This window comes from Pyrgilauda ruficollis, unplaced genomic scaffold (genome assembly GCF_017590135.1).
Source record: "Pyrgilauda ruficollis isolate IOZ18807 unplaced genomic scaffold, ASM1759013v1 scaffold164, whole genome shotgun sequence".
In the NCBI taxonomy this organism is placed as follows: domain Eukaryota; kingdom Metazoa; phylum Chordata; class Aves; order Passeriformes; family Passeridae; genus Pyrgilauda; species Pyrgilauda ruficollis.
Genome location: NW_024515209.1, coordinates 1,437,553 through 1,577,452, shown reverse-complemented (window position 1 = coordinate 1,577,452; position 139,900 = coordinate 1,437,553). Strand labels below are relative to the sequence as shown.

The window sequence follows — 139,900 nt, the reverse complement described above, 5'->3', positions numbered from 1 at the left end:
AGTGTATTAAGTGAGCCTGTTGCTAGACATAGAAGTGTTCTGAAAGTGCAAGCAGAAGACAGGCTGCTAAAGAATCTAAGGCTTTCTCAGAGCTCAAAAGCAGACATATTCAATATATTAGCAGTTACATTTCGTAGATTAGGTTTCCTATTATTAAACTAAAACTACTCTACTGATTGTAAAAAAAGGATGGTGGGTCACAGTCTCCAAACACATAATTAACTCTAACCAAAGAAATTGAGAGGATCAGAATCTGGGTAGCATCAGAGTCCAGCATGGTCCAGAATCTTTCCAGATCAGGTGCTTAATGCCTACAGAAGCACAGTAAAATATTCTCCTGATCCTCCTTAGTTAGCCAGAGGTTGATTGTTAAGTAAGCACATCCCTTTGTTGACATTCTGCCACACACACAAATAGATGCTGCCGTAAATCCTAGCTGCCAAAGGATTTTTCATCCTACCATATTTTGCTTTCAAAGAGTTTTCAAATCTGCACTTGAGAATTCACCACAAACCTCGTATCAGCTGCTCTAGATAGGTGTTTTCACCATCATATTTCAGTGGCCTATAGAAAGGTTTCCATCCATGGTTTTAGGAAACAAGCCTGTCGATGCAAGAATGTGTAAACATGCATTTAATCCCGCTGGGCAGCAGGGCCTTTGTGCCTCCACTGCTAGGTGTCCACAGCACATATTCAGAAGAAGAGAAGTACATGAAAGAGGGCTGAAAATGTTTGCACATTTTCAACCCCCAGGCCACAGTGCTACAGCCCAGGAGGTTTCTCATTCACAGCAGCCCTGGGTAGAAGCCCCACTAGACACATGGTCTGGGGAGGGTTTGGGTTAGGGGGGCTGTACACCCTGGGGTGCCACATTTTTCTCCAGAATGGATTTTGTGATAAAAGGCTGGGGCAGCAAAGACTCCCTAACAGTATTTTGCTCGATTTCCACAGTGTGGACCAGAAACAAGTGGGACATTCTGCTCACTACTGTGGACAATCAAATGTCCCCTGGGCAGGAGGCTGTCCTGTGGATGCTCTCTGAACTGGCCCATGAGCTCAGATCCTGCTGGAAGGGGCACTGTGGGATCATGTGCCTGGGGACCAGGGCCAGAAGGGCGGTGCAGGGATGGGAAGGGATGTGTGACACGTTGTGCAGGGCTGTGGCAGAGCAGCTCACAGGGGCAGCCAGGGGATTTCCCACACAGCACCTGCAGCAGCAGGCCCACTCCGATGCCAGGAAGGAGCAAATGACGGGCGGGCACGCACAGAGGTCACACACTCTGGTTCTGATGCTCAGGTTTCCCCCAGCACATCACCCTCAGACCCAGCTGGAACGGTCTCTAACAAAGGGGAAATGGCCAAATGATGACAGCAGGGCAGGCCCTGTGAATTGCGTCACCATCTGGGTGACTCCACAGTGTCTGGTCACAGAATCACAGAATGAGCCAGGCTGAAAAGAGCTCTGAGCCCACCAAGTCCCAGCATCCTTCCTGAACTGGGGGCCCAGAACTGGACACAGCACTCACAGTACTGGTGCCACAGTGCCAGCCTGGCAACCTCTTCCACAACACCACCACCTCTGCTCAGCATCAGAATGCTCCTGGGGACCATTTCTCTGTTTTGCATTCTGCCAAGATACTCACAGTTCAGGCCAGACCCCTCCTCCTTGCTGGTCCTCTCCCACCCCAGCTGAACTCTGCTGCTTGCCCACCACACTGTTCTGTTGCACAGCACTGCTTGGCAGGGCACTGCTCTGCCTGCCACCAGGGTCAGAAAAATACCTGTTACATGGAAATGGGAAAAAAGGAAAAAAAAAAAAAGGAAAAGAGGCATTTATTATCTATACTTTATCAGTGATTTTACTTTAACAGGTTGGGAAGGTTCCTTGCCTTTTCATGTCAAGAAGTAACTCCCCTTTTTTGCTTCTGCAGCATTTCTGTCACTTGTTCCAAAGCTATTGGCCTGTTGTACACTGCCATGCAATAAAACAAAGCACTATCTTCCCCTGGAAATGCTCCTGGATGCTATTTCAATCCACTGGGCCTTGAAGAATGTCCGAAGTGGCAGCAACAGCTCCCAGAGGGCCCAAATGCTGCTGTGTCCTGGCATCTCCCATCCCTTCGCCTGCACTGCTTGCAAAGCTGGGAGCTCCCCTTTCCCGTGGCACACAAAGCACTGCTCCCCCACACCCCACACACGAGCACGGGAACGACTGTGCGTGGAACTACACATGGAGTTTCTCCATGGAATTCGTCCCACATCCCTGCAGATGATGGCAGAGGCAGGGTGTGCAGGGGGAGGCACTCTTACTGGTCCTGCTGCCTGCAGCAACAGGTCAGGGTGTTTCGGTTCTTGCATTCCTTTGAGAATAATTACCACATGAGATTGTTTTTCTCCTCTCCTTAGGTATTTTTGGTGTGATTTCTCTTTCTTTATTTGCATTCACTTTGATTCTGCAGGGGTGGGGGCTGTGTTTGGAGCAGATGACAAAGAGCTCTGCTCTTTCTCATCACACTGTAAATGGTCATTAGCTGGGGACTTTAAGAACAATGCAGAAATCTATTTCATTAACTCCAGATTCTGCTTACCTCCAATTATACACCTCTATGAAAATTACCAAGTGTGAAATATAAAAATGTTGTCTTGTAATTGAAACCTTTTTTTTTAGGCAAATTTTGAAATCAATAAGAAGAAAATTAAAAAGGAGTGGTTTGATAACAGTTACCCTGTTTGCTCAATATATATCTATAACCACCATGAAAAGCCATTTGCTTCATGATATGTTCTGCAGGAAAGAGTGCTGAACAGATCTGGAAAGGCACTTTAGACAAGGGTATGATATAACAGGACACAGGGAATGGCTCCCAGTGCCAGAGGCAGGGCTGGATGGGAGCTTGGGAACTGGGAATTGTTCCCGGGCAGGGTGGGCAGGGCTGGCACAGGGTGCCCAGAGCAGCTGGGGCTGCCCCTGGATCCCTGGCAGTGCCCAAGGCCAGGCTGGGCACTGGGGCTGGAGCAGCCTGGGACAGGGAAAGGTGTCCCTGCCATGGCTGGGCTGGCACTGGGTGGTTCTTAAGATCACTCCCAACCAAAACTGTTCCATGAATCCACATTGCTCCCTGGAGAGTGCTGTGTCACTGACCAAACTGGAAGAAAAGACTCACTTTCCACCACCTCTGTTTCTCAGCCTCAGAGATTTCTTTGAACTGTGGCTCCAGGGATGAAACTGTCCAAAAAACACCCAGATGAGTTCCTGTCCTCATGGCTCATGGCAGCCTCGTGGCATGAGAGAGACTGAAGATAAACCCTCGTATTTAGCATCACTAAAGCGGAACAAAACATTCTTTAGGGGAATTTCCTCACTGCTTTTACAGCTCTGCTCTGATATTTACTTCGCTCATTAGTGCTGCTATTTTAGTTCTGTCTCTATTTCTTGCCCTGTGGGGTATGCATTATTTTGAGTATTGTGACCAATTTGGGGGAAGTTTTTTCAGAAGTTTTGCAGCGAGGCACATGGGACATCATTAAACATTGTTTCCCAAAGGACAATGCCAGTTGCCCTGCTGGAAGTCCCCCCTGGAGGCTCCAAATGTGACAAAGATCTTGGTTTTTTGATGGGGCTGCCTTTTTGTCTTTGCCTCCCTGCCTGTAGGAGTTTCCAAAGAAATCACACAGAAACCACAGTCCATACTGCTCCCACACCAGAGGACAGGTGGAACTTGTCACCTTGGTGAGGAAGGTGTCCTGATGTGGTCAGCTGGGTGTGTGCAGAGCAGCTTGGCATGGGTGACCAGTGGGAGCTTTCCCATCTCTCTGTCTCACTGCCTGCTCCAGCAGAGAGGACAACAGGCAAGCTACCACAGTGGCACTCCTCCAAAGCAGATCTCAGCCTGAGAAGGGAAGTGTGGCTGTACCAGATGGACAGTGAGGGAAATTACAAGGAGAATAATGGGTTCAGTCTGGAAAAATAGGCTCCAGCGTGGAAGAGGGTGTTGGTGGGATTTGGGGTGCAGGGCAGGGTTATATGCATGCTAAGATCTGCCAGGTGCATGTGGTCAGGGTAAAAAGACTAGGTGATGAACAAGGTAAAGATAGAAACCTTCCAGTGCTGTTATTTTACCCTTTTGTCTCAGATTTTGACACACTTTTTCTGAAAGCCCTGCCACTTTGGCTCCTCTGAGGCCCCTCAGGCTGCCAGCTCTCTACAGAGAGGGCAAGGCATCTCACAAGGGCAGGGCTGCAGAGAAAACCTTCAAGCGGCAGCTTCTGGGCATGCAAAGCTCACAGTAAGTAAGGGGGCTCCATGCTGGAAGGGAAGACTGACTTTTGCTGACCACATTGACATGCTGTGACAAGTGACCCGACAGTTCTGGCTGCGGAGGGTCCTTCCCTGCCTGCAGAGGTGACACTTAGGCGTGGCAGTTCTGATCACTGCCACGGCTGGGGACAGTGGAAGGAGCAGAGGCATCCCGGAGGGCAGAGCGAGCCCAGCCGTGTGTGCCTGGCAGCAGCAGCCCCAGTGTGGCAGTGCCTGCCCAGGGTGAGGGGAGCAGAGCCCCTCGTGCCCTCACATTGCCCCAGCAGCAGGGACAGCCGTGCTGCAGCGGCACAGAGCACAAGTGGGGCAGCCTGGCCGCCTTTCCTCCAGCCCTCCTCAGTTCCACACTGGCTTGCAAACTGCCACAGGAGGAGAGGGCTCGGCCACAGCCTGCCTTCCTGGCAAGCTTCACCAACACAGACACCCCTTCTCCTGCCCCTAACACTCTGGGCTGGTGTTTTTTTTCCCAAAAAAAACTGCTAGCAGGCTTTCTCCACCCATCAAAGCGTTCTCAAGAAGCAGTCGTGGTGAGATAGCAGACCTGAAATGCAGATCCTTGTCCTGTACAGGTAAGCCACCCGGCTCTCATACTAATTAATTATATGAACATGGTGAATCCTGCCTTGCAGCTGGATGAAATTCAATCTAACAACTTCATTTTCTCTGGTTCAATACCAGCGTTTTAAAATATAAAATTCTAAATGTGTAGTACAGTCTTTAATCCAACGTTCAGGATGGAGGCCTGAAATTTTAAAACCACACAGAAAAAAAAAAAAAAGGAATTTCCTACTTGCTGTATTTGCTATCTGAATATAGCAAATGATTTTAAAAACAGAGTTGTACATGTATATCAGATATCATTTGAAGTAATGAGTGTATTTTTCTAATTTTCGCAATGCCAACCTAACAACCCATTTCCAATATCATGCATAATAATTAATTTGTTTTCTGTATAGTAATAAGATTAACAACTTCACATTTACACGGGGTACTGAGTTATGTTCAAATAAAATAAGTTCTAATGAGAAAAATTGGAAGTGGCAGCAAATCAGTGTTCCACTCAGCAATCCAAGTTTATGTGTGTTTGTCTATCTTTCCTGCATGATTTTTGTCAAAGTTCCACTGTAAACAAGATAATTTCTTTCATGTTGGGTTAGCCTGGGCAAACATGTTTAATGAACAACAAATACATTGTAAACATTGAAATAAATCTAAATGCCTCAGAAAACATCCTGGAAGCTATAGGGTGATTCAATAGACAGGATGCTAAATAGGAGTGTGAACTCCCCACAGAGAGAAAGCTGACACCCCCACGGCATGGTTTCAAACTAACTCTTAAATGCTTTATTTTAAAAGACCTGCCCATATAACATGCATCTCTCAAAGTATCTTGTTTTTGTCAATCAAACTGGGGAATTTGCTGTCCAATCAGTAAAATATTGAAACAGTAGCCGAAACTAGTGAATTCTAACTAAACAGGACAAACACCAGGGAGATTTGTAGCTTTTTCTAGAAATGGATATTTATGGAAGAGCCAGTGCTCCAGCACTCTGTCTGAAACTAAACCCCCAGGATTTGTCCTAGCAGCCCTTTTCCCAGCACTCCCAGCCAAGCTCACATCCCCCAGACACCTCAGTAACAAGGTGACAAAACACAGGAACGAGATTCTCCGAGTATTTATGTGTGACACTGAGGAAGGAGCCTCGGCTCTCTGCTGCCTTTCACAGCTGGGCTTGCCCACTGCAGGGGGGGTCGGCAGGAGCCCAAAACCTGTGCACAAAGGGAGCCCCTGCCACCAGCGCTGTCCCCAGGGCACGGCGAGCCCAGCCCCAGGCAGGGCAGCCCCAGCCCAGCCCCAGGCAGGGCAGCCCCAGCCCAGCCCCAGGCAGGGCAGCCCACCCTGCAGATGGAGAGGGTGAAAACGGAGCAGCTGTTAATAACTTGTTTGTAGCGTTTCCGGTACACTTGTTTCCTTGCCTAATTATAGGAGACTCAAGGTTCACTGCCCAACTGCACGGCCATCACTTCCCACAAGATCTTCAGCTGCCGACACCTTCACCAGATTTTGAAAGTTTGGGCTGAGATTTTCCACATCCTGTATGTGACGCAGACTATGGCTTGCCTTTTGGGGTTTCTGTTTGCTTGTCTCTTTGTTTTAGAAAAGGCTTTGATTACAGCTAGTCGTTCCTTAATGATATAACAATCACAGAATCAGAGATTATTCTAGTTTATGATTCCACGGAATCATAGATTATTCCTAGTTGGAACAGACCCACAAGGCTCAGCAAAGGCCAGCTCCTGACATCCACTCGTGTAATCCTGAGACAACTTATTTTTCACAATAAGTTTGCTTCAGAACACTGCTTTGAACATTTTTGCCATGAGAACTTCACATTTTTGGGCTCGGGGACTCCTCCAAGTGACACATCTACCTTTCCCCAGAGAAAGCTGTAAGTGCTTGAAGACACTGTGACCTGCTGGTTCCTGTGTGATCTGAGTTCATTCTATCACTGGCTGCTCATTCTATCACTGCCCCAAATTCTCACATACATTGAGCAGCATCTTGTATTCCACGTCCTGCTTCTCGCCAGCCCGGCCGTGTGTTGGCTTCGTGGGCTCAGGGAGGAGTGTGCTTCAGCCTGGTCTGAATGGGGAACCCTTCAGCCTAGGCTTTGGCCTCCCAGGGAAGGAAACAAGGTTCAGCAGGCAAAAGACTTTAGATCCTTCCCTAAACATGGGACTGTCATATTCTGAGCACATAGTGCAGCCTGTCTGCCCACTGGCAAGCAGCCAGTGTGTCTCTCTCCACCACAGGAGCAGCCTGAGAGGCTTCCAGAGACTTTTCTCATCTGCTGTGTGAGGGGAATTCAACTGAACAGAACCACTATTTGCTTCCCCCACCCTCTCCTAGAATCATAGAATCATTTAGGTTGGAAAAGACCCTTAATAGCACCGAGTAGAGAAAACTCATCACCTTACTCCAGCACTGCCATATGAAACCCTGACACCTGTGCTCCTCTGGGCCACCCTGCTCCTGCTGTGTGCAATACCTGGACAGCCCTGGTCACGTCCAGAAATCAGCAATTTTTGTGAATTCCATTGCTGAAATAAGTAGCAGCTCAGCTGGATGCTCAACGGGATGTTGAGCGTTATCTACTACCTGTGTTTGCAATGGAATTAGATGAAGCTGCCATGTTTAAAAATTGCTCCATGTACATCATCTTGACATTCCTGTGCTGGCAGAGGTCTTCACCACCCTGCTTCCTGTCAGCTCAGGGGTGGTGGCAGCCCTGTGCCCCCAGTGCCTCCTGCCAGGTCAGCAGCCACTGCAGGCTGGCTTTCCACCCCGTGGCAAAGGCACAGAGCTTGGCCTCCCCAGAGATGTGCTGCCCTGAGCCTGCTTTGCCTAGGCTTAATATGTCCTGCCACAGGAGACACGGTGTTCTGCTCCTGCAGTGTCCCCAGGGACACTGGGCTTCTCCAGCCTCTAAGGGAGACCAGCTACCCCAAGGCAGACCCAGTGGACACCTCACAGAGCAGCTGTGGATCCATCACCGCCTCGGAAGGCCCCTCTCTGCGCAGCAAACACTCTTGCATGCCAGCTTTTTTGGTTCACAGTCAGCACAGACCCTGTGAATCCAGAGCTCTCCGGTGGCAAGGGCCAGAGGCTGTGCCCCAGCAGTGGTGTCTAGACATGCCACCATGGGCTGCCCCTCCCACAGCTCTGTGGTGATGCGCAGGAGTTCTCCTAGAAGGCACCTGCACAGGCTAAGGCAGGAGGAATGAAGCCAGGCTGAGGCTAACTGGACACTGTTAACCACGCAATTCCTCTTCTGGTTTTCCTCCAGGAGGGAAAAGTGAAAGAAGAGGCAGTGGGATGTGTGGTGGCCTCATGGCTAATGTTGCTGCAGTTGTCCTAACAACTGTTGGCACTGCCAGTGCTCCAGCTGTCACACTTTCAGGCAGCTTGGGCTGCTTTTGGTGATTTTTCCCTTGCACTGGCTCACAGTCTGTGTTACCCTTCCTTACTGCAAGCCTTGCAGGAGGCATCTAGGGCTTGGCCCTGTGCCCAGCCTGCTGCCCCTGCAGGCCCTTCAGATCAGCCATGGCTTCACAAACGCCCAGGGGAACAGTGACCTAGCTCTTCAGGGTGCTGCAGGGGTGAGGCTTCGCGTGCCACGGGCTGTGACACACCAGAGGCAGGAGAGTTTGTCCAGGTGTCTCTGAGCTGTTGTTCCACCTGGGGATAGCCCCTGGAGGTTGTCAGTCCTGAGCATCCACAGGAATAGTACCAGGAGAGAGCAGAACCTGAGAGCTCGCTTTGCCTTCCTGAACTCCCAGCATCACTCTCCTGGTCTACCCACCCTTGGACCAAGACGAGCAGCCTCTGCTGGGATCTTCTTCCCATCCACAATCACTACAAAGACCTTCAAGAACAAACACGGTGTGGGAGCAGGTTCTGGAGTTTGTCCAGAGGACAGCAACAAGGTTGGTGAGGGGCTTGGAACACAAGCCCTATGAGGAATGTTTGAAGGAGCTGGGGCTGTTTAGCCTGGAGAAGAGGAGGCTCAGAGGTGACCTTATTGCTCTCTACAACTTCCTGAAGGGAGGTTGCAGACAGGTGGGGGTCGTCTCTTCCACAGGGCAGCACTGACAGAACCAGAGGACACAGTCTCAGCTACGTCAGGGAAGGGATAGGTTGGATATTAGGAAAAAATTTTTCACTGAAAGAATAATAAAGCCCTGGAATGCTCTTCCCAGGGAGGTGGTGGAATCACCATCTCTGGATGTGTTAAAAAAAAGGCTGGACATGGCACTTGGTGCTACAGTCTAGTTGAGATGTTAGGGCATGGGTTGGACTCGATGATCTTAGAGGTCTCTTCCAACCTCATTATTCTGTGATTCTGTGATTCTGAGTTGCAGAGAATGGGGCATATGGCTTACATCCCCAGCCCGAGCAGAGTTTCGCTGCCTGGGTGCTGCCTGAACCAGCCTTCTGGAGGACCCCCACCTTCAGCCCTACACCAGCCCCGATTGCTGCCAGCTCGTGGCAGGGGCTGCGGCACCCCGAGGCCGGGGGGCTGCTCAGGCTCTGTCCTCCCACAGCGACAGCTCCTGGCTAGCCAGGGCCCAGTGCCAAACTGAGGGCTGAGGTGGGGCTGGGGAGGCAGAACAGGGGCTCACCTTGCTGCACAAGCAGCTACAGAGAGAGCCAGGCTGGATGTAACTGGAAAGTCTCGTGCGCCGAAGGAAGGTCATCTGTGAAAAGTACACATACCAGGAGTGAGACCTCTGGGATTTGTTCCTGCAGATGTCTTGATGATGTATGTTCCAGACTTGTGACAAAACAGGGTAAAATCTCTGCTGATGTTCTTCCCAAGGTGAGAGCAATGTGAACAATTGTGAATCCCTGGAAGACAGGCAGTGGAAGAGCTTGGTGAATCACCTGAGGGTGAGAAACAAAGCTGAGACACAGCCAGAGTGACCCTGGGGCTGGCAGCCCAGACCCTCTCCCAACAGAGGGGACACAGCAAGGAGAAGAGGGGAGAACGGGGTGCAAGGGTCCTCTGCACTGAGGCCATGCCGACACCGCGTGTCCTGCTGAGGGAGCACGCAGTGCTGGGCAGTGCCTCGGAGGCAGAGGGGCTGCGCTGGCCCTGTGTCACCTCGGGGTCCCGTGCCGCCCTCCTGCCCAGGGATCAGACAGGGATCAGGGGAAGGCACTCAGGGAGGAGCCACACAGGGTGTAAAGGGCTGGAAAGCTTGTGGGCCCAGGCTGCATGGGCTGCCTGAGCTGCCCAAGAGATTGAAAGCACTGTCTATGAGCACCTTCTGGGAGAGAAGAACTGTGACAGAGGGGGCTGCTCGGTGCAGCAGTCACTCTTAGAGCATGACCCAGCATTTGGAGCATTTCAGGTCAAGGCTAAGTCAGTCTGAAGCAGAAATCTCTTCTAGAGGCACCCAGCAGGAACAGCCCATTTCTCACCAAAGGCTGCACATATCTCAGGTTGGCTGTGCACACCTCTGCACACCTCGCATCAGGTGCTTCAAGACTTCCTAGAAAATTTATTCTGCAAGCACTTAAAATTTCATCATCCGAGACAGAAAACTTGTAGGAAAAGCAATGTTAGAAAACACCAAAGTCTTGGTGGTAAAATGACCAGACAGGAATATCCTACAGCTGTGTTTGCTACTGAGGGTATTTACCAGCCTAAAGTCTCCACTCCTTCCCAGTGCCTCGAACACTCACAGTAAATGGAGAGACAGGCACCATGTCTCCAGCTGGCACAGACTGACTCTGCTCCAGATCTGTGCTAATACCCTTGTTTACATACGGCCTGACACACTCTTAATGTTAACAAGTAAATAGAAGCCTGTGGCTCGATTTACTATGCAATTACACTTGCAAAATAAGAAGGAAATATAAGCTTGTATTAAGCACTGATACACACATTTTATTCAAGCACAAGTGGCACATGACAATGTGGATTTGCCCTTTGAGATGTCAGAGTTTAATGAAGTAGGAGAAATCCTGCAGAGAGTAGCACAGGACTTAGATTTCTCCTTATGAGGATTAACTTCATGCCCCTGTTTAGAAAAACAAACATTTTCTGCAGTAAATGAAAGTGGTCCTCCAGTTCAGGATAGCCTTTTACCATCACTGCTAGATTACTTTGTCCTTTTCTGGCCTGTTCCTGACAATACACATATTTGTAGCTGGACCTGCAGCCCCTTGGGTCACAAGGCCCCAGGGTCTTGGAAGTGACAGACCTCTGCATGCATAGGGTCCGGGTTGCCTTTTTTTCACAGAAAAAAATAACATATGCTCATATCTACATCTTTTTCTAGGGAAGGAGACCTGCAGTTTTGTGAAGTGCACTGGAGGGTAGCCTGTGGTTGTGTGGTGCATCACTGTCTCTCATGCTCACAGTGAAAGGCTGTCCTGCCTGTTGTTTCCTGGGCAAAATGTGCAAGGGAGTGATTTTGCCAGGACACTGCCTAAGCATCACTGGAACTACTTGGCTTTGGTTCATTTCCCAGCAGAGACTTATTTTCTGAGTCTGAGTTAGGCTGCCTTTAGCAGCAGAACAGAGGCACTGCATGCAGATCATCGTGCTCCCGATGCCCTCGAGGGCAGGAGCCCCCACAGGCACGGGGTCTGCTCAAAGGACTCTGCAGCTGGATGCAGCCCAGTGAGCCCCACAGGCCTGGTGGAAGTCGTCCAGCTGGAAAACTGGTTGCTGCATTACCCAGTCAGACTGCTGTTCAGGCTGGCAGCTGAGCAGGAGAAGAGGAATATTAATTCTGGGGGAAGAAGTGACTTCCCTGGGACAACTCCTCTTCATGCTTCCATGAAGTCCCTGCTCAACCCTTAATTTCAGAAATTTAGGGTTCAGAAATTCCTACAGAAAGTGAAAAATGTTCCATCACCTTCCAAATGAATAGGTGAGCTGTGGAAGGTGCTATGCACCTGGGAGTGGTGAACACCCCATACAGAAAGTGCTTGTCTGTCAGCACAAGAGACCACAGCAGACTTTTGACTGGGACAGACTTTTCATGGTGACTGCAGACAGCCTCAGAGCCCAGGAACTGGAGGCCCTGCCGAGGCCATGTGGCCAGACCTGGCAGCATTTGCATGCACTGCCACCAGCCTTTTGGTTGCACCTGACTGGAGCTGGTGGCTTCTACACCACAAGCTTCTGGTAGGGTGGAAAGCAAGACAGGGAAGAGGAGCAAGCAAGGACTGATGACACAGTTGCATAACTCATTGTTTAGGGAAATTCAGCTAAAAACAGTCCATGGGTTGTTTTTGGGTTTACATGAAGAATAATCAGACTTTTGGTCTCTCTCCTGATTTGACTGCAAACCAGAAATCTGGGGGAGCAGCACATTACCCTGCTGATGTTCGTGGACTCCTGCCACACCTCCAGGCATGGTGAGCAGAGATCCAGGACATGCCTCCACGCAGCCTTAAGGCTTTTTGGACAAACTGTCAGAGCTCCAGCAGAAAGTCTGCCATACAGAAGCCAACATCCTCCTGCTGCAGCCTTCTGCCTACCAGAAAATGGGGTCACAGGACAATTCAGGTGCAAGGGACCTCAAGAACTCTCTAAATAATCCCCTGCTCACAGAAGGGCCAGCTATGAGACCAGCTCAGCATGCTGTGCTCTTTACTCACCCTCTTCTTGGGAGCTCCTAACAATGGGGACTCCCCCATTCTGCTCTCATTTAGCGCCAATATTCACTGCTGCTGCAGAGCAAGTCCTTGAGACCAGCTGAGAGCAGAGGGTGGAGCAGCTGAGTTACTTTCAGGCAGGTGACTTTCCTACCCATCCTTTTGTATCTGTGATCAAACCAACGAAATCAAGCAATCTGGAGTCCTGGGTGGATCCTCTGTCATGCCCTTCTTCTTCTCTCTCCATGTACATTATGTTTAGGCATAATCATCCTCCCATAAGGCACTGCCATTCTTACATTTTAATTAACACAGAATAACAAACTTGTAAACTCTGAGCAGATTTGATTTGGAACATGTTGATGCATTTGGCACCAGAAAGTGGGTCACTGATTATATTCCCTCTATGCATCTGGTACCTGTTGTTCACTTTCTGCTGCCATGCCAGGAACACAGGTGCTAAAATTTGAACACTACTGCTCTGCATTTGTGTGTCTATAATGCATTCAGTGCACAATGTCTTAAACTTATCTTTCACCTTCTGATTGTGCTACTAAGCAGGAATATTACTTTTTAAGGTTGTGCCTTTTTGCAATAACCCCCCAAAAGGAATGAAGTCTTCCAAAGAGATCCATGCATAAGCGAAGGGATGAAACAGAGAATTTAATCACAATGCTTGTGCATGGCTTTCAGACTGACATCTGTACATTAAGAATATGTAAAAGTACCAATTTCATGCTCTGACAGCTTATTTCGCATTGATGGGCGATAATGGGGAAAATGCCATGGGAATGCCAAATGTCAAAGCAGTACATAATGCAAAGCATTCACACATTGTCTCTTGGGCCATCACCAGTGCTTCCTTAAGGGAAATTTTCCAGCAAAAGAGAGAAACAGAGACTGGGCCCAGGCAAAAAGAAATCAAAATCAGGAAGTCAAAGCTTGGTGCAAAGCAGTGCAGCACCAAGTCTTCAAGCACAGAATCTTTTCTGGCTTTGAATTGTCTTTTTACTTCTGTCAAAGATGAAATACACATACATTAATTTCAGAAGCTGCAGATAAGCCCTATATGGAGGATCTGAACATTCTTGCCACCAGCACCCTCTTTTCAATAAATTATTTTCAGAAATTGTGGATGTTCAGAAAGGTAGCCTCTCCCCTCAATCCCAGGACCCTCAGCCCAGGGACTACAGAAGTGTTGTTCTGTAGCAGAGGCTGCCTCAGGAGTCAGAGGAGCTCAGGACAATTATCTCCTCTTTTCATCACAGAAGTGATGTTACAGGTTTTGCCCTTAAAATGCTGGGGATTCTTATCTAACGGAAATGGGACAGAGGCAGAAAACTTTTACAATTATTTTGCTCATTTAGTGAGAAAATTAAAGCGATTGAGGAAAGGAAATATTTTCTCTGACAAGGGTCAATATGTTGTAACATTCATTCTGCCCTCCAGCAGCCATGCCCTACCCAACAGCACTGTCAGTGATCCAGTGCCCGGGCAGTTACCTGCTCTGCCAGAGAAGGAAGGTGGGCACAGAGGACACGCTGCTGTGGCGCCAGGGCACAGCATCCCGTGGTGCCTAACCTGTGTCCCTGCCACCCTCCACAGACACTCCATGCCACTGCCCTACACAGCTCCATCTTTACCCTCTTCTCTCCATCTCCCTCTGTGTTCCAGCTGCCCTCCACTCCCTATGGCTCTCTCCCAGGTTCCTATACACCCGGGCCTTTGGCTTCCTGCCCAATTTCACCCTGCTTCTCCTGACTGTCAGCTTTGGTGGCTTTGACTTCACAGAGTCCTTCCCCTCCCTCAACCCGTGCCCCCCACTCCCCACATGCTTCTCTGGTCCTCCATTGACTCACGTGGCTGAAACTGTAATTAACAAGCTTTGAAGCACTGTAGAGCTGGCTCTAAGGAGCTAAATAATTACACTCCCTCCTCTCTCCCGCTGCTCGGTTTGAAGCAGCAAAGTGGAGCACTGGGAAGAGGAGGAGCGGATCAGGTGGGGGGTGGGAATTTAATTAACTTCTGAAGTGCTCCTGCTCTGCTGCAGACAGCTGAGGATGATGATGGCCTCTGGCTCAGGAGGCTGCACAGGTCAAAACACCATGTGGTGACTGATGTCCCTACGGTCTGTGCCCAGACCCAGTGGCTTTGGGAGCTGCACGTCACTTCCACACTATGATGGAGACCCTGTCAGGGCACAGCGCCTGAGGTCTGCCAGGGTACCACCCTGATGATTTTCAAGCCATTTCACTGTAAAGACCATTTAAAGCGTCACTCCTGTGACATGGGCAAAGCAATTTGCTGCTGATGAAATGGGAGGCAAGGTGGGAAAATGTTATCTGCAGAGGCAAATGTCAGCCACCTCCTCCCTGTCCTGGTTCAGTTCCTCATCTCACGGCCCCAGGGTCTTGGCCCTGCCTCTCTCTGCCCTCTTGCCCAGTGTTTCCTGAGCTGTTTCAGCCCTCCTCTCCTCTGGCAGCTGCCACCTCTCCAGTTTTGGTTCCATAAGAGGCCATTGCAGAGAATCCTGCCTGCTCCTGCCTGGCAGAGTGGGGCAGGTCCAGCTTTGATCTTCAAGGAGGATGAGTGGTTCATCACCTCAAAGCTTACCTCTTTTACTGGATCAGGACAGATGAAAAGGGAGTTCATGTGCCCAGACACACAACACAAAAACCCCCATCATTTGCAGCTTCCAGAGGAAAACAATATGACTGTCAGGAAACAGACTAGGCAAGTCAAAGACAGCTCCCCTGGGCACAGGTGACCAGAAGAAAGTACAGCCCACTCGATTCAACAAGTCCAGGTAAAAAGTGTGTTCGACAAGACTGCAAAATTAGGCTCTTGTAAAGAAGACCATTGCCCAAATAGATTTAATTAACCTCCTGGCATGCCTACAATTTTCAAACACCTCTTCATGTTGCTCCAGAGTGGAAGAAACATCAGCCAATGTTTCCACCATAGCCAAGTGTCCTGAGATTTTCCTCAGCAATCCCCTTGGACAGGGCATCACCTTCCAGTTGTGAGCTCCCCTAGGAATGCCAGGTGAAGCTGCATCTCTCATAAGCCTTTTCGTCTCATAGGGTTGGTGTCTAGCAAAGTCAGAGGAACAGGAGCCAGCACCCTGACACAGAGACTTCATGGATGTGTAATACCACTGAGGCATATTCTGTGTGCTTTTTGTGCTGTTACCGTCAGAACTTTCGTGCCATCTCCCTCAGTATTTAGAAAAACACTTTGGAAAGAATCGAATCGAAAATATAATTTCGGGGTCCTTTCTGGTGGCTGTTGCCGCAGCACCAGAGCCACCGGGGCTCCTCGGGCGCGGGGGCTGGGCGGAGGCTGAGGGTGCTCCGGGGAGCAGCGTCGGGCTGGCAGAAAGGCCGCGCACTCCGGGTGCCACCTGCCGGGACCGCGAGCCGGCAGGTGACATCCCGGCGGAACCTCCTTCTCCCTTCCGTCTCCTTTTTTCAGCACATACGGGTTTCGGTGGAAAGAAGAACGGTCTCCAGCGGTCCCCCGCGATCTGGCGGGCTGCAGGAGACAGAGCTCTGTCCCAAGCCCCTGAGGCTGCTGCAAAGCCGCCTGTCCCTGCAGCACGCGTGGGTCCGCCCGCAGCCGGCGGCGGGCCCGCTCCCTCCTGCGGGGTTCGTGCGGCCGCCGGCCGTGAGGATGGGCGCTCCTTTCCCCGCACTGGCAGGGCTGCTGGTGGCTCCGAGCACATCCAGCGGTCCCAGCAGCGCCGGGATCCCGCAGTCCCGAGCGGGAGCGGAGGCGCCGCTGCCGCCGCCGCGCAGCCTGGACGGCACCCCCCGCTCCCCGCACACGCTGCCAGCCCGGCGGCACAGAAAGCTGCTCCGAAGCCGACTGCTCCCCGCAGCCTTGCCGCCCGGTAGGTGCCTCCTGCCACCCTGAACAGCTCAGAAAGCAGGGGACATTCTCCGGGCTCAGCACTTCCAGCGGGGTGTCAAGGCAGTGACAGCTCCTCGTCTCCTGGCCACACGTGAGCACCAGGACCTCAGGCTCTGTGCCAGGCTTCTCTCCCCTCTCGGGTGAATCACTGGCTCACCAAAGGTAGCATGTTCAGGGCAGGAGGGGAACAGTCTGGGCTGGGCTCAGGCACACAGTGGGTGAAGTTTGCCACTCCTACCAAGAAATAGTGCTCAGAGGCAAAGGCAGCAGCCCAACTCAACTGGCCTGAGAGGCAAAGGGATGCAAGTGTGAAGGTGCCAGGGCCCAAGGATCACTCCTGAGTCCCGTTGGCTTGAATGCAGGCACCTCTGTCTGCTCCTCTGCAGCAGCCAAGTGGCCTGCAGCAAGGCTGGACTGGAGCTGTGGCACTGCCTTCCAGGATGAATGATGTCCCCTGGGGACACCCTGGTGGCCCTGGGGTGATCTGACAGGTGACTGGCAGTGGATGGCTCAGAGGCAGTTGCTGACGTTTTGCCATGATGCCACCCAAAAGAACTTCCTTTCAGGGGCAAAACCAGCAGGAATGGGTCCTTGCAAGCAAAAAATACCACTGTAGTCAGTGCTAAATCCAAACGGTCTAATCTTTGTCCTGCTGTTTCTATAAATATGCTCTGGGGAAGCATACCTGACCTGAGGTCTGTCTCCAAAGGTGTGTTTGACACCATTTCAGTAGCTGTGCAGTGGGAGCTGACGGGGCAGGGCCCGGTGCCACTGCCCACCCCAGTACCCCAGCCTGGAGAGGGCAGTCCCACCCGCAGGCACCAGGCACCTGCCTGGGGCTAGGGACGAGCCAGGGCCACGGCAGGATGGCAGCCTGCAGGGAGGGCTCAGGGTCAGTAATTTGGGAAACTGAGGTCAGACACAGCGCAGGTTCCAGGGGTTATCCTCAGGGTCCTGACAGTTGCGTAACATTCTGCAGCTCCAGCTCATCTTTTAATCATCTTAACAGCGTATATGTTACAGCAATTAATTACCTGATATATTTGAGTAGGTTTCATAACATCAAGAAGCATTAAAAGCATTTTTGTTTTGAAAGGTGCCATGATAAGATCAGAGCAAAGTACCTGAGGCCAGTGCCAGGTGTCACAGCTACATCAGGTTCCACTCGCTCTCTGCCAGAAGATAAAACCTTTCTGCTTGTGGGTTGGATTTGTTGACTCCTTCCCAGACCTAGAGCCTGGAGGATCAGAGAAACACATTATTCTGCCTTTCACGAGGCAGTTTTGCAGCCCACACATATGTGCCCATGCTAGCGTTCACAGAGGTAAATCACAGGTCGTAATTACACGCCAGTAATGCTGAAAATAGAGTACCAGCAGTGCATTAAGGAAACCCCAAAGTCTGAAAGCCCTACAGAAAATGGGACAGAAAATGAAAGCTCTGGGCTCAGTGATGTGCCAGTGCATGCATGTGCCTGCACAGGCAGCCCTGCTGGCCCCAGTGGAGTGGGGCAGCGTGGAGGGGCAGCTCTGTGTAACAGGCACACACTGTCCCCGATGCAGCAGACACAGCTGGAATCTCCCCAGCTCCTTGCATCTTCTCACTCATCCCTGCTCACCTGTCCTGCCCCTTGCAGGCTCTGCCCCACTCCCTGCTGCCCCGCGCTGCAGCTCACCCAGCAGTGCCCCACTCCGTGCTGCAGCTCACCCAGCAGTGCCCCTCTCCGTGCTGCATCTCACCCAGCAGTGCCCCACTCCCTGCTGCAGCTCACCCAGCTGTGCACCACTCCCTGCTGCAGATCACCCAGCAGTGCCCCACTCCCTGCTGCAGCTCACCCAGCTGTGCACCACTCCCTGCTGCAGATCACCCAGCAGTGCCCCACTCCCTGCTGCAGCTCACCCAGCTGTGCACCACTCCCTGCTGCAGATCACCCAGCAGTGCCCCACTCCCTGCTGCAGCTCACCCAGCTGTGCACCACTCCCTGCTGCAGATCACCCAGCAGTGCCCCACTCCCTGCTGCAGCTCACCCAGCTGTGCACCACTCCCTGCTGCAGATCACCCAGCAGTGCCCCACTCCCTGCTGCAGCTCACCCAGCTGTGCACCACTCCCTGCTGCAGATCACCCAGCAGTGCCCCACTCCCTGCTGCAGCTCACCCAGCTGTGCACCACTCCCTGCTGCAGATCACCCAGCAGTGCCCCACTCCCTGCTGCAGCTCACCCAGCTGTGCACCACTCCCTGCTGCAGATCACCCAGCAGTGCCCCACTCCCTGCTGCAGCTCGCCCAGCAGTGCCCCACTCCATGCTGCAGCTCACCCAGCTGTGCCCCACTCCCCAGAGCTGAAACACACCACACACAGCCCTGCATGGTTCCATTTGGCAGTAGTGAACAGGATGTCTGCCTGCCTGGGCGAGGGCCCCTCTCTGCCCTGTGCAGGTCCCAGAGCCCTCCAGAGGAGCTGCACCCCACTCAGAGGGTCTGTGTCTGGAGGGGCAGCACCCGGAGGGAGGCAGTGTCCCTACAAACAGGCACACACCAGGAGGGCAGCCAGCACCAGCTGTACAGCCCAGCTGGTCAGCAAGTGCACCAGGGAGTGTGGGCCCACAGCCCCAGGGGGAGTATGGAGACACTGGGATGGCTGTGAGCTCACTGGGATGGGTGTGAGCTCACTGGGATGGGTGTGAGGTCACTGGGATGGTGTGATGTCACTGGGATTCCTGTGATGTCACTGGGATGGTGTGATGTCACTGGGATGGTGTCAGGTCACTGGGATGGTGTCAGGTCACTGGGATTCCTGTCAGGTCACTGGGATGGTGTCAGGGCACTGGGGTGGTGTCAGGGCACTGGGATGGTGTGAGGTCACTGGGGTTCCTGCGGGCTGGCCCTGCTGGGGCAGGTGTGGCTGCGGAGGGACACACTGCTGCACAGCCGGGCCCGCGGGCTGGCAGCACTCAGGGTGTGTGCCAGCTCAGCTGCACTCCAGGCACACGCTGCTGTCGCTCTCAGGGCTGCAGCCACCACACCCACCCCAGGGACCGGGGAGATGGGGGTGTCCTGCTGGAGAAACGGGGGCTCTGGGGGGCTCCAGGGCCCCTTCCAATGTCCACAGGGGCTCCGAGAGAGCAGGAGAGGGACTTCGGACAGGGCTGGAGTGCAGAGCGAGGGGAAGCGAGTCTCACTGCCGCAGGACAGCGTTAGAGGCGGCAGTGGGAGCAGTTCCTCGCGCCGAGGGAGTGAGGCACAGCGTGCCCGCAGCAGCTCGGGCTGCCCCTGGGCCCCTGGAAATGGCACAGGCCAGCCTGGAGAGGGCTAGAAGCGCCCCGCTCGAGTGCAGCTGTCCCTGTCCCAGTCTCAGTCCCAGTCCCTGTGCCTGTGCCCCTGTCCCTGTCCCAGTCCCAGTCCTTGTGCCTGTCCCTGTGTCCCTGTGTCCCTGTCCCTGTGCCCCTGTCCCAGTCCCTGTCCCTGTTCCAGTCCCTGTCCCAGTCCCAGTCCCTGTGTCCCTGTCCCAGTCCCTGTCCCAGACCCAGTCCCAGTCCCATACCCTGTCCCAGTCCCTGTTCCAGTCCCAGTCTCTGTTGCTGTTCCAGTCCCAGTCCCTGTCCCAGTCCCTGTCCCAGTCCCTGTTCCAGTCCCTGTTCCAGTCCCAGTCCCAGTCCCTGTCCCAGTCCCTGTCCCTGTGCCCCTGTCCCTGTTCCAGTCCCTGTTCCAGTCCCAGTCCCTGTGTCCCAGTCTCAGTCCCAGTCCCTGTGTCCCAGTCCCAGTCCCTGTGTCCCAGTCCCTGTCCCAGTCCCAGTCCCTGTCTCCCAGTCTCAGTCCCAGTCCCTGTGTCCCTGTCCCAGTCTCAGTCCCAGTCCCAGTCCCTGTGTCCCTGTCCCTGTCCCAGTCCCTGTGTCCCAGTCCCAGTCTCCCCTCCATGGCGAGGGCCTGGATGATCTTTCAGACCCTTTACCCAGCCCGTCTGTTCTCGGCTCACGCTGTCCGCTCCGCACATGGAGGCGCGGTCCTCTCACAGGACTGTGCTAGCGGGCAGGGCGCGAGGCTCTGGAAACCTCCATCCCCGATTTACCGCTTTTCGGTAAACTCTCCCCAAAGCCCTGGGGGCGTGGCCGGGGCTGAGGGGAGCGGGGCGGGGCCTGGCGCCGGGCGGGGCGCGGCGGGGCCTCNNNCTGTTCGGCGGGTCCCGGCGCGGCCGGCACGGAGCACCGGCACCGGCGGGTCCCGGCAGGGAGCACCGGCACCAGCCGTGGCTGGTCAGCTGTCACTCAGTCCGTCCGTCCCGGTACCGAGTGCTGATACCGACTGGGCCCCGGTATCGGCAGTGAGTGAGTATCATCCGTGACTACCGGCACCCGGCTCCCCTCCCAGCCCGACCGGGATCCCGCTCTCCGCGGCAGGCCCCGCTCCCCGAGGCCCCGGCCCTGTTCCCCCCGGGCCGGGATCGCCCCGCGCCCGGCCCGGTGATCCTGGCCCGGCCTCCGGCTGCGGTGTCCCGGTGCCCTCGGGCAGCAAGCCCGTGCCCGGCGGCCCGGAGGAGCGCCCTGCGTGCGGCTCCGCCTGCTGCCCCGCGCGGTGCCCGGTGTGCGCCCCTCCCGGGCCTCTGCACTCCCGGGCTGTCCCACCCAGCGCGTCCTGCCCTGGCGTCCCGGGAAAACAAGGTTCGGAAAGGGCCTGTGGGAGGAAAGCGCCTGCTGAAAGGCAGGGAGTAAACGTGGAATGTTCTGCTGTTTTCCAGGTTCGGGTGTGGAAGAGACATTCCCCTGACCTCTTGAAGGTATTGCTGCCGTTAGAAAAATGCTGACTTCTTCTGCAGGGCTTTGCTCCTCTCTTTGCACCTCTCTTTGCACCTCATTTAGAGAAAGAGCTCTGCACCTCTTTGCACCTCATTTAGAGAAAGTCCAGAGCAGTTGTGTATCCTCAAAGTGCAAATGGGACGAGGATAGGGTTTGCATCTCAGTATTTAGCCAAAATCACTGTTAGATCATGGAAAATGAGGGCAGAGGCTGCTCCCAGCCCACCCCCTGGCACTTCTCCACTGCAGGCGGGGCAGCCCCAGGTGGCTGCAGCTGCAGTCTCACCTGGGCAGCAGGTGAGGGTTGTGCCTCTCTCACTGCTCTGAGAACCACGTGGGGCCCAGCCGGGCTGGGGTCACACCGGGTGCAGAAACAGAGCAGGGGAAGAAAAGCAGTCTCCTGACACTGCCCTCTGATAATAAATGTATCTTTGGGTAGGTTTTTATACATACGTTTAGGTTTGATGTTCTTGTACCTTCCCAGATGGGATTTTCATTGCAGCCATGAGCTTCATGATGATGATTTTCTCATCCAGGCAATGCAGGGTGCAAAAGCAGCTACAGCAGCTGAGGTGAAAGGTTTCATTCACATGCTCTGGGGTTAAATTGCCAGTTTCATACTGTCTGTGCCCTTGCATTGTCTCAGCAGTCTGAAGCAGCAGGAAGTCTGTGTCACAAATGGAACTCAATTTAAAGCTGCTCCTGCTGTCCTGGTGTCTGACCCCGTGTTTAGATGGACAGCATGGTGATTTTCCTGAAAGACCTTTCTTTCCCCTTTTTTCTTTCCCATTTTGTTGTTGCAGTCTGTAACAGCCTGACAACAGGGTGTGTTTTGCCTTCCAGGGCAGTAGAGAGCATGTCTGTTCTCAGTGCAGCAGTTATCCAAAAGGGTTAGGTTTGGCTGTGGGGGTCAAGCAGAGAATGAGATAAATAAGGAGAGGTTTGGGACTCGCTGATGGTGTGTGATGGGAACAGTGCACTTGTTTGTGCAATGGAAGAAGTGGTCTCTGTGCTTCGGTTTGTGTTCAGAGGTTTCTAAGAGCTCTCAGTGTTTGGAGATGAGCACGAGGAGCTCTGGAAGCTGTTGGAAGCTGGGAGAGCAGGAGCAGCAGAAGGGCTGGAGTTCAGCAGTGGGAAGGAGGGGTTGGCAGGGAGAGTGAGGCAGGTGAACAGGAATGGCATGGGAAGGATGCCCAGAGTCCCTTCTGCCAGTGGGGGAGCCCTGAGCATCCCAAACCTGCTTGGGATTGTGGCTGAGGTGTCTAATTAACTTGTTTGTTATTTGTTTGTTGGCCTTGCTCTTCCTCCCTGCTTTGAGTTTCCAGTGGCATCTCCCCTTTGTCTGCCTGGTGCTGCTGCCACTCCTGCATCACCTGGGGGATATCAGGTTTCTAGTGGCTCAGGTGAAAAATGCTGGCAGGCAGTTTTTGAAAATTATCGCTGTCGATGCCAACTGCAGCCATTTGCAGTTTTGTTAATGGTTAGAAGGAACTCAGATAGATGTCTGTGATTTTTTAATTTCAGCATTGGTAGCCCTGTACTTGGACTTGAAGGTGGTCCTTACTTTGGGGCTACCCGAGGGGCAGTCAGGTGCTTCTGAGGAAGGTGTGCTTGGCTTCAGCTGGGAGTGCAGCTCCTCTCGATGCAGGGATGGGTTCTCCTGTTGCCAAGGGTTTGAAGTCTGGGTTTTGTTTTATTCAGGTAGGGTAATCTAGTTCCAAAGTAGGATGTGTGAGTGAGCTGTTGCTCCCTGCAGCCTGTCAGATCAGGCAGTCTCTGCAGGACCAATATTTTTAATGTGCTCTGCAGACTCAGAGGTGAGGAGTGCCTTTCTGATAACCCAGCTGGAAGCAGGGTAGGTGTGGCACTTGGAGGTGAGCACAGCTGAGGGAACAGGGACCCTGGGGATCCCTTCCAGCCAAAACCCTGCTGTGGTTCTATGGAAGGGAGTGTTTGCCCATAGTCTAAACTTTTCACTGGCAAAAGGAAATCTGAAGTTGCAGTCAGGTCTTTCTCTGAGTTACCTCTGTAACCCAGTGAGAGACTGCTTCAGTTTGACAGTCTGGAAAACAGCAAGAGTTTGTTGAGCTTCTCTTCCCTGTCCTTGAGGCTGTGTGTGTGCTGTGGTGTGGGATTCCTGACATGGCTGTTTCCCTTTCCTGGGAGGAAGGGCATGGCTGTGAGTGTGAGCATGGTGGGCAGCAGGTGCTCAGGCTCTGTTGTGGTGCTGATGTTGGATGTTTCTTCTTTCCCAGTGGCCTGGTGTGCATCCTGAGCAAGAAGAGGAGCCTTGGTTATCCCAGCCACGAGTGGACCTGGGAGGAGGAGGAGCTGTGCTTTGACCTTCTGAGAAGCATGGATCAAAGTGAGTGCATGCTTGCTGCCTGTTTGTGCTGCTGCCTGCCCTGTGAAGTGTCCATGAGTCAGCTCCCTGGATGCTTGGGAGACACCAGTGTTGCTCAGTTTTTAGCACTGGTCACTGCTTGCTGTGTGTGACTGTCCCCTGGGGACAGAAGGGCAGGGAGGAGTACTTGGGTTCTGTTTTGGAGCTCACTAAAAACATCTTCAGGAGGATGTGTTACTTTCCTACATTGCTGAAGGCCTCTTCTCACGCCTCATAGCCACATGCTAATATTGTGAATGTGCTTGATTGGAGCTCTGTTCTCGCTGTGTGGGTGGGAACAGGCTCCAGTCTGTTTGAAACAGGGACCCCCTGTGAAGCTGACAAAAATGTTGAAGTTTGGGACCTTCATTTGGTCTGTTACATGTTTTTCTAGCTACAGCCATTCTGGTGCCGTTGCATTTTCCTTCCTTTCTACAGCATCTAAAGTAGGTAGTGGTGTAAAGTAGGTTTATTGTCTCTACTTCCCGCCTTGTTCTTTCATATATTTAGCATATCAGGTGTTATGTTTGCTTAGGAACCTGGGTAAGAGCAGAGAGGAACCTTTGGGTTCTTCAAATGCCGTTGTCACACAAGCTACATCTGTACACAGCTCACAAATCTGAACTTTTGTATGTGTGTCCAACTAAGTGGGTTTAAACAGTCCCATGCAACTCTTCCTCACCAGCCAAAAAGCTGAACTTCATCTGGCAGTTTTCATGTCTAGAAAAAGCTGGATGACTTCCATGGGAGCAGCTGTAATGCAGAAGCACAGACAGACTTTTAGAGGAAGCGTCCCGTGTCCTATACTCTGTGCTTCATGTGGTCATGAACACAAAGTAAGGTCGTCTCTCAAGGAGGCAGGGTGACTTTAGAACATCCCTGAATATCCAAATACAAAATCCCAGTCTGGCAGGGGAGCAGGCTGTGAGCTGTGGACTCACTCACCCCTGGGCTGAGGTGGGAAGGAGCCTCGGGCAATTTCAGCCCTGGTTTAAAGCAGAGTGACCTGGAGCTCAGGGCTGTGCCTAGCTGAGGTTTGGGGGTCCTCAAGAATGGAGGCTCAGCAGCCTTTGTGGGCAACAGAGTTACATTTAAGTGGAATTCCCTGTATTTTGTTATTTTGTGTCCATTCCCTTTCCAGTTCTTGCTGGGCAGTGCAGTGGTGGTTCTGTCTTGTTTACTCCCAGTGCCCCGGGTGTTTGTGAGCCTGGATAAAGCCTGGATAAATCCTTCTGAGCTTCCCCTCCCTGTGCAGCAGCAGTCCCAGCCTGACCTTCGAGGACACGTGTTCCAATCCCTTGGTGGCTTTAGTGGCTCCTTGTGCACTCACTCCAGCCTGGAGGGCCCAGGAGTGCACAGCACGCTGGCTGTGGGCTCTGAGCAGCCCGGTGACCCCCCTGGGGTGGGAGGGGAGAACTCAGTAATGCCCCTTTCAGAGGCCACAGCAGTCGAGCTGAAGTAGTAGTGATGGTTGATGCAAATTCATCCTTCAGTAGCTTTTGCTGTTCCACATTGGAGCACGGGTGGCTGTTGAACCTGCTCAGTTTGATGGTCTGTGTGCAGAGCTCTGCTCTCCTGACTCACCTCAGACTCTCCTCTCAGACTCACCTGAGCAATTTCAAGAAGACCAAAGGTATCAGTTGAAGGCTTATTTTGGATATATGACCATTCTGATGTTACTGTTTGATTTTTTTTTTTTTTTTTGGTAGACTCAGACTCCTTGCTTTCCAGAATATTTACTGGGTATGATGATCCTGAGAATGCTGAAGTGTATGAAGATGAACTTTATCCCGAGGAGTCATCCAGTGAGCAGAGTGTTGATAGTGAGGTGGAGTTTCATCTCTACAGCCAGATCCACTACTCCCAGGATCTTGGAGAAATCAGCACACTGGAAAGGGATGAGGAAGCTGATGCTGGAGAAGCCGTGGGTCAAAGTTCAGGTCTAACTGAGAAAGAGGATGAAGATGAGAACCTCACTGAGCTCACTGATGGTGGTACTCAGCTCACAGAGGAGCCCGAGGTCATCGTCCTGTCTGACACCCCAGATGAAGACAGCATCTACAAAAGCAAGGCAAAGAGGTCAAGATGCTCTTCAGCTCAAGGGAAGGCACACATCCAGCCGGTCTCTTCCACACCAAACCACACCAGAGCTGCGGGACATGATGCCCTGTGTCCCCCTGGGTCTGCTGTGGGCACACCAAGGCAGAGAGGCAGCAGCAGTGGCAGCCCTGCCCCAGTCCTTGCTGCTGGAGCTCAGGCCCCCCAGGAGGTGCTGGTGATAGACAGCAGCTCGGAGGAGGAGAGCTTGATCTCTGACAGTGATGACATCGAGAGCTGGATGCTCCTGGGAGCTGGTGCTGATGACAGGGATGGAGACATCATGCTGAACCTCGAGGGCTGTGCCACTCCTGTCAGGAAAGGTTAGTGCTTCTTATTGCCTTGTTTGTTCTGGTGTGGGGACAGCAATTTGTCTGCAGTGACGCTGGTGTCAGTACTTGAAAGATGAACAGAAAGCAAACGAGTTCCTGGCAAAGCTGTGGTAAATGAAATGGTCGTTATTTGTTCCATTTCAATACCTTTGTTTCAGCAGCATGGCATGTGGAAGGAAAAACAGCATTTTTCCTGGTAGAAATTTAGAAGGAATATCAGAGTGATTTATACTGTGAACTTTTCAACCTTGCCATGTATTTTGTGGTTTTGGGAGGGTATAAGAAGTTGCTGTGTTCCAGGCCAGAGACCTTTCAGCTCAGGACAGGGGTGACCTGTGGCAGGAAGGAAGCAAGGGGCAGAGGGGAGACCTGAGCATTTCCCCTGCCTGAATTCAGCAGGTGATTGCCCCCTCTGCACTCTTGACAGTTTGGGCTGTTCATCTGAAGTTGGCTGACTTTTCTCATGTGAATTCTGCCCTGAATTCGGAGAGGTTTCTCCCCAGGCACTGAAGTCTGACATTTTGGTGTTTTGATAAACATTCCCCCCCATTACAGCCAGAAGGTCCATCCAGGTGGTGGTCAGTGCCACGGAGTTTCAGCAGGTGTCTGTGGTAAGCACTGTGTGTGACACGCAGTGTCACCAGCAGCTGCAGACTGTGGGTGATCAGCCACGTTCCTTCTTGCTCACAGCTCTGCAGGCTGACTTCAGTGGAGCTTTTTGTCAGTGTCTATAAACAGTTCACATGCTGCTGCACTGCTTGACAGGGAGGAGCTGAGGAATAGGCTTCACCTTCTTCTTTGGTGAAACACTTATTTCAGGGCCATAAATGCTTGATAACCTTCTGCTGGAGTTGTGTGTGTTTTTGCATAGCATGGCAGTTTGTGGCTGCACGGACTTCTACATAAAGCACTCTGTCAGTGTGTCAGAGGCCCTAATAAGCACCATATTTGGAATTCATGCTGTTTTTTCCTCCTTACAAATCTTTAAAAAGTTTCCAAGAATTGCCTTGCAGGTGTGCCAGTGCTGACTGAGGGGGCTGTTAAAAATCAAATGGATGTTTGGTACCAGGGGCAGTTTCTGCTGAGTTATGCCACGTTTTTGTGACAAACATTGTAATGTTTCTGGTTCATAGTGAATGTTGGCAATAAGCAAGCCACATACAGAGCAGACAGCAGGGCTGGAATTTCCCTGCACTGTGTGACTGGGTCACACTGGTCAGAACTAAAATTGTTTTGTAGAGTGTAGGGAATGTGAACAGTTTTTGAGATGTTTTAGTGGGCAGTCAAAGGCAGTCTTGCGAGGTCATAAATACATGTGCTCTTCTCCTGCTCTGGTTCTGTTCTCAACAGGAGGCCAGAACCTTCTCCAAACCCCTCCAGATTCTGGTGGATGGAATTCAAGTAGCTCTGGTGCACAAAAGTTTGGTTTAGTTGCTCCTTTTCTAACACAGACTGTGATCCCCATGCAAAGACATAGGCTTAGAATAAATTGTGTTGTAGATATGTGTTCATAATGAAAAATCAAAGTAGTTGTAGGGAGGAGAAGCCATAAGTGTTCCTAGTGTACAGTAACTGTAATTTGTTTACTGAGCTTCTATCTCTCAACCTATAGACAATAATATGTAACTTGTCTAAGGGAAGGTGTTCTTGCCTGTGGCAGGGGGTTGGAACAAGGTGATCTTTAAGGCCTCGTGGAACCAAAACCCTTCTGGGATTTTGCAGTTCTATACATGACTCTGCTGAAACATGAACATAAAAATTTTCAGTTCAAAGAAGTGTATTTTAAAAATCTCTGTATTGGCAAATTACCCTCTCAGATATATTCTCTGCTCATTCATTGAAACTATTTTGGGACAGGCACGGTTCTGTTTTCAGGGTTTCTGGGGAATGATATAGGTGTTTTGGTGACAACACTATACATAAATTACAGTTTTAGGGCCTGTGGTATCAGTAGGGATGATCACAGCAGGAAGAACTCAGGAATTCTTGCCTTTGCCTTCTCCCCTGGAGCTGCCTGTGACTGTACATTGCACTGACCTCCTGTGACAGTGCTGTGGTGTTTAGTGTCCAGTTTGCTTCCCGTGGAAAAGGGAACTGAAACGTGAGCAGTCCTGGGAGGGTGAGAGCAGCCAGATGTGCCATCTCTTGATGAGTGTCTTCACCTCCGAGGCCCTGGGCAGAGATGCTGAGCTTCCACTGCGTCACACACAGCTCCTCAGGGGAGGAACTGAGCACATCTCCTCATGCTGTTCACTCCCCTACGCCTGCCCAACCTGCTCTTGTCTAACAGCGTCCTTACTTCAATATTCCCTGTAAGCAGATGCTGCTGTCCTGGAGCCTCTGGTGCTCAGGGAGCCTTTGCCCTCTGCAGCTCTGCAGCCCCAGCTGCCAGCACTGTTGAGAAGGAAGGAGAGGTTGTTGGGCTGTGGCACGTGAGCTCTGGGTGCTGGTGGCAGATCAGGGCTTACCTGCTGCTCCTCACCTGCCATCCCACAGCTGTGTGGCTGCTCCACGAGCACAGTGCTCCATGCACACGTGGGGCCTTCCCTCCATCCTGCCCTGCTTCCTTCCCGAGGCTGTCGGGTGCCTGTCAGGTTTAACTGCTTGTCTAATGCCACACTGAGCCACAGCATGTTGTTCCCTGTGTTTCTGTGAAATTCCTGCTTTCCCTGCCAAAGGCAGGAGCAGGTACCTGTGTGTTCCCACCTGTCCTGGTGGTTTTCCTGGTGTGACTGTCAGAAAACTGCCTGATGGTGCTGCTGGTTGCTGTGCTTACAGGGTCCTGCCTTCTTCACAGGCTGTCTCAAAAATGGATAAATCAGCAAATCTATGTCTGTGGTGTGATCTACACTCTTTTTTTTTTTATTTAAAGTTTAGGAGTCCCTAATAAAGGGTGCAGAAGGAGCCATTGCAAACTGCTGTGCACTAATGCAGGAAATTCATTTTCAGTGTCAGAGTTTCCATGTCTTTAGAGGAGTGTTCTCCCCTCCCACCCTTCTCTCAGCTTTGCAGTAAGAGTTTATATGATAAGAACGTTAATCTCCTGTAGTTGGAAGTCTTTCATCCATTTCTTCATTAAAACCTTCCTTTTAACATATTTCTTCTTCCATGAATAGCTGCAATCCTAATCTCCCTTTTTTTTTTTTTTTTGGAAAGACAGCTTTCAGAGCTGCAGCATTGATGTCCGGCCACTAAGGGGTACAAAAAGCAATTTATCTTCTCTCTGTTATATCCTCTGCCCGCCTGGCCCCTTTCTCAGAGGCGGGGTGTGAGTATGATTGCACTCTGGGCTTGGCAAGTTTGTGCTGTGCGGCTGCTTCTGATTCCAAAGAACACTTGTAAAATGAAAAGGAGAAAAAAAGAAGCGTGTTTGAACATTCAGTGAATGAAAACATAACAATATGCCTAAAATGGAAAAGAAAATTGATTTGAAAGCATTTAATTTTTGCCTTTTCCCTAAAAAATTATGTAGGAAGGAGTCTTCTATTTAGTGGCAGTAACTGCCCCTTACAGAGTCAGAATGGAAATAGCAGTCCCAATAAATTTGACTTAATTTTTATCTCTATCAAAAAGGAAATGCCCTTTATGAACTGTCAGTGTTTGAAATGGCTTCCTTTAGAGGCTGACCTCAAATTTATCTTAACTGTGGGACACTGCAGGATCTATGAAAAAATCTGACCACATCTGTATTTCTTTTCTCTGTGTTCTATTATTCAAATCCCTCAGTTGTTTCTAAATGGTGAAAAGGTGTAAGTTTACAACAAAATACAATGAGTTGTGCTTTGCTTCTTTTCCCTGACAGCTGCTTTTGAGTGTGACCTTTGCATTGTACAGTATGTTTTTGTTCTGGAGTCCTGTGATGTGTAGCAACAGCTTATTTTTTCCTACAAAAATGGCTACCATAAATTTTTCACTTTCCTAGGCCAGATAAGTGCTCTACAAAGAGTCCCATTTCCCTCTGCTCATTGGATACCCAAGTTGTGGAATCACTGGGTTCAATCTCAAACAAAGTTGCTTTCAGAAGTGAAAAGACTTCCAGCTGGAAATCCTCAACAATCAAAACCAATCAAAACAAAACAATCAAAAATCAATCTGCAACAATCAAAATATTTTCGTTGTTGATACCTAGACGTACCACCGTAGGTGCAGAGGTGTGTGCTGCATTTCCTAAAAGCAGCAGGAGTCCCTGGCGCGGTCCCAGTGTCCCCAGGCTGCAGGGGTGGCACTGCTGCAGCCCTCGGGCCAGCCGGTGGAGAGCACACAGGAGGGGTGCCTGGCTCCAAAATCCGTGTTTCTAGCAGCAGGCTGTGCTGGCAGCCGTGCTGGCGTGGCCGGGGGGCACAGAGGGGCACAGAGCAGCGGTGTCCTGGCCAGGCTGGCGTGCTGGCAGCTCCTGCTCCGCTGCCCCTGCTGCACAGCCAGGCTGGCACGGCTGGCTCGCAGCACTGCCTGGCCGTGGGCTGCTGAGCCCCTCCGAGGCTCCCACAGCTGCACCCTGCTGAGCCCCGGGGTCTGGGGGCTTTCCTGTGCTCGGGGGGTTTTCTTCTCACTGCTGTCTGCCGTCATGGAAATGTGGTGGGAGTGGTTTGTGCATGAGTTCCTGCAGCAGAACGCACCCTGGAGCGGGAGGCAGCAGTGGGAATCCACCTACCCCCTGGAAGATACAACACATGCATATGGATGTTTTGATTAAAGAAAAAATCTTAATCTTCTTCGCCGCGTTATGTGGATACACTCGAATCTCTTGATTATTTAAGAAAAAAAAATTAATAAAACTAATAAAGTTCCTTTGCAAATCCGAAGAGATCGAGGCTAAGCACATCCTGCAACCTGAGCAGCCCCTTGTATCAGTTCAGATTCCGTCACTGCTGTGGACCTGGCTCTCATTTGAATTTCCTCTGGCTTGGGATTGCTGACTAGGTTTTCTGCAAGAGTGCCCATGCTTACATGGTCATATATTCTGTGTGACTTTTTTTCACTTTTCCCACCTTTTTTTTCCTCTGTTTTGGTGATAGCTGTAAGGGGATTTCCCCCCCTTCTGTTATCAGTTTGATCTTTCTTCCTTGTCCCTATTTCTTTGGGTTTCTTACAGGTGATAACAAGCTGTCACACTGCAACTGAATTTTTGAACGCTGATGGGAAACTGATTTAATCCTTTAGGAGGAGGAGCTCTAGGTGTTTAAACAATTAGAAAGTGCCGCAGAGACTATATTGGATACAAAGGACATAGGAAAAAAATAAAGTTTGGGGTGAGCAGCCAGGTGTAGGTTCCAGAGGTAGTGGGGCAGAGATCTGACCTGCCCCCTGCAAGAGCACTGCAGGGATGCTGACCATGAGGCAGGGCTGTGTGGTCACTCCTTTGCTTTAAACCTGGAGGAAATGCAGACACGGCTCCCCAGGCTGCTGCAGCACACGTGCATGGCACAGGCTGGCAGGGCCTGGCTGCTGGCAGTGGGGCTCTCTGTGTCCTGCTAGTGTGTGTAAGTGGTGTTTCCAGAGCTCGCCGTGCTGAGTGCTGTGTGTTGCTGTGGCTGTGTCCCCGCGGAGCAGCCCTGCTGCAGCAGCCTCTGCCAGGGCAGCATTGCGACTGCTGCTGAGCCTGGCTGCACCCCCAGCTCCGCTGCTCAGGGCCCCCAGCACCCCCTACAGAATTTCCCACCGGCATGACGGTTTTTGTAGCCGTGGGATTTGGGTTTGAGCTGTTTCTTTTTACCTGGCAATGTTTGGCAGTGGTAGGGTTTCCACCTGCCAGGCTTAGCCTCTTCCTCTCCCTGGTGGTGGTGACTGCTTTTCCTCTAAAGCTTTTGCTAGTGTCTCTGATTTCACATCATATGTGACATTCCCAGCTGTCCAGAATGTGTCCTGTCAGACAATGACATTAGCAGTGAGGAAAGAAGGAAATTAAAGCTCTCTGTCCAGTCCTGGACTTTTTTGGTGGATGCAGACTGCCACGGGTAACGCGTCTCCCATGCGCTGCTGAGAGCCACGTGCACAGAACCAGCTGCAGAGCTGTTTCTGTCACCACTTTGGTGTGGTTTGGTGTACTCTGCCATCGGTTTGGTGTGAGTTCTGCGTGTGCCTTTGCTGCCTTGGCACAGCCTCAGGTGTGACCTGGTGATTGGCGTTCCTTTGTTCACACTTTCGGATGGGGATGAGGGGAATGCCCTCAGAGAGCCTGAGCAGGCCCGTTGGAGACAGCAGGTTCCAGTGGCAGTCACAAAGCACCTCTGTGCCCTCAGTGGGCAGATTTCTCTGCACTTTGCTGTCCTGCATTGTGCTGCCTGGGTGGCTGTGGCGTGCCTGTCCCTACTCTGAGCCCCTGAGGCACCAGGAACAGCCAGGCATCCTCAGGACAAATCTTCCTCCATCAACTCCTTTAAAACCCCAGCAGCCAGGCAGCGAGGGGGGAGCATGGGGGAAGCTGCCAGATGCTCTTTTCGGTCTCTTTTTGAAACTCTCTGTGCATGGTGGAGCACCAGAGCTGGCCGTACCCTGCTGGAGCGGGGGCCGTGCGCTCAGCCCGGCCCTGCCTCCCGCTGCACTGCCCTTCCAAAGGTAAGGCAGCCAGCCTGGAGCTGGCTCTTGTGCTTTTAGAGCTTTACTGCCGAGCCTGGGGGATGCTCGCTGCCCCTGGAGCCGGGGACGCGGGGCTGGCTGCCCGGGGCGCGTGGCGAGGCGCACACGTGTGAGCACAGGCGCGCCGTGTGTGTGTGTGCTGTGTGTGCTGTGTGGTGTCCTTGGGCTCTGCGCTGGGCATTCCCCCTGCCCCGTGCTGCCTGCAGGGGGAAGGTGCCAGCTTGGAGCAGAAGTGACAGTGGTGCCCTGTAGCACGGCCGTGAGAGGGGCAGCAGCGTGCCCAGCCCGGGCTCCGTGTCAGGGGCTGCAGCCCGTGACAGCCCAGCACAAAGCTGAGCTGTGCCCCAGCCTGGCCCCCAGGACACGGGCAAAGCTGGCATCCTTTGGGTTTGGGCTTTTTGGGAATTCAGGCACATTTGTAGGAATTTGAATGAGGGGATGTCCTCATTGGATTTTTAATTATTATAACATTTTTTTGGAATAAAAAGAGCAGAGGTCCCTCTAAGTAACCTGTGTGAGCAGTTGGAGCAGAGGGACAATTCAGCTGGCGGCGGTGGTGTGTGTGTTTGTGTGTCTCACGTGGGATGTGAGATCCGTGGGATGTGTTTGTGTGGCTGAGATTTTCAGATAGCCAGCCCAGGTTTAAAACGCACTCCTGCTCAAAACGAAGCCTAAAGGCCGAGCTTTGGTCGCCCACTTGTGATTTTTGTAAGAGGGTTTTTTTCATTTTGAGGAGCAGCTTGGTGCAGGTGGAGCAGGGCCGTTCTTGTTGTGATTTCCCAGAAAATGGAGTGCTTTAGTGGTGGCTGAAGGTCACGGTGCTTTGTGCTGTGTTTCTCTTGCAGGGTGTGGTGAGTGGCCCCAAAGGCTGCTGCCTGCAGGGGCCACCAGTCCCTGTCCCTGTCCCCGCTCTGGGAGGGACCCCCAAAGCAGGCTGCTCCCCTCCCTGCCCTGCCCCTCAGCCAGCCTGCTGCTGCCGGTGCAGAAAAATTCTTACTGTGCAAAACAGCACCAGAAATATTCCTGGCAATGCAAATTTTGAGGCGTCAGTGATGCCATTTTATGTTTTTAATCACAAATGACATGTTTGTGACGTATGTCGGTGATGTAATTTTTTTTTTTTTTTTTTTTCCTTTTTGCGGCACACACATGCAATCTCCAAAGGACAAAAGCTGAAAACCACTTTTCCCTTTTATGGAAATGCACATTTGAAAATAATTTCCCAGTGAACTCAAATAATTACAAGGAGCACATGGAATTTTAAATTTGAAAGCTTGACTAATCCTGAGTGGCTTTGTGAAGCTTGAAATCTGCAGGAATTTGGAGGAGAAAGCAGGCTCTTTAGGAACTGAATTTTTCACAAAAGAAAATTTTTCTGGTCCTACTTTATTTTAATGTTGTAGGAAGGGCTGAAAATGTATAAGGGGTAACTTCATTGACACTTTATTTCTTTTTAGTTTGGCAAATACCTGGTCTCTTTTCCATCAGTAAGACTGAGACCATTTCTCAGTCAATGTTCTTCCATTGCCACTCCAGTTTTTGTCTTATAGGGAAGAGACTCACTCAAAAAATAGATATAAATGGAAAACATGCCCCAGAGTCCTGGTCAGTGCTTCAGAAAATGTTCAGCTGCAAGAGCAGTTCAGTCAGGTGTTGCTGTTCTCTCCTCTAGTTGCTCTGAGAATATAAACCTGCAAAGGGAATATCTGGCCAGGTGGGGTGTGCAGCTGAGGTTTAATATATCCAGTTGGTCATTTTATTTTTTAATGTTTTACTTACCATCCACGAGGAAAACATGAAAACTACTGCTAAATGTCAGTTCATTCAAGGACACAGAAAAGCATTAAAAAAATGCTCTTCCTGCCTGAATGCAGGATTCAGACAGCCAGCGAGTTCTTTTCAGTTTGTTTTCTAACATTTAGCTTTGTTCTTGTAATTTCAAAATTTGTTAATAATACAAAATGCAGCGTGAGGCACAATTCTGTACCAAAAAAAATGAAAAATCAGAGCCATCAGATAATTCTTATCCAGGAAAAGAAAAAACAAAAAGTAAGAAAATGAAAATGTCATCAAGGGTTCAGTATCAGGCTGTTTTCACCCAGCCCCACACTAAAAATTCTAAGCTCTAGTTATTGACCAATGTCAATAGCTAATACATAATTAATAAAGCAATATCTATAATATTTACACAAATTGTAGTGTTAACAAAGATCTTCAAAATAATACTTAATTTAATCTTTCCAGAAACAATTCTGCTACCTGTGTGCCTTTGATCTCTGTACATTCAAATTTTATTTAACAAAATTAATCCCTGTATATTTATTTACAGAAAAAAATCTTTGCTCTTATGCATATAGTATCTGTAATTGCACAAATGTTAAATGTTTAAAATTACATTTATTGCTTCTCCTTTGGTTTGAGTCTTCCACTCCTGTTGGTATTTTTGTTTTGTTGTGTTGGGGTTTTTTTTGTTTGTTTGGTGTTTTGATTTTTTGATTTTTTGTTTGGTTTGGTTTTTTTTTTTTGTTTGTTTGGTTTTGCTTTTGGTTTGGGTTGTTTTGTTTGGCGTTTTTTTTTTGGAGTGAGATTCGTTAATATACGTTACAATTGCTTTAAAAACGGTAAATAAGTTGGAAGGAAGCAGAAAAACAGGAAAAATCCTTGTTCCACTACAAGCTGGGAAAAGCACAGTAATGATGACTTTTTCCTTTAGTAGGAAGGTCTCGGTTTCCTTCTGTTTGGGAGTTTTGGCAACAAGTAATAGTGATAGTAATTCACACAGACTTTGGCACAAGTTGCTTTGGAAACGGAAAAGTTCCTGGTATCTCAGACATCTGCTCTGTGTTGCAGAGTTAAACTTCTCAGTCTTTTTGGTGCAGTCCCAGGATCTGTGGCAGGAAATACGTTTCATTGCTGGAGTGTGGCCTGGGGATAAGTGCTCTCTTTGCTTCCCTGCTGTCACTCTGATATCACTGTGGCACTGGCACGTTTCATCCCTGGCTTGAGCAGGAATCCCCAGTCCCGGGGAGGGCAGGAGAGGCAGAAGTTGTGCTGGGGCTCTGTGTGTCCCACAGAGACAGTCAGTCCTGCTGCCCTGTCCCAGGCTCATTTCTGATCCTGCAGGAGGAAAAGCATTGCTGGGGTTTCTCTGGTGTGCTCTTCTTTTTCTCTCTCCTTTTTCTGATTAAACATTTATTCACCTCTTTCAAATTCTGCCAGTGGGTTAGAGTATCATCCGAAGTGCATTAAATGCCCTCTCCCCACCTTGCCAAAAGGTCTATAATTCTACCTTTGAGAGTTCAAGTTGCACTCCTTGGCCTTTTTGCTGTCCCCAAAGTAATCCCCTGACATAGTTTCAAATAATAGGGAGCTCATCTTTGGAATTATGCAGGTAATACCTTTGGTGGCACATGTGATAGTTTGAAAGATACTGTCAGGTTATTATTTAATTGGAATACTGGCAATGTCTTATTTTTAAATTATTCATGCTTTTTGAAAACTATGGTGAAGAGTAGAAAGCAGCCAGCTGTGTAGTAGCCTTAAAATGTACATTGGTTATCACAATTACAAAAAAAACCCAAAACAAAACAAAAAAAAGAACCAAACCAAAACGAAAAAAACAAAACCACACCAAAACAAAAAAACCCAAAAACATACCAAAGAAGGAAGAAGAAAGAGAACAGCTATTAAATGCCATTTTTCAGGCGTGAGTTATTTTCCATGGCTGATTAAAGAGCATCTCCTGAATCGTGTTGCTTGAGGATGTTCAGTGTCAGCAGATTTGAGGGTCTGTGATGTTTAGGGCTTATTGCATATGTGGGTTGCTAAAGTGTCATGCCTCAGGACAAAAGTGTGTAAATATGAAGACATCTAAATTTCACACCTTTGTAGAACTGAACTGGTGAGTTTCCTGACAAAAGCCATTCCAGCTCAGCCTCGGGTTTTGAACACAGGAAGTCTTGGACGTGGCAAGGATCTCTCATTCTTGCACGTATGGAAAAGCAGAAATCCAGCTCGGTCTCAGAGAGGCAGGGTGTTCGGCTGGGACCCTAGCTCCTAAATAAAGAGGGAATCCCTGCAGGGCAGGTGGCGTTTACAGCTCGGTGCAGGTAACCCAGAGGATGGCATTGCCTGGAGCGTTAACATCCCGCCGCACAGGGCAGCCTGCTGCCCGGGCTGCGGGGCACCTCGGCCTTGCGAAAGAGGAAGTGCACTGCCCTGGAGGCAAATCCTCAATAAACTCTGACCGAAACGGGTCGGTTTCGCTGACGTTTGTTACCCAGGTGCCCTTTGAGTGTGCATCTGTGCGTGAGCGCGGGGATGCTGCGGGGGTGCTGTGTGCGCTGTGTGTGCTCTGTGTGTGCTGTGTGTGCTGTGTGTGCTGTGCGGGGATGCTGCGGGGATGCTGTGTGTGCTGTGTGTGCTGTGCGGGGATGCTGCGCCAGGGCCTACTAAGCCCAGCTTTCTTTTCTAAGTCCCTGAATTTTCTATGATTTCAACATCCTTTACTGTCAGCTGTTGACTTCTCCTCTGAGGTGGGCTCTGGTGAGGCCCACGCGGTCAGAGCCTCGAGGAGGATGTGCTGCTGGCAGTGCTGCGGGGTGCTCCCACCAGGTGTGTGCTGACACAGGTGTGCTGCTCACCTGAGCTGCAGCCATCCTCAGGGGCTCGCTGTGGCTCTGCAGCCTCCTCTTGGCTCTGCTGCTGCTGCAAGAGGAGCACGTAGCGCACCAAGGAGATTTCAGAGCGTGTCCACTTCCTCTCATTTTGGCTATTATGGAATAATAGCATTATTCTGGAATCCTGGCTGCCCTGCTCGAGGGGGGTCAGTACGAGTAAGAGACACATGTATCATTAAAAAATACAGCAGATTCTTTTGGGTATAACGATAGCTCAGCCTATTACATTAGTGAACTGACTGAAGTTCTTCCTATTTCTTTCTATATTGCAGAGATCCCCTTAAACCGAATAAATTAATCAGATTTGAGTAGTCAGAGTACTGTGCTGCTCTTTACAGACAGAAATTATAGTGCTACAGTGATGTTCTTTCAGCCCTAGCATAACTGAGATCAAAGCAGACAAACACGGTACAAAACTGTCCTCCAAATTACTAGAAAAATATTTTCTGGTGTATTATTGTAATTGAGCACAGATTCTGGAAGCTAAAAGTCTTAATTATCATTAGTTTCCTGTCTTCCCTATGGCAGATTTTGTTTAATTTGAAGAACCAAAAAAGGAAAAAAATAGTTGTTTTCTTAACTAACTTGCACATTTTGCTAGCAGTTGCTTCAGTTTGAGGTTACTCAAAGTTCTGTTCTGTTCTATCATTAACGTGTCACTGAGTGCTGTGCTGTTGTTTTCAACATTAATATCTGATTTTGGGGAGAAAACAATTGTAAGACACGTTAAATGCCAAGGAAATTAGGATAGATGCAAAATGTAATTTATGCAGTATTTAGATGCTTGCAAATGTATTGAAGACTGGAAAATAATTACTTATCTTTCTAAGGGAATTTTTAGTTTCTTGAATGTGTGACCTTATATCATCTGAATTTTAAACTTGATAGCATATCAATGCTTTTGCAATAATTCTGGCTAACTTCTGTTTCCTTTAAAAGAGAAACTATGTGCAAGAATAACCTTTAGTATAGTTACTAAGTGGAAGAATCAAGTATTTGAAGGTTAAGCAGGGCAATTTTATAGTGAATACTTATCTCTAATAATGTTACATTAGTTTTAAAGACTGTATTACAATATATCATTGGAAGTTACTCCTAAAGAATTTTAAAATAAATGTTATTACATAGTACACGTTGCCTCAAACTCAGATATTTTTCAGGACTTGGTTCTGGAAGCTGCCTGGGTGGGATGGAGATTGATCCACCTTGCGTGGTTGAGACCTGTGATGTTGTGTAGGTTAATGTTTTTTAAACCCTGAGGGGGAAAAAACAGAGGAACAAAAACGCAGACAGCTAGCACTAAAGAAAGAAAAAGTACTTAGAACAATCAAACCCAATGCTAAAATTGCCCAGGCATTTAATTAATAATTGGAGCAGTGTGCAGTGAGTGCTGGCTGGGAGCAGCAGGGAGGTTTTTGCTCAGCAGAACGCTCAGACATGCTTGGCCTCAGTGTGCTGGGGCTCAGGGCTGTGGCTCACCTGTGTGCAGGTGAGGCTGGCAGTGTCACTGCACGGGGAGCCCTTCAGCTCACCCTGAGACTGTCAGCACTGCGAGAGCAGCGTGGCCACGGGCGCTTTTACAAGCGGGAATATTTGCTCTGTGTTTCACCCTCCTGAGCCCCGCAGCCCTGCCAGGGCCGTGGTCCTGCCACGCCCTGGGAAATGGCACCCCAGGTGTTCTGCATGGTGACCTGGCATGGCCACGTGAGTTGGCACAGGCCTGGGGGGGTTTCATTTTCCATAGGGTCACAGAATCACAGACTGCTTTGGATCAGAAGGGACCTTAAAGCCCACCCAGAGCCACCCCTGCCATGGCAGGGACACCTCCCACTGCCCCAGGTGCTCCAGCCCCAGTGTCCAGCCTGGCCTTGGGCACTGCCAGGGATCCAGGGGCAGCCCCAGCTGTGCCAGGCCATGTCCACCCTGCCAGGGAACAATTCCCCATTCCCAAGATCCCATCTCACCCAGCCTTCTGTCAGAGTGAAGCTGTTTTTGACGTCCAGTTCTAAACTGTAATCTATTGTTTGTTGAAAGCGTTGTGGGAGGGGTGCAGTGAGATGCTCAAACACCTCCAAAGAGCCCTTCCCAGGCAGGTGACAGCGAGGCACGCTGGCATTGTGGCTGTTCCACACCACGACAGTCTGGGCTGCCTGTTCCACATTTGCTGAATTGTGAATAAAGCCCAGAGTGTGCTATGCTACAAATAATGCTTGTTTTCTTCTGGCTGCTTGGTATACTTAATACAGAGTGTATTTCTGAGATCAGGATCTGTATTGTAACATGTCTCTTTTTTTTTTTCAAATAATTTCTCTAACAGGTGGACATATACTGCTTTAACTCCTTAAGATACATAAGCAGAGCTCTTTACAAAATTTGGGCAGAACCCTTTCACCTGGCCAGTGAAGAGTTATTTACCTCACTTAAGAGAAATAATATTTTTACCATCTTTTCAGCGGCAGTTGAAAGATATGTCAATACTGTGCTCCTCTGGCTGTATTAGTGTGTAAAGAGGCTCCAGAAGAGCTGGAGAGGCACTTTGTGTGAGCACCTGGAGTGGCAGTACAAGCTGAAATGGCTCCCAGTGCCCGAGGGCAGGGCTGGCTGGGATCTTGGGCACTGGGAATTGCTCCCTGGCAGGGTGGGCAGGGCTGGCACAGCCGGGGCTGCCCCTGCATCCCTGGCAGTGCCCAGGCCAGGCTGGACACTGGGGCTGGAGCAGCCGGGGCAGTGGCAGTGTCCCTGCTGGGTCAGGTGTGGGTCCCTGCACCCCGAGCAGCGTGGGCTGTGCGGTGGCTGTGCTGGGGCTCGTGGCACAGGCAGAGCAGGCTCTGGGGAGCTGTGGGGTCACTGCAGCAGTGACACCATTGTCACCAGTGTGAATCACAGCGCTTGGAGAACTTTTGATTGGTAAAAGCTGTGGCAGTCTCCAAACTTTGGTGTTTGAAACATAGTGATGTAAAACGACTGCATCTTTTAAACCAGCGTTGGCTGTCCTTAATTGTCAGCCTAGATACACCATGCTGAAGTAACCATTAAACTTTTTGTTCTTATAGGAATAATTGCTTAGCAAATACAATAATATATGAAAGTATATTGTTTATTGAATTGCTAGAGGGAAAAAAATGATAAATTAATAAAGGAGAAATTAATCCTAATAATCTTAATATGTAGCACATGGGGTTTGGGTCAGAGGACAGCACAGGGGTGCAAAAAGGCATGGGAGCTTAGAGCCCTAATAATTGACAGTCCTCCAGATGTCTGCTGTCAGTTTGTGTTCATTGTGATGTAAAAAAAAAAAAAGGTAGATATGCATAATTTATCAATGCCATGCACAAGACTATATGGATCTCATTTTAAAATTAAGATGAAAGATTCTCGTTTCTGACACTTCTATGTAAAAAAATATTTTAGGGTGTCCCTGTCAAGGGTAGGAGCTGAAATCTGTATTTCATCCATTTAGAGAAGTGCTGGTTTTACTGCAGCAGTGTTTGCACCCATGGATGTATTCTCAGTGCCACTGGTGCAGGGGTGAGCTGAGGTGTGGGGAACTTGGGTGCTGGGGCCCAGCGTGGCTGTGGGAGCTGGAAAATGGACTGGCTGAAAATCACACTCTTTATTCCCTAAGACATTTCAGATATTGTGGTGGGCCTGCCTTTTATTTTATCGTGGGAGGAATACAAGAGGGTTTTCATGCTGTGCCTTGATCTCGGCGTATCTGGACACGCAGCTTAGATGAGCATGAAGCAGAGAGGAGTAACCTGTGTAAATCTGTATTGGCATCTTCGTAGGAAAGAGGTGGAGCTTATTTTTTTCCCCTGTCACTGTTAATGGTGTGTTCCTTAAATATGATGGATTTATGAATATGTTGAACATGTCTTTCCTTTTTTTGTCTTATTTCTGTGCTCCTCACTTGCAGGCGCAATGGCTGAACAATGAGCCGTGTGGTGTGACAGGTAAATTTCACAATTTACCTGCTGTAATGGTGTGCTCTGTGCTGCTGTTCAATCATCTCAGAATTTTACTTGCCTGATTAGTTGAGTGCAGCAGATTTTCAATTTAAATGTAACTTCATCTGCTTGATTAAAAATGTAACAGAACATTATCTGTTGCAAATAAATTTCAGAGGAAAAGATGATTTTGCCTGTTTAAAAATAACATCTGTTTATATTGGCTGGGAGCAGATGATTAATACCTCTCTAATTTCGAGGTTTACCAGTCCAGCTCACCTGTCTCTTTGCATGGGTAGCTGAAATTGATGGCTGTCGGGTATAAACATTTACCTGTTGATGTTTATTTGATGGATTTCTTTTTTAAGGATAATATAGAATCCCATCATTGGGCATTCATTTATTTGCTGCTCATCAAGATGATTGACAGTTTTGCCAGCAACATAGGAAAAGGCTTTCCTCCTTGGCACGCAGGGAGAAATTCACTCCTGAGCGATAAGTGCCGTGCCGGAGAGGACAGATTCCCCAGATTCCCACTGTTTGTCTGGGTGGGCTGAGGGGAGAGTTAGGGTTAGGAACAGATTCCCCAGATTCCCACTGTTTGTCTGGGTGGGCTGAGGGGAGAGTTAGGGTTAGGAACAGATTCCCCAGATTCCCACTGTTTGTCTGGGTGGGCTGAGGGGAGAGTTAGGGTTAGGAACAGATTCCCCAGATTCCCACTGTTTGTCTGGGTGGGCGAGGGGAGGCTGTGGCCGGTGCTGGCTGCCTGACAGACATCCAGCACTGTCCTGCAGAGCTGATGGCTTCTTCCAGCCCCAGGGCATCCCCAGGGCAGCCCCCTCTGGCTGGAGGAGCACTGCGGAGCCCCGGCTGGGTGCTGGGGTGAGCCCCAGACGCGGGACCCCCGGGTGGCACCGTCCTGCTGTGTGGGAGCGCTGCTGATCCCTGCCACCACCAGCCAGGGCACAAAGGATGTCAGCTGCCCCTGGCTCCATCAGCCGTGCTGGCCGTGCTCCGCAGTGCGCCCCAGCGCTGCCCCTGCCCTGCAGCCTGCCAGCCCTGCTGCCCCGCTGCACCCGGGGCTGCACTCCCAGGGCAGCCCTGGCTCCTGCCAGCTGTGCCCCAGTGTTGTGATAAGGCACGAAATGATGACACAGACACTGCTGCTCTCGAGGGGAACAAAAAAGAAGAAGCTTTATTTTCTGACTCTAACATTTATAGTTTTCCAAAGGTGACAGTGGATTGGAGGGTGACAGTGCCACCTCTCCAATGCCACTGGACAGACCAAGGGTCCATCAATTCTCTCTACTTCTATGAAAGAATGCAAAACATAGGTTATTTACGGAACTGTGTGTGAGAAAGTTTGTTGAGAGAATGTAAACATCAAAAAGCTTAACAAAGTCTTACAAAATCAAAGCAACACCCCAGGGTGGCAGCAGTCCCAGCTCCCTGAGAGCAGGGGGAGAGCAGGGTCGGGGCAGCGCGGCCGGCGCTGGGGCTGCTCTGCAGCCTGGGGCTGTGTGCCTGTGTTCCTGCTGCTGCCTCCAGGTCTGGTTTCTCTAATCCAGAAATTTGGTGTTATAGAAAGATCTGCAGTCTCTTCATCTCGCTCATCTCCTCTGAAAAAATAATAATTTCTGTGAGAGATCAGGCTGTGTTTAAATGCAATTCATATTAAGGTAGCCAAGGAAAATGCTGTAAAAATCTTGTCTTTAAGTGAAACCGAACTGTGCGCAGCTGGGTCACACTGACACAGCATCCAGGGACAGGGCCTGCAGCTCCCACTTCTCTGCCATTTTGCTGTGGCTTGATTCCAGACCGTGGTGGGTTTGCTGTGCAGCTTTCAGCCAAGGCTCCTGCTGAAGAAAGTAAATACAGCGGTGATCCACGCTCTCCTCCTGTGCACGGCTGGTTTTTGTCCCAGGCTGAGCAGTAATGCTTTTTTTCCCATTTATTCTTCCTGAGCCTGGGTATTCCCAGCCTTTCACGACCCCATTTCATTGTTCCCACAGCGTAAAGTGACAACAGCTCGGCAAGGAAACTAAAACTCTGATGTCAGTGTCTGTGTGTGGCTGGCAATGCCTCCCCACATAATTCTCTGTGTCAAGTGGAGCCTCCCTTCCTCACAAACCAGATGTGATACACAGGTTACCTGTGGAGTTGTTTTTATTTTCCTGCTGCTGTAACACTTTGGAAAACTCACATCAAAAGTTCAGTTCTTTTCCAGTGGTTTTTAAATTGTCAAATACATGTATAAAAATCAGTCTATTGCCAGATTGATTCTTCTGCCTCTGAAGTTGGCATCAAAAACAATTCTCCCTTCCCAGCTGCGGCATCTCCCTCAAACACTTTCAGACAAACGCAATCCTGAACGAGGAGAGCAGCCCTTTGTGTTCAGCTTTTCCTTCGGCATGTTTTCTGGAGTCTTTGGTGTATATTATTGGACATGTGAATCATAAAATTCCCCTAAATATGTAGTTTGTTAACATAGAGCCTTGATACCACCAGGGGCTTCCGTGTGTGTCAGCTCGAGACATGAATGTCTTTTACTGGGCACCTCTGTGAACACAGCAAATCACGTCCACTTTGGAGAAAAACCCTTTCTTTTTGAATTGCCATTTGTTTTGTATTGTTTTGCCCTCTGTATAGTAAATACAGAGGAGTTCTATGTGCTGGGCATGTAAATAAACCTGTTAGGTTTGGGGGTTTTTAGTATAGTCTATTTCTCTTTATTATATATGAGTGAAAGGGTTATTGTATTTTCAGATCTAGAAGCTCAAGACTAATCCAGGCTGCGTGGAAAACAAGGGGGTGTACTTCAGAGGATTTGCTGGAGTTGGGCTATTGTTGGTCTCAAAACACAGCCTCAATGGGCCTAGATGACCTCATCTTTTGCTGCCCGCTAATCCACCACCTCCATTTTCACCATGTCTCAGAAAAGTTTATTTAAGGAGACTTGCAGTGGAATAATAGCTGACGCTTTGCATAAGTCATAAAGTCAAAGTTAAACAAGTACATCTGTGTTGTACGTTGTGTACTGAACACTGACGGAAAAAACTTCAAAATTTGCCATTGGACTAGATTTTTGTAGTAATGCTTCAGTTTTACAGGGTGACATTAAAACATAAAGCGGCCTCTTGCAGTCCATAACCAGTGTTTCTGTTTGGCATCTGTGGGTCACTTGTCAGATTGTGAAATGCAGGTATTTGAGTCAATGCTGGGGAAACAGGAGCTGTCTTGGAGTGGGATCTCATTCCTTGTGTGCTCGTGCCTCTGCCCCAGCCCTGGAAGTGCTCAGGGCTGGCTCGGGTGGGGCATGGGGCAGTCTGATCTACAAGGTGTCCGTGCCCATGACAGGGAGGCTGGATTGCAGGGACTTTCGGGTCCCTCCCAGCCCAATCCGTTCCATCATTCGATGTTTCTGTGATCCCTGAACCTGCCACTCATGTCAGAGCCCTGCAGACCTGTGCCACAGCTGTGGCTGGGCATCACCGCGTTGTTCTTCAGGTGTGGATTCTGTCACTGCAGCTGCACCCAGCACCTGGAGTTGTCTGTGGTACTGTGAAATGCCATCTCTCTCTAAGGATAATTGGAAAGTATGATTTTGCCACCCATTGTAATTGGAAGTCTCAGCCTCTTTGTGCCACAAAGAAGAAATGCTCTGCAGAGGTCCTTGCTTTTAATTTTTTCAAGGAGCTGGAATCTAGCTATGTTGTGTATAAAGCTCTTTAAATAAGAGTTAACTGTGAAAGAGAAAAAAGGCAAAGCAGACCTGCAAAAGTATTTTCATGGTCCTACCTCCAATTATTGTTAGGGTAGCTACTAGGCAAGAGATGTGTGGGTGCAGTTATTTGGCCAGTCACAGAACCAAAAAACAGGACTTGGAGGCTAAACAGCTGAAGTTCCCTGTGTAAACATTTAGAGTCAAAGCTGATCCCCCAGTCTCTGAGCCGTACCACCAAGTTCTGTGCCCACTGCTCTGGCAGCTGGACCGTGACCTGTCAGTGTGTGCATCCTGCTGGAGCTGTCCAGGAGGCTGAGCTCCATCCCCTGCCTCTCAGGCCGTGCCCGACCTGCTCTGGCGCTGCACCCCTTCCCCATGGCCGGTCCTTCCCTCACCTCGTGCTGCGTGTCCAGCCCTGGCTGCAGCAGGAGGACGGGTGCCCAGGTGGGGGGCCGTGCTGCACGGAGCCCCTGCTCAGCTGAGGGGGTGCAGAGGGTGCCCCAGACTGCGTGGCACTGACTGTCCCCTGCCCGTCCTGCTGCCGCGGGGCTGCCCCGTGGCTGTGCCCTCTGAGCAGAGACAGGCTGTGGCACAAGCAGGGAAGAAGGAGAACACAGCTCTTGTCCCGCTCGCTGTGCTGAGCTGGACGGCAGGGTGGAGACTGTTTGTCCAGAGTGAGGATGTCTTGTTCCCTTGGCCTATTAGGGCCAAGTGTGTCTGTGGGTGGGACTGCCGCGAGAAAATGAGGATGAGTGCAGCTCTGTGCACTTGTGAGCACAGTGAGTGCAAGGCAGATCTCAGTCGAGATATAGTGTATATAATATAGCATAATGAAGGAGTTCATTCACCTTCTGGTGGAGTCAAGTGCATCCTTCCCTCCCCTTCTCGAGGGCTGCCCGTGCATCAATGCCCGTGCTGCCCACCCCAGGCCCAGGCCGGGTGCTGCCTTCAGCAGGGTGGGGAGGCTCTTTGCCGCTGGCTGCCTCTCTCCCCACGCCAGAGCCCTGCAGCCAGGTGCAGCGGTGCAGGGGATGCCCCCTTGGCGTGCTGCAGGAGCTGCTGCCCGCCTGGGCTCCCTCGTGGCGGTGCCCAGGGCTCTCACAGCATCCTCCCCGTGGCGAGGGTGGAGGCAGCTGCCTGGGGAGAAGCCGGGATAACAGTCTGGCAGCAGCAAAATTGCACTCTCTGTGGCGAAACGCTGAGTTCTCAGAAGAGAAATAAAAAACTCAAGCCTGTGGAGTTAAGGAATTTGAGATTACTTTGTTAATTCTCACATTCCAGTCATCTCTTTGCAGACACAACAATGCCAGGTCCTTCACACCCTTCAAAGCTGTGATGATAGCAATTTATACACTGATTTTATACCCTGAATTACAGTGTAGAGGGCGAGGGGAACACAATTCCTGGCTGCATAACTCAGTTACAATAGGCCTTGTTAAAATGTCACTTACCAAGTGCTTTTGCACGGATTTGTTTTTGCGGTGCCATTGCTTTTCATCCACATCAGTAGTGTTACAGCAAATGTTTATGTAGTTTAAATGTCTTTAGCTGAGCATGCCTACCCAGACATCCGAGGCAAGAAGGGATGTACTGTGATAACAGGTAGCTGCAGATTGCTGTGCATACCCTTTTGTTGTTGTGCAGTTTGGATCTGGCAATGGGGTGTTTTCCTCTTGCAGTTTGCATTATATACTCCTGGTTTTACCGATACTAATGCGTGTTGGCAACTAGAAGAGTGATTGCAGTCTTACAGTCTGTTTGACAGCAAGTTTATTTACTTTTTTTAACAATTTTACTAGTAAAAGTAACTTTACTGGGACTTTACAATCCCTTGCTCATGAGGATCCCCTACAGATATGCTGTATTCAGAGTTGCTGATTTTTAGTGCTTAAGATTCGTTTGCACAGTTAGGGTGCAATTAATCTGAAAATTGATGGGGTTTGGTAAATGTGAGGTTTTCTTCAGACAGAATTACGCTTTTTCTGCTGTTGGTCAGAAAGCTGCAGTGTTACAACATGCTACCCTAAAACCCTGCCTAGGAGGCACCAGTGTGGCTCCACAGATTTTCGTTAGTTTCCGTGTTATTTACAGGACATCAGGAAATCCCACTCACCCGCAGCAAGAAAGGATGTTCCTGGAACTCCAGCTTCCCCCAGGCGGAGTGGCCATGACAAAGCTGGTTTTTCCCGTTTCGCACACTGGGGCTGTGCTCAGCCCTCACATTGCTGGTGACAGTGACACACCACGGTCCCTTGGGAGCGTGCAGCCAGCCAGGAGGGGCCGGGCAGGCAGTCCTGGGGGGGAGGACACTCGGCTGTCCCCTGCCACCCTCGGGTGCCTGCTGTGGCCAGCACCCCTCAAATCAGGGACGGAGCACAGGAGGGGTTAATGCACGGGCAGCCCGACCAAGGGGAGAGAATGGTGCATCTGATCCACCATCAGAAGGCTAAATAATTACTTTATTATGCTATACTGCATACATTGCATCTAACTGAATCTGCCCTGCACTCACCCTTGCTCACAACTGCACGGAGCTGCTCCCATCTCTGATTCTCCAGTGACTGTCTCGTGACAGTCCCACACACACACACAACTCTTGGCCCTGACAGGCCAAGGGAACAAAACATCCTCATTTTGGGTAAACAATCCCCATATTGCATTCTACTTTGGCACAGCGAGGGAGACAAGAATTGTGTTTTTCCTTCTTCTCTGCTTGTGTCACAGCTTCTCTCTGTTCAGAGGGATGTGAACACCAGAGAGGGGCCCTGGGCTTTGTTCAGTGCCCACCAGAGCTGCCACCCCCTGCACCCTGCTGCTGTGCCAGTGCCTGTGAGAGCCCTGAAGAGGTGGATGGGAACTCACATTATCACCGTGTTTCCAGGGGAATGGGTTCCCAGGCCCAAGAGCATAGGATGTGTGTAATAGCTACAGGAACTGCGTTGTCATCAACTTTCTATCCAAACTGGAGGAATTCTTCTGCGCAGCATAAATGGTGTTATGAAAATGTAAAGTTCATTAACAAGCTGTGTATTTTTTATCCACTTGCATGTAATTTAGAGATTATATAGTGTAATAGGATTTATAACATTATGCTGTTTAATCTTTATGGTGCTGCACACACGTTAAGCACAGCTAGCAGGATCCAGTGCTTGCCTTCAACATACAACAACAAGCACCCCGTGCTGATCTGCAGGACTTTTGTTTCTCTTATCAGCATTAATGGTAATAAAGAGCTGTGAGCACTGTACAACACAGATCCAGTGGACTCACCGTGTTACTTTGGAGGATGGGGTGGTGCTGGTTTGAGGAAAATTTCTGTTAGATGTGGAGGGTGTTTGTATTTCCATGTCAGAAAACTGCTGTGCTTGAGGACGTGTTTTGAAAAGCCACCTAGAAAGTGCCACATTAGCCAGAGAAAAGATGGTAATTTTCTTGAACCTGAGGAGTTAAAATTCTGCAGCCATCTTGTGGTATACAAAGCTCTAAGCTAAATGGTTTGGGAACAGGTAATTTCTCCTTTACAGCCTGGAGGTACAAGAAAAGCAAATGCCCAGGAATGTCAGAATGGCCATTGGAAGCAGAGGGTGCTGTGACAGACGCTGCAGCACGTTTAATGGGTGTTAAAACCTTAGTCCAAGTCAAGTGGGCTTGGCCTTCACACCCTTCCTCAGTGCAAAATGCTTCTAGGCATCCCTTTATCATCCCATGCTTTCTAAAATACACCCTTCTAGTTTGCTTTTTAGCCCTAAAATGCCACGCAAAGATAAGCCTCTGCAGAACCCAGTTTTACCTGGGATTCAGAATGTCCGTGACCCACCCCAAAAAAGGCACTTTCCACTAGAGCTGCTTTGGGTGTCCCTTGTTTCTGGCGGGATGCAGGCGGCTGTGCCCCTCTCTGCTGAGACTGGCCAGAGGTGTCCAGCGCTCCAGGTGCCCTTGGCAGGCGTTTCCTGTCCTTCACAGACTCCTGAGGACATGGGCTTTGTGGTGGGTTGTGGTCACTGGCAGCAGGAGAGGAGGATGAGGCGATGCCTCGTCTGTCAGTGCTGCGTTGGGTAACGGAGGGGAAACCTTCCACCCTCCCGGTGGTTCTGCTCTGTCGAGTTCAGCACAGGGCGTGGATTGTAGTGACACACCTTTGCTTGGTGTGGGCTGGACTGAACCTGGCTGTTGAACTGTTAAAAATTCCTTGGTGTCAGGAGAAATGTGGCTTGTGTCCACATTCTGCCATCAGAGTATTTTCATTAAAATTGAGCGGCATTACACCCTCAAAGGCTGTAATTTTACACCAATTTTGAGAGACAGTGCTGATTTTTCCCCTGTTTAAGTCTACAGTGAGCAGTCATGAAAGAGCTGCTGGTCTTCTAAAGTACAGAACATTTCAGAAGGAGGGATGAGAGATTAGAATTGCTGTGTTGATGACAAGCTGTGTCTTGTGAGAGAGAAAACAGCGTTTCAGCATTTATCCAGTGTAGGTTAGGATGAGGCAGGAAGCAGGGATCCCCTGGGCTTGGCCTGCACCCAGAGCTGGCTGCTGCTCTTCAGACAGAGAAAAGAAGCAGAACCAGGCCTTTGTGTGCAGCAGAAGGAATCAGGGCAATTCGGAGGCTGGGGATAACTTTTCCAGTTCTCCCAGAGCCCAGCAGGGTTTATAGCTCCTGAGTTTTCCCTGTGTTAAGAAAGCCAGTGTAATACACTTGTCAAAAGCTGCGGATGTCAGATGCCTGCCCTGCCCAGCCGCGCAGCAAAGCGCGGGGCAGAGCGCTCACGCCCGTGCTGGCAGGAGCAGGTGGCAGGAGCGCCGTGTCGCCGCTCAGCAGGGACACTGCTGTCCTGCCTGCCCTGCCTGCCCTGGCCGTGCCTCTGCTGGCTCCCAGGGCCGAGCCCGGCTGCTGCTCCTGCCCCGCGCAGGGAGCATCCCTTGGAGAGAGACATCGCGGAGCGCGCGGCTGCGGCAGAGATCCTGCCGGGACCGCCAGCCTGCCCAAAGCGCCTTTCTTCCCGCACAGCTTTTCTGCAGTTTTTGTACAAAACGTCAACTTTTTAGCGTTGGGGTTATTCCTCAGAACGGATCTTTTCTTTGTGTGAAATAAGCTTTGGGTGTTTATTTAGATGTTCACTGAAACTGTGTAGAGAGCAGGAATTGTGTGGTACTAAAGAATTAATCCATTTAGTCATGGGAAGCCCTACTTAGCCTTTTTTTCTCTCTCTCTCTCTTTTTTTTTTTTTTTTTTTAGCATAACAGGCAATTTTAAGGCATTACAACTTTATTTAGAAATTTTATTTTAATAATCATTTTGATAAGCTTGTTTTCATCTGGGAAAAAAGCAAATTCCTTGTATTTTCTTATTTTAAGAAGAATCATCACTTTCTGTAGAAGCCTATTTTTACGCTTCTGTTGCCTTTATTCCTCACTTTCCAAATGGACAATGTTCTTGTGAAACAAGTCCTTCTAACTATTTTATGGAGGCTGCTAAGCCAGCTTAGGGAATCTTAACATTAAAGCATATAATTGTCTACTCAGAGCCCTAGACTGGTAAAATAATGTCCAAAGCTTCCTGTACCTCCTGCGTCTTGCCTTTCAGCCCGGTTAAAGCTGTCATGCTTGGGGGTTTTTTTGTTGGTGTGGTTTTCTCACCCTCCCCGGGCATGTTCCTGCTCTCACTGTACGGTGCCGCTGTCTCTCTTAGGAGCACAGCGGGGCACCGTTTGTTTCCCAGCCCTTCCCAGCAGAATTCCTGCGTGTCTTCATCCGCCCGGCAGCGTCCGAGGGGCAGCGTCCGAGGGGCATGGCAGCGTCCGAGGGGCATGGCAGTGTCCGAGGTGAGGGGCAGCGTCTGAGGGGCAGTGTCCGAGGGGCATGGCAGTGTCCGAGGGGCAGCGTCCGAGGGGCAGCGTCTGAGGGCCATGGCAGTGTCCGAGGGGCATGGCAGCGTCCGAGGGGCATGGCAGCGTCCGAGGGGCATGGCAGCGTCCGAGGGGCATGGCAGTGTACGAGGGGCAGTGTCCGAGGGGCATGGCAGCGCGGCCAGGGCACCCCCTGGGCGCTGTGCCCGCGGCGCTGCCCTGGCTGTGGCAGGGGGACAGGCGCAGGGGACACCTGGGGAGCGTGGGCACAGCGCCCTGCGGCACGCTGCGTGCCAGGCTGTCCGTGTGCGCAGTGCCAGCCCCAGGTGCCGCCTGCTCCGTGCTCCGCCTTTTAGGAACGCGCTGGAAGCGCACACAGTGCGGAAACAGCTCAGGGAGCGTTTGCACAGCGCTGTCAGCGCACGGTGGGGCTCCTGGGCTGTCCCGTGCAGGGCAGGGAGCTGCCCTCCATGTGGTCCTTTCCAGCTTGGAATATTCTGGGATTCTGGGATGACACATTACCAAGTGCAGCGTGCTTTGAGTGCTGCAGTGTTTGGTGCTGGAACCCAGTGGCCAGCTCTTCGGCTCTACCTCTTTTCCTTTTATTCCTGTGAAAAGGTAGGGAGGAAATTGTTGAAAATAAACCAACTAAAGTCTTCATCAGTAGCATAAAGGGGACACAGTCAGCTGTTTGCCTGAAAAATTATGGTCCATCAGGGAAAAAAGTGAAAATGCTTTTAAAATGAGTCTGTTCAGGCCAGAGCAGAGCAGCATATGGACTGGGAGCTGCCACTGGATGGCTGGTTCTTATTCTCCCAAACTTTGTGTATTGCTGGCACAAGAGAATTTCAACTCAGTTGTTACTTTATACCTGTCAAATACAATATCTTCATCTTTGTAGTGCTAAAGTAGCAGGTCTTTTTGAGCTATACTTGTACGTCAGAAGTGTCTTTAACTTGGAATGTTAACAGAATATCTGGCAAGAATAGAACAGGTAAAAAGTTAAGACATAAGGGTTATTGGTGGCAGAAATGCAATTATTTCTGTTTTGCCATCAGCAAGGGGTGTTGCGTACATCAGTATTTCTTGGACTGAGAACCTGGTTTTCAGGCATTTAAAATTGGGTCAAGTTTGTGATGTTAAATGCTGTCATTACACGGAACTAAACATCGCAAATCCATTCAGAGGGGATGGATGTGACACTTTGTGGCAGCCTCCTTTCAGATTTCCTTCAGTCAGATTCCCTGGACAACGCCTGTTACCCATGCTTTGGGTAGGAAAACAGTAGATGGGATAGTCCTCTCAGCAGCTGTGACGTCAAAAATCCATAGCTTGGTGTAATTTAAAAAAGAAAAAAAAAATAGGAAAAGGTCTAAAATCATCTCCTCAGCATTGCTGGGGTATTCAGGACCACCCTGAAAATGTCTGGCTTCTGCACAGGACATTTGTGGGGTCATTGCGTGCCTGGTTTTGGCATCAGGATGGGTATTTAATTATTTTCTGGTGATTGGGTGTTTCCTGGCTTTGGCCAATTTACCTTGGTGGCTTTGCCATCCCATCTGCTGGTCCTCAGTACAGGACATGGTGGAGATTGTCCTGAGTTCGGGAAAACATCAATAATGGATACTTTTAACCCAAATTCAAAGCTGTCTTAGCATTGCTGAAGTATCAACTTTAAAAGGCATTCCTGGAGATCGCACCAAAATTTTTCCTTTTTCCTGCTCATTGTTTTGTTCCACATCTTTTAAATGGATTTTTCGTCAGATGTACGTCTTTAAAAAAAAACAATTTAATTGTTTTAATCAGATTTATTGTTTTTAGACAGTGCCCTGTGGTTTGCTTCGTATAATTACAAAGGTGCAGCTGCAGCAGAGTATCAGTGAAGGAAGAGAAGAGTGGGTAAAGGAAAAATGCCAAAAACCTCTAGGCAAGGGCTCTCTTGGCCAGCACAGCAGACAACCTACATGCTCATAATTTGCCAGCTCCCTCATTCCTCCTTGGTGGCAGGACAGAGCTCCTTACAGGACTGAGCTGTGAGTTAGGCGCCTTTGGCAGCTCCCCTGCCTCCCTGCCTGCAGGGGAACACTGCCTTTGGGGTTCCCCAGGCTGCAGCCCCTGCGAGGTTTGTCTGTCCCGGTGTCCGGGTGTTGTCCTGTCCAGCGGAGGCCAGGAGAGGAGCGCGCTGCTGGCCGTGCCCGGCTGTCCCTGGAGGTTTGTGCCTCGCCTTGTGCCGTTTCTGTGGGGCACCCCTGGCCCTTCCCTCGCTGCTGTTTTCCCCAAAAGGCAGCAAACCGTAGCTGGAAGCGAGGTGTTGAGCAGCCCAGGAGCAGCACTGTAGTGAGGATGTGTTACACAGGGATAGGTGAGCGGAAGATTAGGTGATGTTACGGAAAGCTGCAGCTGCAAGACTCCCTTCTCCCTTAATCTCCTGAGATAAGCGAAGACTGCAACCTCCCTAACTCTGGTAGCGTTTCTCTCCTTACTAACCGTAAAACAGTATCAGCCGACCCCCTTTGACGTAGAGTAGCACCCTAGAGTACATAACCCCACGAGATGAAACAATAAACGCCTTTGGCCGTCCACCACATTGGTGTCAGCGCTGTGTCTTTGGCCCGAGTGACCCTGGTGAGTTTGGGTCGCCGTGCTGCTCGTCGAAACCAGAAGGCAACATTACATCAGAAGGCAACACAGCACCCATTTCCAGCCAGCAGCTGCTGCAGATCAGCCCAGGCCCCAGATGGTGCTGCCTAATCCCCAGGAGAATCCGTCCTGCAGGCAGCCCTTATCGCTCCAGACCACTGCAGACATTGTCTGCCAGCCCGCCACGGCGGGGAATAATACAGACCTGCAGTGCACGAGTTTCACTTCCTTGAGCGGCACAAAGACACAGGAAGTGAAGTTAAACATTACAAGAACTGGGCTCACATTACCGAAAGCCGAGCTATTTTTGCTGCCCCAGTGAGGTCGCTGGTGGTTTGGGGGGCAAGGGGCACACTTCAACCTGCCCGTTGTATTTTGCCGCTGAGAATTGCGGTGTAAAACCGTCTTAAAGAACATTTTTGCATTTGTTTTGTCTGTGCTGCCAGCTGCCGTTGGCTCACCTGGGTGATGCTGCGGACGCTGCCGTGCCGGAGCGGCTGGAAATGCTCAGGTTCCTCAGTTTTCCCACTGGAAGTGTGTCCTGGCAGGTGCAGGACAGACGGGCTCTGCTCCTTTCCAGCTTGCCCTGTTCCGAGGGGTTCCCAGGCACTGAGAGGGAACATCTCCAGCCACTCCTTTATTGAAGTGTTTGAGTTATTTTGGTGCTACATAGCAGGCATAAGTGTGCACCCTCTTGTCTATTTCCTTCCACATGTGCCTTTAAAAATTGCCCATGTTAGGCTTTTGCTAACCCGATCTTAATTTTAATTTTAAAAAGCAGTCAGAATCAGTTAATCCTGGCAGGTAGTGCAGGTTGTGTTCATGTATGTCTTGATCTTGGCGCCTCTGGGTTCGTTTTGATCTCCACAGCACTTATGACCATGCCTCAGTGGAGGCCAAGGTGTAGCACTGGCTCCAAAGCATCCGGTTAAATTTCAAAATAAAATGAAAATATATGTGAAAAAACCCAAACCCTAAACATTGCTGGAATAGTGTTCATAATGACAGATTGTTGTCAGCATCTTGTTTTTTACTGAGCTGTAAAGCCCGTACCTGATTTATACTGTGCTGAGTTGTTCCACTCCATACCTGAAAAATTACAAAGGCACTCAGGTTCCTGATGGCTCTTTCTGGTGCTATAAAAGAGCCTCTTTTATTGCCTAATGTATAGCCTGCTGCTCTGGGATCAAAAAATAAAATATCTCAGGCAGTTCTGTGGAAAATGTCTGTCTATGTCTCAGTAACCTTGCAAGTGGAGACATAATTTGGGGGTTTGGGCTTTACTTAGAAGAAAGCAAGCAGAAATTATTTGACTTTTCATTTGAAAACACTTTAAAGTGCTGTGGCATTTTTTACCAGATTAAACAAGAGAACAAAAGTCACAGGGTAAATTATCGACAGTTTTAGTCCAATGTAGGTCCAGGTGCACTCAGAAGAGAGCACAGATAAATGTTTTCCCCTATTTGAAATAACTGCATCTCAGCCAATAGAGTTTTGGAGAGGATGTACATGTGCTGAAGGTGTCATTATTCAGACTTCTTTCAGGTGAAACTCTTTCATAAAGAACTAGTCCATTTTTTCTCTCCAGTTTAATTTTGGCAAAAGCTGTTTTAGGAGGGCCTAATATTTCCTAGCGAGAGCGGTGCTGGAAAGCTTTTATACATTCAGTTTGCGTCCCTAAATAATTATTTTTAGCATTACTTGTACCGCGTGCGGGTTTCCCGGGCACACGTCTCCCATTGCAGCACCTCCAGGAACACAGCAGAACAATCCACTCTCCAGAGCTGAATATACAAGATAAAAGATGTTGGAGATTAATATGCAAACGTTTGGAAAACAATGGGAATGGGAGGCAAACTGTGGAAGTTGTCTTTCCGGAGTCACAAAGCACCCGAGACAAAGAGAGTGGAAGAGGTGGCTGTGACCCCCAGAGCACGGGCACCACAGAATTTGGGCATTGTCAGCGTGAGGAGCCTGCCAGGTACAGCCACAGAAAATGAGGTGCAGCAGGAATGAACTTCCCTCTTTGTACTTGAAAGGTTTCTCTGTGTTCTCTTTAATTTTAACAGCATTGATATTCTGTTTGCTTTATGAAACCCTTTATTACAAACAGTTATGAATATGAACATCTCATTTGACTGCTGATGAACAGAGGGGAAAATCTAAATTAAAACTTTAAATACCACTATTTAATTACCCAAATGGCTTTGACTGTGTTAAAGAGTGCCTGGGATTATTCTGTTTTTCAATTTGTTTTAATGCTTCCTCGGTAAAAGCTGATGGATTCCCAGGCCCATTGCTGTCACTGATGAACTATATAAAGATAAATGACATTATGGTAAATTCCACTTAATGACACATTTTTAATTTTCAGAACACAGACATTTTCTGGCTAGTGAATGAAGGCTAATTACCTCAAGATCAGAACAAAATAACTCCTCATTTTGAAAGATAATAGAAAAGAAATGTTGCAGATTAATGATGCTATTTATCTTTAAAAGAAAAAAAACTCTATCTTTATCCTGATAGTGCAGTTCCCCGAGGAACACAGTTATAAAATGAATCTGAAGTCGCAACTTAATAGGTTATTAAAATTATTTGAGTGTGGGCTCCTCTGGTTCAGCCTTTCCATAAATTTAAATTGGAGGCCTGGTGTATTTCTAAAGAAAGCAGCTTGTTTACGAGGCCGGGGGAGCAGACGGGGTGCTGACAAAAGGCACGCCGCACCCCGCACTGAAGCTCCTTTGCTAAGCCTGAACGGAGCTGATGCCTTCCACAAGCAGTTGGAAGGGAAGTTCAAAAGGTCTGAATTGTGTTGCTGCGGGGTCCTTTGTGCCCAGCGTGCCAGGATGAGAGTGAGCGGAGCCGAGGGCGCGGAGGTGAGCTGCCGAGGGCGCGGACGCGTGCCAGCCTGGGTGCCAAGCTTGGGCGGCGCAGCTGGCACCTTCCTCTCGCTGCGCGCGTCAGCAGCGCAGACTCACCTGGGGAGAAGCCCCCTAATGCACCAGGCCTCCAGTGCCAGTTTATGGGAAGGCTGAGCCAGCGGAGCCCACACTCAGATAATCTTAATAACCTGTTAAGTTGCATCTTCCGATTTAATTCATAGCTGAGTGTCAGCTCTGCAGGTGTTGTTCAGGGTGTCCTGCTCGTCTGTCCCTGTCCCCAGGTCACAGGAGCGTTCTGTCCCTCTCCCTCCTGACACCACACGTGTGTCGTGGAAGCAAATTCCTGTCAGATACTCAACTGGATGAAAATTCAATTGCAAAAGGAAATGTCTACCCATGACAATATGTGTCTGCTTTTGCCTAACGCTGGAAATCTGGCCCTGGTACCCTGTGAGTGAAGCTGCTGGGCTGCGCTGTGTGTGATGGAGCCTCCTCAGTTGCCCAAGCACCGTGGGACCTGCTTTGTGGCTTGGCCCTGCCCGACCCCACTCTGGGGCCGAGGGACACGGGAGCTTCGCTGGATGGGTGGGAAGGAGTTCTGGGAGTTGCCAAGGCTGGAGGACAAGAAGGTGGAAGAAGAAAACCCCACCAACAGGATCCAGACATCGTGGGCTGAAGGCACAGCTGGGCTTGGGGCTGGTTTTTGTTTTCTTTCCTGTCTGCTCGTGAAGCAGAGTGTCATTTTCCCTTGAGCAAGCCCAGCTGTGTGCTGTGGCTCCATGCACAGAGGAGCTGGGATCTGCTGCTGCCGCTGGTGCTGCAGGGGCCCTGGGGATGGCCGTGTCCCCTGTGTCATCTGCAGCGTGGGGACTCAAGGTGCCGCCTCTTCCCAAGCTGCTCATCCCCGCTGCCTTTGGGCTCGTTAGTTAGGTGTTTAATTAGGGAGTGAAACACCGAATTCAGTATTTAAACACGGCGGGCGCCCTGCCCTGCCCGTGCAGCAGTTCCAGCGTGCTGTGTCCTCCCGGCCCCTGGCACGCTGCAGCCCCGGTGACCTGCCATCCTCCCTGTGTCCCTCGCTGCCGGGGGGCTCCCCGCCGTGCCCCCTCCCGTGCCACTGCCTCTGGCTCACCCAGCCCTGCCCGGGCAGGCTCTGCAAACCCCACCGCACTGCTCCCGAAAGAGTGGCCTCAAGGGACTGCTTTGTGCTCTTGGAGTTTGTGGTCGTCTCTGGGTCCCCAGGATGAAGGAGGAAAATTAATCTGACCCCGTGTTCTTAGGAAGATATTATATTATGTTATGTTATGTTATGTTATATTATATTATATTATATTATATTATATTTATTTTATTATATTATATTATCATACTATATATTATCATACTATATATTATCATACTATATTATGTCATACTATATTATATCATACTATGTTATATCATACTATGTTATATCATATTATATCATATCGTATCATATCATATCATATCATATCATATCATATCATATCATATCATATCATACTATATTATATCACATTATATTATATTGTACTAAAACTATACTAAAGAATAGAGAAAGGATACAGACAGAAGGCTTAATGAAAATGAATAATGAAAACTCATGACTCTCTTCCAGAGTCCTGTCACACAGCTGGCTGTGATTGGTCATTAAGTTAGAACAATTCACATGAGATCAATCAAACAATGACCAGTTGGTAAACAATCTCCAGAGCACATTCCAAAGCAGCAGAAACAGGAGAAGCAATCAGATAATTATTGTTTTCATTTTTCTCTGAGGCTTCTCAGCTTCCCAGGAGAAGAAATCCTGGTAAAGGGGTTTTCCAGAAAATATCATGGTGACGTGAGTTCCTTGTGTTTGGATACAAATTGTGTCCAAAAGGATGGATATGTAGTCCTAAGAAAAATGTGTTTCTTGCAACTTTATATATGTCTGTTGAGTGTCATGCTATATAGTAGGCATGATGGAATGCATTGGCTTGTGTGTGGGGTTAAAGCAGAGTTAAATTAGAGTTAAAGCCCCAGCCTGGTCACTCGCTGACCAAATGCAACATCCTGATGGTTACAGTCAGGAACAGCACTGCCAGCACCTCTGGTGCTGCTGTGTTGTTCACAGCACTGTTTTGTGCATGTTCCTTCCACTCACCTCCTGCAGTAACATCTTTGCTCTTTGCCTGGGATTTCCTTCTGGGTTGTGCATCTGCTTTGCAGACACTGTGGTCTGCTGAAGATGCGTGGTCTGGTAGAAGGGCACGGTCTGGAGATCATCACACACAATTAATATGCGTGGTGCCAAAGACAAGAGGGAAATGCAGAGCAGATTAATTTGGATTGGGCTGTGAAATGGTGATGCATTGGTTTTCCACGAGGTCCTGGCAGACCTAGGGGGTTCCACGGCTGCGGTTGGAGATTCCACTGTGGGTGTTTGGTGTGGATGAACCAGCAGTTCGTGCAGCATTTTCTGCAGACTGCTTTTCTCTTTGGGAGGCTGTGATGTGAGCACATTCTCTGTCCTGAAGCGCTGTGGGTTAGCTCTTGCAGGGCAGCAGTGCCAGGCGCTTCAGAAGGCAGCTGGCCCCTGATCTGCTGTGTGCTCCAGAAACCCAGCAGTAATGCAGGAATGCTCAGCAGCAAAAATCGCTTTCCACAAGGAAAAGGCTTCTTTTCTAAAGGTTAAGGTTCGTAAGCCCAGCTGAGGTTGCCTCGGGTCTTGAACTTGGTTTTTGAAAATTGCCAGTGTCAGTCTTACTTTTTGCAGTTTAGGTTTTTGGAGGCTTAGGACTGGAGGATAGTCTTGAGAAAAAGCCTTGTAGGTCCTTGTAATATCAAAAGAATGTCTTTTGCTTGTCTAATGATGATCATACATACATAGAATGCAAATGGTATGTATCACTTAGGTTTTAATAACAGCACAGTGCTTTCGGATGATATTTTTAGAGTCAGTTTTTCCTGATTTATTGTAGTAGTAGTGCACCAAATATCCAAGATAGATATGGGAATGTTTTGCCAATGTTTCTGATGGAATCTGCCAGGAGAAACTGCAATTTTTATTTGTTAGTTTATATGGCTTTGGGTTTTCTGTTGGACAGTTGTCAATATGACTGAGGAGATGTCATTTAAAAAAAAAATAAAATTTTCATTTACATGATGTTATCCATGGCTGTTGTGGCTCATATCTAGCATTCATACATAAATTCTTCCAATTGTACTAATGGAATTCCAGTCCCAGGCAGCAGCATTTTACAACACCATAGCAAAAAAGCAATGTCTGAAACTAGGAGTGTCTCTAAGAAGTTCTTTCATGTTGAAGCAAAAATGTGCTCAGCAGAAAGAAATGTAAATTTAGGGAAAATCTCCAATTTCCTATTCTATGCAAAGCTTTGATTTTTTGCTGATTCAGGCAGTAGGGTTGACATTGGAGCTTCTCATTTCTTCTGAAATAATCACTTTTTACTTTGGAACAGCCTTTCATTTTTCACAGCACTATCTTCTGAAACAGTCCACTTTGTATGTATGAATCTGTTTTTCTCCAGATAACACAGAAAGTAAAACTATTAGAAACAGGTTCCCATCTATTACTTTCCACAGTCCATAGAGAAATACTAATTTTCAGTGGCACCCATTTGGGAACTTCACTGATGTCTTTTGCCCCCCTTTCAAAAAAAGACAGAAAGAGGAAGAAGGAAATGCATCTGTAGTCTAAATTGACTGTGCCAAATAAAACATTAAATTTCAAAAGAACACGTAAAAGGCAGGTAGTTCATGGCAGTAAAGCTGTGGGTAAAAGCCTGGTGGCTGAGGAGGATTGAGGAGGGGTCCAGAGCCATCTCTGGAGCTACAGGCACTGCCTGCTGGGTGGTGGTCAGCACTCTTGGTCACCCCTTGGCTCTCACACAGCTCTGCCCTCACACAAGCACAGCTGTAACTCTATTTAGAAGTAGGCTTGTGTTTTATGATGGTACAGTCAGCATATTCTAAACAAGAAGCCTGGGTAGATTTGCCTTTTTTTTGACATGAGGACAACCTGATCTGCTTGCATCCCTGGCCGAAATACTGCTGGCATTAAAAACACCCCAGGCTCATTAGGGTTCCATTAAGGTTTGCTTTGTATATGGATTTCCATTTATTGTTTCTCTCTTCTGATCACTTCTACCTTTCCAATGTATTTTTTCCCATGGAAATGAAGTCCCCAATCCTCCTGCTGCTGCTTTGCTCCAGGGAAGTACCTTGTGTCTGGCTCAGGTTTTTCGGTGGCGATACCTTCAGATTCCTGATCTCCTCTGTGACAATCGCATCATGAGCCGTGCCCCGCGCTGGCAGGCGCTGTGTCCCTCTGTCCTGGTGCTCTGCAGAGGCCAGGCGGGATGGGGGCTGCGCCCTGCTCGTGTCCCCCGTGCTGGCTGCTGCTGTCAGGCTGTTATGAATAAAAAATTACCTATTTTTGTTTAAGATTACAGAGGGGGCTGTGCTGCACCAGGACACCCCGGGCTACTGCTGGGTGCCACAGTTTCCTGTGTTCTTTTAGAGAAAGAAATACCGCGTTTTCCAAAAGGCAGGTAGCTTTCAGTGCATGCCTTTGGGAACGATCAGCTGTGGCGTGCAGGTATTTAGCTTTTCTCCTGCCACTGCTCTTGCTGTTGGTGTTTGTGTCGCCCACTCCCACTACAGTTACCTCAAGTGACCCAAGTTAGGATGTTTTGCAAGGCCTTTCTGTCGGAGAAGGTCTGTCCTTGAAGTGACTTCCTGAGTGTTGCTGGCACCTCTCCCCATGGCCCATAGGTAGCGAATGACACATCCAGTGCTCCTGTCAATGTCACGGCTTCGCCGTGCTGAAAGGTATCTCCTGGATTTATTGTTCCCTGGTAGTTGTTTCTTTGGGAGCAGGCCTCTTGTATAGCTATTTGTTGAACTGTGTACCTACTGAATTAGTCAAAGACCTGTATAAAACCATTTTTTTCTTTTCCTCTTTACCCCTCCCCCAAACTTGCTTTTGTTATGTATTGGCTTGCTAATCCTTGTGTTGAGCAGTATCAGACATCACCTTTCTTGGGGGCACTTAGTCCACTCTTCCGCTTTCTTTGTCAAAGGGCTCCCTTAATAGGAGAAGTCAACAGGGAGGACAAAAGGGATTGAAAGTTGTATTTAATCGGGGTCAGAGAGGTGGTGTTCAGAGTGACGGGCCCACAGGCAGGCTGGCCTTTTATGCTTTCCGACACAGATGGTCCCAGAGCATTCAGCTAAGTGAAGAGAAAGCTGCCCAGTGAAAGCTATTGTGGGGCAGCATCGTTACAGTTGAGAAGGGTTGCCAGGGGTAACTGGAGAGTATCACCAGCATCCTGTGATCACTAGTCTGTGCCATTGAAAACCCCAGACCCGGGATCGTTCTGGGTCCCTTGGCATCCTCCCGATGCTCTGGCGTAAGCAGCAATGTCTCATGCTACCCTTTCAAAATTTAATATCAGTGTTTTTACTTTGAGGCACATCAACTGTAGAATCATTTGCATTTCTTAATTTCAGAATAGCCACCTTCTGCAAAATATACAGCCACTTGCTTTGGAACATATTGCTTTTCTTCCCCCAGGGAATAGTCTAATAATATTTGAACTTATTAAGATAACACTGTGTTTACAGAAACTTAATTTTTTAACATTTTTCTGAGTGCATGAACAGCTGAATTAAAAAGAAGGGGAGAAAAAAAAAAAGGGAAGAGAAAAAAAAAAAAAAGGAGCTTATGTAATTCAGCATGAATAAAGACTGCAGGCATGTGCAAAAGCTTTGGAAACTGTGCCCAGAAGAACCCCGGGGGTTTGCCACAGTCCCTCCTTCGGTCTAACCAAGAGCCACATCACAGCAGGTAAAATGTGTTCCTGACAAAACAGTTGAATGCTGCTTTTCTTTTTGAACAGCAGCAGCCCTACTGACTTTTTGTTGAAGCCATAGGTGCTGGTGGTTGTAACTCAGGTGAAATGATGTTTGAAAGAGCAAATGCAAACAGAAGCCCTGAGTAAAAGCACGAGAAGGTCAGCGCTGGAAATTCACTGGTGCCCAGCAGCCATCCCTCAGCACGTGCCAGCAGAGCCGTGGCCACAGAGAGCCCTGGGCGCAGTCCTGGGCACCTGGCACCTTGGGCAGGTCTGGAAGGGGCAGGTGCAGAGCCAGCTGTGCTGCCCAGCCCAGATCCAGCTGTGCTGCTCGCTGCCCAGAGCAGAGCCAGCTGTGCTGCCCAGCGTCCAGTGCACAGCCAGCTGTGCCACCTGGTGTCTGGTGCAGAGCCAGCTGTGCTGCCCAGTGTCCAGGCCAGATCCAGCTGTGCTGCTTGCTGCCCAGAGCAGAGCCAGCTGTGCTGCCCAGCCCAGCTCCAGCTGTGCCAGCACCTGCTCACCCAGAGCACCTCCACTGTCAGTGGTGCCAGCCAGGCCTCGCTGTGGGACAGAGGGTGATGGGCACAGCCAGGGATCACAGCCAGGGATCACAGCCAGGGATCACAGCCAGGGATCACACACAGGGATCACAGCCAGGGATCACACCCAGGAATCACACATAGGGATCACACCCAGGAATCACACATAGGGATCACACCCAGGGGTCACACTCAGGGATCACACACAGGGATCACAGCCAGGGGATCCTAGCCATGGATCCCATCCACGGATCACAGCTCAGGGATCACATCCCAGGGATCACAGCCAAGGATCACAGCCAGGGATCACACCCAGGGGTCACAGCCAGGGATCACAGCCAGGGATCCCAGCCCAGCCTGGGCTGTGTCGTTGGCCTCCTGTCCCCGTTAGTCACCACAGGAGCCCTGCCTTGCACAGGGCCACATGGAGGCATCACAGTGATGCATTCATGTGATGTCAGTCACGCATGGAGTCCCCACAGAGGCTTCCATATGACTCAAATATTTGATTTAAAAAGTGGTTGTTTTGGATATTTCAGCACTTCTGGACATTTTTAGCAGGGCAGATATTGTCTACCATGAAGCATCTCCCATTCTCCACTTGTTTGTTCCCAGCTGAGGTCACTGAGGTGTTCCAGTCTGAGCACTCCTGTTGGTGTCAGTGACAGTGCTGGCACCTGCTGGGATGACACCTGGGCTCTCCAGAGCATCCCTTTTTGTGTGGTGGCAGGCTGGGCTGCTGTGTGTGAAACACCCTGTTTGTGGCAGAATTGTTTGTGGGTTTTGTTATGGCACTGTCATATTGCAAAGGAAAGGGAAGTTTTGCAGGGCTTTGTCAACGCAAGCAGCCTTGGAAGTCAAAAGTATAATCTTCATTATAATGAAACAGAAATAATGAAGGCTGGAGGCAGGTGTGTCATTCAAAGAGCGTGGTGTCAGAGACAATGGCAAAAACTAAATCAGTGTTTCTACAGCTCCTGAGATATGTTCTTTTCAGGCAACCAATGAATTTATCATTCTTTATATTTCCTAAAGAGGGAGGCTAGCTGTGCATTCCTTTCTCAGATTAAATAGTTGGTCCATTTGTTTTCCAGATTTTGAATGTTGCTGGTGAGTGATGTAATGTGTTTGTTTGCTTTAAATAGTGTGTTTATTTGCCTGCTTTTACGTTGAGTAGGTGGCTTTTTATGTTTATACCTCACTTTCATTTTTTAAAACCATTTGAAGATCTGCTAGGTAACAAATTGCGTCTCTTATGCTTCCCTCTTCAACTCTGTTAAAAAAAAAAGGAATGTAATCACATCCTTCCTAGAGCTTCATCGAGTTTGTTGATCTTATACAAACACAGATGTAAATGAAAGCAAGTGTAGAAATAATGCACCTCAAATGTACTTTCTTCACAATTTTTTTAAAATTAATATCTGATTTTCAGACTTGGGTAGTACGTGCAAAATACATGTCTGATTTCAGTCATACCTGAATCATCTGAATCACTAACAAATGGCAAAAGGAAATGCAACCTTGAGCATCCCAGCACTTCTTTATTGCTCATGTGTCAAGCACTTGAAATAAAATTGTTTGAGGCTGAGCTCAGCAGAGGTCCTTACTGCCACCCAGATTTCATAACATGCTGGGAGTTTCCTGCCTCTGGTCTTGCCCTGAGTTAAGGAGGTGAGTGTATGGAAGGAAGGCTGTAGCTCTGGTTTTTAACTGGCAGTTAAGATTTGGAGTGTTTTTCCTCAGCCACATGCTCCTGTCGTCGAGGCAGCCCGGAGCTGGCAGACCTGGGTGAGTGGTGGCTGTTCTGCTGCTGGTGTCCGTGCTGGCTGTGTGAGCCCGGGAGCCACGGGCTGCGTGCTGCTCCTCCCGGGATGGCAGCGCCGGCAGGGCTCCCGCAGCCGGGCTCTCAGGTGCACTGGTGCTGGCAGGATGCAGCAGCAGCCCCAGAGCTGCTGGGGTCTCCGGGAGCTCCTGCAGCCGGGCTCTCAGGTGCACTGCTGCTGGCAGGGTGCAGCAGCAGCCCCAGAGCTGCTGCAATCTCTGGGAGCTCCCCGCAGCCGGGCTCTCAGGTGCACTGGTGCTGGCAGGGTGCAGCAGGCAGCCCCCAGAGCTGCTGCAGTGTCTTGGAGCTCCCTGCAGCCGGGCTCTCAGGTGCACTGCTGCTGGCAGGGTGCAGCAGGCAGCCCCCAGAGCTGCTGCAATCTTTGGGAGCTCCTGCAGCCGGGCTCTCAGGTGCACTGGTGCTGGCAGGGTGCAGCAGCAGCCCCCAGAGCTGCGGGGGTCTCTGGGAGCTCCCCACAGCCGGGCTCTCAGGTGCACTGCTGCTGGCAGGATGCAGCAGCAGCCCCCGAGCTGCTGGGGTCTCTGGGAGCAGCGCTGAGTGAGCCCGCGGCAGCAGCATCGTCCCCGCCTGGGGTCACCCCGTGGGGAGGCTTGCCAAGCAGGACAGGGCTTTGGACAGCCTCGGGGACCAGCAGCAGGGCCAGCACGGTGTCACCCCCTGTCCCCTCCTGCCCAGGGCTGTCAGCAGCAGGGTGGCCCTGGGCTGTCCCCGGCCCCTGCTCCTCCTTCGCAGCCTCGCGCGTCTCCCCTGGGCTGCGGTGTGAAATGGTGCCAGCTCTTCAGGGGTGTCTCTCCTCACCTCAGCCCTGTGCTCCCCATCCCAGCGCACCCAGACCTTAGGCACAGCATCCTCGTGGGCTGTGGTGCCTGCTGTGCCCTGCTGCAGGCTGAGCACGGATGCTGTGCTCCACTGCTTGTCTGGTCTCCCTCCTCGCTGCCCGCAGCCCAGCCAGAGGTGGTGCGGGCTGGAGACAGTGTCTGCACTGTTTGTGTAAAGCACTGACAAGCTACCACCCTGCTCAGGAAACTTGGTTGATTGCACATTTCAAATGAGGCCTCGGTGATTTTTTTCAGTGATAGGACTGGTTGGTTTTTTACCAGTGTTGCTAGGTAGAAGCGGGATCTGTGTTGCAACCAGCCCTTCAGTCATGGGTTCAGACATCCCTTCCTCTTGTCCAGAAGAAGGGACAAGAATTCTCCAGAATCAAATATTTTGGGAGTTATTGCCCAGATCTGTGATACAGAAGCTATATTTAGTCAGTTGCACAGTAGAACCATGATTCTGCTGCAGTGTAGGGGACTTTCACCCGAGGTACACGGGCAAAACTGCTCAGATGGTCGAGTCTTTATCAGAAAGGAGTGACTTAAATCACAACTTCTGATGTGCATCAGCTTTCTTGGACTAATACAAATATTTCACATTCACTTCGGCTCTGTCAAATGAAGTAATTGACCTGAATTAAATAACTGCATATTTTAAAGAATACTGCTGTTTAAAAATCAACATTGAAACAAAAAAGAAGAAACTTTAATCAAACAAAATATTATAAAGTAAATGAAAACATATAAATATGAAGTGCATAACATTCTCCTATTAGAACAGCAAAAAGTTGAGGCTCGCAGTATTTGAATTTAGGTAGGAAGTGCTAGCATATAATATGCCCTCTGTTTATACTGATGTCAGGAGAAAACTATATTAAATGTCGTACGTCCTGTGTTAAAACCAGTTATATGCAGGCTAACTGTTCAGTACTGCTGTTGTCTGATTCATTTTCAGTAAAGGCTTGTTAAATTCTCAGAATTCAAGTGCTTACAATGAGGAGTAGAAGTGTGAGCTCTCCTAGTCGCTGTGTTCTGTTCTCGGGCAGTGAAAAGGCTCGGGCAGCCCCGCCGGGACTGACGTGGGATTGGCGTGGTGCTGGGCACCCCTCCTGGCCTCCTGCCTTCAGCACCTGGGCAGGAGGTGCAGACACCACGCTCCTCAGGTGGAGAAAAGCTCATATTGATAGAGAACCGAAATTTAGTAGACATGGGAGAAAGTTGTGTTCCTTACAGCAGCGTACCTAAAATATAATTTGGTTATCGGTAGCAGTGAGAAGGATTTTCCTACTGCTGTGGTATCTGTGTAAGGAAAAAAAAGGGGGGGAAAGGAAAAAAAGCCTAACAAACAAACAGAAAAAAACCAAAAGCACAGAGACAAATGATCAAGGTATAAATAACTATGTCTTTGGCATTGTAGGAGGTGCTTTTGACTCCACCATTGAAATGTCAGTTGCAGTTATACAGCACGCACAAAATGGAAAGTAGAAAATAATGAGAGAAAAATCAAGTAAACACTACTTGCAAAAACTGTTTTGTTTTACTTATTAATGGTAGAAAGAACATTTTCTCCCCATGTGCAGTGGAGTGTCTGCGCCCCACTGTTGAGATGGCTGTGCCACTACACGTGGGAAACAGAGATGAAATTGAGGTCTCAGATGCATTTTATCTCCCTGCAGCATTGAGGAATTTTTAAACAAGCAAAACCTGAGTTCTCTCACTGAGAATTGTTACCTGCTGATTATACAGAGAACATTTCCTTTCCCCCACTTTTCTTTGGAAAGAGAAAGAAGGGAACAGAGTGACATCTTTTCTGCTGTGGCCCTTGTTGCAAGGACAGAACTGTTGCAGCCAGCGAGATTTAGCAGTTCTTTGTCAAGGCCACTTCATTTCTCATCACCTCAACATCGTGCCTCTAAGTACAGAGTGACATGTTTCTGCAAAACTGCTTTCTGTTGTGAGCAAGAAGGCTGGTGTTGGGAAGATTTCCATTCCAGTTGTTTTCTGTTCCCAAGAAAGGATGTCTTTTACACGTGAAACCCAGAAACACCAAACCATTGTCCCTGCCCTGGAAAAGGACCTTGTGCTCTTCCTCAGCCTCTGCATCACAGTCTCACCCCACAGAGCCCAGCGTAAGACCAGTCTCAGGACGTGTGACCTTCAGGCACGGGATGCTGCTGCTTTTGGTGCTTTTGTGTTCCAAGTGTCCGCAGTCCCTCGTGGCAGTTTGACAGCAGAGCCCCATGTGCTGGGACCCACCGGGTTTCCATGGCAGTGACTCTTGGAAGAACAGCTGCAGCATCTTGGGGGATGCTTTACAAGCCATGACCAAGGCGTGGAGAGGATCTCTCAAACTCTGCCTGCTGTAGGAGTGTTCCAGGGGTGGCCTGAAGGATCTGCCTGTGCTGAGAAGAGCCCAGGAAGGACGAGCAGAGCAGAGTGCTCACGCTGCAGCTGTCTCCTCACGGAGCATCTGTGCTGTTGCACATCCTCGGATGCACCGGGGTCTTGTTTCCAGTCCCTGTCAGGAGTGCTGTGTCACTGCATCACTGCTCTCTTTTCCTGGAAAGCTCAAGTTTGAAGAAGACCTAATGTGTGGAGGCACCCAGGGAGCGTGGCAGATGGGGAGATTTCCTCAAACAGATTGACAGCAATCTGTGAGGAGGTGCTCATTTCTTTACCCGAACTGAATAAGGATTCTGTTCAGTAGGAATATTTCTGAGGAACCTCCTGCTTATCATTCCTATTGCTATCATCATCAGGAGGACCAAACTGGAAAGCAGGAATTTCACCCGCTCTGTGTCCCCAGGCTGCAGTTCTGCTCTCAGAGTAATGCAATTTCCCACATCCTGACTCTGACCAGGCTCTTTGGGAGTCCTTTTGTCTGGAGCTCATTCCAGTCCTCCCAGGAAAAGATGAAAGTGCTGAGACCTGCCACCTTCAGGGCTGTTTTGGGCCAGTCTCCTCCCAGGCACGCTGTGGTGGTCCTCCTCGTGTTCCAAGGGCTGTTTGAGGGAGCCTGGTCTGAGCCTGAGGATGGGAAGGAATCACCAGAGCTGGGATGATTTAGTTTGCCTTTGCCCAGTGGGCCATTTATCAGCATGAAAGAAAGTTGAGCCACAGTTCTGGCCCATACCCAAAGACTGGCACTCAGCCTGCATTGAAATGTGACTTATTTCTTCCTGGGTTAAAGATTTTGGGAATTTCAGAGAAAAAGTTAAGATCCCCAATTAAGCTTGACAAATTTCAGATATTCATCTACATCAATATTATTCCAACTCAGGGATTATTTCCCTATTTTATTGTTTATGGCAGCATCAGGAGAGCTGTGCTGTTTCTCCAGGATGCAGCTACTGGTGAATGGTTTTAGGTTTGTGATTCAACTGAAGCATTGAATTTCCAAGAAGCAATTAATTTCCAAGAAGCTTTAAATCTGGATTTCATTGCAGGGAGACGCGTCACATTGTTGGCACACACCTTACACGGCTTCTTTTAGCCACAGGGCCTTTGGCACATCAGACACCACAAGAGCAAGCTTCTGTGGATGTCCTTGTCTCTTTTTTATTTACGTTTATATTTCAAGCATTTTGTATTGGTGAGGAAAGGTGCAATACACTGGCCAAGCAGCCACAAGTGTTGATCCTCTGTACGTGGTAGGAGTGCAGCGAGGCTGTTCCTCATGCTCAGGGTGTTGCTCCCCAAGTTCAGGGTGTTGCTCCCCAGGCTCAGAGTGTTGTTCCCCCTGCTCAGGGTGTTGTTCCTCATGCTCAGGGTGTTGCTCCCCAAGTCCCGGGTGCTGTTCCCCCTGCTCAGGGTGCTGTTCCCCAGGCTCAGGGTGTTCCTCAGGGTATTGTTCCCCACGTTCCAGGTGCTGTTCCCAAGCTGTTTCTCTCCAGGCTCAGGGTGCTGTTCCCCAGGCTCAGGGTGTTCCTCAGGGTATTGTTCCCCAAGTTCCAGGTGCTGTTCCCAGGCTGTTGCTCTCCAGGCTCAGGGTGTTGTTCCCCAGGCTCAGGGTGTTCCTCAGGGTGTTGCTCCCCAGGTCCCGGGTGCTGTTCCCCGGCTGTTGCTCCCCAGGCAGCGCTGCATGCCTTGCAGCCGCTGCAGCAGGCGCAGCGCCATGCGGGCTGGCGGGCTGCAGCAGCTGGCCCCGTGCAGCCTGGCAGAGTCACCCCGAGCGGGAGCAGCGCTGGGCTGGCTGCTGGCAGCCTCCTGTGCCACGGGCACCCGGGACGTGAGCCACGGCAGCTCAGGCCCTGCAGCCCATCCCGCCCCGCTGTCCCTCTGTCTGTCCTGCCCAGGTCTGCAGCAACTCAGGCTGTTACCACGGCAAGTGCTGCCGACACCTTGTCAGATGAATGACACTGGAAAACAAAAATCATTATTCCTGTTTTGGAATTATAATTGCACCTCAAAATAGGGGGTTTTGTGATTAACTTAGACTAGTCTAAGACCTTTTTCGGCAGTAACGTACTCTGAAATTTCCCTTTATTTTATTACTGTACTTTTGGTTTTATCCCTGTTTGTTTTCTTACAGGTAATTATGAGTTAGTATTTATTATTTTTCTCTTCACCAAGGATTGCTGGAATTTAAAAGGTATTTCAGACAACTCAATCAAATAGCTAAAAAGGGTTTCTCTTCAAAGTAAAGTATTATTCACTTTTCAGTCATATAGAAAATAGTAAAAAAGTGAAATCTTGATGCACCCAATGAGAACAATAGATTTGTGTTCAGCCTTTCCTTCTCTAAATTAGAAATCACAGTATAGACAATGGGATTTCTAAATCATATATTATACCTTATTCTCTGGTGGGAATAAAATGTTCATGTTTGCCTCCTTTTCTCTGTTTAACTTTGACTGCTGTGAACACTAGGAAGAATAACCCTGCAGCTTTTCTTTCTTTTTTTCTTTTTTTTTTTTTTTAATCTATTCACTTTATACTTTTCAGACAGATTTTTCCCCGGGGTGAAACAAAGGTTAACTGAAATTTCCTCTGTTGTGTACCTGAACGAATCAGCAGTTTGAGAAGGAAATCCCATTGATGGGCAAAGAGAGTGACAGGCTCTATTTAAAGAATTCCCCCGACTGTGTGGTAGACCAACCATGCCATGAATTTAACTGTTCCTGTGGTCCCCATACTTGTACCCACCAAAAAGAGAGAAAAACCTACTTTGTTCTGCAAATGTCGCGCTAAGCTTTGAAAATCATGAGCCGCTGGGTTTTGTGAATTAACATGGCCAGCAGTGGCCAGCGCTGAAGGCAGCAGTGTTACAGCACAGACAGAGAACAGACAGGAAATTATGCACACTTACATAATGGACAGGGCACCCTACACGTTCATGTTTGGCATGTGTCCCTGCCTTTCGGCCGTTCGGTGGTACAAATATTCCACAAAAATATGATTTACGGGATTGTCTCGCGCTTTGTGCGCCGCACGTTTTTGTTCCCACTTGGGGCGTGAGGCCGGAGCCTCACAGAGCTGCGGGGACACAGCAGGATGGGCGGCTGGAAAGGTTTTCTGGCACAGAAATGGGGAGCAGGGCCACAGTGTGGGGTCAGGGCCCTGGCTGCTGGGATGGAGCGCCAGCGCTGCCCAGGGATGCTGAGCTCTTCCCCCACGGGCTGCTGAACTGTGTTTAGCACAACTTCTGCAGCTCCTGGGGGGGTTCCCACTTTTGCAGGGCTGCTCAGAGGTGTGCGAGTCGCTTTTCCTGTTTGAGCTCCGGTCTGCTTTTGGCTAACTCTGCCTTTGCTTCAGTCAACTGCTTACGTTTTAATTAATTTCAAAGTGGGTTGAGTATTGTTGGTTGGATTTTGTGATGCTTTTCAAAAATGGCAGACAAATGTTGCTAAAAATGAAGCGTGGCAGGGATTTCCCTACTGCCAAAAGGTGTGTGCATTACCGGCACATACATAATTTTAGGTGTGAAGGGGAGAGGCAAGAGAGCCTTTTTTTGCCAGGAGAAGATGTCTCAAATTGAACTTCTGTCAACAATTCCCTCGACTGATTTCCCTGCAGGAGATAGGGATCCCTTTTAATGCTGTCTTAAAGAGATATTGACAGGTATTGCATTAAGCAGCAGGTGCTTTGTTTTTAAGTAAATGGTCTCTTTGTTATCCAGGAGAAGTTGAGAAATCCTGGAAATGTCTGCTAAGAAGGCAGCAGTGTTCCCCACGCGGGGCTGTGTGACAGAGGGGGCTGCAGCCCCCTGCCCACCCTGCGCCTCCTGGGGAGGGGTCCCTGCCGGGCTGGGCCTGGCTGCTGCAGCTCTGCAGCTCTGCAGCTCTGCAGTCAGCTGGGCTGGGGGCGGGCTGCACGCGGGGACAGACACACAGACTGCCTGACCCACGGACAGGACCGTGCATGGCGTGTCCCTGCGCTCCCGGAGCACTGTGCCATCCCCCAGCCATGCCATGCGTGCTGCCCGCCGTCCCGTCCCTGCCGTGCCCTGCGTGCCCTGCCGTGCCCTGCCATGCCATCCCTGCTATGCCCTGCTGTGCCCGCAGCCCCGCGGTGCCCTGCTGTGCCCTGCTGTGCCATCCCTACTGTGCCCTGCCATGCCATCCCTGCCGTGCCCTGCCATGCCCTGCCGTGCCATCCCTGCTGTGCCCTGCCATGCCCTGCTGTGCCCACAGCCCCGCGGTGCCCTGCTGTGCCCTGCCATGCCATCCCTGCCGTGCCCTGCCGTGCCCTGCTGTGCCATTCCTGCCGTGCCCTGCTGTGCCCTGCCGTGCCATCCCTGCCATGCCCTGCCGTGCCCTGCCGTGCCATCCCTGCTGTGCCCTGCTGTGCCCTGCCGTGCCATCCCTGCCGTGCCCTGCCGTGCCCTGCCGTGCCCGCAGCCCCACGGTGCCCTGCCCTGCCGTGCCCTGCCATGCCATCCCTGCCATGCCATCCCTGCCATGCCATCCCTGCCGTGCCCTGCCGTGCCCCGCGGTGCCGCGGCACCTCGCCGTGAGCCCCGGGCCACGGCCGGGCTCTGCCCGGCACCCTGCGCTCCTGCTGCTGCGGGGAGCAGCGCTGCCCAGAGCGTGTGAAACAGCAACTGTGACACTGCAGCACGCTCCGTTCCTGCAGGGCCGCAGTCGCTCTGGGGCACACGTAATCAGCAATGGTCAGATGCACGCAATGTGTCACATCGTGAAATTCTTACAGATCTAGTGATTTTTAGGGGTTTTAAGGCTTGTAATTTTAAAAGGCTCTTCCGCTAGCAGCAGAAGCTGTGTCTTGGTATGGTAAATATTGTTCAGAGATATTCTGAAACAGTCCTTGCCACGAAGATCTTACAGTGGAATATAATTAGAGTTCTCTATTCTGTAATATGCTACATTAATTAGCAGTCAAAATCCAATTTTTAAAGCCCAGCTTTGAAATGTATTTGCCCTTCAGGCCCATGTATCATTGTGCCATAGCTTGAAGTGTCCTGTGTTACCGGGCTGATCATAACATAAAATAGACAAAACACATCTCGTCATGCATTTTCCAATTAGAAGGAAGGGGGACACGACCACTTGCCTTCTTCTTTTGGGAAATGCCTTTGTCTTTATTTCCAGGGTCGGATGTCCGCGCCCTGCAGCTCCTGTGCTGCTGAGGAGGGAGATGGCAGAGCCCTGGCAGGGCAGGCAGGGCTCCTGTGAGGCTGTTTTGTCCCAGCCCTGCTGAGTGCAACCAGTGTGACTGTGTGGGTCACAGCCCGTGCCCAGCAGCGCCCCGCTCAGCTGCCGGGGTCCCTGCTGGAGCAGCACGGCAGAGCAGGAAATGTTGTGAACCGTTTATTGTTTCTTCTGAGTCCGTGTTTTGTTCCCTGGAAGCAGATTGTTCCCCCGGGCAATTTCAGGTTTTGACTGCTGGTCCTCCTTCTCCCTCCTCCCCTCCTCTCCCTGTCTGGGATGAAAGAGGGGAGGTTTGAATGCACATTGAACAGTGGTCCTAAATCTGGCTTCACCCCGAGCGCTGCTCGGAAATTTACATTTTCATGCTGGTGGAAGGATACATGTGAATCTCAATGATCTTTCAAAATTTTTCTTTAAATAAAAGCAAAGCTGTTGCTTGCCATTCATCCCATTGTGCAGGGGCAGAGGACAGCCAAAATGTGGTACTCGATAAAGGGAGAACCTTGTGCAGGGCTTCCATTTTCATATAAATGGTGTGTATTTTACATCCTCGTCTTCCCTGATCTGCAGTTTGACAACACCATTTTCTCAAAGTATAAATACAAGAAGTTTATACAGTAAAGTCTGCTGTATTTTTTTTTAGTACAGAAATATATATAATCGTAGTACAGGAATTCATCTTAATCTTAGTAATAAACTTAGTGTGGAAATTAATATAATCTTAAAAAGGAGATAGCACTTAACAAATTAAGATGAGTAAGATTAAAAGCACAAATACATCAAAGATGTTCTTGGTTTTATTTAACCCACAGAAGGCTTTAAGTAAGTTTCATACGTGCAACTTCTCCCCAGGAAGAGGGGGAAATCTTGAAAGAGAGTGTCTGAATAAGCCTGTGAACTGCTGTATTCCAAAGGGTAGAAATAAAACTGACGCAGGTGCAGAAAGCAAGCAATGGCAGCGCTTGCTTGGGGCAGAAACCCACCTTGTGTGAGCCTGCCCCTGCTGCAGGAAGCAGGAGTGCTCGGCTGCGGCGCTGGAGGAGCCAGCACCTGCTGAGCCAGGGATGGAGCGGAGCTGCCAGCCGGGATGGAGCCTGCCAGAGCTGCTCTGCCCCAGCCGTGCCGCCTGGATTTGGGGTGCCAGCTGCCCCCTGCCCCGGGGAGGCTGCTCCCGCCTGCCTGCGGGACAGAAGGGGTGACAAAAACGGGCTGCAGGCTGCAGAGAGCTTCAGGGGACCCCAGCATGCCAAGGTGCTGCTGGGCGAGCCAAGGGAGCAGCCAGGACAGTGCAGGAGTGGCCGGGAGCCCCCAGGGGCACTGGGATTGCCCGTGGGACGCGTTAATTCACCCAGATGAGCAAAAATCAGAAGGAACGCCAAGGATCTGTCAATTTGAGAAGACTTTTGTGATTTATTTCCTGATCTAGAGCCAGACAAAACACTGTGGTCAGCGACAAATATTGTTGCAGATTTTTATATGTGTCTCTACAGCAGGATTTCTACTTGGGTGCAGAAGCAAAAATCTCCCTAGGTGTTTCAGTCTGAAGAACTTATTGTGTGTGAAAACAAAGCCTTATGCAATCTATTGTGAATTAGAATTAACTTTTATATCACCAAGCAGATTTAGTAAAGGGAGATTTTCTTATAATATTTCATTCAGCTTTAAAGCTCTTATATTTATTTTCTGAGTGGAGCAATTTTAGCTTCTTGTATTAGGAGTATTTGAATCATGGTGTCATGGTTTTCCCCTGTGAGGCTGGGGATTTTGACAGTGAAGAAGAGAAACTTGGTTGGTTTGCCCTCAGGAAGGACATGCCTGGTGATTAACAGGAGTTAAATCGCTGGTAATTTTGCTCTGTGACCATTCTGCATGTGCATTTCTGTGCAACACGGCACTGGCGGTGCTGCCTGCCAAGGCAGAGCTTTGAATTACAAATACCTTTTTCTTTATGAATTAATTTCCTTAACAGGCATTTAAGCCGTAAATAATGCACTGAAATATGACAGCGTTTCTTTACTTTTACCAAGCAGGCCTGAAAAGGCTGGATTTTCTCTGGAGGGTACCCGCAGCTCGCCGCTGCCCTGGGGCACTGGCGTGTCTCTGTGCCAGCCTGCTGCCCTGATCCCAGCCATGCTGGGTGACAGTGCAGCTGCCTGCTGCAGCCCTGCCAGTGGCAGCCACTCTGTGTGCCACGACTCAGCTTCACACACACTCACTTCACTTTGTAACTGGCCGCTTCGAGCATTATCAGTGTCTCAGTGACAGTCGCTGGCACGAGCAGGTGTTGGAAATAAAAATACTTGAGGGTGTAGTTGAGGTGAGAACCTGTGCTGCGAGCCCTGACTGGTGAAGGAAGAGCAGCAGTAACCGGGTGCTGTGCTCCAAAGCACCTGAGGGACATTACTACTGCACACGCCTCAGCCAAAGCTACTGACTTTTTCCGTAAATGAAGAGGAAGACATAAAATTACAGATGATGCACTTTTAATTTGTAGTCATGGAAATGAATAGTACCATCCAAAGTGGAGACATTCTTGCCGTCTGTAAATCGTGATGATATTGTGATTTTTGCTAGTCACATGGATGCCTCGGATTGAGATGCAGGCTCAGCATGGGACAGTGTGCATTTAGAAGTGTGCAAACACGCAGGATCAGTGTGCACTCAGGCTGTAGTGCCTGCTGTGAAGCACAGAGAGGTGAGCACTGCTGAGGTGGGTCCTCCTGCGCCGTGTGGGAGCACAGCTCTGTGTGCTCAGCCACGTGCACATGCAGGATTTTTAACAGCCCTGGCTGCCCCCTGCTCCTTTAGCTCTCTGCCCTTCCATTTCCTTCCTGGCTTGTTTCTTTTCCCTCCTGCCAGCCCAGAGGCTGCGTGTGAGAAGGTTACAGTGTGACAGTCGGTAATTCAGTGTGTCCTCCTGATTTGTTGCACATTACCAAAGCTGTTTGGAAATAGATGTGCTCAGATGCAGTCTGGGTGTCTGAGGTGGTGCTCAGTGGGGTTGGCATGCAGCAGTCAGGATGCAGGGCTGCAGACACAGAGCTGGTGAATTGGCACAGAGGAGAAGTGCATGCTCTGCAGAAGCTCCTTGATCCGGGGCTGGAGCTGGGCATCCCCAGGACTTGCAGCTCCAAGGGCTGCAGTCAGGACCTTTGGATGCCTCTGGATGCCCACCTGAATTTACACCCCAGGGGTCAGGACAAGAGCGTGGTGTCAGAAAAACTTCTCCCAGTAGTTGCAGCTGCGCTGATGCTCAGATGAGGCAGATTTGGTGCCCAGTGGGTCAGGAGCTTTCCTTTACCAAAGATGGAACTAGGTTCTCTGCTTTAGCACATCAAAACCTGTTAGCATTTTCAATAACTGCAGGAACCATGTTGAATATATTATATATAAATATTAATATAAAATAAATATAATTAATTTTAATTTTGTTTTTCAGGAGAAATTGATGTGAACTGGTCCATCTCTCATAAAGACTTAGAGGTAAATCCAACCAAATTTTTCTATAATTCTTTATTTTGTTGCTTATTAACAAGTAGAATAAAGTAAATGGGCTTGAAAACCCCTCTGTGGTGTTTTTGTGGGACAATTAGCAGTGTTCTGTCACAGGAGGAAGGAGTTCTTGAGTTGGGGCTGGCATAGAGGCAGGCAGGGATGGGGTGTCAGGAGTGTTCTGCAGACTGTGCAAGTGCACATCAGCTCTCCCTGCCTGGTCCCCTTGGAGCCCCGGAGCAGTTTCGGGGCAGCCTGGTGCCCTGCCCAGCAGCAGTGGGAGCCAGCAGGGTGTGCAGCCTGCCTGGGCTGGGGCAGGGCAGCCAGAGCTCCCAGGCGAGCTGCTGCAGCATCCAGGAGGAGTGAGCTTCAGCTGCTCTGTCCAGTTCCTTCCCTTTTCCTTTCCAGTGCCCAGTGCAGCCGATACAATCGAGTGACATTAACAAATTCTTTCCCTGAGGAGAAATGGTATTTTTATACCTCTCCTGTTCAGTCATCCAAAATTTCATGTATTTTTTTTTTAAACTTGTGATGTTTACTAGGAACTGACAGTTGTAGATCGGGTTTTCAATTCTGGCTGTCTACACAGAAAGTATGTGTGAGGTCACTGGGAGAGAGACAGTTGTTTCCAGCTTCTCTTTTTTTTTTCTTTTTTTTTTTTTTTCCCCTTTTAAAGTCTTTCTTTACAATTGCAAATTGCAGACTTCATCCAGACTTGTATAGCATTGTACTTTGTCCAAGCAGTTTGCCTTAATGCGTACAAAGGAATATGTAACTTGCATTTGCAATTGATATTCATTATATTTGTGTTCTGGAGAAAATTCCAGTTTGTTGTGACATAGCACAGTAAATCTTGGCTAATTGAGGAAAAGCTTCACAACTGCAGTCTTAAATAGCAAAGAAGAATGTCCTGAGGCAGAAGCTGGAATGAGAACTTTCCTCCCAGACAATGCAAGTTTCTCTGCAACAGAATTACCCATTCCAAACCTGGATGTGTAAATTGTACATGGGGAGCATTAGATTTCTGCTGGATCACTGCCAGCGTTGACCTTTATAATTCCCAGTTCCCAAAGCACAGAATCTCAAGTGGTAAATGCATTTTTCTCTGTGTTTCACCAGGCACAGATCTCCAACTACGCGGGCGTGAGGCACAGCAGCATGCGGTACTACAGAGCTGACAAAAGTGTGACTTGTAGGAACTGCCACAGAACGGGACATTTGTCCAAGAACTGTCCCACTCCAAAGGTAAATGCAATGCTTAAATCACTTGAACTTTCAGCTGTTTTCTTAATATTCCTTTGTGCTTGCTGTTGGAAGCATTGTTTCAGTGGTTTATCCTTTCTTTGAAGCAGTGTTCTGAGTTACAGGATTGCGTGCACAAAGTCAGTTTACTGTGTGAAAGTATCCCTCTGTTTGGTGATGTCATTGTTTTTATTGTTTTTATAAAATAAAAATATGCAGAATTATATAATATAGAATAATATTGAATGGTTTGTGTTGGAAGAGATCTTAAAGATGAACTTGTTCCACCCCATGACATGGGCAGGAAAAACTTCCACTAAACCATGTGGTTGTAAACTGAGAAAAAAAAATTCAAGTGCCATACAGAAACGCCTTTTTTTTTTATATGGTAAAACAGTTGGCAAGTGTAAAATATTTTTCAATTGCACTTTCAACAAGGACAATCTATTGAATCAGAAATACAGCCTTAGTAAATAAGTGAAAGCAGAAAGTATAATGAGCCATGATATGAACAGTGTTAAAAACCATGGACAAAACTGGAGCTAACTGTAAGAAGCTCAGATAGATGCCACATATTCCAAAAGTTTGTCCTGTGGTTAGAGGTTTGAAAGTCAGTCAGTACACTGTTGACAGCTGGGAGCCATTGCGTGGCAGCCTGGATTTAGCAACCCCCACAACAGAGTCTGTGAAACCCTCAGACCCTGGGGCTGTTACCCACGAGGACACTCAGAATGACCACGTCCCTCGGGGAAGCGCTCTCACTCGGTGGGAACACTGGCTGGACAGAGACACAGGTTTGTGCTCAGAGCAGCTGGCTGCGTGTTCCATGGCCAGCCCACGTGCTGAACCGTGTGAGGCTGTGCCGCAGAGCCAGATGGAGCAAGTGCCCACCCTGCTCCCCCAGCACAGCCCCTCTGGGGGCTGCAGGGCCGGAAGGAGCTCTTGGAACACCCTCACCTAACGTGATTCTGTTTGTGCTTCTCCACAGAAAGCTCCCCCGTGCTGTCTGTGTGCAGGAAGAGACCACCTGCAGCACAGCTGCCCAGCACGTTTCTGCCTGAACTGCTGCCTGCCCGGGCACTATTTCAGGGAATGCCTGGAGAGAGCCTATTGGAACAAGCACTGCAACCGCTGCGACATGAAGGGCCACTATGCTGATGTGAGTATGGCCCTTGGCACCGCCTGCTTTGGTTTGTGTCTGTCAAAAACTGAATTTACAGTGGCTACAATCTCTTCGTGTTACTTTGATTTGACGTAGCGCCTATTTAGATAAGCACTTGAAAATGTTGTGTTTAGTCAGTGCTTTACACTGTCAGAATTTTCCTGGAGAGCTTTTGGTTCAAAGAAAACAAACCAAAGCATTGTCAACACCTGGTCTTTAGTTTGGTTCAGTTTGGCAGTGGTGGACACAAACGTCCTTTTTCCTGGGGAATGAAAGGGGTAGGGAGGTGGAAATCAGGAGATGCAGTGCTGCGAGTGTACCAGAAGGAAGAGCAGCTCTGGTGCTTCAGGACTTCCAGATCTCTGGTTGTTTCACTATGATCAGATATTGATCAGTGAAAATACTATTAGAGTGAAGTAGTTTGAAGGCCTTGGCTTTGACAAGATCTACTAAAGTAAGACATAGAAGAAAATTAAAGGGAGAACAAACGTAGTTGTCTCTTTCTCTCATCTTGTATTACATTATTACGGTCTTATATGACCCCAAAATTCAGTCCTATATGTAGCAGTCAAGCTTTTATGATATTTTTTTCTCTTGAATTAAACACACATAAGGATAAAAGGCAAATCGTGATAATTTTGGCATATATACACACTTCAGTTTCTAACTGTAGATATGGCCTATATGTTTGGTTTTCAAATACACCTGTGGGATTCTGTAAGCACTGGATTTTTTTGAAACTCAGAAATATTTGAATCTCTTTCTAAATGTCTCCTTCCTGCCTTTATTTTTTCTGTTTGGTAAAAGACCATGTCACGGTGGTACATGAGATGTGCAAAGGTCAGCCGGCATATTTGGGAGTTGCTATTTCTTATGATATTAGAATGTGTTCCAGATGTACTTTGCTTGCAGCTAATGTGCCCACAATACCTTTAAAGAATGTGAATTGTACTTTTCTGCACCCTCATTGTGGTAGGCAGTGAGACAGACTTGCAATCTGTAATGAAGCATCTTTTCTTTGCCATCTCTTCTCTTTTCCACATTTTATGACACCAGTTTCATAAACTGATTTTTTCTCTAAAGAATCATGAGTGCCCTATCACACCAGCATTGAAATCCTCCCTGAGCCGTGCAGGTTATCAGGAGCAGCACAGCATGTATTTTTTCTGCTCATTTGGGTCCACCTTTACTCAGAAAGGTTTTTCTTTGAAACTTTGGGCAGTTCTTGTGCGCTCCTGCATGGGAGGTTGAAGCTGCCTGTGTCATTCACCTGGGTGAATATTGAGGCATCAGAGCAGGAGCTCACCTGCCCAGTCCTCAGAGAGAGAGATGGCACGGCAGAGCAGAGGCAGAGGAATCACAGCCAACAGTGAATCTCTCCTGAGATCAGAGCAGAAAGCCTGTGAAGCCAACAGGTGGTCAGGACACGAAAGGAGCACTTGGACAGGACGAGGCTGCTGCTCATGGCCTCAAGGTGTTTTTTGCATCTGGGATGTTCATAGTGGAAGAATCCAGGAATGTTCCCATGCTGAAACCTTGCTTTGTGGAGGGGAGCACCAGAGAAGTTGTCAAATGGAAGGGAATATGGGTGTTCCTACAAATCTGTGAGCGCTAGCCCATTACCAAAACTGGGTAACGACTGCCCAAAAGCTGCAGAGGAGCATGAGAGTGAAACAGCCCAGCCAGCCATGGCAGCAGACACCTCGTGCTTGGTGCATGAGTGTAACTGAGTTTTTAGTGCAAGGACAGCGTGTAGGGGATGTCCCAGGGAGAGCTGGGGGTCCCAGACTGCCAGCTGCACATGTGCACCAAGCCAGGGGGCAGGAGCCATGGTGGTGGCATGTTGGGATGGGTGTATAAACATAACATAAATGGGGTGATTCAAGGCTGCTTTTGTAAAGGAAATCCCACTTCTCAGGGATCTCTGGAGTTCTTCAAAGGAGCAGGTTGACAAGCATGTGTGTAAACATGATCCAGTTGACATTGTCTACAAATTCCAAAAGGCATTTTACAAAGTTCCTGACCAAAAGCTTTCAAGCAAACTAAACAGGCATGGAGTAAGAGGATAAAGGTGGGATATGCTAGTGTGACATGGAAAAGGGTCAACAATGGGGCAACAAGAGTGGCTGAGAAGACTGCATTACTTACAGAGTCAGTGCTGTGAGCCAGCTGTGCAGACCTGCCCAAGAACTGTAAGAATCAGAGGGAGAACACAATAAAATGGCCATTGACATTGAGTGGCAATAAATGTAAAGTAAAACAATCCCATCTTGGCATATTGGAATAACAGGTTCTGCATATTGCTGTTGATTCCACAAAAAATCAGTTCAGTCTTCACAAGCTGTAAAAAAGAGCCCCAAACTGGTGAAACATTAGGAATCATCAGGAAAGCAGGAGCACCTGGGCAAAGCTTTGGACCCTGTCTTCTGTATCCCTTAGCACAGCCACAGCTCCTCAGCCTGCAATGGAGGTGGCAGAGGGAAGGGTCTGTGCAGAGCTTCGGAATCATCTGTCACAGGAGACAGTGGTCAGGGATCATCATTCCTTCCAGTACTCCTGACGGAGGCAGTAGAAGCCAGGTCGGGAAGAGACAGTCCAAGGTGACTCTGTGTGGTCAGCAGCAGTTCTGGAGGCTCCTTTCTGAGGGATGCAGGTCTGCCCTGCTTCCAGAGGAAATGGGAGCAGTTCATGGGAGAGAAATCACAGACTCTACACCCGGTTAGAAGGGACTTCATGGATCATCTGATCATCATGGCCAGTGTTTCTTGGCAAAAGCGTGGTCTACACAAGACAGCCCAGCCAAATCCTGTGTCCAGTTCTGGGGAGTCCACCACTTCCCTCAAGAGATGATTGTTCTCATCATGAAGGGTTTTCTCCTGTGTCCACCTGAGATCTCCCCAGGAGTAACTTGGAGCTATCACCCCTTGTCTTTCCCATGTGACTCCTTGTGAAAAAGGAAAATCCCCATCTTCTTGTTATCAAACATATGTTGTGAAATGCTTTGGATGCTCAAAGGAAGTTGTAATTTGTCCTTCTCAGCAAGTTTACTCCCTTTTACTGTAAATCAGAGGGTGCAGAACAGGCTCTTGTGCACAGTCTGTCAGGCTGACTTTCCACTTTGGTCCAAAAGTGAGTGTGAGGCAGTTCAAGGTGCCTCACCTAGTTTGCTTAGGAAACATGCCCTGTTACTTAAACCATTTTAAGGTCATACATTTATGGTCTGGTAGATCAGTGTCTTCTCCTGAGACAGCGCTGAGAACATACAGAGCCCTCTTAGCTGGAGGTGTTCTGGGAGCAGCCTGGCCTCGCATGGTTTCCTGGGGAGGGTCATCCGAGGAGCGGCTTTTGTCTGACTCAGTGGCAGGTCGGTGGGTGTCATGAGCCTCGTGGTTGGTGTGCAGCCTCACCTGCCAGCAGCAGGGCTGGGAGAAGGGCTCTGTGAATCTGCAGGAAGCAGGCAGAGGGGGCAATGTCTCCATGTGCACCTGGGGAACCAGCGTGCGGGTGCTCGGCGAGCTGGGTGGGCTCTCCAGGAGCTGGCAGACAGCAGTGCCCAGCTGCTTGGTGCCCTATAGCCACGCTGTGTCTGATGGCCCCAGCCGAATGCCCAAATACTGCATCGTCAGCACTCCTTCCCATGAGCCAGCCGGGTGCTTCGACTGCCATCTTCTCTGCATATTCTGAGAACTTTCTGGGCGTGCCAACCGCCGCTGGCCTCTTCTCTCCAGGAAGGTTCCTTCAGCCTTTGTTGTTTCTGGCACTCTGCGCCGGGCTGGGATCATTCCACGGGGGCAGCTGGCATCCGTGTGGCCGTTTTCCCTGGGCTGAGAGCACGGTGTTTGCTCTGTCTCCTGAGCTCCCCAGTGTCCTTCCCACCCTTCCGGCCTCTGGCTGTCCACGTGCACCCGAGGGTGAGCATACGGCCGTGCCACCAACGCCGGGGTGACACCAGCAGTCGCCCAGCTCTGCCCGCCCGGCACCGGCGGCTGTCTGCACTGGCAGCGTGGGGAGAGGTCTCGACATCTGCTTGTGCAGGAGTGGCTTTGAAGGGAAGCATTGTGTGTTTTCCGCGGCAGTTCCCATGCGGAGGTGATGAAAAGTGTGTGTTTTGGCAAATCTTTTGTTTTATTGTGGTGGCTTGCAGCGGGGCAGCTCCAAGCAGCCGCTGCCTCTTTGACAAAGCACCAGAGGATTCTGTTAAAAAGTTGTGTTTAGTAATTGTAGTCGTCGTGTCAGACCATAACTGACTCGGAGCTGAAGGATTTTTGCGAGATGAGTAGCTATGCCAGCAGGGACCCAAGTCTCCTGGGCCAGCCGCGCTCTCATTAAGATTTGCCGCTAGCCGTGGCGGTGTTCGGCAAGTATGTGACGTGCATGCTGTTATTGTATGCTTGGCTTGTCAGCCTGCAGCTTTCTGACACTCACTTATGTCACTCTTTATTCAGAGACGAAGAAGCTTTTGATAATTTGACAAGACAAGCTCTTAAACGATCTAGGTCATGGCCTTCACTGTCTGTGATTGTGAACATATTTCCTGAAAGCCCTGTCACTCATCACAGCTACATTTTCTCCCGGGGAGCCGCGGGCCCGTCCTGGTCTCCTGTCAGCGCGTGCATTTTGGTTATTCATACGCCAAATACAGTAGCGGGTTTTTGCTCGCCTTTGGCCGGCGCTCGCATGTTAGCGGGGCTAATCCGCCGCCCGCGCCCGCGCCCCGCCGCGCCGACGTCGAGGGCTCGGCGCGAGGCAGACGACCGGCCGAGGGGAGCGGAAAGGAGAAAAGGCCGCTTAGTGCCGGTTTTGTGTTTGCTCATTGTTGTGGAAATATGAGAACTGGTGGCAAGGGCCTCGTCTATTGAGCTCTCGAGTCCCGGTCTGCTGTCAGGGGCTGTTTGAGATTGAGTGTTTTATTTTCTTTGATGTTCACATCGGAGAATAGGGAAGTGGGAATTAAACAACAGATGCATTAAGCCGTTGTTCTGGTAAAACAATAATTAGCACCTGATAAAATTCAATATGGGTCAAAATGTGCAGCACCCAGTCTCGATTCTCCCATTATGGCGCCGTGCAGTGGGTCAGCCTCAGGCAAGAGTGGCCGCCCTTGCACGGGGCCGTGGCAACGGTGGCACGGCTCTGGGGACAGCGGTGGCACGGCTCTGGGGACAGCGGTGGCACGGCTCTGGGGACAGCGATGACTCCGGTGACAGAGGTGGCTCTGGGGACAGCAGTGGCTCAGCTCTGGGGACAGTGGTGGCTCTGGGGACAGCGATGGCACAACTCTGGGGACAGCAATGGCTCCGGTGACAGAGGTGGCTCTGGGGACAGCAATGGCACAACTCTGGGGACAGCGATGACTCAGCTCTGGGGACAGCAGTGGCTCAGCTCTGGGGACAGCGATGGCACAACTCTGGGGACAGCGGTGGCTCTGGGGACAGCGATGGCTCTGGGGACAGCAGTGGCTCTGGGGACAGTGGTGGCTCTGGGGACAGCAGTGGCTCCAGGGACAGTGGCCCAGGGTGTCACAGAGTGCAGGCCCGCTGTCCTCGCCGCACGCCGTGGCAGTGGCACTGCCCTCTGGAGTAGGCACCTTTTGTGCTGGTACATTTAAATGTGAGTACGGTCAGACCACTGGGGCAGGAAATAAATGCAATTTTATTTTAATGTAGTTCATCACGCTGCCATAGTAGCTGGGTACCACGGGGGCTTTTCTCTAAAGGAGGGCCATTCATGGTTAAGTTCTTTTAAATATAAATAAGGAAAATCATGGGTTTGGCAGCAGTTGTGCCTGGCTATGCTGTCGTCCATGGCACACCTCTTTGCCTCATTTGAGGAGACAGTATTTGGTAGTAATTGTTAATCATATTATTTGTCATTCCCCAATATGAGATGCAGACAACAGCCCTGCGTTGATGCAGAGGTTCCTGGTTAAAAGCATCATCTCTGAAGAGCTGTTGTTTAACAGTGACCCCTCCTCAGCTGTTGTACCCCACCTGAGCAGTTATGCTTAGCCTTCCCTCACCACCTTCATCCTTTCCTTCTTCTGGTGTTCCCTCAGCCTTCAAACGTCCCTGAGGACAAAACCCACTCTGGACAGCACCACGAAGGCTGGGGCTGTGCCTCTCCCAGCGTTTTGACAAGAGCTCTGCCAGCTGTGGTTCCCACTCAGAGCTACAGATTTTTGCTCAAAGTGATGTCTTTGTGTCCAGAGCAGAAAAAACACCTAAGCAAACAATTATTCAAAAATGCAGTAATTTTGATGATGATGATGATGATTAAATAGCAGTCGTGTGAGTAAAGGTCATAGCACAGAGTGGCATTTTGCCAGGATAGGACAACTCGCTGATTGCAATTGTTCAACCATATTAGCCCGGGCACACTGTGGTAATCGAAAAGTATCCAGAACTAATGTATAAATAACTGCCTGCTACCCCTGAGCTGGACCAGCACAGCTGTCCTGCACAGCTGAAACCTCCCCAGCTCTGAGGGAGATGCTAGGAGCTCTGGTACGATATTTTTACAGGCTACAGAGTGTTTATGTGTTGCTCTCTGAACCCTGGCTAAGTTAGGGAAGGAGGAAAATCCTTTTGTTTGTGCTCAAAGACAGCCTGAGTGTGTTCAAACTGTCAGATCCTCGGTGAGGAATGCGATGTCCCCCACACGTTTCCTTTATAGAAATATTAATATAAAACGCAAATATTTACACACAGCATTTGAGTAAGAGGGGAAATGTTGAACCATTACACAGAACAGATTGTAGATTTTTCTGCAGACAATTATGTTACTGGTGGAATGAATAATAAATAATATCATTTCCATCACATCTGGGAAAAACACACCGTATATGCCACAGGGTGACTGGCAAAAACTTGGATTTTATTTTGAGAGATACTGGTTGTGGTGTGGTTTTTTTTTTAATTAATATGCTCCATCAAAATAAAAGAAGGCAAGAATTTGGGCATGAGTGAAAAATTTATTCAAAATCTGAAGAAGTGTTAATAGTACTCATTTGCAAGAAGTCGTGTGGCTTCAATGTTGGAAATTGCAGCTGCAGCATATTTTGGAGAAGCCGTGGAATACTACATTTCTTTTTCTTTTCTTAAAATGAGGGTTGGCAAACCGAGTTGCTAATTGTTCAAATGAGTGCAGTGCTGTTCTTATAAGAAGGTAAATTTCTAAAGAGAAGTGAAAGCCCTCCGCTGCAGTAGCTGTGTACTAAAATGACAAAAAGCGCCACAATTTCCGTGTCTGTCTGTGGCTCAGGGGCCGTCAGAAATATTGCACATTTTGTAAAGGCATTAAGAACCCCTGAAAGAGTGATCTGAGCTTTAGTGACCACCGACATGTTCTGATTTTCTTTTAAAGATCCACATTTTCCTCTTCACCATCTCTCGTGTGTCCCTCAGGTCAATTGTGTCACTTCTGTGACTCAAAAACCTGCTCTGAATTTTCTTTTTTTCCAAGGGCTGCACTTAGGACTTGGTATAAAAGTCTGGCAATTAAAAAAAAATTAAAATTAAAAAAAAAAAAGCAAGCAAGTCATTGTAAAAATAGCAACATTAAAGCAATCTGTTATGGTTCTTGTTTACAACTCATCTGACATGAGGCTGCTGAGGATTATTACATGTAACAATTATATTTTGATTAGGAAAGAAATACGTACAAAAAAGATAAAATATTTCAGTTTGTACATGAAAGGAAGGCACCTTGTGATTTAATTTCTGGAGCGTTATGTAAATTTAAAAGGTCAGAAAATGTAGAATTTAAATCCGCCCCTGTTTGTTTTGCAGCATTAATGTTTCCTACAGTCACGAACACACTGCTCTCCCAAACTTCTGCCCCTCGGAGAAAAAGGGCAGAGAGAAAACTGTTACTGGCTTTCTGACAATGGCAGGGAGTGTGTTAAACCAGTGTAAAATTCAATTAAACTGTCTAGCCGGGTTTTTGAAGCTGAAATGCAGACCCTTTCAGTTAAGCTTCTTATTTTCCTGTGACCGACACCAGTGGATACTGTGTTATGCCAAAACCAACAGGCTGTAAAGCACCTTGTTTCATGCTCCTAGCTGATCAATATTTTTATTTTCCAGGCTTGCCCAGAAATATGGAGGCAGTATCACCTAACAGTAAGTAGAAACACCTTTTTTATTTTCTTCTACACCCAACCTATTTACTCCTCTGTGAACTGCTGACCATAAAATATAGATAAGCATCTTCTCTGAGAAGATAATAAACATCTCAAGAGTTTTTGAACTGAAGAGGGTGATGAAACACTGTCACTATTTTTTAAGCATCTTTAAAACTTCTGTGTTCATTTTAATACTGTAATAATTGAATTAGTGCTTTGCCTCTCTTCTCTCAGTGACCACATTTACACACAGAAAGAGTGTTAAATTTTAAGTTGGGATGCACAGCAGAAGCAGCAATCCCATCTCAGATATCCCAGATGCTGGTAATTAGTCACTCTGTGTGACAGAGCTTTCTTCTTAGATGAGTGAAATAAATCTCAGTTAGAGTGGAGACATGAATTTGAGGAAAAATACCTCATAAACTTTTGCTGATAATTTATAATTAGTCAGGATATAGCTGTGACTCCTTGTTTGGCCTGCCTTAGTTGGTCGTTAATCCCTGAAACAGGAAAATAAAACTTTGTGAAACTCTACCAGTTTATTACTTAAGAGTTTTCCTCATATGTGAAATAGATATAAAAATACAACAAAATTCATGCAAATCTGCTTCATATTGAAATCTCGTTCAGTATTTAACCATTAAAAACAAATTTTTGCATTGGTGTCACAGTTCTTAAATATATTAATTTCTAACATTGTCTAACCTAAAAACACCTTTAAAAAATCAGGGGTTTGTTGTTCCTCTGAACTTTTCAGTGCTCCCCAGATCGGCCTCACACGAATTTCGCTGTTACAGATAATTAAGCCCTGTTCTCTGCTCTCAGCAAAGTAGAAAAGTTTCTCCACTACTTTTCTTTTTGAATCTTTGGGTTTTTTCTCTGAAGCAGTAGATGGAATGTGCTTTATAATTTGTGCCTCCACCTCTTCATGGCGGTGGAATGCTCTTTTTTCTGCTTTTTTCTTCAAAATTCAATGAATAGAAGAAATCTGCACTTAAAACCTCTCATTTGTGTTTTGTGCATAATGATTCTAACACAAAGATCTGCCCTGGAAATCCTCCACCCTTCCTGAGAATTTACTTTTAAACAGATTTGGTGAAGATTTTTTGTTGGTTTGGTTGGTTTTGTTTTTTGGTTTTTTTTTTTTTTTTTTTTTTTTTAAGCATTATGAGCAAAAACATTCACTGCATTCACTGAGTATTTTTGTTTGGTTTGGTTTGGATTGTTTTTACATTGGATAAAGGAAAAAGGTAAATGCTGTCTTTCATTGTAATCCCTAAGGCTGCATGTGAAAACAATTTCTGAAATGTTTATAACATTTGGAACTTAATGATCAGAAATATTTGGTGCAGTAACATCCTGGGTTCTGTTTTTCACTGAGATAAAAGATGTAATTTAATTTTAGTCCTGCCTACCTGAATTGAAAATTCCTCAAAAAGTGAGTTGCCATCAACACTTATAAAATACTGATGTCTGTAAAAAAAGAAAAAAAGCAGGGGGTTGCTGAAACTTGACCAAGTGCTGTACCAGGGCAAAATTTGAGGTATCTTGAGGTAGGAAATTATTTCTGTGGATTTTTTAGAAAGCATTCAGGGTTTACACTTGATGTAAAGTAAAGCTAAGAAAAGGTGTCAGAACAAGTTCTTGTTAGAAAATGTAGTGGTTACAAATATGGGCATATTATTAAAAGTACCCCTTTGGAAATTTATGGTGCATTTTAGGGACATTTTGAAAGGTGGTCAAATAGACACACTCACAGATTAATTGGTATTGCATCAGGCCCTACCTTCTGATAAATAGATTTCTGCTCTGCAGTGAATTGCAGTTTATTGCAAATAAGACACATTTCTGGCATGTGGGAAATGTTTTACACGCCTTCTTTTCTTGCATAGGAAGAGTACCTTTGGCTCAAAGTTACATTAGCAGTTGGATAAGCCTGGAATTTAAAAATTTGTATGGTAAAAGACATTGGTTGATATTTGCAATAAGTAAATGAAAATAAACTGCATTATCTGAATTGTTTACAATTTATCTTTTATTATTCCCTTTAAATATTCTCTTTGGCACCCGAAGCAGAGCAGAAGTAAATAATGTTCTGGCAAGAAACAAAACTTCTGGACTAGAATTGGAATTGTATATAATGTTTAAATATATTATATTTTTATGTATATTTTTATAGATAGATGGATAGATAGATAGATAGATAGATAGAGCTGTTGGATTGTAACAAAAAGCCAAGGGTTTTTTCTCTCATATCAGCACACCAGTATTTCACCATAAAAATTTTGGTACAATTTTCGTGTGGTAGGAAAACGAAATATTTTGGCGCAAATAGGAGAGCAGCATTAAGAGAAATGCCACACGTTCAGAGCCAGAGTGTTGTTGTGGCTGCCCACGGAGGCTGCCCAGCCTTTCCTGCACTGCAGCCGGGACAGAGTGCCTGGAGCTGGGCAGGTTTTGGGGACTTGGCGGCGAGCACCCCGCCGGCAGGCCGCCCTGCGTGCAGAGCTCACTGTTGTGGTCATACACCGGATTGTGGCGCCGTGGGCAGAGGGCTCTCACGGAGTTTGTCCCGGTGTTTCGCCTTGTGTAAAGCATTCCTGGTTAATTTCTGTCAGTGCTGGGGGGGGGGTCGCACGGCCTTCCTCGCCCCTCTCTCCTGGTGAGGCTGCTGGTTATTTCACTCATTTTGGGTCACTTTCCTAGGAGATGGACTGCCATCTATTGACTCCTCGGAGCCCCTGCACGGCGTGCGGGCGCTCGAACAATGGCTCAATAACAAACCCTTCCTGCTCTTGGGGTGCATGCTGCTGGCCGTTGTTGACGTTGGCCACGGTGACGAATTTCAGCGCGTTGCAAATAATTTGTTGTATGGGCAGAAACATCTTATTCCAGCCAAAACAGACTGCCAGCGCAAGGAATCTTGTGAAGAAATGGCAAAAAGGATTGCAAGTGGAATATTTTAATTTGCCTTTTGATGGAAAAAAAGATTATCATAAGGCATGCAGTGAAGCTTAAATCTAAGGGCTGTGTGATAATCAAAGCTTTATAAGTGGCTGAAAGTACTTTCTTTGAACTTATTCTTTCAACTCTTTTAACTGAAATTATTCTGAAAAAAAAGCCAATCAAAGTCAGCAGAAAAATCCAACTCCCACTGTGGTTTAAAATAGTATTTAATAACCTCTTTAAGACAGTGATTTAAAACTTTTACAGATCATTTTTATCACAACTACACTCCGTATTTCTCCTGTATCAGAGAAAAGCAATTATATTTGTCAAAATATATTTCAAGTTTTATTCGTGTATTTTGTGAATTGGTTCATACCCACTAAGGTTTATCAAAGGGGTTATTGTCAATCAAATAACAGGACAAAGACTTCTTTGACAGAGTCAGGATAAGCAGTTTTGATCATAGCTTGCTGGAGTGTCAGTGATAATACATGTGATTTTGGTTTTGGGCACAAGGCATTTGGAGGCCTTGTTGAGCTCTTTGTTCTGGGTTATGAGGAAGCTTTGCTTACAACTGTGACTCCCTAAATGCCACAAACCCAGAGAAACACGCCCGTGTTCCACAAGACGTGCCGTCCCATCCCCTCTGCACCCTAAGGGTACAGGGGTGCACACTGCAGTGTTTTTTCACCCTCGGAGCACTGTCGCATTCCCTTTCTCCTGTCACTTCAGATTTCAGCTATAAATGTAGTGATATTTATTATGCATTTTAAGTGGAGGTCAGGTTATAGTCCTCTAACAAACCAAAAAGATAAACCCTTAATAACGCTAAAAAAATCGGTGAAAAAACTTGTGAGAAGGCACCCAATGATTTTCTTTTGTTTGTTTCAGTTTTGCAGTTTATCCTTTAAAAAACACAACATTTCCCTTCAAGTTTGACCTGCTGCCCGTGCACCTAGCCTGTGCAGCTGCTGTCCTCAGCGGGCCCGGGCTGCCGAGGGGCAGCGCCGGGGGTCACATTCCGCATGGACAGCCCGTGTCCCCTCTGCTGCTGCCGTGGGCAGCCCGGGGCTCTGTGGTGGCCGTCCGGGGAGCGCCGTGGGCCGCGCTGCCCGTGCTGACCAGTGCCATGGGCTGGGCTGGCCAGCGCCATGGGCCATGCTGCCCGTGCTGACCAGTGCCATGGGCCGGGCGGGCCTGGCTGCCCAGCGGCTGCGGCCTGCACTGACCAGCGGCTGTGGCCTGCGCTGACCAGCGCCGTGGGCCAGGCTGCCCGTGCTGACCAGTGGCTTCGGCCTGGGCTGACCAGAAGCTGCGGCCTGCACTGACCAGCAGCTGCGGCCTGCGCTGACCAGCGCCGTGGGCCAGGCTGCCCGTGCTGACCAGTGCCATGGGCCGGGCTGCCCGTGCTGCCCAGTGGCTTCGGCCTGGGCTGACCAGCAGCTGCGGCCTGCGCTGACCAGCGCCGTGGGCCGGGCTGCCTGTGCTGACCAGTGCCATGGGCTGGGCTGGCCAGCGCCGTGGGCTGGGCTGCCCGCGCTGACCAGCGGCTGCAGCCTGCGCTGACCAGCGCCATGGGCCGGGCTGCCTGTGCTGACCAGCGGCTTCGGCCTGCACTGCCCAGCGGCTGCGGCCTGCGCTGACCAGCGCCATGGGCCGGGCTGCCCGCGCTGACCAGCGGCTGCGGCCTCAGCCCCATCCCGCGGGCTGTGGGGCCTTTGTGGCCTGAGCGGCCTGCTGAAGCTGCTGCTAGTGGTAGTGTCCACTCAGCAGATGACATCGCTGGAGAAAAAGGAAATTTGTTTCTCTTCAGTGCCCAGAGAGCGTGTTTTGCTCTGGGTGTGAGGTTGCACTTGTGGCGTGAGGCCCCAGCGTGTGGATGGCAGTGCTGGTAGGGCAGGCAGCCGCTGCACGGTGCTCGGCGTGTTTCGGTGTCAGATGCAAACCTCACCACATCTTATTGTCAGACTGGCTTGTGCCATGCAGGAAGGGACAAAGACACCACAGTCAAACAGGAATGAACTGTGCAAGTGTTAGAATCTTCTCCAGTAAATAACAACTAGGTAAAGAAATCTGTCCCTAGAATGGGCAGAGCAAGTTTTTTATTTTCCTGAGGTGTTTCTTGCGGTTGATGTGTGTGTTAAAACATAAATCTCACTGGGACGGAGGGTTTTCTTTCTGCAGGGATGTCTCATTCCTAGTAACCCCTTCCTGCCCTGGTGCCGCTGCAGCCAGCCACGCTGACTCCATCCCCTGTGCCCTGCCTTCACCAGCCTCGTCTGTGTGAAATCTCCCAGAGCAAGATGGCCACCAACAGAGCTTTTAGAACCATCAGAATTTTTAATGAGCAGAAGCTATCATTTAACACACTTTTTGACAGTTTGTTAATCTTACTTTTAATCCGCTTACATAAAAGGAAGGTGAAGCAGGAACTGGCTGATTTGGCCCTGTGTATGAAGGACACGAAGGGACATGCATCTTTTGTGTTTGAATGTTGCACTCAGATTTCTTTGTGTGCATGATTAAAATTCCTCGCCAGCGCCGTGGGCCGGGCTGCCTGTGCTGACCAGTGCCATGGGCTGGGCTGGCCAGCGCCGTGGGCTGGGCTGCCCGCGCTGACCAGCGGCTGCAGCCTGCGCTGACCAGCGCCATGGGCCGGGCTGCCTGTGCTGACCAGCGGCTTCGGCCTGCACTGCCCAGCGGCTGCGGCCTGCGCTGACCAGCGCCATGGGCCGGGCTGCCCGCGCTGACCAGCGGCTGCGGCCTCAGCCCCATCCCGCGGGCTGTGGGGCCTTTGTGGCCTGAGCGGCCTGCTGAAGCTGCTGCTAGTGGTAGTGTCCACTCAGCAGATGACATCGCTGGAGAAAAAGGAAATTTGTTTCTCTTCAGTGCCCAGAGAGCGTGTTTTGCTCTGGGTGTGAGGTTGCACTTGTGGCGTGAGGCCCCAGCGTGTGGATGGCAGTGCTGGTAGGGCAGGCAGCCGCTGCACGGTGCTCGGCGTGTTTCGGTGTCAGATGCAAACCTCACCACATCTTATTGTCAGACTGGCTTGTGCCATGCAGGAAGGGACAAAGACACCACAGTCAAACAGGAATGAACTGTGCAAGTGTTAGAATCTTCTCCAGTAAATAACAACTAGGTAAAGAAATCTGTCCCTAGAATGGGCAGAGCAAGTTTTTTATTTTCCTGAGGTGTTTCTTGCGGTTGATGTGTGTGTTAAAACATAAATCTCACTGGGACGGAGGGTTTTCTTTCTGCAGGGATGTCTCATTCCTAGTAACCCCTTCCTGCCCTGGTGCCGCTGCAGCCAGCCACGCTGACTCCATCCCCTGTGCCCTGCCTTCACCAGCCTCGTCTGTGTGAAATCTCCCAGAGCAAGATGGCCACCAACAGAGCTTTTAGAACCATCAGAATTTTTAATGAGCAGAAGCTATCATTTAACACACTTTTTGACAGTTTGTTAATCTTACTTTTAATCCGCTTACATAAAAGGAAGGTGAAGCAGGAACTGGCTGATTTGGCCCTGTGTATGAAGGACACGAAGGGACATGCATCTTTTGTGTTTGAATGTTGCACTCAGATTTCTTTGTGTGCATGATTAAAATTCCTCGTGGCCTGCTACTTCTTTTCTGAAGTGAAAATGTAAGCCATATCCCTGGAAGTCAATTTCTCTCTGTTACAGTGTGACTTCCAGAAAGGAAAAATAAAAAATAATACAACCCTGGCAAAAAAATATTTAGGCTTGAGACAGAGAGAGGCAGGACATTTGGTTTCCATAGATTTTTGAGGTGTTGAGCGGTGAGGGAAGGGCTGGGTTGAGGAGTGTTTTGGGGAGGAGGTAATGCCCGGGTTCCTTGCAGCTGTGGCTGTGGCATGGCCGCAGGGCTGGCTCCACTGGCCATGACACAAAGCCACACGGAGCGGCCAGCACGCTCCTCTGGAATGCCTCAGCGCCTGGCCAGTTCCTCTCCAGGTGTGTCAAGGCTATTTCTAGCAGCTCTGGGGGGAAAAAAATGAAGTCTGTTTGTGAAATGTATTTCTCATATGTTGGAATCTCAGAGTGGGCCCTCATGTACCATTGCTTCAGTATCCATTCAGCAGGATATTTTACAGGGAAGGCAGCTCAGAATTCTCAGGCTTATGGATTTAGGGTAAAGATGACTCTGGCTCTTGTGAGTTTTGGGCACATGAGCACCTGAAACATGATGGTGTCCACATCCCTGCTTGGGAGGTGCTTGGCTGTGTGAGGATTTCCTGCCCTTTGAGAGGTTGCTTGCCCCGACAGCCAGAGGAGGAGCTGGGGCAGAGCTTGGCCAGCAGATATTTTGGTTTTAAACTCTCTCATGTCCAAACCTGACCCGTCTTGCAAGTGGTTTTCAGTTCAGGGATGCTGCTGACACACTGCCAACCCTGCACAGCTCTCCTGGAGAAAGCCAGCAGGTCAGAGGAGGTCGGTGTGCTGGGCAAAGTGATTTGACAGTTTATTTTCCCCTACTAATTGTAATTTGCTGAGTTGCCACTCTCTTTCAAGTTTCAGATATTTTTTGAGGCTATCAGAAACCTAAACCCCAAATCTTTTTCTATTGCAAAGGAATCATGTTTCACAAAAGATATTCTTTCTGATAGGTTTTTTGGGGTTTATTTGTTTTGGTGTTTTTTTGGGTTTTTTTTTTTTTTCTTTCCAGAAAACAAAGACAGTTTGAGGTCCTGAAATAACTGTTAGGTTTCTGAATTCAAAGCACATGCTATAGCTTTTCAGTACAAATGCTACCTAAAAGTTCTTTCCCAATTTTTGTTTGAGATGTGTATTTAAATGATGATGGGGAAAATAAGTAGCTGTAATAACCCTGTATAAATCTTCTGTAAGGACCTGAGTGAACGTTTTGGGTGGGATGCAGAACCTTCCAGCAGCACGGGTACCACCTGCCCCTCACCTTCACCAGGTAGTACCCATGGTAGGAAGTGTCCTGCTTCTCTGACTTATCTGTCCCGTGCTCTTGCACCTGCTCCCCAGAAAACAAAATAAAAGCTGCTTTAAAACTGAGGGTTAAAGAGAGATTAGATCTTGACCAAAAATTGTATGTCTGTATATTTCTGGAAGCAGTCTGGAAATGGGGAGAGAGCAGAATAGAGCTGGCTGAACATCTCTGTGATTTTGGGGTTCCAGATGACGTCGCTGTGGTTCTTGGAGAACCCCGGCCCTGGCACGGGTGTTGAGGTGGTGTCAAGGGCCCTGTTTGCTGCAAAAGCACTGTCTTTCACTGTGAAAGGGAAATGGAGAAGGGCAGAGGACAGAAATTAATGTATTTTACTGTTTTAAATCTCTGGTTAGCTACCTCTCGCGTGCCTCGGACATTCTTTGTGCAGTACATGACATTTGGTGGCGTATGTCCCTCCAGCCCTGCACACCCAAAACCAGAGGGGTTTGGGTTATTTTTGTGATGCACCAAAGCTGCTGGGTGAGTGGGTAATTAATCAAAGAGAATAATCAGGGAAGGTTTGCTGCTGAAATATTTCCCCTTCATATACTCAACTGCAGTTCTCTTCAGGGAAAGGATTAAGATTATTTTTTCTTTAATGCTTACAAATTCAGTTTAAAAATTTCACCTTTCTTTCCTTTCATCTGAAAAGGCAAACTTAGGCAAGCATTTACATTATTATCATTATTTCAAGTATTAACTATCTAAATAAGGAAGATAGAATTTTCAATCTGAAATGAGGTTTCCAATGCATTTTTAAAACATTTGAGAAAAAAATAATTCCTTGCCCTCTTTCTGCAGTCAGTGCTATGTATAAATATTGATATTAAAGTTCCTACATTCTGAGATTTTCTCCAGATTTTCTCCAAACTTGATATCTTTCTTAAGTTTTGTTAGACCTCTGAACCAGTCTCAAAATTCTGTAGGAAGCCAAAAATCATCTGCAAATTTAACAGACAATTTAAAATGTGAAAAAAAACCAGTTGCACATAATACACATAAATGCCATAAAATGGATTTTTGTGCATTTTCGTGTTGCAAAGTGGAAGAAGTAGGAAAAGGCAGTAAATCTGCTTGCACTGCGTGGTTCATCTCGCTGGTGATTCGTGTGTCGCAGCAGCCCAGAGCTCGTGCTGGTGAGACAGTAACTTCCTCAAGTTATGCTCGATCATGTTAATAATCTACGGATTAGGGTTCCCTAAAAACATTCACTGATTTAATTCCGAGAGGGTCTATCATGTCAATGATGTTAATACATCTTGTTAGGTCCTGTCATGTGTATAGAAAAGTTTCTATCCCCGTGACAGAATTACCCTGATTTTGATTTCAGGTCTTGGAGAACCAAGTGTACAGGGAATGACAGGGGCCGGGGCCCGCAGGGCGTGGCGAGGAGCACGGAGCCACGGGCAGAGGAGCCCCAGAAGTGTGTGTGGGTGCGGTGTGTGCACACACTCTGCCACCCACCAAGGGCTGCACAGGGAGGCATCCCACCTGGAGTTTTTGGCTGCCGGGCAGCCAAGCTGGGCCTTCGGTTTGGACTCACTTTGTAGTGCTGAATTTGGGTTAAATTGCCCTTTGACACACAAGCCCCAGCAGCGTGACAGCGACTCTGCGATGGGCAGGGAAGCCCCCCGTGAAGGAACGGGCGCTGCAGCCTGCGTTGGGCTGCCAGGGCCCCTTTCCCTGCTCCTGGTGTCTCCACAGGGCAGCGTGGCGTGGTGGCAGTGCTGCCCGGTGTGGGGTGGCCACTGCTGAGCAACAGGAGCTGTTTTTACACCAGAGCAGGTGAGGAACTCACAAGGGAAGGACAGTCACTGCTTGGTTCAGAGTTTCTTACAGCTGTGTCCAAAAGTGCCTTCTTTTTCTTTCCCTGTTTTTCTTTTTGCTCCCCTCAAGCTTGCCGTTTCTCCACCTGTAGTGTCTGCTCACCTTGTAGCCAACAGAAAGTGTTTTTGTGTTGTTTCTTGACTATGCAGTTAAATATGTTTCTAATGAATTTTTATAACTTATTTTGGCACTTAAAAAATGGGGCGATGAGCACCTGTGCAGGAGCACAGACACTGGAGGGTTTCTGTGGACTGTGCAATAACCCTGAAATATCTCTCCTTTAAAATTAATTGCCCTGGATTTGAATGAGATACCCAGTTTCTGTCTCTTTTGGTGCCAGATGAGAGCTGGTTAAATTCATTCTGATTTTCTGATGGTGGCCTCAGGAAGGAAAGAGAGGAAAAATTATAGCAGTGAGACACTCAAAAGTTGATCTGGAGGAAACTGTTTTGGTCAACAGCATATTTACATGGTGTGCGAGAGCAGAACCCTGATGGGCTCTGACCCATTTTTAGATGCTGTATACTACTCAGGAAGTCCCAAGTCACATTACAGTAAAAACTGCATGGAATTGAAAACAATGTTTAAAAACAGGCGTGCAAAAAGGAGATGGAGAAGCTTTTGTTAGTCAGTGGTTGTGTACAAGCTGTCACACATTTCAGCAAGGACATATTTGGGATGAATGTCACTCGTCATGAGTCTAGGTGCAAATAACTGCTATTCCTGAATATATATGATGCTCTTTAATGGAGAGCACATGAAAAAATTATGAGAAAATGGATAAACATTAACACGTGCAGGTGGCATGTTGGTAATGTAAGGAAAGTGCTTCTGTGAAATTGTCTGTTAGTGAAGGATGCTGAAGCCGAGCTGCTGGGGAGTGTAAATGGAAAAGGTTCAATTATTATCTATTTAAAATGTACCCCAAAACTCACTTCTAGCAAACTGATGCACCGGTCACATGGCATCTCATGTTCTTCAGCAGAACTGAAAGTTTTTCCCATGTTTACTTCCATTTCAGCTGTGACTAGAAGCCACTTCCAAAAAAATATTTATTAAGAGTCCATTATCGAGAAATACCTATTAAGAGTGCTCCCCTAAGAAACTTATTCAGACGTGGCACTGCCTCCTTTTTTGTGCAAGGGTGAGGGATGATCAGTAGATGACATAAAGATTAAAGTGAGAGAAAGGAAGCTGTAACTCATCCAGAATGACAGTAAAAATTAAAACCTTGGGGTTTGTCAGGCTCCCCCGTGTATTAGCTAATAAATATGACTGTGCTTTAGTTCTGTTCATCCTCTGATTTTACAGGCTTTGCAAATGTTTGTTTTCAGATTAATGTATAAATGTATGTGTAACTATGCATATGCTCAGCGTGGGGGCAGCCGGTGCCATGCCCTGGCAGATACATCGATATATAGATATATAGCAATATATATAAACATTTGGCCAATCCCCTAATAAACATTCAGATAAAATATACATGTCCCAGTGCATGAGTCTCCTCCTCTTCCTCCTCCACCTCCTTCTCCTCCTCCTCCTCCTCCTTCTCCACACAGTCTCTCCCCACCTCCCCCACCCCACTTCAAAGCTTGTGGTCCTTTCTCCATCCGTGTACTAAAAGGTTTCTTTGTGAGCCAGGCCATTTGTCCGTCATTGTTTGGGGCCCAAACGGTGGTAAAATACCCTGTCACCGATCTGGAGCACGGTGAATGGCAGCTTCTCTCCGGACAATTGGCGGCGGTGCCGAGAAATATTCCTGAGAGGATTATTTAACCTTTCAATTTAGGGGGCACAAAGCCCGGCTGATTAATGAACTTTCTGATGGGCGCCGATAAGCGGATCTATTTCTTTATTTCCTCCGAAAGTGATTCCTTCTCCTGTCCCATATTACTATAATCTTAAACATAAAATGTGGCAAATAGATTAAAAAACAGCACTAAAGAGTTTATCTGGCTAGCAAACTGAAGGAGCTAAATTAAAATTGGTAATGAAAGCAGTGGCTGAGCCCTGTATATGGTTTTTAAATGCGCTGTGTATTTTGAAGAGACTTATTCTCCAGCCTGCCTGGTAATGACTGCTTTGGGTGCGCGGTTCGGGTCCAGCTTCTGTTATCCCCCCAAAAAAATGAGTTGTGTTATCTGGATGACTGCAGACACATATGCATCCCCCTTTCTCACTGCATGGGCAGACAAGGTCGATAGCATTACAAGGTATTTGTGGCAGTGCTTGTTTCAGTTTTCAGAGCTGCCAGTTTTCAGCCAGATTTGAATTACAAAAGAAGAAGCTGGCATGAAAATTGAAAGGGTTTATCGGCTAGTCTGAAGCCTCATAGCACATTGCTTATTTATGCAGTCCATTTGCACCAGGAAATGTAAAAAGGAAATACATTTTAAAAATAAGGTCATAAAGACCCAGATATGTTTAAGATGGCAAATAAAATATAGATACCTATAATATCTTTCCAGGAAACGATTTCACTTAATGTTGCACATTACTTCGGAGGAGCATTTATGTTACTGTCATAAATTTGTGCATTTGTGTCACCATACAGATAGTCCCCAGGGATTAGGAACGAAGTGTTTGCTAACTTACTTTAAAATTAAAATAGAGGGGGAGATAGGTTTGTAGTTTGAGAGCCACATCAGGAACAGTTAGAGTTTAATGCGCCATCGTTTTTAAATAGCGTTTTGCATTCCCTGTAAAATTAGCCATGGACGGCTAGAGAGATGCCACCACCTTTGGAGAAAATTGGGATGCCTTTTAAACCATGAAGATTTTGAGGCATTCAGGGATTGTATTGTTGTTATCCTCACTATCTTGCATACATTCATTTTCTCTGTGAACTTGAGGGGTTTTTGTCCGTTTCTTAGAGAAGACTTTTTGAATTAATATTTTAGGGTTTTCCCTTCTGCTTGTGAGAGTATTAAAAGATTGCATTCATTTATTTCAACTATATAATACTGTACGTTTTGTCTCTTCCTTTAGCGTTTTCACACAGTCAATTGTAGATGCTATTTGCATCTCTTTAAAATGCATTGTAGAAATGTCTTATTTCTGTAGAAAGAGATCACTTCACAGTGCTCGTACTGTGGACCGGGCAAGTTAAATTTCTTCCTCTGGGAAAGGTTTTGGTTTCCCAGACTGTACAGTCAAAAAAAATTTGATTAATTAACTGGTAATTTAATGTGTATCATGGCTTAAAAAAAGAAAGGGGGAAAAAAAAAGAAAGAAAATAAAAAAAAAGCCCTAAAAGATAAGTGAGATCACTTTTTTCTTGATTATTTCACTCTGTTTTGGTGATGTCCAAATGTCATAAGCACATATAATAAAGTGGAATTTGTGGGAAGAGGCTCAGGTTAGACCTCCACAACTCATGTGGGAAGAGAAAGGTTTTATTAGATAGGTGAAAAAAAGAAATGAAATTCAGCGAAGAAATTATTTCATTTGTAATTGTTTGGAGTTTAGGGGGATTAAAAGTCAAAATACTAAATTTGTATGTTTCTTGTTTATTAGCATGCACCAGGCTCAGTGTGTATCTTTCATGAATTTTCATAAGGATTTTTACTACGTAGCATGTGTGGCTTAATGATGCAATCACCTGATAGACTGGGAAGACTCCAAAGGAGACGTTCCGGTCTGTTGTGTACATAATACTTGTTTCAAAAATCTGCCTAATTAAGGAATTACCCAATGGAATGCAAGTCTACTGGGTGCATGACACGGTTAAAGAAAATAACAACAACAAAAACCCTGGGTATAATTACAATATTACATGATACCTTATATTGGCAATTTGGAATATAAGGGAATGATGCTAACCTGCCATTGTTTCAGCTGGCATGCCAGTAGATTATGATAGTTTCTAGGGGAAAGTAAATGTATATTTTTCTGTGATAGAGCTGCCCTGACCTTTTCTGTGCCCAGCTCCAGCCTGCAGCCACAGCACGGTGATTCGCTCCATGATTCTCTTTCAGTGGCTCAGGGAATGGTGAAACATTGCTGACGATGGGTTTCACTCCCAGAGTCAGCCCATGGTGGACAAAGTGGTGGGAAGAGCAAAATTCCTCCCTCCCATTCTCAGAGTTGTGGACAGTGAGTTGGATGTGGGCAGCAAGGAGCAGCCCAGCAGTGAAGGGCGTTCATCCAGCAGGGGCAGGCTGGTGGCTTCATGGGCAGTGGCCTTGGCTCTGGGAGCCCATCTGAGGGGGATTTGTTTGTCACAGTGGGGTTCACCGGGGCAGGAGTGGGGCGGAAAGGTTTGGGTCCAGCGCGTGCAAGAGCTCGCCCTGCACAGGTGGGGCCTGGCTGCCACTGCATGTCACAGCACACGTCACAGCCCGTGTCACAGCCCATGTCACAGCACACGTCACAGCACACGTCACAGCCCATGTCACAGCACACATCACAGCCCATGTCACAGCCCGTGTCACAGCACACGTCACAGCCCATGTCACAGCACACGTCACAGCCCGTGTCACAGCCCGTCACAGCACACGTCACAGCCCATGTCACAGCACACATCACAGCACACGTCACAGCCCATGTCACAGCCCATGTCACAGCACACGTCACAGCACACGTCACAGCCTACCACACATCACACATCACACCCTGCACATACTGCACGTCACAGCCCATGTCACAGCCCATTGTCACAACACACGTCACATGCTGCATGTCACAGCCCATGTCACACCACATGTCACATGTCACACTCTGCACATGCTGCATGTCACAGCCATGTCACAGCCCATGTCACAGCCATGTCACACCACACGTCACACATCACACTCTGCACATGCTGCATGTCAGACCACATGTCACAGCCATGTCACAGCCCACGTCACACATCACACTCTGCACAGGCTGCATGTTAGACCACATGTCACAGCCATGTCAGTGCCATGTCACGCCACACGTCACACTGTCCTGCGCTGGTTCTGGCACGGCCTGCAGAGGTGCCTTGGCCCAACGGGGGCACTTGGGGTTGCACAAAGGGGTCTGGCCTCTGGTCCCCCCCAGCAGCAATGCCCACGCAGCACAAAGCAGGAGAGCAGGGAAACACGCAAAAATAGAGGTCAGATGATTCTCCTTAATTAGTGAGATTTAGCCAGATTGCAGATCCTAAGTAGCAGTGAGCTTTGTAAAAGGGAGCCCCGGTCGGATCAAAGTCAGTGCAGATAAGGGGAGCTCAAGGTCACCGGGGGAGCTGCCCAGCAGGGCCATTTGCATAAAAAATTACTGTCAGAAATAGGCCAGAGAGGCAGCCCTGGCATTTTGATCTCTTGGCCTTTGTCATGGAGATTCCTGGTTCAGAAGGGAGGAAGGCCAGTGTCCCAGATAATGATTAACTGTTTTAATGGCATTCATTCATTCATTCTGCACTAACTACTCATGCAGAAAAAAGGGTTATGTAAAATGACATTAGAAGAAAAATCATTTGTAATCGTTGCATCAGGCTGCACTTTGAGGAGACATTAGGAGTAAATCCATGGCGTGGTAGGCTTATGCTTTATCTTCTGATATTTACTGAGTTTACTGGTGCATGAAAAGCTTTCAGCAAGAATAGCAGATGGGATGGACCTTTCATAGGTAATGCTATCTACCAGGTTATTACTTCTATATATTGATAGTGAAGTAATCTCCAAGATATCACCCTACAAATATAGATTATTTAAATGTTTTTAACCAAAAAAAACCCTATAACATAAAGAAGCTGTGTTGATGAATAGTTTATTTTGTACCCATATGGCTGAATCCTTAGATGCTTTTTTAAGTCCTAAATAATAAGAAAACAGAGGGTTTATAGCATGCAGGTTTTCTTTTTGGTTGGCTTGGGAGAAGAGTAAAGTTCTGTAGAGTTGCAATCTGACCCGCAAGCGTTCAGTGAAATTTTTTCCTTAAATGTGACCTTTTGCGTTAACTGAATAAAAGCAAGCAGGGCAGGGGGCTGCCCTGGGAGGGGAGGGTGGGCTGTGGGATGTGGGTAAGCCCCAAGGGCTGAGGAGCCCCCCGGCTGCTGGTGCCCAGCTTTTGGTGTGGGGGCCCACGGGAGGACAAGGCCACTGCAGAGCTGCTGCTCCAGGAGTTTATCTGTCCTGTAAGAAGTGGTGAGAACTGGGTGCAAATTTTGCACCCAGAAATGCAAAATTCTGACCTTTAGAACACTAATGATGGCCAAAACCATGAGTCTTGTCGTTGGAGGATGGCATTCTGTGGGTGAAGGTGTCAGGCTCTTCGATTTCAGCGCACGGCATCTTGGAATGTGAAGGATCACGTGTCGGAAATAATGCCTGGGGTTGGTACCTGCATGCTGCCATCGCCCTGCGCTTGGCAGCACCCGAGCAGTCGATGGTTTGTTCCCAGAGGGATTCGTGCTCCCTGTGCTGCCCAGCTGGCAGGAGGCAGAGCAGAGCCACGCTGCTCCGCGCTCGCGTTCCGCTGGCAGGGCTGGCAGAGTCCCCGTGTGCTCCCCAGTGGCATCACCCTCGAGAGGAGCGCAGTACAGGCAAGGCTCTGCACTGGGAAGGCACAGGAAGGAGGGGTTTGCAGGGTTATGCTGCTCCTCAGGAGCCCTGTGCAAGGCAGAGGGCATTTCTGGGGACACTCGTCATGCTGAAATCCAACCACAATAATGGTGATTGATCCACTAAACAAACCAGACAGATTTTTCCCCAAGGGGACTACACAAGGGCTTGCATTTCAGTTTGTTGTTTTTTATTTCCTTGTCTCTTCTATATACTTTTATGATAAAAGAATACCTGAAAAACTGAGCCAGCTTAGTGTGTCACTTACACACTGCTGTTAGCTGGAGAGCTCTTGCTGTGAGACATGGATGAGAAATACTCAGATTGCTTTATAGGTGGTCGGTTTTCCCTTTCCCTGTTTGCCCACCTTTTGTCACAAATCGCTGTTGGATGTGTCACTCTTCTTAGTCTTCCCTCAGGCCCCTCCTGGTGCGTGGGTGTGACCTAAGGAACATGACTCTGAAACACACATTTAAACCCAGGGCTGGGGAGTTCACCATAAGGTGACACTGCAAGTGTGATCAGATTCACAAAGAACAGCACTGGAAGGTTCTTCTTGTTGCTGCCTATTTTACAAACACTGCTGTCATTCTTCTGGAGGCTCCGACTGAGAGCACAGTGGCTCCCACAGCACAGGAGCGTGGCAATACACATTTAAAGAAAGGAGCCATTCCTGCAATGAGCTTTGCCAAATACTGCAATTTTCTGTGAAATCAGGGCCACTTTTCCATGCTCCTTTAGCCCCAGAGAGAAGGAAACACAGAGTTCAATAAGGTGGCTCCTAAGCCCCACTGCTTTTGGGCCAGGATTCCTGCATCTCTTGTTAGCCCTGGTGCCTGCCCACGCCGTGGGCTGTGGCACCATGTCTGTGCTGTGGAACATGGGACTGCCATTCTCCCTGTGGCGTGGCACTGTGCCTCCCCAGCTGCATCTGACAGCCCCCGAGAGAGGAGGGGAGAGATAAATCAGCAGTTTGCATTCAGGCCTGGTGGGCAGGATGGCAGCGATGCCTCTTCCCACCTCATTTGTGATGCTCAGGCTGAGCCTCGCTCTGCAAAATTACAGCAGCGTCAGCCTGTTGCTGCTTCTCCAAACTTAATATTCCAGCAGCGAGCAGGAGCGTATTGATCTAAGCTTAATAAAATTATATTTCTGTAATTTTAATTTATTTTTAATTCAGCATTGAGAGCAGCACCGGAGCTGACTTGCCCGTTTCCCTCTTGCAGACGAAGCCGGGGCCCATCAAGGCGGCGGGCGCGCCCGCGGAGCGCGCGGTGTCCGTGTACTGCTACAACTGCTCCCGCCAGGGACACCTCGGATACGTAAGTCTGGGCACTCCCTGCCAGGGCTGCACCTCTGGCTGGAAATCCACAGGAGCCAGGCTGCTGTGTGAGACGGGAGCGGTGTGACCGCACCCGCCGCAGCCAGGGCGCAAAGGGCGCTCACCCTCTGATCCGGAGATGGGGACGCAGGCAGCAGTTGCTGTCTCTCCTTGGCAGCTTCGTTTGAGGCTGCCTGGGAGAGAGAACGTTCATTGGAAAGTGGTTTCTGAATACAGCTTTCTTCCCCCCTTTCTTTTTTTCCCACATTCCACATCACGTCAGGTTTTTCACCACGCTCAGCCCAGCTGTCTGAGTGCTGTTTTGGGAATCTCCCATTTCTGCCTGCTTGTGATCATCCCTATTTGTAGTTTCCTAGTTACGTTCAACATCTGACCTAAGTTTGGCCTTATCCTTCTGTAAGGTGCAGCCTGGTAAAGGAGACAGCATGAGCCTTAAGTGGCTTCAGTAAAACCAGGAAATGTGGCTGCATCTTCCAGGGTATTTTTATGATATTTATCACCTTTTCCAGTGCCTATCATAGCAAGTTCAGCTCTGTACCTGCAATTACCAACACAGAACAAGAAACAGGGTTTTTTCTTTTATGGAATAAATGCAGGAGCCCAAGCCAAGCCACAAATATTCTAGAAAATTAATGTTAATCCTGCATTGGATAGGTTTAGCTTATTTTTTCCTGTGGCTTAGAAACAGCAAATTGCCAGCATATTCCTCTGTTCCCTTCTGCCTGCTCTTGTGTGTCAGCCCCTTCAACTATCCAGTATGTTTTGGTAAAAGCTTGGGCCTTTAGTTTAGTTGACTTTTTATTAAACTGTCCAAAAAATGGCACTGGAGGAAGACAGACACACATGGATACAAGTAAGGCTGCTGTAAAATTAATGAGTAATTGTTAGGGATGCTGTAAATCTATTATTGAAGTCATTATTAAGGCTGATGTAAAAATATTTAGAAATTATGTGTATATTGTAGCTGATTATATATACTATATTAGTATAGTATTTACTATAGCTGATGGTAAATACTTAGATTGAAACTGGTAGAAAACCAGTTTGAAAACTGGTGGAAAGCCAATTTGAACTGGTAGAAAACAGATTGAACTGTACAAAATCAGAAAGGGAGGAAAGCAACCCGTGGACATTTTCTGTCTGTCAAAGTTAAGGAAGATAAGAAAGTGTCTGTAGTAGTGTACAAGGAGCAGAAACAGCCTGAGCAAGGACTGAATTAAAGGGGAAAACCCAATAGCAGCACCAGAGGACAGAGACACCAGATCTTCCCATGTGCACACTGTTCCCAAAAACAGGCAAAACACTTGCAGGAAAAGTGATTCTTCACTCAATTTCAGCCAAGCAAATGCCAAAAATAAGCTGAGAAATGCAGAATACATCAAAAACGCATCTCTGATCCGCTGTGCCTCTGGAAGGAGAGAGGAGCAGGCAGGGACAGGGGTTGCCAGGGTGGCACTGAGAGGCAGCAGCAGCACGTGCAGGAAAGCTGCTGGTCCCACAGTGCAGACATCATGTGAGCCAAAGCTCCTGACAGCTCCTGGAGATTGGTGAGGCTCAGATGCCACTAGAACAGCTTCACAGTGATGGAGAGTGGAGTGAGACTAGCTGTCAGGAAGGAATTGCTCCCTGGCAGGGTGGGCAGGCCCTGGCACAGCTGGGGCTGCCCCTGGATCCCTGGCAGTGCCCAAGGCCAGGCTGGGCACTGGGGCTGGAGCACCTGGGGCAGTGAAAGGTGACTGCCATGGCTGGGGTGGGATGGGACCAGCTTTAAGGTCCCTACCAAGCCAAGCCATTGTTGGATTCTGCGTTTCTGTGATCTCAGCAGTATCTAAGGAGAGAAAGATGATGAAGCAGAGCACAGCAGGTAACAGGCAATTTGCAAGGAGGATAAAGGAGAATAAAGCACCTGCCAGTATCATGGTACCCAGATAAAAGACAGAATCATAGGAAGTGTTCCTGTTAGCCTGGCTCTCAAGACATGGATGAAACTGTGTGCACAGCATTGGAAAACTTACATTCCTGTTCCAGGTGTTTGGGAAACAGGCTGGCATGCACGTGATGCCAGAGTCAGCCCTTCCTCACCTCAGCTGTCTGTTCAGGGCTCTCCTGCTCTTCTTTTTCCTCTTTCTGTTCCCTGCACTCTGAGGCGTGCTCGGCAGCCTGCTGCAGGGTTTGCCTGTGGTTTGTCCCCGTGAGGGAGTGGCACACGGTGACAGCACCCGCCCTGGCTGCTGCAGGCTCTGGCTCCCCTCTTTCCTTGGGGCTGCCACCCTCTCAGGTTCCCTGCAGTCAGGATGACCCCGAGAGTCCCTTTTTCCCAGCCCAATGGTCAAAGAAAGAGTTGGGATTCTTCACCTCTGGTTCACAAGGTTGTTTACCAAAACATTCTTTTTTGGACCCACAGAGTTCTGTCTAGCAGGTCTGTCAAGGGCACACTGCCCACAGCTGGGCTGGTGTCTCCATTTTATACTATGAATTACATGTACTTTATTTATCATTATTTCCCAATACCTATCACCAATGTTAGACTGTCTGCTTGTACTCTAGACCAATCCAAATGTGCCACCATCACCCAGAAGATGGAGGCTGGGAAGAAGAAAGAAGAAAGACAGGACAACACCCAGATCCCTCCATCTTGCCTCCTAGACCCCTGTAGTAAAATCCCCAAAATTCCACTTTCCACCCTGTGATTGATTCATTATCACTCCATTTAAACCTTTGTGACTTGTACTTCTTCATAGACAGTTGGCAATGTGCTCCATGGGTTAAGATCAGAACCCCGAGTGCCTTTGGCCTCCTGCCAGGACCCCCCAGGCCCTGGCAGGGGCACGGGTCACCCAGGGCACAGGGGTGTGTGCAGGTCCCTGTGCAGGGAGCCTCGCCCCAGCAGCCCGGGTGCCCTGTTTGCCTCTGAGGGCCGGGTGTGTGCTCAGTGCTGGGGCCCTGCCCATCCCTGTGCCCAGCAGCTCTGTCAGCACTGGCCTGCAGCTGCTCCTCGGGGTTGTTCTGTGCGTGTCACAGCGGCTGCAGGGGACGGGGATTGCTCCTGGGTCTCGGTGTGTGCAGGGGGACAACGAGCTGCTCATGAAAATGCCACAAGCACAGGCCAGGACCTGCAGGACCTGGCCCGTTTCACCTCCAGGAGGGCAGCACTCACCCCCACAGTGACCTGAGATGTGTTTTGCAGGAGTGCTCAGAGAAGAGGATGCAGGGCAACATGTTCCCCACTTCTCCCTTCGTCTACTACTACGATGACGAGTGCGACATCAGGAGGAGAGCCAACAGGTTAAAGAGAAAGGTGGCAGGTACAGTGTGTTTTGGGAGATCCCTCCCCCCTTCCAGGTCTGTGTTTGTGCTTTTTAGAAACACGCTGGGATTACTTTCATGTGTTGGGAAAAGCTGTGGATTTGAACAGGTAGCCTGGTGGTAGTAAAAGATTTGTGACTTTACTCATCCGTGTCTATCATGGAAATTGACTGTGTCAAAGTCACTCAGGGAGCATTGTCAGATGTTTTAATTCTGAAAAATCTGCTGACATTAAAAATGCCATGAAATAGGACAAAGAGGATTAAATCACTATTTGTTAAGATTCTAGCCTGATGACAGGAAAAACCCACAGTGAAGAAATCTGCCAGAGATAAATTTTCTAACTAAAAATTCTAACTTCATACGTAACAGAGGAGAGGTGTGATGGCTCAGGTGCCCAGTTTTAGGGTTTTTAGGTATTGAAATAATCCACTCTGCTTTCCAGACCTGCAGGAAGCTGGCCTTCTGCCAGAACAGTCTGAAACACCATTGCAGGAAGAACAGCTTGAGGTGCCCAGCCACAAGAAAAAGAGCAAACTCTGGAAAGAACCACAGGGGAAGCAAAGCAGGAACAGCGAGCAGCAGAAGAAGCTGAAGGTGAAGCGGGCAAAGAAAGGCCAGGAGGGGAAGCACAGGAAGGATGCTGAAACCCACGGGGAGCCCGAGGACTTCCCCCGGGGGAGCAGGCAGCAGGGCTGCAAGGGCAGCAGGGCCCGCCGCAAGGGCCTGCTCCCAGCACGCCCGGGCAGCAAGGCCCTGTGTGTGCAGCAGCCCCCAGAAGGTGCCAAAAGGAAGATGAAATGGAAAAAGCAGAAAATTGCCAGTCCTGACAGCAGGGACAATCTATTCCTTATAAAGCAGCGGAAGAAGAAGTCCAAACAGAAATCCTGGTGATGGCAGGTAGCACTGGCATTCCCTGCTCTGGCTCTGCCTTGTCTTTACTCCTGTCCCTGTCTTAGCACACAAATTGGAGTCTGTCCTGACCCAGCATGCTGGGCACATCACCCCCTGTCCATCTGCACAGCCACAGGGGACCACTGTATGTTTATTTCCTTTGCTTGGAGGTGTGGGGGCACGCTGGGCTTGCAGGCTTTGTTTGTTCAGCACTGAGATGTGGCTGTGCTGTTGGAGCACAGCACCTTTGGGGCCAGGCAGACTTGGGTCAGGGGTGCTCGGGGTGGAAAGCAGGAACGTGGGTACAAAGCACATCCCCTCAGCCACCAGTCCCCTCCAGAGAGCAGGAGGGCACTGGGCACTTCCCTCCCCCTGGAAGGGACAGCCAAGTCCCTGCTTTGTGCTTTGGGATGCAGCAGTCCCCCACCTCACTCTCCAGAGCAGTGCCATCCAATCCTTGCCCTCAGGGCTCAACTTTTGGGGATACATTCTGTCCTAACCAGCTGTTCAGCAGAGCAGGAATGAGCAGCTGGGCCTGGAACAGAGTTTACATCTCACACTAAATCTGTCCTTGTTCCTTGTAATGTGTTGGAGGAAAAAGGAGTGGAGTATGAAGAACACACTTGGTTCCAGTCACACTGTGCTAAAATTTAATTTTTTTTAAATACAGTTATTTTTGTACACTGGAATTCAGCATGTTGTTTTAAGGTTTGTAAAAGTAAAATGCTTTATCAAAGGATTAACACAAATAAAACTTTACGTGAGAAATATGAAGAGAATGGGTTTGTTCCTCATTTCCTTGCTTTCCAAACATAATTGAAAACAGCATCATGTTGTCTTGCCTGAGCTGAAACTGCATCACCCCTGCCAAGAGTAAAGCAAAAAATGCATTTATACTCCACTATTGTGAAAAGGAAAATATCTGTACCCTGCTGCTCTGTGATGTGCTCCCCTGAGAGCAGCTGATGGTGACAGCAGTGTCCCTGAGGTGCAGCTCCTCTCCCTCTGCAGCAGTCCTGTGTTGAAATTAGAGACCATTTATACCCTGAAAGGGTATCTGGAAAGGGACATGGGCACCCAAGAAAAATTTGAGGACTCTCACTATGCCAGTGTTATCCCATGCCAGTACTCCCTAAATTCATCAGGTTTTTGTTTAGCAAACTCAGCAGTGGGAGCAGAGGTGTTCTGGTGGCCATGTCATCCTGTTTCAGAGGTATTGGTGAGATACACCTGCATAGTATTTGCAGACTTGTTTTATAGCTTTGCCTCAGTGTGACCTTGGTAACAAAAAATAAGCTTTGCTTAACTTCATTTATTGCTTGATTGAAAAATTCCTGATGATACTGAAAAGAAAATCAGTTTTAGCTGTATTGAAAAATTACTATGTTAATTCCACCCCTGAAAAGGCTTGTTTTTAACATGGACAGCTCTTTTCCCAGGTGCTGAGCTGTACATCCCTTTCTGGTTTTGGATCCCATGTTTCCTTTGAGCAAAAGTCACCACTGGGCAGCAGCCAAACCAGCACAAACCGGGCAGACAGGAGGAGGGCTGTGTCCCGTGTGGCTTTGGCCATCTGGCCAGCTGGGGTGTCTTGAGCTGAGTGCATTTCCTGCACCTCAGAGGTGCCTGAGCATCACCCCCGTGCAGTGCCAGAGGTGCAGCAGGGCAGAGCTCCTCTGAGCCCCCCTGAGCTCCAGGTCCCTGCCAGCAGAGCAGGAGCCAGGCCAGGGGCAGTCCCAGCCTCTTCCCCTGCTGCTCAGGGGGCTCGGGCAGCAATATTTTACCTTGGCACTGCTGGGGGCCGTTCCAAGTGCTGGGTGCTGCTGGGCGCGCCTGCCTGCCTTGGGAAGGTGATGGCACTTCAGGCACAGTGACTCACACCCCCGCGAGGTCTGGCTGCCCACGGTGGCTCCTGCCTGTCACCTGCTGTCACCACCAGCGTGGCCTGTGGGGGAACTGCCTCTGCAGCTCCTGCAGGTACCCAGCCCCACAGGGCCCTTGCTCTGGGAGATGCCTGCTGCTTGCAGGACAGAGTAAATGATGGGGGAAGCACGATTTTCAGGACCATGGGAAGGGAAAAAAGGGAAGCAGCAGCCCTGGAAGCAGAAGGGATCTGGGTGAGGGAGCATCCTCCAGGCCCCAGGCCAGGATCCAGCTGGCAGGCAGCAGCACTGGCACTGTGGGAAAAGAAACAAGATCCTGCAGTGGCAAATCCAGCCTGGGGCATGGAGCAGGGTGAGTTTGGGTCCTGGCAGGGAATGATATCAACTCCAGGACTGACCAGTGTCAGGCTTGGCAGAAATCTGCACCCAGCAGGGCATTCAGGGGAGAGCTGGCAGGTCTGGATAGTGCCACCAGCGAGGAAAGGGACAGGGACAAGGCTGGCTTTTGGCTGGCAAGCACCTGGGTAAATCAGCTGTGACATAAACTGGGGCCTGCAGCTGTGGCTGGCAGCTCGGAGCAAAGCAGGTCGTGTCCAGCAGCCAGTGCCACCCAGCTCACCCTGTGAGGCTTCTGTGGGCAGCTGGGGGATCTTGGAGAGTTCAGCACGAGAACAAAGCAGCAGGAGATTGTTTACGTTCAGTGAGGAGCAGAGGACAAGGAACAAGGCAAAGAGGGGTGGATTTCCCAGCATCATCAATATCAGAGGTCAGGTGCTGTGAAAGGGCAGTGCTGTGTTGGATCCTGCAGCAGGCCTGGCAGCTGGCAGGCTGAGCTGCTTCCGTGGAGCTCTGCTTCATCCCAGCAAAGCACAGTGCTCCTCAGCCTGTCACTCCTCCCGCCTGCTCTCCCCCTCCTTTGGGGAGCTGTCAGCCCTCACTCCAGAGATGCCTGGGACTGGAAAACATGCTCATCCCAGGAGAGGACGGTGTCTCGAGGTCGCAGTTGATGTGCACTGGTGAGGCAGCATGAGGAAACCTACATTGTGTGAATAAATAAAGGGCTGCAGCTCGGGCCCAGCACTGCACAGGAGACAAGATGGGTGGATCAGAAGGTCAGAGTCTTGTTGGGTAATGGGGGCAGCTGTCCCAGGAGTGAAGAGGGGAGAAGGGAGTACTGGGCCCATCATTTGCTGCAGCCACTACACAGAGAGGTTGAGGGAAGAAGGAGTGCTGTGATTTGAGGTGTCTGTGTCCTTGCACACCTGGGGGGGGAATTGGATGTGTCTTTGTGACATAGCACGGGTCTGGCTCTTCCTTGAGGTGTTCCTACCCTGAAGTCTGTCTCAAAACACCAGTCTCTGTCCAGCTGCTGTGCAGGGGCCATCACCTAACCACAGGGCCACCCTTCGTCAGCAGCCCCCGGTGCTGACACCGACCCAGGCTGGCTCAGCCCCGCTGTGTGAGAGCCAAGACGAGGGATGGGGGCTCCAGGGGCTCTTCCAAGTGCATTTATCCACCCAAGCAGCCACAGCTCTTCCAAGTGCATTTATCCACCCAAGCAGCCACAGCTCTTCCAAGTGCATTTATCCACCCAAGCAGCCACAGCTCTTCCACTGCAGACCTCGTGTCACTGAGGAGCTGCTCCAGGCACACCTGAGCTCATCACCCCACCAGGTGGGCACTGGCACAGCGAGGATGGGCACTGCCCTGCTGCACCTTCGAGGGGGCTGGGGTGACAAGGGCAGAGCGGGGTCACTGACACCCGACCGTGGCACCGCAGGGCACAGCAGCCAGTAATTGCACTTTTTTTGCATTGCAAAATGATTATTAGCACCTCAGTTCATTATCAGAGCAAATTTAATTTTTCAATGTAAAGGAGCCAGTTGTATTTATAAAGGAAACACTGTTGATACAGCAGGAAAAAAATTAATTCATGACAAATGTAAGGAAAACTAATAGTCTTTAACCAGGGCAATATTTGACTGTGTCTAATTGTGCTTTGCAAGGTTTGAGAAGTCCTGCCAGAAATTCTTGCAGAGGCATTTTGCACTTCTCCTGATGAAACTGCATTTAAACATTGGGGCTTTTTTTAAATTAACCTTGTGCCCGTCTGGTTAAATCATAGAAATACTGTTGTGCAAAGCTGGTGTTCTCTGGTGTAGCTGTGCACCGGCAGGGCATTGTGTGCCTTTGGGAAGGTCCTGTCTGATCCAAATCCACTCAGAAAAGGAGGAGGAGGGAGCAGAGGCGATGCCGAGGGCGGAGTGGCCGCAGGAGCTGCCGGAGCTGGGTTGAGCTCGCCCTGGAGCCGAGTCCAGCCCAGGGGGACAAGCCCAGCTGAGGCTGCCCTGCGTGCTTGGGTCAGGGCTCCTGGGGCTGCTCCTGCTGGGCTCTCCGGAGGGGTGACAGCCCGGCTGTGCCGCAGCCCCACCGAGGCACCTCCTCTGTGCCGAAATGCGGGGTGCAGGCGGGCACAGGCGCGGTCCTGTCCGAGCTGCTGAGGGCTGGAGCGCTGGCTCAGCACTGCGCTGCCGCTGCTGCGGGAACGCGACCCTCAGGGCCCCAGGGGAGGAGAGCCCTGGGCAGGCCGGCCCCGGCTGTTTCCCGTGGCGTGCAGGTGCTGCAAAGGGACGCTGCCCGCAGTGTCCCCGCTCAGCCCCGCGGACAGCCCCGGCCCCTCGCCCGCCCACCGCGCTCGGCTCTCCTCGGGACAGCTTGGAAAGGCGCCATCTCCTCAGCTCGGCTGCCAACTTGAAGCCAATTTGCATTGGATAATTATTTTCAATTAAGTGATAACAATCGTGTTCGGAACAGAAATAATCTTGTCCAAAGGCCAAACAGTTTATCCGCTCTCGGAGATGAGGCAGCCGCTCCGTGCGGGGCCCGGCAGCGCCGTTATCGCCGGGGACTCGCCCGGGCTGCGGCCCCGCTCCCCGCGGTCCTGCTCGCACCCGCGGGGGTCCCCGAGGAGCCGGGGGGCCCTGCTCCGCTCGGTGTCCCCGCTCCGGGGCGCGGGGCTCAGCCCGCCCGGTCCCTGTGTCCCGCAGTCCCGCACACGGCGGGCACGGACCCTCCCCGGGCCGCGGGAGCCGCTGCCCCGGCCCCGCTCCTGCCGGTCCCGCACGGACAGAGCCACCGGAGCCGCTGCCCCGGCCCCGCTCCTGCCGGTCCCGCACGGACAGAGCCACCGGAGCCGCTGCCCCGGGCCCGCACGGGTCACTCCGTCCGGCTGCCCCGTGCTCGGCATCCTCCTGGCGAGGAGCCGGCCGCTGCAGAGCCGCCCCGGGCCCTCGGACACCGCCCGGCCCCGGTGCTCCGTGCCGGGGCTGTGCCGGTGTTCCCGGCCCCGGCGCTCCGTGCCCTGGCTGTGCCGGTGTTCCCGGCCCCGGTGCTCCGTGCCCTGGCTGTGCCGGTGTTCCCGGCCCCGGTGCTCCGTGCCGGGGCTGTGCCGGTGTTCCCGGCTCTCCAAAGCACCCCCAGCCGAGGGTCCCCCGCGCACGGGCAGGGTCACCTGGGTGGGTGACAGTCCCTGCAGAGCCGCGCTGCCAGCCCTCAGCCCGTGACCCTGCTGCCGACAGCCCCCGCCAGGCGGACCCTCGGGACCCTCCGGACCCTTGGGACCCTCCGGACCCTTGGGACCCACCAAACCCTCCGGACCCTCCAGACCCTTGGGACCCTCCGGACCCTTGGGACCCTCCGGACCCTCCAGACCCTCCGGACCCTGCAGACCCTGCCCTGCCCTTGGGACCCTCCGGACCCTTGGGACCCCCCGGACCCTGCAGACCCTGCCCTGCCCTTGGGCCCCTCCAGACCCTCCGGACCCTTGGGACCCCCCGGACCCTGCAGACCCTGCCCTGCCCTCCGGGGGGACTGCACCCCGCCGCGGCACCCGCCAGCCTGACAGGAGCCGCAGGAGCTTGGCGCTGGAGCTGGGAGGCTCTGGCCAGCCCCAGCGCCAGGGAGAGGAGCAGAGGAGCAGCGCAGGAGCAGCTGCCACCCCTGGGCTCCCCATCCCGGGCGCTGCCCCTCGGCCCCGCAGCCGTGCACGGGGAGCGGGGGCCGGCCCTCAGAGCCCCCGCAGCCGGCCCAGGCCAGCAGAGGGGCGGCTGGGCTGGCGTGGATCTCATCCCGCACTTTCCTGGAGTTTGCAATCCGCCAAAGCCCAGCCAGTTGGGAAGATGGGACTCCGGAGCTCCTGCAAGTGAAAAATAGCAAATCCAATATCTTTTTAGTGGTGTTTTTATATTCAAATTAGACATAATCTCCATGAATAAAATTACTGTTCCCAAAGGGATCATGCCCAATTTAAATGTATAAAATGTCATTAAAAGGGCGCTGGCTTGCTATTAAAATTTAACTCCAGCAAACCCCCAATGTCATTTGTATTATAGTTTTACAATTAAGCCAGAGATGTTGGAAATAATAGTTTTGATGTACAATCTGGTACCATACAGTAGGAGCACATTGTTCCTCCGTGGCTGCAGCCGGACCTGTCGCTGGCAGCAGGGCCACCAGCCCGGGCTGCTGGGGACAGGGCACAGGCAGGGCACACGGGCTGGGGACAGCTCCTGCCCCTCCCTGCCATCCAGAGCCACCGGGAGAGGCAGCTGCAGAGATGTGGCTCTGCTGGGAGGTGCATGCGTGGGGCTGCAGCTCCTCTGTTTTGGCACCAGGCAGAGGATGTGGATCCTGTCCCCGTTCCCAGCTCTGCCCTGGGTTTGCCCCAGCGCTGCCACAGCAGAGCTGAGTGCCCTGGGCTGCTCCTGTGGGGAGCTCAGCACTGCTCTCAGGGGCAGGGATCCCCACAGGGACCGTCCTGGGGGCTGCTCCACCCTCACAGACCTGGGCGCAGGGGACAATTACCATCTGCAGCTGTGGGGTGCTGCCTGCACGTCCCAGGTGAGTGCTCTCCATTCAGGTGAGGGCTCCAGAAGCAGCTGGGAGCAGCAGCAGGAGGAAGGGACGCAGCAGAACAACATCAGCCCTGTGCCTGGGCATTATTTCGTCTTTGCCCCAGCACCAGTTCAGCTGGTGGGAGCTGCGGGCTGATTGCAGGGGAGGGAGATCAGGGAGATCAGATTTTCTGGGTGTTCTGACCACGGCTGCTGAGCTTCCAGACACTCTGGAGGTCCCTCGGTTCTCAGGTCACCTGGCAAGGTCTGTTCCCTCCCTCCCTGAGGGTCGGAGACCCTGCTGGTCCCTCCCGGTGATGTGCCACAGCCCCAAAGCAGAACCAGCTGATCCTGGGTGGTGACAGCCACCAGAGTGATGGCCTGGCCTGCCCCAGACCCTCACGGTTCTGCCCAGACCCTCACGGTTCTGCCCCAAACCCTCACGGTTCTGCCCAGACCCTCACGGTTCTGCCCCAGACCCTCATGGTTCTGCCCAGACCCTCACGGTTCTGCCCAGACCCTCATGGTTCTGCCCCAGACCCTCATGGTTCTGCTCAGACCCTCACTGTTCTGCCCAGACCCTCATGGTTCTGACCCAGACCCTCACGGTTCTCCAGACCCTCACGGTTCTGACCCAGACCCTCATGGTTCTGCTCAGACCCTCACTGTTCTGCCCAGACCCTCATGGTTCTGACCCAGACCCTCACGGTTCTGCCCAGACCCTCACGGTTCTGACCCAAACCCTCACGGTTCTGCCCCAAACCCTCACGGTTCTGCCCCAAACCTGGTGGTGTGCTCCCCTGGGCTGGGCAGGCTTCCCCTGTGCAGCCGAGCGATGATTCCTGAATGTTCCCTGGGATCCCCAGGGCGCGGGGCTGGCAGGAGCTGACTCCCTCCAGAGCCCGCATGGCCTGGCTGTTACCGGGGCCCGCATGGCCTGGCTGTTACCGGGGCCCGCATGGCCTGGCTGTTACCGGGGCCCGCAGTGACCCTGGCTGTTACCGGGGCCCGCATGGCCTGGCTGTTACCGGGGCCTGCATGGCCTGGCTGTTACCGGGGCCTGCATGGCCTAGTTGCTGCCGGGCCCTGCTGGGCTGCTGGCAGCGGGGTCAGGCTGCCCCCAGCCCCGCTGGCACCCTGCAGCCCCAGGGAGCTCGGGGCCGCCGTGCTGCACAGTGACTGTGCATTACAGGGAATAATGCATATTCAAACCTGCATTTGACTTTCAGAGCAAGCAGGTGAGTGAATACGCGTGTTATAAAGTACATGTATTTGAGTAATGTGCAATTAATGGGGCAAAGCAGTCAAAACTATTTATTTCTTCAGGGAACAGAACAACTTTCCCAGCATTTTAATTACTGCGGCATTGTTTTGAAAACAAAGATAGCATTCAGTCTTTTACAGTCTCTCTTTTTCCCTGAAGAAAAGAACTATGTTAGAACCTATCACTCCTGTGTGTAGGAGGGAAATGCTGAGCAAAAATAAAAAAAAGGGTGCAGAGCCCTGGGATGGCTGTGATGGAACAAATCAGTGCAGCAGGAGAGCAATAAATAACTCTACAGAATAGATCCTACATATGTAATATAGATTGCATTATATTTCATATCTTTGCAATACATGTTATATATTATATTTTATATACCTGCAAACTCTGTGTAATATATCTACATTACACAGAATTTGCAAAAACCAGCCCCAGGTTCTGTGCCCTCTCTGGGATCTGGAGCTGCGCCCTGAGGGATGGGCAGGGATTGCTGTGGAGAGCAGTGCCAGGGCAGCAGTGCCAGGGCAGCTGTGCCACAAGGGCCCTGCAGGGCCCTGCCACGGGCACTCAGCAGGGTGGAAGTGCCACCTCTTGGCCTCCTGGCCATGCCCAGGCAGCGGGAGGTGCCAGCCCCGTGTCTGGGGTGGCCCCAGGGTGGCACTGGCAGCATGGCACCGTGCCCTGCCAGCCCAGTGTGCCCCGTGTCCCTGTGCCAGGTGCCTGGAGCTGCTGGCAGTGCCCACACGTGCCCAGTGCCCCCGTCTGAGAGGCTCCCCAGCAGCACAGCCCCATCCCCGAGCTGTGACAAGGAGGGGACAAGGACAGTGCTCCTCCTGTGCACGGCTCAGCCGCACAGGCCACACCAAAGGCACAGGCTGTGTCCCGGGTGATTCCCGCCTGGACTTCCATGCTGAAGCACGAGAATATAATACATAATACAATAAAATATTAACAAAATCTTTGTTTAATGTGTAACAAAATCTGTGTTCGCTTCCCACGCCTCGGTGCCGTCACTCCCGGACCCTTTAGGGCCACCCCACAGCGCCCTGGGGTCCCCTGTCCCTCTGCAGATGGGGGAGCCCCCCGAGCTGTCCTGTCCCCAGTGCAGGGGACACGGGCCAGCCCTGGCACCTCGGCAGGGCAGCCTGGGTGTGCCCAGCCTCCCCGGCGTGCAGAGCCCTCCACACCTCACCCAGAGAGCCAAAGCCCCGAGCCCAGCCCCTTCCCCACGCCCAGACACTTCATTGAACACATTCCCTTCCATTTTGAAGGAGCTTTCTGAATTTATGCTAATAGCTGAGTGCTCCTGAGTCGCAGGCTGACAACGCACCGGGTCATATTTTGCATTACAATACGTGAATCCAAAATGAGAATACAGTCAGGTTTGGCATGCAGCAGTGCAGTGGGGAGTGCCCTGCCCAGGCTCCTCCAGCAGCACCTCCTGCAGCCAGAGCAGGTCACAGCGTGGCCTGGCTGCTCACACGGGCACGGCCACCTGCAAAAGGCCCCTTTTAATGCTTAAAAGAAAAGCAGTTTAATCATTGTGAGGAACTATACCTTCAGGGTATCATTTCAAAAATACAGGCAGAGATTAGCAGGGATTTGCGAGATTGTGTTTATTCCCAATTTAAGTGCTTTCCATAAATTAATTATAAAAGCAAGCCCAAACCAGTCAGAAGTACACTGGGAAATTCTCAGAGTGCTAGTCATTTTCATGCACTAATATTCATGCCATCTGCCTGCCTTTTCCCTGCATTTTGCCTAAATTCTCAGTGGTTATCCCCGTCCTGCTTTCCTTTGCTGTGCCTGTCCCCCTCGCCCTGCCCTGCTGCCAGGGGCAGGGTGTGTTTGGGCAGCTGGGAAGGTGTGCCCTGCAGGCACAGGCTGTGGGGTTATTCCCTTTTGTGGGATTCACCAGAGGTCCTGCACAAGCTCTACCCCACAGGCTGCACCAAGGCTGGCCTGTCTCGGGGCTCCTCTGGTTGAAGTGACCCTGAGGTGTGTTAAAAGTCTCTTTTCCCCAACCCAACTGTCCGAGAAGAAATCAGGAGTCTTTGGCCATCGTTCTCAAGGCTGTTTGTTATTTCTTATCTAAACCATTTTCTGTCTGGCCTGCCAAGGTCTGTTCTGCAGGTCAGTCTGAGGCACACTCTGCCTGCCCACGGGGCTGGTGCTGTCTTTTACACTGCAAACTACATATTCCATATTTACAGCTGTGTCCCAATGCCTATCCCCTGTGTTAGACAGGGACTTTCTGCTCCACACCAATCCCAAAGTGCCACCATCACCAAGCAGATGGAGGCTGGGAAGAAGAAGGGAGAAGGACAGGACAATGCCCAGATCCCTCCATCCTGTCCCCTAGACCCCCAGAGTGAAACTCTTCAAAATTCCACCTTTCACCCTGTGACAGCTGCTGTTATGCTGCTTAAACATCTGTGACTTGTAATTCTTCATACAAGGTTGGTAATTTGCTCCATGGGTTCAGATTCAATTCCCAGGTGCCTTTGGCTTCCTGGCAGGGTCTCTGAGCCCCTGCCAGGGCTTTGAGCCATCCGGAGGGATGTCCTGGGTTCCGACAGATGTGGGCACTGTGAATTCACTGCAGGCCTTCGTTCAAGGCCTCTTTTAGGAGAGAATTAAAAGATTCTCCTGGAGCAGCAGCATTTCAGCTGCTCCCAGGTACAGAACCCCAGCTGTGCCTCAGGGGGGACTAGGGACCCCAAAGGCTGAAGCCCCCAGAGGGAGCAGTTCGTTCTTCCTGCCTGCAGGACACCCAGGAATGCTGCGAACGCCCTGCTGGCAGCAGCCCACAGCCCCAGCCGCTCCTGCCAGTGAACCCGGGATGTCACCTGGCTGATGGACAATGTGGGGACACAGGGACACGGGGACAGCGGGGACACGGGATGGACACAACGGGGACACAGGGACACGGGATGGGCACTGCTTGGACATAGGGACACGGGGACACTGCGGGGACACGGGGACAGCAGGGACAGGGGATAGACACAATGGGGACACAGGGACACGGGATGGACACAACGGGGACACAGGGACAGCGGAGACACGGGATGGACACAACGGGGACACGGGGACAGCGGAGACAGGGGACACTGGGGGGACACGGGGACACGGGATGGACACTGCGGGGACACAGGGACAGCAGGGACAGGGGGAGAGCAGGGACACGGGGACAGCGGGGACATGGAATGGGCAGAGTAGGGACACGGGGACAGCAGGGACATGGGGACAGCAGGGACATGGGGACAGGGCAGAGCAGGGACAGCGGGGGACACCGGGACATGGGGATGCGGGCACAGGGACACAGGGTGGGCACAGGGTGGGCACAGGGACACAAGGACACAGGGTGGGCACAGGGACACAAGGACACAGGGACACAGGGGCACAAGGACACAGGGGCACAGGGGCACAGGGGCACAGGGTGGGTACAGGGGCACAGGGACACAGGGACACAGGGACACAGGGGCACAAGGACACAGGGGCACAAGGACACAGGGACACAAGGACACAGGGACACAGGGGCACAAGGACACAGGGGCATAGGGACACAGGGACACAAGAACACAGGGGCACAGGGGCACAGGGTGGGCACAGCCAGGCCAGCAGAAGCTGCGGCCGGGACAGGTGGGGAGCTCCCGGGCTTTGGGCTCCCCGGCGCTCCGTGTCCCTGCCCGTTTGTGGCGCCGGGGGGAGCCGGGGCTGGCAGGATGTCCCAGCGCTGCGGCGGGCAGCGGGCTCCGCTGTCCCGGGCTCTGCCAGCCTCAGGGCTGCAGGCACGGAAGGTCTGCGGGGCGGGGGCACTGCCAGGCGGGCTCAGCTCAGAGCCAGCCCAGGATCGCGGGTTTGGCAGGAATACCCAGGAATAACCCCGGGATACACTCCCTGCCAGCCGGAACTGCTGCCGGAGCAGGGGGGCAGGAGGGACACACACACCTGGATTCCGGCTGGGAAAGGAGCCCCAGGGAGCAGCAGCAGCACAACCGCCTGCCCTGGCACACTCCTGCCCTGGCACATTCCTATCCTGGCACACACAGCACACACCTGCCCTGGCACACTTCTGCCCTGGCACACTCCTGCCCTGGCACACACCTGCCATGGCACACTCCTGCCCTGGCACACACCTGCCATGGCACACTCCTGCCCTGGCACACACCTGCCATGGCACACTCCTGCCCTGGCACACGCTGCCACTGGCCAGGTGTGTCCAGCCAACAGCTCTGGACAGACCGGGATCAGCCCTGCTGGACTGGCCCCATCACCTGTGCTCCTGCAGGGCTGCTCCTCCTGCAGAAATCCCGGGAGCCAGCTCCATCCCTGCGCTCCCAGAGAGCCCCTGGGATGGGATCACGGGACAGTGGCACGGGACAATGGGACAATGGGATGGGATCATGGGATGGGATCATGGGATGGGATGGGATGGGATGGGATGGGATGGGATGGGATGGGATGGGATGGGATCATGGGATGGGATAAAGGGATGGGATAATGGGATGGGATGATGAGAGGGAGTGGGATGGGTTGGGATGGGATGGGATGGGATGGGATCATGGGATGGGATAATGGGATGGGATAATGGACGGCTGGGCAGAGACCCAGCCACTCTCTGGCTATTTGCAGGGGGCTGCCCCCACGCTGCTGCATGCCCCGGGAGCTGCCCTCTGTGCCTGGGGTGTTTCCCTCCAGAGGGACAAGGCTGGGGGCTGCTCCTGTCCCTCCCTGGCGCTGTCAAACCCCAGCAGCACCAGAGGCTGGCATTCCCGACCCTGCCAGCCCTGCCCCCTGGCAGCAGCAGGGCCGGGGGTGTGGAGGAGTGGCAGCCACACCTGGGTGGCAGGGCGTGTGGCAGTGTGTGTCCCACCAGCCACTCCTCTCCCTCCCTTCCAGCCCTCCTTGAAAGGCTCCCAGTTTCCCAGGGTCAGGCCTGCCTGCAACAAACCACAACAGAATTATGCATTTACACACGAGTGTGGGTTTCACCCAGAAACCCCCAAAACGGGAAACAAGGGATGGTTATCCAGAGCCAGGGCGACCCCAGCTCTGCTGCCAGGGGCCCTGAGGGATGCAGAGCAGGAGCACAGCACCACGACCTCCCTTCAACGGGGAGCAGGCAGGGCTGGGGGACTCCACATCACGGTAGAGGAGACATTTACAGTGCTTCTGATGGATAAAAGCACCTTGTGGCCACAACTGTGCCCTCTGTTTGGTAAATAACCCTGCTCCGGGGGGCTCCTCTCTGGTGGCACTGGGAGCACTGGCCCAGAGCCTGCTGGGGTGGCTCCAGCACATCCCTGGGGAGCTGGGGAACCCCAGCAGGATGAGCCTGGAGGTGTCACACTGCAGAGCAGGTGCTCCCGACACTAATCCACACTGATCAGGGGGCAGATAAGCTGTCAGCTCGAATGACACCCAGCTCAGCAGCATAAAGCAAACTTTCCAGCAATTATTAAAAAATAAAACCAATCCTGCTGGCATAATCCGGCAGCATGCTGGTGGTACATCACGTTAAAGGGAAATCCCACCTGCAGCAGCAGGATGAATCCCACGTGGAGCATCCTGGTGCGTGTACCTCAAACTGCACCTTCCTCTCCACAGATGTGTCACCCTCACCTGTGTGCCCGTTCCAAGGGGCAGCACAGCTCTGTTAACTACCGAGATCACCTGGGCCTCCCTGCCCCACACCTGCAGCCACAGAACCTTTTCAAATCAGATCTGCAGACAATTTAAATCTGGGTTAATTAACGAGCAGAATCTCACAGCCCAGTGAGAGCGGGCAGTTAACCCATCCAGAGCCTGTGGGATGCCCCAAATCTGCCACCAGAGGAGCCCCCGACGCTGTGTGTGTGCAGGAATGTGCACACCTGTACGGGCAGGTGGGTCCTGCCGGGTGCACCAGGCTGCGTGTGAGAGTGTGCACAGGGGTGTGCAGGCACGTGGGTGTCACAGCACCGGGGATCCCCCAGGCTGCACAGGAGCTCTGACACCACGGACACCCCCAGGGCTCTGAGTGCCACCTCCAGGTGACATCTCCAGGGATGGGCACTCCAGAGCCCCCGGGCAGTGCCAAGGCAGTTCCTGAGCCCCCTTTCCATGGGGAAATTCCTGCTGTGCCCACCCTGAGCTGCCCTGGCCCAGCCTGAGGCCGTTCCCTCTCCTCCTGTCCCTGTTCCCTGGAGCACAGCCCGACCCCCCGGCTGTCCCCTCCTGGCAGGAGCTGTGCAGAGCCACAAGGGCCCCCTGAGCCTCCTTTTGCTGTGCAGGAATGTCCCCATGCCGCGGATGGCCACACCCCTCTGTGCATGGCACACCTGTCCGTGCATGGCACACCTGTCCGTGCATAGCACACCTGTGTATGGCACACCTGTGCATGGCACACCTGAGTATGACACACCTGTGTATGGCACACCTGTCTGTGCATGGCACACCTGTGCATGGCACACCTGTCCGTTTATGGCACACCTGTCTGTACATGGCACACCTGTCCGTGCATGGCACACCAGTGCATGGCACACCTGTGTATGGCACACCTGTGTATGGCACACCTGTCTGTGCATGGCACACCTGTGCATGGCACACGTGTCTGTACATGGCACACTTGTCCGTGTATGGCACACCTGTGCATGGCACACCTGCCCGCTCAGGTACGGGCGGCCGAGCGCAGGGCGCGCAGGAGGCGGGCCCGGGGCGGAGCGGCCCCGGAGCGGCGGGCGGGCGGTTCCGGTGTGCCCGGGCTGCTCGGCGCTGTTCCGGTGTTCCGGGGCTGTTCCGGTGTTCCCGGGCTGTTCCGGTATTCCGGGGCTGCTCGGCGCTGTTCCGGTGTTCCCGGGCTGTTCTGGTGTTCCCGCGCTGTTCCGGTGTTCCCGCGCTGTTCCGAGGCTCGGGGCTGTCCCGGCGGTGGCGGTGGCGGTGGCACGGGCCATGTCGGTGTTCGTGACGCGGCGGATCCCGGCCGAGGGGCTGCGGGTGCTGTCCCAGGCCAGCGGGTGAGCTCGGCCACACTGTCCGCGGGCCCGGTGCGGGGCCCGGTGCCGGTGCCAGTCTCGGTGCCAGACCCGGTGCTGGTGCGGGTCCCGGTGCCAGTCACGGTGCCAGACCCGGTGCCGGTGCCGGTGGGTGACGGTGGCGGTCCCGGTGCCGTGCGGGTCCCGGTGCCGGTGCGGGTCCCGGTGCCGGTGCGGGTGCCGGTGCCGGTGGGTGACGGTGGCGGTGCCGCAGGTGCCGCGTGCAGCAGTGGGACTCGGAGGAGCCGGTGCCGCGGGCCGAGCTGCTGGCGGGCGTGGCGGGGACGAGCGGGCTGCTCTGCCTGCTCTCGGACCGCATCGACCGCGAGGTGCTGGACGCGGCCGGTGCGTGCGGGACCCTGCTGCTCTGCCCCCAGCTCGGGACCCCCTCCCCGGCACACCCACATCCCGCTGGTCCCTGTGGGCAGGTGGGCTCTCGGGGGCACGGGGCGGGCTGAGGTCAGCCCTGCACCCCTCTGCTGCCCGGGGGTCACCCAGCCACGCCAGGGCTGGGCCCGGGGGTGGCAGGAGGGCTGAGCCGCAGGGATGTCCCTGGGCACGGGCTGGCCGGGCAGCAGCCAGGGCTGCCCCCAGCCCGCTCTGGTGGCAGGGGGATCCGAGTGGGGTACACCCCCGAGGTGCTGACCGACGCCACCGCCGAGCTGACCGTGGCCCTGCTGCTGTCCGCCTGCCGCCGGCTGCCCGAGGCTGCCCAGCAGGTCCGCAGGTGAGGGAGCGCCCCGGGCTGGGACAGGGCTGGGACAGGGGCTGGTGACAAGGGGCTGGAGCCAGGGCTGTGACAAGGGGCTGGAGCCAGGGCTGTGACACTTGGGCTGGGACAGGGCTGGGACACGGGGCTGGTAACCAGGGCCAGGGGTTCATGCAGCTCACAGCAAGCACCTGGGCTGGGCTCTGAGCGTTCCATGTCCCTGTGTCCCTGGCAGTGGCGGCTGGACCACCTGGAAGCCGCTGTGGATGTGTGGGTACGGCCTGTCCGACAGCACCGTGGGCATCATCGGGCTGGGCAGGATCGGTAAGGGTAGCTCAGGGCTGATCCCTGCGTCTCCAGCAGTGGCAGGGTGGGCTTGCAGCCTCACCCTCAGCCTGGGCTACTGCAGGTGCCCCTGCTGGAGGTGGGAGGGCTACAATGAGATGGTCTTTGCAGAGTTTCCCAGCCCAGTGTGGGCTGGGGCTCTGTGACCCAGCCGAGGTGCTGGCGGGGTGCTCAGCTGTCTAAGCCCCGTGAGCACGGCGAGGGGAGCCTGCAGAGCCTGTGCCAGCAGCTCTGCTGGCTCGCCAGCCTCAGCCGTGCAGCCTCAGGCGCCGTGTGCTCCCACCACCCCCAGCCCTGCTGCAATCCTGCCTCCTCGGTTGCACAAACGCAGTGGCAAAGTCCACAGGACACTCGGCACCATCCAGCTGTGGACTTTGCCAGCGGGCAGCCCTCGCTGTCCTTGCTCCCCAGGGCAGCCATGGGGTCGGGGTCCGGGGCCCCTTTCCAGAGCAGAACGTCTGCAGCCCCACCCCACAGCTGGGCCGGGCTGACCCCGCTGCTGCAGCCCCTCAGAGCCGGCAGGTGCTGGTCCCTGGGGTGCTGTGAGCCGCAGCAGCCCAGCCCCTTCCTCCTCGCTCCTAGGACAGGCAGTTGCCCGGCGCCTGAAGCCCTTTGGGGTCAGCAGGTTCCTGTACACCGGCAGCGGCCCCAAGCCCGAGAGCGCGGCAGAGTTTGGGGCTGAGTTTGGTAAGGACAGCGCCAGGGCAGGGCCGTGCCAGGCACCAGCCAGGCAGCACGCGGGCTGGGACAGCTCGGGGGTGTCACTCACAGGGCTTGTCACCTGCAGGGCGGGAGCTGGGGGGCTCCCAGGGCGAGGGGGCAGTGAGGAACTGCCAGGACGAGCTGGGGCTCGTCACAGCACTATGGGAACCCCAGCTGGTCCTGCTGCTGTTCCCCTGCCCTGTGTCCTGCACGGGCAGTTCTGCCAGCTTCATTCCCACAGGGAAGCTGGAGACAGAGAACGGGAGCAAAATGTGGCAGCTGCTCCTGGCAGGAGGGAGGCTCCGGTGGGCTGTCCCCAGGCTGGGTTCCAGGCTGTCCTGCCGGGACTGGGCTGCCCCTGGAGCTCTGCTGAGGGCAGGGCTGGCTGCAGTGGGTGTCTCCCTGGTCTCCCCTCAGTGCCGCTCACCAGGCTGGCCGAGGAGTCAGACTTCGTGGTGGTCACTTGTGCCCTGACACCAGCTACCCAGGGCATGTGCAACAAGGACTTCTTCGGCAGGATGAAGAAGAGTGCAGTGTTTGTCAACACAAGCAGGTACTGGCAGCCCAGAGCCGTGCCTGGAGAGTGGCTGTGGCCCTGCCACAGCTCTGAGGGTGTGGGGGGATCTGTGGGTCCAGACAGCCTTCATGGCTGCAGCCACTGGGAGCATTTGCCAAGGCCCTTGGGAGTGAGCCAAAGGCAAGATAAAATATCGAGGAGCATGCAGCTCTTCCCAGTGTGGGCAGCTGGAGCGGGGGCAGCTCTCTGCTGGGGGGTCCAGGCACACCCAGGGGGGGTCTGAGCTCTGCTCAGGCAGTCCCGGGGACCCCTGCGCCTGTGGGACCCTGAGCAGTGACACAGCCTCGCCTGGCGTTGGCAGGGGGGCTGTGGTGAACCAGGAGGACCTGTACGAGGCTTTGGCGCACGGGCACATCGCGGCGGCCGGGCTGGACGTGACCACGCCGGAGCCACTGCCCCCTGAGCACCCCCTGCTGTCCCTCGGGAACTGCGGTGAGCGTGGGGGCTGCCTGAGCCCTCCCCCAGGGGTGACAGGGACCCCCGGCCCCACTGGTCTGCCAGTGACAGGCGGGTCAGCTGTGCTTAGCTGGGCTGCTGTACAATGCAGGGAGCTGCTGTGGGGTAAAAACTCGTCAACGTGATGCCAGACAAGTGTGGGAGCTGTAATTGTCCAGAAAGCCATTGAGATAAGCTTTGTGATGGCCCTTCGTTGAATGTGTGAAATTTGTGCAGGATCTGGTATCAGCAGGTGCATGAAAGAGAAAGCTCCCAGCTCAGGCCCTGCCCAGCTCGGGTGTTCTGTGGGCTCCTGAGCACACACTGTGATGGAAAAGTTCCCCAGTGACTGACGGTGGGCTGCTGGGTGTGCCTGGAGGAGTCCTGGTCCCGGGAGTGCTGCCGTGGGCAGCCTGTTGGCTGGGTGGTTCAGCACTGGGCAGGGGGGACACGGGGCAGGGCCAGGGCTGAGACCTGGCTTCTCTGCAGGAGGATGATGCAGGTGAGGAAGGAGCTTGCTTGGCCAGTGTCTCACAGGCTGTCCTCTCTCCAGGGGAGAGGGTTTCTGGGGTAGGAAAAGTATGTTCCAAAAAGAAAGCATAGGGACATCCATGAAAATTTGGAACTGCCCATGACCACGTCTCTGTTTCTGAAATACAGACCTGTAGCTGTTGTTTTATCTTTTTGCTAAAACTAGTTTTTTATTTGTTTGCATTGTTTCTCAAAGTAGACAGTGTGAGGAGTGATAAGAGCTGGGACTTTCTGGAAATGTTTGCAGGACTTGGAGATTTGATATCTCTGAAACAAGGCCAGGCAGGACATCATTCGTACACATGTACTTATTGAATGCCTTACTTACAGCAGCAATACCACGCTGTTGTTAATACACAAATAACATCTGCCTGGGTGCTGCAGCTCTGGCAGCCCTGCTGGGGCAGCGAGAGGTGAGCAGTGTCCCTGCTGTCCCCGCAGTGATCCTGCCGCACATCGGGAGCGCCACGTACGCCACGCGCAGCACCATGGCCGTGCTGGCAGCCCAGAACCTGCTGGCCGGGCTGCGAGGGGAGCCCATGCCCCACGAGCTGAAGCTGTGACAGCCAGACCCCGATGGCCAGCCCCTGATGACAGCCAGACCCCGACAGCCAGCCCCTGGTGACAGCCAGACCCCAATGGCCAGCCCCCGATGACGGCCAGACCCCGATGGCCAGCCCCCAATGACAGCCAGACCCCGATGGCCAGCCCCCCATGACGGCCAGACCCCGATGACAGCCAGACCCCGATGGCCAGCCCCTGGTGACAGCCAGACCCAGCTCCAGCAGCGCCGAGGGACGCCAGCCTGTGTCCCCCCTGCGTGGCCAGGAGCCATTAAAGAGCAGCAGCCAAGCACGGTGTGGTGCTGGTGTTATTTGAGAGCCGGGCATGTGGTGGGCACTCTGCGGGTGCCAGCAGGCCGTGGGGAGGGGCTGGCCCTGCACGGGGGATGCTTGCCATGCTGGAGGTACCTGAGGGAGCTGCTGTCACCCTGAGAGGCCAGGGCTGCTTCCCCTGGGCTCGTAGCCAGGAAGGGAGGAGAGGGAGCAGCTGTGTCCATGCAGGCTGCTGCTGCCTCAGGAGCTGCTGCAGCCCACACACCAGGTGGTCCTGTGGCATCAGTGGCACTGCATCAGCCTCTGCTTGAGGGGTCTAAATTAAAACACAGAACAGGCTTGTGCAGCTCCCCAGGAACCTGCAGCTCTGCCTTTGTATCCATAAGCAATCCCAGGCACAGCTCCAGAGTGGATGGCAAACTGGAATTCACTGGGAGGTTCTGCCACCCCTGTGTAGGCTCTGGCTGCGGCTGCCCTCGTGGTTCTGCCGTGTGCAGTGACATTTGTTGGTGCAGAGGAGAGCCTGAGCAGAGCCTGAGCCTCCACGGGCAGGAGAGGCTGATGGGCACATCCCGAGGGCTTTGGGGATCCAAGTGTCCTGCAGCCACTGCCCCACTCCCACAAAGGGGCTGGAACCTGAGCCCACCTGTCCGTGCCACTGTCACAGAATCATGGAACGGGCTGGCTTGGCAGGGACCTTACGGATCATCTCATTCCAGCCCACCTGCCGAGGGCAGGGACACCTTCCACTGTCCCAGGGGGTGCAGGCCCTGTCCAGCCCGGCCTTGGACACGTTCAGGCTGAGGAGCCTGGGGTCCAGCTGGCCCACCCTGCAGCAGGGGCGTGGATGTGCCCTGGCCCTGCCATGGCCCCTCGCCGTGTGCCCTCCCACCATCGGTGACCATGAGGCAGACAGGACAGCCCTGTCACAGCCCTGTCACAGCCCTGTCACAGCCACGCAGTGCTACCCACCCCAGCCACCCCACAGGTGTCCCCACAGTGTGCTCTGGAGGTCGCTCTCACCATCCCACACCAGCTCCTCATGCTGAAGAGCACCCCTGGGCTCAGGTTCCTTTTCAGCTGTGGCTCTCCACCAGCCTCCACAGCAGCCCCTGTGGCGTGCCCAGCTGCACTGTGGTGCCAGTGGCTGATCTGCCCCACGGGGATGGGTTTGTACAGGTTTTCCCACCGCTGTGCCCCAGGACAAGCCCCTCAGCCTGCAGGGGACAGACAGGGGAGCAGAGCTTTTGGGGCCAGCAGCACGGGGGGAGCGTGCAGGGGGCAGGAGGGAAGGGTCCTGGGGTGAGCAGCTGGCAGTACCACAACCCTGGCACCACAACCAGGGCCCAGGCACAGCCTGCAGCCAGAGCTGAGGCTCAGCCAGCACACCCCGTGTCCCTTCCCGTGTCCTGTCCCTGTCCCCTTGCCACTCTGCTGGGATCTCTGGGCACTCAGTGAAGCACTCTGATAGCAGTAACAGCTGGGGGAGTTGTCCTGCATCACAGGAGGAATTCTGACACGTTTATAGTAATAAATATCACGCTTTTGATTCACAAGCATGTGACTGCCTTGTGCTGGCCTCTCAGAAATAGTTCTGGAGGTTTGGAACCTGGACTGAGCAGGAAAGACTGGTGGCCGTGGTGGTGAGGAGGGAGTGTGCTCTGGGCATCCCAGCTGGCTGGGAGTTCCCAAAGGACCCAGTGGGAACCAGGGCAAGGTCCAGGGGGGAGCTCACTGCTCCCCAAGACTCCCTAGTGCTGACACTGAAGATTGTGCTGCTGGTGGAGCTGCTGTGACACTGAAGGATGGTGACCAAGCATCTGAGAGGCTCCTGGTGGTGACAGGGACGGAGCTGGTGTCTGAGCAGCTGTGTCAGGCTCCCCAGGTGTGGTAACAAACAGCCATGAGCTGGTCAATCAGCTGCCACAGCGCACTGGGCTCAGGTGTCCATCCCAGAGCTCCCTGGAGACAAGCACCTCCTGCACCTGAGACATCTTCCCATGAGGAATTCAGAGAGCAGCACTGACCACGGATGGTGAATTTTACAGGTGCTCTGTAAATGTTATTTCATTAACAACAGTCATACAGAGAACTCTACGGGGGACAAAATTACTACCAAGGTCAGGATGTTACGATCCCTTGTGCAGTCACAATTTTTTCTGTCCAGGCTGCTGTGGAGAGCACCCGAGCAGTGAAGCCAGGCAGACACAGCCACAGCAGATGCAGGGTTTATTTCCAGGTGCTTCGGAACAGACAGCCCCACAGCTCCCCGCGAGACCCCAGTGCAAGGCTCCCCTCTGAGCTCAGCTCAGCACAGGCTCTCCAGGCTGTGGGGTGGGACACCCTTCACTGGAGCAGGCAGCTCAGGCCCCAGGTGTTCATTCGTGCTATTCCCAGGAATTTATTGCTTTGTTCAGGAAGACTCAGGAAGCTGCAGAGGCAGCTGCAGGCCCCAGGGCTCACACCAACCGACCATGGAATTTAAAGCTGCACTGCCAAACTTCTTCACAAAGAAAGAATACAGAAGTCCTCCTGCACTGATATTCCACGCTAAAATTCTGATAAAAACACTGCAAGAGTGCAGTCAAGTGTTTATCTGCTCGTATTAGTTCCTAGTTAAGTTAGTCTCACTGCACAAAGAGATGCTTTATTCCAAAACATTGCAACAATTCAAAAATGTGGATGTGCTACAGGAAACACAACAGGAAAAAAAAGCCTTGTTTTTGAAATGCAAAACACTAGAAATGCAACAAAGATGAAAGTGTTACTTAATAAAGCAACACAAGAAAATATTAAAGTACAAAATACTGCATTTTACTGATGTTTGGGAGAGTGTTTATGCAGCTCAATGCTGTTAGTCCCCAGTACTGAGATTATTTAAAACAAAACACAGCATATCCCACTGCTTTAAAAAAGTGTTACTTTAATGCTTAAAAAAAAGAAAAAAAAAATCAAGAGCCAGATATATGATCATTAAGTAAACCCTATAACAAAATATTAACACTTTAAAGGAATTAATCCAACCTCTCCTGTGTTTCTGCACTCCTCAGATGGTCAAGGTGCAAGACAGGCTGACAGGGCAGGTGCAGGGAGTCCTCTGTCTCACCTGAGCAGGACATGCTGCAGCCTGGACCCAGCCCCTGGGTCTCCATCAGCACAAATGCTCTGAAAGTTTATTTTAAAACTCAAGAATGCTGAGCCCAGTTCGTGTGCACCTTTGACAAGGAAGAAAGGAGACTGCAGGCAGTGTTAAGTGACGGTGGCGCCAAAGAAGAGGAAATTAAAAAGTCATTTTACATGACTTTTGTGGAAAAAGACCACTTTCTGCTGTGTGTGTACAGTGCCATTTCTTTAAAATTAATTTCACATTAGCTTTTTTTAAACGTAAGGGGGAAAGTACTTTTATGACACTAGCTTAAGTGGATTTGACAAGGACATTTTACAGAATGTGAGCCAGCCGTGCCCTGGCAGCCAGGAGGGCCAGTCATGTCCTGGGGGTGTCAGCAGCAGGGTGAGGAGGGGGTCCTGCTCTGCTCTGCTCTGCTCTGGGGCAGCCTCCCCTCAGGTGCTGGGGCAGTGTGAGCACCATCATGCAGACATTCAGCTGTCAGAGCCTGTCCAAAGGAGGCCGTGGGCTTGCTGAGGGCAGTGGAGAGGAAGCTTTACGAGGAGCAGCTGAGGGCACTTGGTTTGCTCAGCCTGGAGGAGAGGGCACTGAGGTCAGACCTCACCGGGGTCTTCATCCTCCTCATCATCCTCCTGAGGAGCAGCAGAGGGGCAGGTACAGACCTCCTCACTCTGGTGACCAGTGACAGGACGTGAGAGAACGGCTGAAGGCGAGTCAGGGGAGGTTTAGGTTGGCTACCAGAAAGGCTTTTCACCCAGAGGGGTGGTCTGGCACTGAACAAGATCCCCAGGGATGGGGTCACAACCCCAAGGCTGCCTGAGGTGAAGAAGTGTCAGGCACAAGATGGGATTGTTGGGGTATCCTCGGCAAGGCCAGGAGCTGGACAGTGATCCCGAGGGCTCCCTTCCAGCTGAGCACAGCCTGTGACTCTGTGCAATATGGCAAAGCAGGACTGCTCCTGACCTAGCAGCCACGTGCTCCAAGGACAGATGCACAGCTGCCAAGGGAAGTCGCCCAGCGTGCCGGGCAGGAAATTAAAGCCTGGAGATAAGAGGAAAAGACAACATGCTCACGCCATAACGGGGACCAGATGCACTGTGGGCATCTGGCAGCAGCCAGATGCTGCTTGCCTTCCGTGGCCAAAAAAGCCAGCACAGATTCCCTCTCCTTCAAAACGACAGACAAAGACAAGCTCTGCTCAAACTTCTGCATATATAGAATTGTAACATAGGAGATACAAACTGGTTAAAATACTGCTAGGAATAGCACAAACAACAGACAGTACTTCACTTACCACTTAATACTCGTTTCTACAGGAAAAAAAACCAGCCAAATATCCAGATCTTGCTGTATTAAAGTTATATGTACACCTGGCAGTCCAGAAGTTACTTGTCTGGGATTTAATTTAAGCACCTTGATTACACAGTGTCCTTTACTACAAAACAGCCAAACATACATTCATAATCCTAGAACTATTGTCATAATTAGCATATTTTAAAGCATTATGTCAGACAGGTGCAGCCTAAGCCGTTTTTCTCTTTTAAAGGTAAGGGCTCTGCACCACCATCCTCACGTAATGCAGCAACTCATGTTACAGTAATCATTTAAATGCTTTCACTGTTACAAAATGCTTTAGAGAGAAGGAAAAAGAAAAAAAAAAGAAACACGCACGTCAGTTCGCTGTTCTCAAACCGTGCTATTTCAGGAGACCCCCGTGCTGTCACCCCTCTGCCCTGCAAAGGGGCTCTTCGCCGTGGGGTCACATCCCCGCCCCCACAGTGGGGTCTCATCCCCATCCCGCCGTGGGGTCTCATCCCCATCCGTGGGGTCTCATCCCCACCCGTGGGGTCTCATCCCCACAGTGGGGTCTCATCCCCACCCATGGGGTCTCATCCCCGCCCGTGGGGTCTCATCCCCACCCGTGGGGTCTCATCCCCATCCCGCCGCGCGGCTCTGGCGGCGACACCCGCGAGGTAGGTACCGGATATCCCCAATGGCAGAGCCAAGACTGTGTTTGGCACCGTGGCACGCCGGTGTGCGCCCGCCCGTCCCCGCCGGCGGCGGGGCTCCTCCGCGCCGGGCCGGCAGCTCACAGCAAACTGCTGGGCAGGTTGCTGCTCTGCCACCTGAGGCAGGTGGTCTTAGAGTGTTTGTAGAGGTGGCTGGACTGGCTGAAGCGCTTGCCGCACTTGAGGCAGGCGTAGGGCTTCTCCCCCGTGTGCACGCGGATGTGCTTCTTGCAGTCCGTCAGCGTCAGGAAGGTCTTGCAGCAGATCTTGCAGGCGTACTTGCGCGCGCCCTCCACCACCAGCACGTTGTGCTCCGACAGAGCCTTCTTGCACTTGGACAGCACGTCGGCCGAGGCGCGCGTCAGCTGCGGCGGGCCCGGCTGCGACAGGTGCCCGCCCTCGAAGGACGTGCTCCCGTTCATCATCAGCTGCGAGCCCGAGGAGCTCTCCTGCAGCTGCGAGCCCCGCACAGAGGTCACCACGGGCATTTTGGGGGCGATGCGGCGGTAGCCAGGAAAGCCACCAGCTCCGCCTCTCACAGAGCCCATCATGGCCCGAGACAGCGAGTGCAAGCCCAGGCCTGAGCGGGGGAAATCCATGCCGAACTGCTCCGCTGCTCGGTAGCCGGAGGTCTGCACGCAGGGCAGGCCCATCACATCCTGCATGGGCCTCACAAAGTGGGAGTCCGCGGGCTCACTGAACGGGTTCTCCACGTGCGAGACGGCGGCAGAGGAGTGGCCACCGGCGGGCCCCGACTCCGGGCTCATCAGGTAAGGGGCGTCGCTGTCCATCCTGCAGTCACTGGTGGTGTTGGGAATGTTGTCGTCGTTGTTTTGGCTGGTGCCAAAGCCACCTCCCCTGCTTTTATTCAAAAAATTTGAAATGCTGAAAGAAGACTTGTGCTCCAGGTTGTTGGACACGTCCATGATGTGGATGTCTCCCACCCTGTCGGTGCTGGACTGAGGGTCCGAGAAGCTGCGGTCACTGCTCTCGGGACTCAGCTCTATCTTCTCTGCACTCACCACTCCTCCTTCCACCTCCACCGACTCGCTGCCCTCCGCCTGGGAGGTGACATCGCTCACCTCATCCTGAGGCTCCGGGGAGCTCAGCGGCTCAGACTTCACCACCACCCTCATGTGCTCCTTCTCATTGAGGCTGACCTCCGGATTTTCACACGGGAAGTTGCTCTTCTCAGCAGCAGCCTCCTGGTCGAAGCTGGTTTCCACCTGCGTGGCCTGGGACGCCATGGACATCTGGGAGATGTTCCCCCCGCCGTTGTCTGACTGGCTGGGCACTTGAGCATCCTCCTGAGCACCGAAAGACTGGTCAAACATGATCGTGTTGTCCTCCTGGTTATCGGCAACCGTGTCGGCCTTGGGGTTGTCCACGATCTTCAGCGAGTCGGGAGAGAAGAAATCCTCCCTCGAGTGCACCACGGGCTGCCCGCTCTCGGCAGCCACGTCGGCCACGGGCTCGTCCATGGCGGGCCGGATGCGCTGGCGGGCGCGCTCCTCGGAGGACTGCTTGCGCTTGTGCAGGCGGCGCATGGGGAAGGCGGCGCGCTGCTCCAGCCCGCCGCGCAGCGCCGCGCCCATGGCGCCGGGCGGCTCCTCGGCGCCCTGCGAGGAGCCCAGCGCCGAGCTGACGATGCTGAGCCCCAGCTGCTGCAGCATGAAGGAGCGCTGCAGCCGCGCGCTCTGCTCCTGCGCGCGCTCGCTGGGCGGCGACAGCGGCAGCGTCCGCGTGGTCAGGTAGTGCTTGCAGGCCTTCACCACCGAGTTGAGGTGCAGGTGGGAGGCGGCCAGCAGCACGTCCATCACGTTGCTCTCGCCCAGCATCAGCGTGGAGGTGTACATCATGTCGATGAGCGCGGCGAAGGCCTCGGCCGTCACCACCTCGCTGTCCAGCTGGATCATGTTCATGGTCTGGTCACCCTCGGCCACGGTGAAGAGCGCGCGGAAGTGCGTGCTGCAGGCGGCCAGCACCGAGCGGTGCGCCTTGAAGTGCCGGTTGCCCACCACGATGACGCAGTCGCACAGCTGCCCGTGCAGCCTCTGGTAGTTGAGCTGCTGGAAGACCTGTTCAAAGTGCCCTGGGAAATCCATGATCCTGCAAAACACAAAGGAGCGCTGTGTGGGCCACCAGGCGGAGCAGAGCGGCGGAGCAGCTGCGCAGTGAGCACGGGGCAAGGGAACTGGGGCTGGCCAGCCCGCAGAAGGGAGGGCTGCAGGGGGACCTCACCGTGCCCTTCAGCTCTGAAGGGGCTACACTGAGGGTGGGACGAGACTATTTAGGAGTCTGCAGCGAAGGAGAAAAGGGAGTGGGCTCAAATTGAAAGACAGCAGCAGAGGAGGGGATTGCTCCCTGGCAGGGTGGGCAGGCCCTGGCACAGCTGGGGCTGCCCCTGGATCCCTGGCAGTGCCCAAGGCCAGGCTGGGCACTGGGGCTGGAGCAGCCTGGGACAGTGGGAGGCATCCCTGCTGTGGCAGCGGAGGGGCAAGACAAGGTGCCCTCCCAACCCAAAGTGCTGTATGATCCTACGGCTGGTCGGGCTGCAGTGAACCTGGCAGTGAGGACAAAAGGTGGCAGCTGACAGACAAACAGAAACTGGCCTGAGTGCACCACCACCACATGGGCACAGGACCAGAGGCCGCAGTCTGGAGGACAAGGAAGAGCAGTGAAAGCCCAGGTTCTGCCACAGAGCTGAGCTCAGCACCACGCAGCCGTGCTGGAGCTGGGCAACGTGGGGCACCTCACTCCCGTGAGCAAAACACTCAGTCCTGGCTTGTAAGAAAGTCAGATTACAGGACCAACGTGCTGCTCACAGAGGTGGCAACCCTCCACAGGAACACCCCGGCTGCTGGCAAGGCAAGGCAAGGCGCTGCTCAGCGAGACAAGCAGGCAGGCTGGTTCCTTCTCTAATTCTCACTAACACAGCACCAGTCCTGTCTCAGGGGAGTCATTCAACACTGCGTGGGTGACCCTCAATACCCTGACTTCTCCTCAGGGTTCAACAGCAGAGCGTGAGATCTGGAGGGCAGAAAGGCTGCTCACGGGCACACACACAGAACCCTGTGCTCACGTTTATCTTCCAGCAGCGACAAGACAACACCAAAGGGCACAAGACCACAAACCAGCCAAAAAAAGGTCACATGGCCAGAATCGTACTTTTGAGGAGGGATCAAGTGGAACTCGGCCGACTGAGAAAGTCCATCCTCAAACAGGGACGCGTTTGCTGCTTTTTGCTTCCTGCCATCCCTGTCTCTGCCGGGCAGCTCCTCGCCGTGCCCGGGACATCCCAGGAATCCCCCCGAGTGTCCTTGGATGGAGTCACAACAGGGAGCTCACTCACAGTTACCCCCGGAATACTCAGCACGGGGAAATTAAGTCATGCAAAGCCTTTGAGAAGTGCGGAACGGTAACTGCCGCCGGTCGCCGCGGGTCTCCTGCCGAAAGGCGCTCTTCCCAAACACTGCCTTATTTTCCCCGATTTTTCCTTCTCGCGTCACCTGGAACAGCCAAGATGCGTGCCCCTCCCAGAGAGGCGTCCCAGCGCGGCACCAGCCCGGGCAGCCCGCACCCGGGGACTGCGTTCTGTGCCGCACACGGGACATAACGGGGACACCGGGGAGCCCCGGGCCCGCCCGACGCTGTGACCACCGGTCTCCGCCTCGCCGCCGCCCCCCGCCCCGCTCACCTGCGGTGTCCGTGCGGGAAGGGCCGTGGAGGCTCGGGGCTGGGCTCGGGCCTGGGATCGGGCCTAGGCCTGGGACTGGGCTCGGCCCCGGCCCCGCTCCCGCCGCTCCGGCCCCGCCCGCCCCGCCCCGCCGCGCCGCGCCGACACAGCGCGTCACTTCCGGCCGCTGGCGGCGCGGGCCCTGCTGATAGCCAATCGGCGGCCTCGTTACTTCTACGCCGCGGCGGAGGTCTCACCGGACCCAATCGGGGCTGAGCTTATTGCCACGACGGGAGGCAGCGGCGGAAGAGGCGGAGGAGCGGCGCCGCCATCGCCATCCGCGCCGCCATCCCCAGGCAGCGCCTCGCTCAGCCCCCGCCATGGCCACCGCCACCTGGCGCTACCGCGGGGACCCCGAGGGCGAGCGGCCGGCGGCGCTCGGTGAGCGGGGCCGGGCCGTGGGGCGGGTCTCGGGCCGCTCGGGGATCGCGGCCGGGCCCGGCTCTCACGGGCTTCCTCTCCCGCAGTGCGGTTCGCCAACGGGCGGCTGGAGCGGCCCGAGTCGCTGCGCTTCACGGTGTACCGGAACCGGGACTCGGCGCACCCCCGCAAGAGGCACCGCCGGATCGTGGTGAGGCTCCGGGACAGCGGCCGCGCAGCGCGGGGCTGCGTGACAGCGGTGCACAGCGGGGCAACGGCTAGCGGCTGTAACGGGCTGCAAGTACAAGAGTTATTAATTGCCCAGGTTATTAATTACCCAGGGAGTTCCCGGCTGACATCCCGCCGAGCAGCTCCTGCTGCGGAGGGCGCGATCCCGGCTTGCCCTCCGGGCTGCGGCCCCAGCAGCTCCCTGCCGCTGGAGCGAGGAACTCCAGGGTGCCCAGAGCAGCTGGGGCTGCCCCTGGATCCCTGGCAGTGCCCAAGCCTGGCTGGACACTGGGGGACAGGGAAAGTGGCCCTGCCGTGGCTGGGGTGGCACTGGAGGGGCTCTGAGGGCTCTTGTGACCCAAACCACTCTGGGATTGTGAAATCTCTGCTGAGCTTTGCAGCGGATTTGTGTTAAACAGTCAGGGTTCAGCCCAGCATGTTGCACAGGGATGTGTTCCAGGGGAGTGTCCCTGTCACTGCCATTCCTGAGGGACACTGCAGGGGGGAGCTGGCAGAACAGGGACAAGCTGAACCATGGGGAGCTGTGGGGATCCATAAAATCAGAGGGGTTTGGGAAAGCTGCAAAAGGCTGGCTTCAGAGACAGCAAAACTGAGCTTAGAGCTCAGCAGCAGCCATAAAATATGTCAGCAAGAAAATTATGTAAGAAGTGGAAAAGTAAGGACAAATGGAACAATGGTCTGTGTATTAACTCTTGTCTAGAATAACTCCCTAAGCTGCAGAAAAGTGTGGTGAGATGTTGGGGAGTTTGTTGGGAGCTCCCCGTGTGTGGAGACACGAGGCCTGACTCCATTTCCTCAGAAGGCTGATTTATTATCTTAGGATATACATTAAAATACTACATTACAGCTATACTGAAAGAACAGAGAGAAAAGATCATCAGAGGGCTTGAAAGAACAAGAATAGAATAGAATTACAGAATCTTGTGACTCTCAGAGTCTGATGCAGCTGCATCTGTGACTGGCTTTTAAATACAAACCCAACATGCACCAATCCCAGCTGCACCTGCTGCATTCCACAGCAGCACACAGTTATTGTTTGCATTTCTCTCCTGAGGCCCTCAGCTCCTCAGGAGGGGAAAATCCTGGCAGAGGATTGTTCATTAAATATCACGGTGGCAGGAGTTCTCAGCTTGATAATGGAGCTCTGTGCATTGTGTTTTAATGCACAGAGCATCAAAAGCAGGTATTGTATTCAAAATAAGCATGTTTTAACAAAAGGTACGTGTGCCTGTAGTGGCTGGACGGAACTACTGTCAATGTGCTTTTGCTTTGTGTGATGCTCAAAACACTTACAAAGTGAGTTGTAGCATTAAGTTCTGTGTCTGCTGCCTGGGCTGTGAGCTGCTGGCTTCTTGCCATTGCCATGACCATGGAGTGAGGCTGATGCTGGGAATAAACAGCTCAAGGCACGTTCCTGGCAGTCCTGCCCCGCTGGTGATTGGTGCACAGCCCCTGGCTGGCAACAGGAGCTGCTTCCAGCTGCTGGGCTGCCTTGGGTGATGGGATCCCCTGTGTTCTGCCCTCGCTGGGAAACCTGCTCCTCAGGTGTCTTTGTGCAGCTCAGTGCATCACAGGGCGTCTCTGTGAGGGGGAGCTGAGCCCCCCATCAGAGGGAGCTGCTGCTGATCTTTACATCCTCTCCTCCCAAAGAACACAGGGCTTTCCAGCCAAATCCCTGGGGGAAATTCACTGCAGCAATCTTTCTGCAGAGCAGAGAAGCCAACACATTCTCATGAAGATACCTGCAGGTGGCTGGGGCACTCCTGCTAGTCTGCCTCTGGCTTTGCAGCTGCAGAACTGCAGGCACTTCCAATGCTGGAGCTGAAATGAACCCCTGGAAACCAAATTTAAACTGCAGCACTGGGGGTGGGCAGGAGTGCTGTGCTGATCCCCTCTGCCAGGGCAGAGCACTGGCACTGGGCTCCCTCAGCCTTCCAAGGGTTTCTCTGCTTTCCCTCAGCCTTTCCAAGGAGCTCTCCTGCTTTCCCTCAGCCTTTCCAAGGAGCTCTCCTGCTTTCCCTCAGCCTTTCCAAGGGTTTCTCTGCTTCCCCAGGTCTCGGAGACGGAGCGGCTCTGCTACGTGGGACACAACTTTGGCAGCCAGGCCACAAAGTGCAACTCCCTGTGCAGGTACGGAGCAGGGGCACAGGGCTGCTCACACTCAGAGCTCCTGCTCCCTTCCCTTGCCTGCCTCAGGGCTCCTCCCTGGGCACGGAGCTCTGGCTGTTCCTGCACACCCGGTGGAAGCTGTGGTGTGTAAATCTGACCAGGTTGAAAACACTTTGTGACGTCTGGGGTGAGGGTATGGAGTGGTGCAGCAGGATGGAGCTCTGTTTCCTAGAAGCTAGGATGGAGGAGCTGCCTTTACCAGCAGCTGGTCAGTG

General features: G+C 51.3%; 4 protein-coding genes across 8 annotated transcripts in view; 3 read left to right on the top strand and 1 right to left on the bottom strand.

Moving 5' to 3' along the window:
• The first annotated feature begins 20,593 nt into the window (after nt 1–20,593).
• ZCCHC7 (zinc finger CCHC-type containing 7) lies at nt 20,594–109,604 on the top strand. Of its 2 annotated transcripts, XM_041463341.1 has the most exons (11): nt 20,594–20,728; nt 21,139–21,177; nt 23,451–23,560; nt 25,288–25,998; nt 76,440–76,483; nt 77,612–77,737; nt 78,723–78,893; nt 86,981–87,016; nt 104,530–104,625; nt 107,833–107,950; nt 108,397–109,604. In XM_041463341.1, exons 3-11 carry the CDS (start codon nt 23,551–23,553, stop codon nt 108,843–108,845), a joined length of 1,761 nt encoding a protein of 586 aa, XP_041319275.1. In that variant the 5' UTR covers nt 20,594–20,728; nt 21,139–21,177; nt 23,451–23,550; the 3' UTR covers nt 108,846–109,604. The 2 variants fall into 2 exon arrangements, with proteins under 2 accessions (XP_041319275.1, XP_041319276.1); XM_041463342.1 differs by lacking the exon at nt 21,139–21,177.
• Nucleotides 109,605–123,805: 14,201 nt separating this feature from the next.
• Nucleotides 123,806–128,051, top strand: GRHPR (glyoxylate and hydroxypyruvate reductase). Its single transcript, XM_041463339.1, has 8 exons — nt 123,806–123,882; nt 124,115–124,245; nt 124,432–124,627; nt 124,845–124,933; nt 125,537–125,641; nt 126,074–126,209; nt 126,535–126,665; nt 127,641–128,051. Exons 1-8 carry the CDS (start codon nt 123,818–123,820, stop codon nt 127,760–127,762), a joined length of 975 nt encoding a protein of 324 aa, XP_041319273.1. The 5' UTR covers nt 123,806–123,817; the 3' UTR covers nt 127,763–128,051.
• Nucleotides 128,052–130,247: 2,196 nt separating this feature from the next.
• On the bottom strand, nt 130,248–136,996 carry ZBTB5 (zinc finger and BTB domain containing 5). Of its 3 annotated transcripts, XM_041463315.1 has the most exons (3): nt 136,869–136,996; nt 136,340–136,680; nt 130,248–135,280 (listed from the first exon to the last, which is right to left on the bottom strand). In XM_041463315.1, exon 3 carries the CDS (start codon nt 135,274–135,276, stop codon nt 133,252–133,254), a length of 2,025 nt encoding a protein of 674 aa, XP_041319249.1. In that variant the 5' UTR covers nt 135,277–135,280; nt 136,340–136,680; nt 136,869–136,996; the 3' UTR covers nt 130,248–133,251. The 3 variants fall into 3 exon arrangements, with proteins under 3 accessions (XP_041319249.1, XP_041319248.1, XP_041319251.1); XM_041463314.1 differs by having other exon boundaries at nt 136,340–136,992; XM_041463317.1 differs by lacking the exon at nt 136,340–136,680 and having other exon boundaries at nt 136,869–136,992.
• Nucleotides 136,997–137,128: 132 nt separating this feature from the next.
• POLR1E (RNA polymerase I subunit E) overlaps nt 137,129–139,900 on the top strand; it is an 8,394-nt gene continuing 5,622 nt past the window's right edge. Inside the window, exons 1-3 of one of the 2 annotated variants that reach the window (XM_041463321.1) lie at nt 137,129–137,288; nt 137,375–137,478; nt 139,570–139,646. In XM_041463321.1, the coding sequence (XP_041319255.1) occupies nt 137,228–137,288; nt 137,375–137,478; nt 139,570–139,646 (242 nt within the window). In that variant the 5' untranslated portion in view covers nt 137,129–137,227. Of the gene's footprint in view, nt 137,289–137,374; nt 137,593–139,569; nt 139,647–139,900 lie in introns of both variants that reach the window. The other variant, XM_041463320.1, reaches the window with a different exon arrangement.

Excerpts from the sequence above, each read along its gene's own strand:
- ZBTB5 (XM_041463315.1), bottom strand. The coding sequence starts at position 135,276 with ATGGATTTCCCAGGGCACTTTGAACAGGTCTTCCAGCAGCTCAACTAC.
- ZCCHC7 (XM_041463342.1), top strand. Across the intron at positions 77,738-78,722 it reads AGAACTGTCCCACTCCAAAG|AAAGCTCCCCCGTGCTGTCT; the intron begins GTAAATGCAATG and ends GCTTCTCCACAG. Across the intron at positions 107,951-108,396 it reads GTTAAAGAGAAAGGTGGCAG|ACCTGCAGGAAGCTGGCCTT; the intron begins GTACAGTGTGTT and ends TCTGCTTTCCAG.
- GRHPR (XM_041463339.1), top strand. The coding sequence starts at position 123,818 with ATGTCGGTGTTCGTGACGCGGCGGATCCCGGCCGAGGGGCTGCGGGTG. Across the intron at positions 124,246-124,431 it reads CGAGGTGCTGGACGCGGCCG|GGCTGAGCCGCAGGGATGTC; the intron begins GTGCGTGCGGGA and ends GGGTGGCAGGAG. Across the intron at positions 124,628-124,844 it reads GCTGCCCAGCAGGTCCGCAG|TGGCGGCTGGACCACCTGGA; the intron begins GTGAGGGAGCGC and ends TGTCCCTGGCAG.